Raw genomic sequence first — 144,179 nt, 5'->3', positions numbered from 1 at the left:
TGGAACTAAAACCTAGGTCTCCCATTCCTGTGCTTGATCCATTACACTGACTCACAGAACACATTATTGCCATCCAGTACAAAGGAATCCCTCTGCTGGGGTCTTTTGAAAATTTTAATTGCACATGGAGCTAAATCAAGTGCTGTATAAATGCTTCCAATATGCTTTTTAAGGGAAAGCAAACTTTGGTAGCTGCCCACCAAGAGCTGCTGAGAGCAGCAACTGGATCAAAGGAGGGAATGCAGCAGTTTCTTTTGAGGTTTGCCTGCTCCCACTCAGCTGTCCATGGCAGATGAGCGTCATGGGGAAATGCCAATATTGGTTTTCAGTTTGGCAGGCACCGTGCTCAACAATAGCTTAGGGGTAGCTGAGCTGCTCCCAAGTTAAATTTATATTTAAAAACCTAAATTGGGAGCATTAATCATCTCCTGATTTCACCTTTAAATGCAAACTTGACCGTAACCCATAAAACACTGGTGAGCGCAGCAGCAAGGCATGTCTCATGGGAGAAAATCAAGTCCTTTAATGAGTGCCATAGCTGCAGTGCACCTGGAGAAGTAGGCAGAGGAGGGGACACGGAAGAGATGAAGAAGCGATGATCAACATTCTGGCCTGGCAGTCAGGTCCTGAGAAGGGAGATGGAGAGTGTGGGGAATGGGACAGAAGAGGAATTCAGTAAAAAGGAAGTGAGAACAACCTTGCAGATGCCAACAGCTAATACGGGCCAGATTTTCAAAAGCGCCCAGGACCTAACAGCACTCACTGAAAACAACAGCTGTTGGGTAGTGAATACTTTTGAAAAACTGGCAAATAGTGTGGGTGCTGGAAACTACTCAAGAATCCAACTAGTGTAAGAATTTGAAGAACAACATATATACCTATGCAAACAGTTAAAGCACTACATTAAACAGTAATGCTTTTCATCTGCCTGTTACACCATCACTAATGCAGAATGGAAACCAGTTTAACATTCTGGAATATCAATCTGCAAGGGTCAAAAATGATCTCACTTTTCAGTTATAAGACTGATTTAAGTGGGAGGCTCAAATACATTTTTAAATTAATCAAATAAAAAGAGAAATACAGATAAATTCTAAAATGTTATGGAAGACGCCTGTGTAACTGCTGCATGAAAGCAAGCTGTAGAGGGTAAGATAAAAATAGTCCCCAATTTAGTTGGTGTTGGTCCTGCTTTGAGCAGGGGGTTGGACTAGATGACCTCCTGAGGTCCCTTCCAACCCTGATATTCTATGATTCTACAATAAATGTGCACTTAAACCTTAATTAGCCAAACTCTGGTTAGCCATAACTCTTGGTTAGCCTGCAGAATTTATAAAAGCTTCAGTAAAAGAACTTGCTCCTGCAGAGTCTACAAGACTATATAAACTCTCTCCTACAGAGATCATAGGCTACAGCTCCAGTTTACCTGAGTCACCAGTATCTGACTGAATATTTTAATCTCCTTTTTATATTTGGATATATTTGGTTGTACTCTTACCAAACCAATTACAAACTGCAGAAAAGCAGAGGGAACATGGGGATGGCCAAATTGTTTACAGTAATCCAAAAGTGTGAGACCCATTTACACTTGTTAAAGATTAAACTAATCATCGTCTGGATTAAATCTTTTTAAAATGAAGCTATTTTTGAGCAGAGTGCAGAAACACACCTGGAACTATTTATCATACACATTAAAAAATATATAGTTATTTCTTTTTTGCTTGAACAATTTTTAAAAAGGTCAAGGAGATGCATTTGCGATGTATGTCGCCTGTGCTATGGCCTTTTGCAAGGCGCGATGTTCCAGCACGGACCCATTTTTAGGAACTCACCTGGAAGTGTGACCATGAAATACAAAAGGGAGCCCAGGCTCAACTTTTACAAAGCTGGTCTTTCCTGCTGCACTCTCACATATTCAGAAGATGCTGCCAGAAATGGGCTTTCAAAAACCTTCCCGAGAGATAAACGGCTGCTGAGAAAGGGAGGCTTCTTTTCCGGGAGAATTACAGAGAAGACTTGGACATTGGAAAACATCAGATGCAATCTGGGAAGGCAGAAACCAGCTAGCTGAGTTTCTTAGGCACTTGGCTGAAACCTAGGTTGCTGATATTCTGAGTAATCCAACGCTTTTGAAAGAGCTACTGATCTGATGCTGCTGCAACACAATTGTGATACAGAGCCATTTATACATAATTCTGGAACCTTATTTGAGATCATTACTCACATGAGTAACCTTGACTCATGCAAATTGTCCCAATGTCTTCAAGGAGACTGTGTGAGAAAAGAGAAAAGGAGTACTTGTGGGACCTTAGACACTAACCAATTTATTTGAGCATAAGCTTTCGTGAGCTACAGCTCACTTCATCGGATGCATACTGTGGAAACTGCAGAAGACATTATATACACAGAGACCATGAAACAATACCTCCTCCCACCCCACTCTCCTGCTGGTAATAGCTTATCTAAAGTGATCACTCTCCTTACAATGTGTATGATAATCAAGTTGGGCCATTTCCAGCACAAATCCAGGTTTTCTCACCCTCCGTCCCCCCCCTCCCCCAAACTCACTCTTCTGCTGGTAATAGCCCATCCAAAGTGACCACTCTCCCTACAATGTGCATGATAATCAAGGTGGGCCATTTCCAGCACAAATCCAGGTTTTCTCACCCCCCCCCCCAAACTCACTCTTCTGCTGGTAATAGCCCATCCAAAGTGACCACTCTCCCTACAATGTGCATGATAATCAAGGTGGGCCATTTCCAGCACAAATCCAGGTTTTCTCACCCCCCCCCCTCCACACACACAGAAAAACTCACTCTCCTGCTGGTAATAGCTCATCCAAACTGACCACTCTCCTTACAATGTGTATGATAATCAAGGTGGGCCATTTCCACCATGATTTCAACAATTTCCATCCCACCATCAACCTCAGTCCAGTCCACACAAGAGATCCACTTCCTGGACACTACAGTGCTAATAAACAATGGTCACATAAACACCACCCTATACTGGAAACCTACTGACCGCTATTCCTACCTACATGCCTCCAGCTTTCACCCTGACCACACCACACGATCCATCGTCTACAGCCAAGCTCTGCGATACAACCGCATTTGCTCCAACCCCTCAGACAGAGACAAACGCCTACAAGATCTCTATCAAGCATTCTTACAACTACAATACCCACCTGCAGAAGTGAAGAAACAGATTGATAGAGCCAGAAGAGTTCCCAGAAGTCACCTACTACAGGACAGGCCTAACAAAGAAAATAACAGAACGCCACTAGCCGTCACCTTCAGCCCCCAACTAAAACCCCTCCAACGCATTATTAAGGATCTACAATCTATCCTGAAGGATGACCCAACACTCTCACAAATCTTGGGAGACAGGCCAGTCCTTGCCTACAGACAGCCCCCCAACTTGAAGCAAATACTCACCAACAACCACATACCACACAACAGAACCACTAACCCAGGAACCTATCCTTGCAACAAAGCCCGTTGCCAACTGTGCCCACATATCTATTCAGGGGACACCATCACAGGGCCTAATAACATCAGCCACACTATCAGAGGCTCGTTCACCTGCACATCTACCAATGTGATATATGCCATCATGTGCCAGCAATGCCCCTCTGCCATGTACATTGGTCAAACTGGACAGTCTCTATGTAAAAGAATAAATGGACACAAATCAGATGTCAAAAATTATAACATTCATAAACCAGTGGGAGAACACTTCAATCTCTCTGGTCACACAATCACAGACATGAAGGTTGCTATCTTAAAACAAAAAAACTTCAAATCAAGACTCCAGCAAGAAACTGCTGAATTGGAATTCATTTGCAAATTGGATACTATTAATTTAGGATTAAATAGAGACTGGGAGTGGCTAAGTCATTATGCAAGGTAGCCTATTTCCCCTTGTTCCCCCCCCCCCCCCCGACGTTCTGGTTAAACTTGGATTTATGCTGGAAATGGCCCACCTTGATTATCATGCACATTGTAAGGAGAGTGGTCACTTTGGATGAACTATTACCAGCAAGAGAGTGAGTTTGTGTGTGTATGGGGATGGGGGGTGAGAAAACCTGGATTTGTGCTGGAAATGGCTCACCTTGATTATCATGCACATTGTAGGGAGAGTGGTCACTTTGGATAAGCTATTACCAGCAGGAGAGTGAGTTTGTGTGTGTGGTTTTTGGGAAAAAAAAATAAAATAAAAGGGGGGGGAGGAGGTGAGAAAACCTGGATTTGTGCTGGAAATGGCCCAACTTGATTATCATACACATTGTAAGGAGAATGATCACTTTAGATAAGCTATTACCAGCAGGAGAGTGTGGTGGGAGGAGGTATTGTTTCATGGTCTCTGTGTATATAATGTCTTCTGCAGTTTCCACAGTATGCATCCGATGAAGTGAGCTGTAGCTCACGAAAGCTTATGCTCAAATAAATTGGTTAGTCTCTAAGGTGCCACAAGTACTCCTTTTCTTTTTGCGAACACAGACTAACACGGCTGTTACTCTGAAACCTGTGTGAGAAAAGATGACTAATGGGCCAAAGCACTGTAGGAGCTGGCCCCAGTGACAGCAGCATTCCTTGCAACAACACAGGTTCCAAAAGCTTACAAGCACAGCTGGAGATTTTCAATCACTGTAAGGCACCTGGATACCCAGTTTCCATTTAAAATGAATGGAAGTTGGGCACCCAAATCCTCCAGACAGCTTTGAAAACCCCACCAGCACGATTAATGGCCCTGAGCTGAATTACCCAACAACTGCCACAGTTATCGATGAGAAGGAAATCATTCACATTTGATGATATGTTCTGGTGTTCATAGAGCATCCTGAAGCTGCCCAGTTTCTAAACAGTCAGCGTGACCAAGGGGAACAAAACCACCCAACGAGAGGACTGTCTGGTTTAAATCCAGACAAGTGGCCTCCCGATTTAAGCGTAAAAGCAACTATGGTTAAGAAATTCCTTTGCTAAACCAGTGTTACTTTCTTGCCTGCCACACTGTCCCTAAAGCGGTTAATGAAGAAGCTCAGAGCGCCCACAGTGAGGTGGAGCTCCGTGGGAACATTTATAAGCAACTAGGGGCTCAGGAGGGCTGGAGCACCTGTGCTGGGGTCTTAGGTTGCTAGGCTATAGAGCCGCACAGCCTCAGGAAGAGTGACAGACATGGGGCCTGCACAGAGAGTGCACCTTAGAGGCCAAGAGCTAGGAAGAGTGACCTGACTGGTTTAGGAGCATGGACGATCCAGCAGTCAGCCATCCAGAATGGGCCAGGTTGCTCCTGTATCATGATCAGTGCTGGAACTGGCGTCAGAGGGTCTAGGCTCCCTGGAGGGACTGTTATTAACAGGACACGAGTGGAACAGGGAACATGGTGCGTTAGGCTAGAAGCAACTCAGCCATAAAGACAGAGCACTGAACAGGGTTTAATAAAGTTTCACTTGTTCATTTAAACCTGTATTCAGCTTCATGCTTTGTCAGATTTCCAGACCTAAACTGTGATTATGTAAAAGGGAATTGGAATGACAAGAATCATAGAATATCAGGGTTGGAAGGGACCTCAGGGGGTCATCTAGTCCAACACCCTGCTCAAAGCAGGACCAATCCCCAATTTTTGCCCCAATCCCTAAATGGCCCCCTCAAGGATTGAACTCACAACCCTGGGTTTAGTAGGCCAATGCTCAAACCCCTGAGCTATCCCTCTCCCTAATTGTATATCGAGAAGTCGATATACAATATATTGTGCAAACGGTTTTGTTTTTGGAGAGGTACTAGCGGTAGTTCACAGACATGCAATTTTTTTTAACATCAGTGCCAGACCTTCCTTTTTATAACCTATACTCTTTGGGCTTGTCTTCACTGCAGGACTAGCTTGAGATATAACTTGAGTGTTGGCGCTAAACCTGACTCTCATCCACAGCAAAAATCTGTAGCTCAAGTTAAGTGATGCTTTACCCTTGAGGTAGCTGGCCCATTGAAAGGGTGGGTTGAAGCTACTAATGCAGGGAGGATGCAGCATCTACAGGCTACAGCTGGGGCCATGTCTATATTATAGAATTATGTTGACCTAAGTTACGTTGGCATCCAGCTGCCAGAGTTATTACATCTCTTGTGCGTGTCCACACTACACTCCTTGTATCAGCAGTGTGCATCCTCTCCAGGAGCACTTGTGTCAATGCAGAGAGCAGTGCATCATGGGTAGCAATCCCACTGTGCAACTCGCCGCCATGTAGTGCAGGGTGTTTTGGGAAGGTTTTACAGTGCCTCATGGGACCAAAACGAGTCACGCAGGGTGACTGGGAGCACGGGTTCAAGGTCCCATAATGCAGTGTTGTGCATCCCATAATGTTTTATGCCTCTTTTCAAAATCACCTGCACAAACCCATGTGTCCCTTCCTGTTTGCCAACCCAGACAGAAGCATGGATCCTGCGCAGCGCTGTACTATTGTGATGAGCATTGCAAGCCATGGGCTGCCTGATCCTGCAGTATCTGCAGAGCTGCAAGAGGAGCTGTGGGGAACAGGATGATTCCTTGGAGGCTAGATTGCTGTGGGACATAGAAAGAAACAATTCAAGGTTGTTGGCAGTGTTCCCAGAGCAACTTCAGATGGTGGAGCACTGGTTCTGGGCCTGAGAAACAAGCACTGACTGGGGGTATCGCATGGTCTTTCAGGTTCGGGATGACAAGCAGTGGCTGCAGAATTTTCAGCTGTACAAGGCCACATTCTTGGATCTGTGTGCGGAGCTTGCCCTAAACTGCAGTGGAATGATATAAGGCATGCATATCCCCATTTTCGCACCAGACCAACTTGCCACTGAGTACATCAACAGAAAGAGCTACTTTTCTATAGTTATGCAAGCACTAGTGGATCATAGGGGACACTTTACTGACATTAAAGTAGGCTAGTCAGGAAGGTGCATGTCACTTGCATCTTTAAGAACACAGGCCTGTTGAGAAAGCTGCAAGCAAGGACTTTTCTTCCTGGCTGGCGGATTAGCATTGGCAATGTTGAAATGACAACAGTGATCCTGGGAGACCCTGCCTACCCCTTGCTCCCAGCTGATGAAGCTGTACATTGGCCACCTTGAAAGCACCAAGGAGTGCTTCACCTACAGGCTGAGCAGGTGCAGAATGAGAGCTGAATGTGCCTTTAGTCATTTGACTGGTGGTGTGGTCTACCCACGAGATTGGCCCTCAGCGAAAAAATACTCCAATGGTTACAGCTGGCTGCTGTGTTCTACATAATATCTGTGAAGCAAAGTGGGAAAAGTTTCTGCTGGGATGGTGCTGCTGTCTGCTGATTTTGAACAGTCAGATACCCGAGCTACAAAAAGAGCTCAATGCAGAGCTATACAGCTCAGGGAGGCTTTGAAAGACCATTTTAATAGTGAGACAGAGTAGTGTGTATTGCTGTAGTGGTGGAATCTCTGTGGAGAATGGCATACAGTTCTTTGTAAAAGTGGCAGGTCTGTGGCTCCGTCCCAGAGTGGAGCCTTTTGGAACCTCTGCTGCATCTCCTTGGCTTTCAAGAAGCACTGTGGCTGGTGCCTCTTGTAGCCCTTGTCCTCCATGCCCTAAGCAATCTGCTTGTAGATGTCAATGTTTCTACGGCTGGATCAGAATGGTGTGTTCACAGCACAACCTCTTCTCCCCACAGACCCAGGAGAGCCAACACCCCCTGTCCTCTCCAGGCAGGAGCACGTCTGCAGAGTGGAGTTGGCATGATCAGTTGCCAGGCATGCTCTTGAGTTGCTAGGTGAGCTCTCCAAGCCGGGCAACCAGGAAATGGAATTTCAAAAATTAACGGGGCTTTAAAGAGGAGGGGCTGTTTCCTGGCCACCTGGTCATTGTTCCAGCTCCAGATGATGATATGATCCCACCAGTCTGTGCCTGTGGCCCTGCTCTAGAAGCACTGGTCTGCATAGGAAAGAGCAGCAGCTATATTGAGAGTCATGAGCAGCATCAGCCCATTAAAATCTGCCATGTCTGTATCATCCTCCCTCCTCCCCCCGACATGCGCCTTCAGTAGTTCAGAAAATGCTGCCGAAATGTCTGCCAGGGTCTCATGGATGCTCTGCCCGTTTCCTGAAATGGGAATGAAAGCCCAAGCAAGACACTTTCTTCAAAGGGCGACTCCTCCATATTTCTGGGAACATGCTGGATGTATTGGTGGGCTGCAACAACTTCCTGCGAAGTGCTGCAGGATGGATATGGTACCCCACTAACAAAGGGCTAGAGCGATGACAGCTGGGTACTGGGAAGCCTGGGATAGGGTGGTTTGACTCAGGTCTGCATCGTGCGGAAATGCCTGAGTATGGGTGTAAGATCTGGAACCAGAAATTCTAACCTGAGGGTTAACATTCGGTGTGGATGCTCAAGCCTGGCTTACAAACACCAAGCCTGCAGGCTCGAGTCCCACAGACCCCGGACTTCTGTTGCAGTGTAGACATACTCCCAGGGGATTTAGCCACATAACTCCCATTCATTTCAATAGGAGTTGTGTGACTAAGTCCCCTTACTGGCTTTGAAACTCTCCACCAGTGTCTGCCAGCCGGCAGGATTACTGCACAAATCGGCTCCCCGTGTGTTTTCTGATTAATAAAACAATAGCCAAAACCCCATGAATCTTTACTGTCAGCAAAGCAGAGCCAATATAGTTGTGGATGCACAAAATGATATCCTGTTATGCCTTATTGATCATCAGGATAGCTGCTACTTAAACTCTGAGACCAACATAGCTATTGTTGTTGATTACGTACATAAGACAATTTGATTTTTCACACATTGGGCTGAGCTATGCAGTGTTAGCAGTTAGAATAATCTAGTTTTAACTTGAAATATTGATGCAGAAGTTACTGATGTAGAATAAATATGGAAACCAAAGAGGACTATCATAGAATCGTAGAATATCAGGGTTGGAAGGGACCCCAGAAGGTCATCTAGTCCAACCCCCTGCTCAAAGCAGGACCAATTCCCAGTTAAATCATCCCAGCCAGGGCTTTGTCAAGCCTGACCTTAAAAACCTCTAAGGAAGGAGATTCTACCACCTCCCTAGGTAACTCATTCCAGTGTTTCACCACCCTCTTAGTGAAAAAGTTTTTCCTAATATCCAATCTAAACCTCCCCCACTGCAACTTGAGACCATTACTCCTCGTTCTGTCATCTGCTACCATTGAGAACAGTCTAGAGCCATCCTCTTTGGAACCCCCTTTCAGGTAGTTGAAAGCAGCTACCAAATCCCCCCTCATTCTTCTCTTCTGCAGGCTAAACAATCCCAGCTCCCTCAGCCTCTCCTCATAACTCATGTGTTCCAGTCCCCTAATAATTTTTGTTGCCCTTCGCTGGACTCTCTCCAATTTATCCACATCCTTCTTGAAGTGTGGGGCCCAAAACTGGACACAGTACTCCAGATGAGGCCTCACCAATGTCAAATAGAGGGGAACGATCACGTCCCTCGATCTGCTCGCTATGCCCCTACTTATACATCCCAAAATGCCATTGGCCTTCTTGGCAACAAGGGCACACTGCTGACTCATATCCAGCTTCTCTGGAATAATAATAACCAGTGCAGGAATGGAGCAGGATTTGCACTTGGAATGGGAGAAGGTGCTTGAACATGTAACAAAACCAGGGAAATGATCCTCATCTGTAGCTGCTTACGGCCCTTCTAACAAGCCAAGCCCCATGGGCGGCAGGTATTAAAGACCAGGGGAGGCTAGGCCTCCCCAAACAACTGCCAACCCGCTGCCTTTGACAGTACAGATGCCTGGGCTGTTGCCCTGCCTGCCCCGAGGTCCCACTCCCACTCTTCCCCGCTTCCCATCCCTGCTCCGCCCCTTCCCCTGAAGACCCCACCACCTGCCAAGTCACTCCTCTCCTTCACTCCCACAGTGGAGAAGAGGAGCAATGGCGAGAGGCTGGTGGGGAGGCCGAGTGGGAGCGGGGTTTGGGGCAGAATGTGGGCAGAGCATGGGCAGGGCCTCGGGGGGAAGAGGCCAAACTGAGGTGGGCCTCAGGGCAGAGCCATGGCCCAGGCACCAGAGGAACTTCTGCTGCTCGTGCCAGCCTCCCCAAATGCTGGAGCCACCACCCGCCCAGGCCAAGCCCCACATTGCAACACAAGGTGATTCTATACTAGAACTAGTCACAACTCAGAATTTTCATTTAGCAAGAAGTTTCATAGAAATCAATATGATTTCATGAAAAATTTTCCAACAGAAAACTACGATGACAAAAATGTTCCAATGCACTCTGTCCGCATGCACTACGCACTCACTCCAGCCTCATGCCACTGGGCTGGATCTCTGCTCCGGTGACTAGACACCCTGACAACCCCTGGTAAGCAGGCCCGCACCCTGCGGTATGTTCATTTTGGATGGTATCAAAGGCTTTATCTCGGCTCATCTTCCTTCCCCAACTTTCCCACCACTGCTAAGGCAGGATCAGCTCCCCCTTGACGTCAAGCTGTGCTCTGGCAGGGTTAGATGATATGGTGGTAAAAATGCTAGCAGCTGCCTGCAGCCCTGTTTGCACTCAGTGCTCACATCAGTGGGGCTGAATCAGTGCTAACAACGGTGGCAAGCTGCAATCTTTTTTTATCATAACCACCCTTTAAAGAGAAACTTTCAACTTGTCTAAGACTCCACATGTACGTTCCATAATGAAATACATTTTCTTGTCTCTTGGCTCCTATGTAACGCTTTCCTGTTGTTCCTCTTAAATACCAGTTGGAAATAGCCTCCTATCCAGCTCCTGCTCCAAATATCTTTCCCCCACTTTTCACTCATCAAAGCATTAGAAATTGGTCTTCCATTGCCAACAGTGTGTCTTCTGTCTATCTCTACTTCCCTCTTCTTCATTGCTGACAGTCATGCAAAGACTATAGGAAGAGAAGAGATGAACAGAGATGGCACATTAAGTCAAGACTTCTAGGCTAGGTTTGGCAAAATCAGAAGTCGCCTAACTGCTGGTCATTCTGCAGCATTGACCCTATGGACATTTCTAGAAAGCCAGTGCATAGCCCCTCAGGGCCCAGTGTAAATTCCAAAAAAGTGGTCTGAGTTATAGGAACCAGTTGAAAGCTCCTGTGTTCCTTCCTCCATGCCTTTCTCACTTGCAAAGCAGCACGATGCTACTTACTGTATAGATTAATGTTGTACCTGTCATATAATTCACTCTAGGGGCACTCCTGGGAGTTGAACTGTGAACGCTCCGTCAGCTGGCATGAGCAGGCAATCTGCAGTCTGAGCTGGATACCTGAAAGAACAGCACAGCTGTACTAGATCAAGTCACCCAGACAATGGAATTAAATAACTGCTAAGAAATACACTACCAGTATTTTGTAGTGTAATTTATTTGGAACCTCAGAAAACATGCATGAACTATCTGACCCAGAGGGAGCTAGGATCCTTACAAGTGCACAAGAGATTCCTCATTTCAAGCTTCCAAAACAGTGTTTATCTGCACTTGAACTTTGCAACTCAATCTAGCACTGTAGGCAGGCAGGCAGGCAAAAAGAAGCACCAATAACCCTCAATCAGCTCAGAAGCAAGCACTCTACACTGAATTCATCATTTTCCCAACAGCCTATTTCTTTTTCACAGAGAACAGAGATTCACTTACAAGGTTCTCGGCCTCAAAGATTAAACAACAAAAATGGTACATTCACTTTATTAGTAGCCAGAGGTGAAAGTAAGCCGGTACGTCGAACCAGCAAGAGCCGGTGCACCAGGCAGGGCCGGACAGGACCAGCTTCCCCAGGCTAGCGATTTAAAGGGCCCAGGGCTCCCTGCAACAGCCGGAGCCCTGGGCCCTTTAAATCGCCTCCTGAGCCCTGCTGCTGGCGCCCCAGGGTAGTGGCAGCAGGGCTCCGGCGGTGATTTAAAGGGCCCAGGGCTCCCCACAGTGGCCCGGGCCCTTTAAAGCGCCGCCCAAGCCCCGCTGCTGGAGCCTCGGGGTAGCAGCGGCAGGGCTCTGGGGTGATTTAAAGGGCCAGGGGCTTCCAGCCACTGCTACTGCACTGGAGCACCAGGCCCTTTAAATCTCCGTCCAAGCCTGGGATTGCGGCAGCAGCCGGGAACCCCTGGAAGTCCATCGGCGATTTAAAGGGCCCAGAGCTCCGCTGTGGTAGCGGTGGCTGGAGCCCCAAGCCCTTTAAATCGCCCCTGAGACCCAGGGCTCCCAGCCACCTCTGCAGCTGGTAGCTCTGGGGGTGATTTAAAGGGCCTGGGGCTTTCAGCTGCGCAGCCCCAAGGCCTTTAAATCTTGATCTAAAGGGCCTGGGTATTAAAGGCCCCACCTCTTCCAGTTAAGGCCACACCCCCTGCTCAGGACTCTGGCATACCAGTAAGTCCTTTAAATTACTTTCACCCCGTTAGTAGCCTATGTCCAAATTGATAACGGATTTCTAGAGCATCAGTCTTGTGTTTTGACAAAGGTTATTTAACATGACAAAGATACAGTTTCTCAGCACCGAAGTGAATTGCCTATGATGACTGCTATGCATTTAGCACAGTGTTCCTTGTAGAGCTAGTCATTTGCCGGGGGCAGTAGAGAGCTTTCACTACCTTCCCATGACCTATTCAATGAGGTCAATGACCATATTGTAGTCTGGAGGTATTCATTGTCACAAGGAGGAGCAGGGGTCTGTATAATAATTGCTTGTAAATGTCATGATAGCTGTTAATTAAAATGTCTTTTGCATTAAACTTAAAGATGTTTTGGTCTGCACTAACTAGTTCTGGTAATGGTTTGCTCCTTCAGGGAGATGACTCATTTCTGTAGCACCATTGCAAGGACTGTTTGCATTTAATTAGTTCAGAAAGAGTGGCAAGCAGCTGAGAAGAGAGGAGAAGGCACTGAGTTATAGAACTGAAATGTGCGGTGTTAGATAGGGAACGAAGATCAAACCTTGTGGAAGGCTCTGCCAGTTTTACATCTTTTAAGTGATCACTGTTCTTTGAAGACCACCCCCGAATGCCAAAGAACAGATTCCTGCACTGGGACACAAAAGGGTGGAATGGAAATGTTGGGGGTTAGGACAGATGCATGGCTCTAAAAGACTAACGCCCCCATGCAGAGGAAGTGTCGTGGGCATAGGCCAGTTCTCCCTCTAATGCTCTTCATGGCTGGTGGCACAGTAACTACCACTTAGTGTGGCTGAGAATTCCCTTTTCTGTGCATTTCCCTAAGTGTGCTCCGCTGATTTGCTTATTTCCAGCACTTGAGCCACAGATTGCAAGCTAGTGTTCCAAAACCAGCCTTGACCATCAGAGAGGAAAGCTGGGGCAAGGCTGAAGCCTCTATTTGTGAAGCAATTACTGACCATTGTCAAAGCAAAACCCCTTCCACCTTGCACTTATTTATTACCATTATAACAAATTGCAAAGCAAAATGAGGCTTTCAAAGTTTCTCTAGCAGCTGTGTGGAGTCTGTCCCCGCACAGGCCGCTCAGGTAAGCTCTGAATGAGCATCTGGAATGTTCCTGTCTGAACCGGATGGAACAGCTAACCTATTTTAAGTTTTCCCAACACAAGTAACAAAGAACCTTTGGCCCGGATCCTGCTAGAATAAATCCCAGCACCTGGGTCACTTTGTTAGCATTCTTTAAAAGGTCCTAGGAAACCAAAGTGAAAAGAAGCTATTAATCTATTAATAATCATAATGATAAATTATAATTATCTAGCGCCACATCCCTACTGGTATGCTCAGAGTTCTGCACAACAGTGTAAAATACAGTTTAAAAAATGAAAAATTAAGAAAAAAAAGCCCAACCCTTTCAGAAGTCATTGTGAAACGCTGAGGAGCGGGAGGGTAAGGCATGAGACTGGAACCCACGAGATCTGGGTTCTGCCGCTGGCTCTGTCACGGACTCCCTGTGTGTTACTTGGGGCGAGTCACTTAGGTCTAGTCAATCAGAAGTATCTAGGGTCCTAAATTCCATTTCAATAGCAGCTAGGAGCCTAAATACCTTTGAGAATCTGGGCCTCAATCCCCGTGTGTGTCAGTTTCCCACCTGTACACAAAGATGCTGTGATTCTTCCTTGCTCCCACCCTTCACATGCCTGGTCTACTAAGACTGCAAGCTCTTCAGGAAAGGGACTGTCTCTGTCTCAGTGTGTGTGCGTACAGTGCCTCTAGGAACTACTGTAATACAAATAACCATCATCATTTAAGAGGGAAAGAGTCTTATATAGGGACAGATGATGGTTCTGATCCTGCACAGAGACCAGCAAACGCACAGGGCCTGTTGGTGTCAGTCGGGCTCCACATGAGCACAGAGGTCTACCCAAGAAGAAGCAATTCCAGGAGGGGGACCTAATATTAAAGACACATCTAAGAAGTTATCCAGCTATGCAGGGACGGAGAGTTCCACACATGGAGAGTTGCCACCGCAAAAGTGCCATCTCCTGTCAACATAGGGTGCAGTAGAGAATTCCTGGGTGTCCGGTCATATCAGAGTGCAGACAACCACCACGATTCAAGAAAGGGGTCTCAAACACAGCCAGGACCAGTGTTATTCTAAGCTTTAAAAAAACAGCAGGATGGTCTTAAAAATCAGTCTGCTGCTCCATGGACAGCTAGTATAAAGAATACGGGACAGCTTTGATACCATCACAGATGATCAGTCCTATGAACCCCTGTGTTGCTGGGTTCTGCACTTGGAGCCTGATCAGTAGAAAGACTCCCATTAATTTTAATGGGCTTTAGATCAGGCCCTAAATAGCAGTAGTGGAGAAGCCCTTCTGGGAGGGCATTATAATAATCAAGCGTCATGATGGGGAGGCCATCTGCTGCTCCATGAAGACCCTACTTCTGATTTCTGAGGCTCTCTCAAAGACCGTCTCCCCGCCCACGCCCGCAGCTTTACTCAGTGGGGAGGCTGCGGCTGACAGCGGCAGGTAAAACTCTTACGAGCACGGGCTAGAACAATTCTGATGGATTATCCCTGTGCGATGGGACTCCCCTCACCACGCTGGCACCTCCTCCTGGCCATCTTGGGAATTAGTTGCATAGGTCAGTATGCCCTATCCCAATGGTGCCTCACCCACCAATACACCTGCTCTCTGCCCCGCATCACTCCAGGGACCGTGGCATCCTCTTCATGACATGGCCCTCCAGCTGTGTTACCATCTGTGCTCCCCCATTCCAGGGTTTAATACAGCCATCCAAATGTCCTGCCACTTCCCCACTGGCAACTGTGGTGGGGCGGGGGGGGGAAGGGGGAGAAACTTGGGCCCCCCACTACTCTGGGTCCCCACCCAGGGACCCTGTAGGTGACAGCCACATGCTGCATCCCCTCCAGCTACTCAGTACATTTCACTGGACCACTTCCCTCAGCAGCTTCTTCGCCCTTACCTCAGGGCCTCAGCATGTCAATCCTAGCAGCCAGCCAGGAGCTTCCCCTCGCTCCCTGCCAGCAACTGCTCTGTCCCTGGGGCTAGCTTCCATCCACCTGAAGTGGAAGATTGGACAAATGACCAGGGAGGAGTATAAAAATATTGCTCAGGCATGCAGGAGTGAAATCAGGAAGGCCAAATCACACCTGGAGTTGCAGCTTGCAAGAGATGTTAAGAGTAACAAGAAGGGTTTCTTCAGGTATGTTAGCAACAAGAAGAAAGTCAAGGAAAGTGTGGGCCCCTTACTGAATGAGGGAGGCAACCTAGGGACAGAGGATGTGGAAAAAGCTAATGTACTCAATGCTTTTTTTGCCTCTGTCTTCACGAACAAGGTCAGCTCCCAGACTACTGCACTGGGCAGCACAGCATGGGGAGGAGGTGACCAGCCCTCTATGGAGAAAGAAGTGGTTCGGGACTATTTAGAAAAGCTGGACGAGCACAAGTCCACGGGGCCGGATGCGCCACATCCGAGAGTGCTAAAGGAGTTGGCAGATGTGATTGCAGAGTCATTGGCCATTATCTTTGAAAACTCATGGCGATTGGGGGAAGTCCCGGACGACTGGAAAAAGGCTAATGTAGTGCCCATCTTCAAAAAAGGGAAGAAGGAGGATCCTGGGAACTACAGGCCAGTCAGCCTCACCTCAGTCCCTGGAAAAATCATGGAGCAGGTCCTCAAGGAATCAATTCTGAAGCACTTAGAGGAGAGGAAAGTGATCAGGAACAGTCAGCATGGATTCACCAAGGGCAAGCCATGCCTGACTAATCTAATTGCCTCCTATGACGAGATAACTGGCTCTGTGGATGAGGGGAAAGCAGTGGACGTGTTATTGCTTGACTTTAGCAAAGCTTTTGACACCGTCTCCCACAGTATTCTTGTCAGCAAGTTAAAGAAGTATGGGCTGGATGAATGGACTATAAGGTGAGTAGAAAGCTGGCTAGATTGTCGGGCTCAACGGGTAGTGATCAATGGCTCCATGTCTAGTTGGCAGCCAGTATCAAGTGGAGTGCCCCAAGGGTCGGTCCTGGGGCCGGTTTTGTTCAATATCGTCATAAATGATCTGGAGGATGGTGTGGATTTCACTCTCAGCAAGTTTGCAGATGACACTAAACTGGGAGGAGAGGTAGATACGCTGGAGGGTAGGGATAGGATTCAGAGGGACCTAGACAAATTAGAGGATTGGGCCAAAAGGAATCTGATGAGGTTCAAGAAGGACAAGTGCAGAGTCTTGCACTTAGGACGGAAGAATCCCATGCACCGCTACAGACTAGGGACCAAATGGCTAGGTAGCAGTTCTGCAGAAAAGGACCTAGGGGTTACAGTGGACAAAAAGCTGGATATGAGTCAACAGTGTGCCGTTGTTGCCAAGAAGGCCAATGGCATTTTGGGCTGTATAAGTAGGGGCATTGCCAGCAGATCGAGGGACGTGATCGTTCCCCTCTATTCGACATTGGTGAGGCCTCATCTGGAGTACTGTGTCCAGTTTTGGGCCCCACACTACAAGAAGGATGTGGATAAATTGGAGAGAGTCCAGCGGAGGGCAACAAAAATGATTAGGGGACTGGAACACATGACTTATGAGGAGAGGCTGAGGGAACTGGGATTGTTTAGTCTGCGGAAGAGAAGAATGAGGGGGGATTTGATAGCTGCTTTCAACTATCTGAAAGGGGGTTCCAAAGAGGATGGATCTAGACTGTTCTAGGTGGTAGCAGATGACAGAACGAGGAGTAATGGTCTCAAGTTGCAGTGGGGGAGGTTTAGGTTGGATATTAGGAAAACCTTTTTCACTAGGAGGGTGGTGAAGCACTGCAATGCGTTACCCAGGGAGGTGGTGGAATCTCCTTCCTTTGAAGTTTTTAAGATCAGGCTTGACAAAGCCGTGGCTGGGATGATTTAGTTGGGGATTGGTCCTGCTTTGAGCAGGGCATTGGACTAGATGACCTCCTGACGTCCCTTCCAACCCTGATATTCTATGATGATTCTGAGTATCCCACTGGGGATACTGCAACCAATCAGAAAGCAGAAGATTCATAACACTGGAAGGTAGGGGTAGTTATAGGTTTGGGTTTATTTTGGATATCACTTCAAAATTAATTCTGTCAGCAACATAGTTCAGGAAAAAACATTACCTCTCTGGGCACCTTTACTGTTTAACCGTACAGCGAACCCTGCACTAAGCACAACCTCCATCATGTTACCCCTGTCTTAGGGCACCATTTTTATAGGATTGGCAACATTTCCCATACAAGTTACCTTTGATTTTATCTTTATCCTGGTACTACATAATACTTTCGGTCCAAATATCCCAAAGTACTTTATCCAGGTGGAGAAAGTATTATTATCCCCACTACACACGTGGCGAAGCAAACACACAGAGTGGCGAAAGGTCTCACAGGAAGTTCATGGCAGAGACGGGGTAGAGCACAACTCTCCTGACTGACAGTCCAATGCCCTCTCCAGAGCATCATGATGTCCCTGAGGTGACTGATTCTTGCCACTCCCTTAGGTGGCATTAAGACAGTTTTCATTGTATATTTGATCTTTTCGACCTCCTGGCTCAATCATTTCTATTACAGGAGTGCCTAGAGGTCCCACTGTGGTGGTACTGTACACACACAGCATAAGAGGCAGTCCCTGACCCATACAGCTAATAGTCTAAATAGACAAGACAGGAGGGGAAACAAAGAGTGTTTTACCCACCATAGGTCAGTGACTTAGCTGTGAACAGAACCTTCATTTCCTAGCCCCGTGCATTATTCACTTGCCTTTCCCTGCCCATGCTGTCTGATCATCGAATCCCTGCCAACTCCAACTACCATTACAGTTTTCAGTGGTTGCTGACCTGCAGTCTGGTTGCCTAGTTGTTCCTTTTGGACACACAGGCTAAATCCGGATATGTTCATGACTCGGACTCCAGCAACAGCAGCGAAAAGGAAAAGTTCCAAATGAGTTGGCCACAGAGGAAGTCATTGAGCCAGGCTTAATCCAAAGATGAGCTGCTTTTATCTTGCATGTTTTACTTATTTTTTTAAAAAAGCAAAGCACAACTGTTTCCTGCCATTACAGTAAACAACAAAAACCAGACTATCCACTTTCTATTTTTAAAGTGCTGTCCTATCCTTTTAGAGAACTTTGCCCAGACTGCATCTATTTTAATATTGATTTTTTTGTGGGTTAGGACATTTGATTTTGTGGGTTTGTATTTTTCTCTCTCATATATTTACCAGTGATGACAGAGATGAATCATGCTATCCACTAGTAATTCTTTGTCTTCAATGATAGAAGCGTTTAGTACCTATGGTAGTTACTACCCAGTTGTACAAGAACAGGAAAAGGGAATGTATTAAATGTGCACGATTATGTGAGGTTGCCTGGTGTGACTCAGAACAAAGAAAAGCACCTTCCCTTGTTCAAAGTTCTTTTGCTTATTTAAAGGAAGATTTCACTTGAAGCATATCCATATAGTGCTGAGCACCGACAACTCCAAGGGATGCAGGCTGCAGGTGCTCACTACCTCTGAACATCAGGCCCTGAGTGTAAACAGTGATCGATAAAGCTCACGCAGCTTGGGGAAGGGGTATCAGAGAAAAACCCAAACATTCAAATGCTTTATTAATATGTCCTGCAATAGGACATATCTAGATGTTTTTGCAGACATAAATCTCAGGGAATAAGACTTTCTTGAAAGATTTTTAGTACTTCTTGTTTTCTGATAGGCTACTTAAATAGTGCAAAAGCACTTTTTCCCAAAGCATGTGGGTATTTTTGTTTCTGATCAATAGTAAGAGAAGCAACCCCACTTCATGAACTCCGATTCTATTAAATCCTCTTTAATCCCAGTGCCTATGGCCCCCAGTCTGACAGTAAACTATGGTATTTTTCCAATTTTATAGAAATTTTGGATGTTCCTCAAAGCTTGCAGAAAACTAGAGTGTATCTGTTTGACCTCTGCTTATGGCTAAAACCAGGAACTGCGGAGGAGTATTTCAAAAAGGTTAGCTTACCCTTTCTGAATTTCATAAAAAGCCCAGGTTCAGTTCAAGATGGACTAATTTTATTTAATGCAAATGAAGGCACTTTTCTCTCGTAGCAACCCTAAATGCAAACATTGCTAATAAATAATACATAAAATATGGTTAGTATCACTAGCTGGGAGAAATGAAAGGATGATTATAAATGAGTCTTGACGAATCAAGGGTAAATGTGTTCGTGCCTCCTCTTGGTCGGAATAGGGACCTGCGCCAGATTTTACATCAAAGCAGAGAAGGGGAGAAGAGGACAAATAAATAGTTACTGTTAAGTATTTTTGTTAAGATATTTATAAATATTTGCTTTTTCTAGGTGTTCCTATTTCAGCTATATTTTGGATACATTAATTCACTTTAAAATCATTCAGTCACTATAACATGCTAGGCAGAGGAAGAAGATGGGAGTTTGAATTTAAAGAGACTTTTAGTTTCGTCGATACATCCTTGTTCTTGTACAGAGACAAAGGGTGAAATCCTTGCTCCACTGAAGTCAGTGGAGTCTTGCCATTGAATTCAGTGGAGTCAGGGTTTCATCTAAGCGGAATAAGAGCGGACAGACGCAGTATGTGTTATTTTATTTACCGTACTTCTATCATGTTCTGTTGCTCCACTTTCCGAACTTTAAGTAGTCATCAGCCTTTAAATCTCTCCTTCTGGGGGATCCCTCCTTTTGTCCCTTGTCTTGAATAATTTTCATTGCCTTTGTCTGCCAACCTTTTCTCTCTTTTCTATGTTTTTGATGGAAGGAGGAGTTCAAACCTGAACGAAAGATTCAAGGTGAGGACATGCCTGCAATTTCTGTTATTGAATTATATTTTCAGATTATTCTCCATTGTATTGTGAACATACTCTGACATCTCATTCATTTTTCTCTGCCTCTGCATATTGGGTTGTCCACAATGATGCCTAGAACTGTTCCCCTTCAGGATTTACAACTAATTCAGAACCCATCAATGTGTTCAAGTACTTATATTGTTCCTTTCACTGTGCATTACCAATTTACCATGCACTTATCTAAATTGAATTTCAGCTGCCATTCTGTTGCCCAATAATCAGTTTTGTTAAGTCCTTCTAGGGTTCCTCATAATCCTCTCTTGGCTTGACTAATTTAAATCATTTTGTAGCATCCGGAAATTTTGCCACCCAACTATTCATCCCATCTTTTAGGTCATTATTAAATATGTTGAGAAACACCTGGGGCAACTCACTATTAACTTCTTTCCATGCTGAAAATTGGCCATTCATTGCTACCTTTTGCTTCCTATCTCTTAACCAGTTTTTAATCCCCAACAAGCCTTAACCTCTCACCCCATTGTTACCAGCATTTCTGGCTCAAAAGCCTTTTGAAATTCTAAGTAAATTATCAGCACCACTTTCCCTGTATCCACTAGTTTGTTAACTCTTTCAAAGAATTCTAACAGGTCACAAAGGCATAACTAACCCAGTTGTAATATGCTTATCTGGATGCTTTATAATTCTGTCTTTAATGATTTTCTCATCTCTTTTTCCTTGTACCAAAATACAACACGCTCTTGTATAATTCCCCTGCTCTCCACTGGCGTATTTTTAACAGATGTGTAGTTATCAACAGTTTGCTGCTAAGCTGGGAGAGTGTATCTAGTGGGGACCCGCAGTAGTCACTCCTGGGTCTGGTATTATTCAATATTTTCAGAGTTTGCAAATGGTGATCACTGAGGCCCCGGATTTGGCGAGTTATTTAAACATATGCTTAACTTGAAGCACGTGAGTAGTCCCTTTGATTTCAGTGGGATTAGTCACATGCTCCAAGTGGGGCATATGCTGAAGCTCCTTGCTGAACTGCGGCCTTACAAAGTCAGCTACTTCTTAAGACGAATAAAATTGGTCTCTGAGAAGCCCACTTTCCTTCCAGTGCCTCAGTTAACTTCACATAAAATTACTACACCTAGAGAGGAAGCTTTTCAGAGTTTTATTACCGGTACACAATTATAAAGTGCACTGGATATGATCTGGGCACAGGGCAAAATGTGTGAATTCCTGTTTTACTCTAGTTAGATGTAATCCTCCTAATTTCATGCAGACAACTGTGTTTGCACACTGCAGTAATTTCATAAAAGTGAAGGAGAGAATTATGATAGTTTTGCTTGTTGTTTATAAAAGCAACCTGAAAGAGAACTGTTAGGAATGTGTAGGCTATTGCTTAAAAGCTACCTAATTTACTGGCAGTCTAACAAAAACCAGGCAGGTAATTTATTTGGATTTATTTTTAGACTCTTTGAGCCAGACCCATAGCTACATCCAAAGTGCTCTGAGCACCCCAAACTCAGCTACCACACTGAGGAACACCACATAAGTGGATGGATGGATGTAACTCACCTTCATCAACAATTTCTCAGATGTCAGCGGTTGGCTACCACGAAATTCAGTTTTGGTACTATGAAAAATAAGATCTGTAGAAAAACAGTATTGTCATTTCATTGAGTAGCCATCCCTCTTAGTACTTTGTCACAGAGGTGGGTGTTCCTTTCCAATATAACTACACTGCTTACTGCAGTGAGTTTCAAGGAGGCTTCCACAGTTTTGGGGTCCAAGAGGTGAGCTGGCTCTTCTGAGGCTCACCCAAATGCTGCTGTTTCCTCTTGTGGTGCAGTATATTGCTCTTCTGGAGAGCAGGGCAGAAGCTGCTATACAGGCTTTGACCTTGTATTCCCAGTGCCACAAATGATAGCACTTTTTAGCTGCATGGGGGCTGCCAGAAGCTGATTTTAAATAGAAATGTTCATGTCAAATATATTGTGCAGTTTGTAAGTGGCAAGAAAGTGCTTCTTACCCCTTTTGCACTTTAAGGCAGCATGCTGAGAAAAATATCCTCGGCTTGTTGCAGGGAGGAGGCAAAATCCCTAAATCCAGAAGCTATGCACACCTGGGGCTGACTGCTCTGGGAGCACCTACTATGTGGATTTCAGCATTACACACACTGAAAGCCATGTTAAAAATCATACTAATTCATAGGTGTCTCCGCCCTGCAAAGTTCTACCAATCAATATAGCCTGAGCACCCTAGTGGTCCTAAATTGAGATAATGTTGGAGAGAGGATAAAGCAAAACTCATCTGTTGGCGAGGAAGTGGTCACAAAAGCAGGAGGTAAGAGCCTTTCCTTTGGCCATCTGGGTATGTCTACACTATAGTGCTCGTGCAGTGCCACGGCAGCACCATAGCATAGATGCTTTCCACAATCGATGCAAGGGGTTTTGTCCATCAACATAGTTAATCCACCTCTCTGAGGCCTGGTCTACACTTAGGTCAGTTTAACTACGTCAGTCAGGTGTGTGAAAAATCCGCACCCCTGAGCGGCAGAGTTAAGTATACCTGAGTGTCTACACAGAAGTGTAAAGCTGTAGCACTAAGGCTATGGGGCTGTAGCACTTTAAGTGTAGACATAGCCTGAGAAACCTTTCCCAGCCCAGAAGAAGAGCTCTGTGTGTCTCGAAAGCTTGTCTCTTTCACCAACAGAAGTTGGTCCAATAAAAGATAATCACCTTACCCACCTTGTCTCTCGAATATCCTGGGACTGACAGGGCTACAACAATCTGCAAATATTATACCTCAATGTAATGAAAGCCCTAGGATTCAATGTTGCCTTATGCCCTGAAGAGCTATTTAGGACTGTACTGAAGTTTCACGTGCAAGGAATAGGTATTTGGTTGAATTCTGGCAAAAAATTATGAACCTCGGTTTCAGGCAAATAGTTTTTCACGGTTGTCTCATTGAAGCAACACCATTAGAAGGAGGCACCACTCCACTCCCGGAGACATGGCTGGCTGAGCTGCTTTTTCTTTGCTCTTCCTCATGTGCTATCAAAAATGGCAAAGTCTAGTCCTCTCAGCAGCACCCTCTCCTTCTCCCCCATTGCCATTTGTGCCAGAACTTTCAACTGAGCCTTCCTTGTGCACCCTCTCCCTGATATCACATCCCGCTCAGGAGCGGCCCAGAAACTGCAGCAGCCTCCGAGTGGAGATGTGCCCACAGGGCAAGATTTTCAGAAGTGTTCAGTATTGGCCTAAGTCTGCTCCCATCAGGGGTGAAAGTAAAATGCAGCTCTTACCGGTACGGGGCCGCTCTGGCCCCCCCCGAAGGGCGTGGCCTTGGGCGGAAGGGGCGGGGCTGGGCTGGGGTCAGCATCCCCCAGCCAGCCCATCTGCCCTTTTTGCGCCCCCCATCGGCAGCCCTGCTGGATCATCGCTGCCCCTTTTGTGCCCCCACCATTGGCGGCCCTGCTGGAAGGGACCCGGCAGGGCAGCTGAGCGGGGGCGCAAAAGGGGCAGCGCTTAAAAGTCAGCGGTATGGGCCGGTATTGGCGGCTACCTTTTACCGGTATGCCGTACCGGCCCATATCCCCTTACTTTCACCCCGGCTCCCATTAATGTTAAAACTCTAGACGTCAATGGGAGCATAGATTCATAGATATTAAGGTTGGAAGGGACCATTATGATAGTCTAATCTGACCTGCTGCACAACGCAGGCCACAGAATCTCACCCACCCTCTCCTGCAATAAACCTCTCACCTATGTCTGAACTATTGAAGTCCTCAAATCATGGTTTAAAGACTTCAAGGTGCAGAGAATCCTCCAGCAAGTGACCCATGCCCCATGCTACAGAGGAAGGCGAAAAACCCCCAGGGCCTCTTCCAATCTATCCTGGAGGAAAATTCCTTCCCGACCCCAAATATGGCGATCAGCTGAACCCTGAGCATGTGGGCAAGACTTACCAGCCAGACACCCAGGAAAGAATTCTCTGTTGTTACTCAGATCCCACCCCATCTAACATCCCATCACAGGCCATTGGGCCTATTTACCATGAATAGTTAAAGATCAATTAATTGCCAAAATCATGTTATCCCATCATACCATCTCCTCCATAAACTTATCGAGTTTAATCTTGAAGCCAGATAGGTCTTTTGCCCCCACTGCTTCCATTGGAAGGATATTCACTCCTCTGATGGTTAGAATCCTTTGTTTAATTTCAAGTCTAAACTTCCCGATGGCCAGTTTATATCCATTTGTTCTTGTGTCCACATTGGTACTGAGCTTAAATAATTCCTCTCCCTCTCTGGATTTATCCCTCTGACATATTTAGAGAGAGCAATCATATCTCCCCTCAACCTTCTTTTGGTTAGGCTAAACGAGCCAAGCTCCTTGAGTCTCCTTTCATAAAACAGGTTTTCCATTCCTCAGATCACCCTAGTAGCCCTTCTCTGTACCTGTTCCAGTTTGAATGCATCCTTCTTAAACATGGGAGACCAGAACTGCACACAGTATTGCAGATGAGGTCTCACCAGTGACTTGTATAATGACACTAACACCTCCTTATCTCTACTGGAAATACCTTGCCTGATGCATCCCAAGACCACATTAACTTTTTCCACGGCCATATCACATTGGCGGCTCATAGTCATCCTGTGGTCAACCAATACTCCAAGGTCCTTCTCCTCCTCCATTACTTCTAATTGATGCGTCCCCAGCTTATAACTAAAATTCTTGTTATTAGAATCACAGAATCATAGAATATCAGGGTTGGAAGGGACCCCAAAAGGTCATCTAGTCCAACCCCCTGCTCGAAGCAGGACCAATTCCCAGTTAAATCATCCCAGCCAGGGCTTTGTCAAGCCTGACCTTAAAAACCTCTAAGGAAGGAGATTCTACAACCTCCCTAGGTAACGCATTCCAGTGTTTCACCACCCTCATAGTGAAAAAGTTTTTCCTAATATCCAATCTAAACCTCCCCCACTGCAACTTGAGACCATTACTCCTCGTTCTGTCATCTGCTACCATTGAGAACAGTCTAGAGCCATCCTCTTTGGAACCCCCTTTCAGGTAGTTGAAAGCAGCTATCAAATCCCCCCTCATTCTTCTCTTCTGCAGGCTAAACAATCCCAGCTCCCTCAGCCTCTCCTCATAAGTCATGTGTTCCAGACCCCTAATCATTTTTGTTGCCCTTCGCTGGACTTTCTCCAATTTATCCACATCCTTCTTGTAGTGTGGGGCCCAAAACTGGACACAGTACTCCAGATGAGGCCTCACCAATGTCAAATAGAGGGGAACGATCACGTCCCTCGATCTGCTCGCTATGCCCCTTCTTATACATCCCAAAATGCCATTGGCCTTCTTGGCAACAAGGGCACACTGCTGACTCATATCCAGCTTCTCGTCCACTGTCACCCCTAGGTCCTTTTCCGCAGAACTGCTGCCTAGCCATTCGGTCCCTAGTCTGTAGCGGTGCAGACTACATCCCTAAATGCATGACCTTACACGTCTCACTATTAAATTTCATCCTATTACTATTACTCCAGTTTACAAGGTCATCCAGATCCTCCTGTATGATATCCCGGTCCTTCTCTAAATTGGCAATACCCCCCAGCTTTGTATCATCCGCAAACTTTATTGGCGCACTCCCACTTTTTGTGCCGAGGTCAGTCATAAAAAAATTAAATAAGATTGGTCCCAAAACCGATCCCTGAGGAACTCCACTGGTAATCTCCCTCCAGCCTGACAGTTCACTTTTCAGGATGACCCGCTGTAGTCTCCCTTTTAACCAATTCCTTATTCACCTTTCAATTTTCATATTGATCCACATCTTTTCGAATTTAACTAATAATTCCCCATGTGGCACCGTATCAAACGCCTTACTGAAAGCTAGGTAAATTAGATCCACTACATTTCCTTTGTCTAAAAAATCTGTTACTTTCTCGAAGAAGATCAGGTTGGTTTGGCATGATCTACCTTTTTGTAAAACCATGTTGTATTTTGTCCCATTTACCACTGACCTCAATGTCCTTAACTACTTTCTCCTTCAAAATTTTTTCCAAGACCTTGCATACTACGGATGTCAAACTAACAGGACTGTAGTTACCTGGATTACTTTTTTTTCCCCTTTCTTAAAAATAGGAACTATGTTAGCAATTCTCCAGTCATATGGTACAACCCCTGAGCTTACAGATTCATTAAGCAGAGCAGCGTGCCTCTGAAAATCCCATTATTATTTTCAATCTCTATTTTCAGATGAAGATTTTGTCACTAACAACAAATTTTGCTTGAACAAGACTGAAATGAATGTCCTCAAGTACACTTATTATCTTAACCCTCTAGGTAACCAGCATGTGAAAGAGAGCTTTCAGCACAAGGTCCTTAAATGTTGCAGGTTGCGTTAATTCAATTTCAAAAAAGAACTAGATAAATTCTTGGAGGATAGGTCTATCAATGGCTAGTCGACAGGCTGGGCAGGGATGGTGTTCCTAGCCTCTGTTCGCCAGAAGCTGGTGATGGGGGATGGATCACTGGATGATTGCCTGTTCTGTTCATTCCCTCTGGGCACCTGGCATTGGCCCCTGCTGGAAGACAGGATACTGGGCTAGATGGACCTTGGGTCTGGCCCAGTGTGGCTGTTCTTATGTTATGTTCTAAAAAATGAAGAAAAAAGTAATTCTTTGCTGAATATCAGTAATTGCCAAAGTATTGTGATAGAAAATGGAAATTACAACCTTTAACGATATCTAGGGATTTTTATACATCTCTTTAACCAAACAGGGGTTTTCTCTGTAGTGCTTCTTCATCAAGGGTCTGGCGTCAATAGTATTTACTAACGAAATTCAGCAAGTAAAGTCATGTCTGATATGTTCTGCTTTCTGATTTTAGGAGATTGCAGAGTTCTTGATATTTATTACAAACATTTTGCTGCAATAAACGATTGAGTATAATACATATGTCTGTATCATTTATTGTTCTATCCATGCTGGCTTGTAATTCAGCTTTGGCAGAATACATTTGCTACCGATTCAGCATTTGGCTAAAGATAGCAATTACACAAGCCACACACTCCTCACACCAGGTGTCTGATGTAGTGGTAAAAGGGAAGTACCTCGTAAAGGTGGGTTTGATTTTCCAGAATCCTGAGAGCACAGTTTCCTGCTCTTACTACTGTCTAATCAACACCGTCACCGAGGGCCTGCTCCAGCACCCACTGATGTCAATGGAAATTCTCCCATTGAGCACTGAATTGGGCCTCGAGCGTTTACCCAGGCAAACCCCTCATTTAAGTCAATGGGATTTGTGATGGAGTAAAAACTGAGTAAGACCCATGGGATTTTGCACTGAAAGAGGGAAAAAAATCACTTCTATAAACCTAATGTCCTCTCACCTGCTAAATGCTGACCAGTCTTCACAGCTGTCCTGCCCCTAGCCTGCACACTTACCCTAGTGGAGAGGCACTAGAGAGGGAGAAAAACCATCCCCACCTGCCACCACAGGCACCTTTTCCTCCTGGAGGAAGAAGAAATAAAAGTTCACTGCCCAGCTCCCTACCCCTTCAGGATAAGTGTTGATCTCACTGCTGAGGAGAGTGGAAGCACCAGCATGATGCAAGGAGCCTTGCACAGGTTTCCTGCACTGAGCCAAATTTCACCCATGAAGCAGCTTCCAGTTCTTGTGCAGTATCATAGAATATCAGGGTTGGAAGGGACCTCAGGAGGTCATCTAGTCCAACCCCCTGCTCAAAGCAGGACCAATCCCCAATTAAATCATCCCAGCCAGGGCTTTGTCAAGCCTGACCTTAAAAACTTCTAAGGAAGGAGATTCTGTTTGTGCAATCCAAGCCAGAAGTCTGCAGGGATGGGTAGCTGACATCTGTTAAAAGCTGTTAAAAGCTGCAGCTGCTCCTTCTTAGCATATGTTTAATGACAGCTAATCAGTCTGAGGTCTTTCCAAGAGCCTGATCCTATCTGATTGGGGAAGACAGCTCCTTTTGCTTTGAAGCAAGAGGATTATTATACCAGAAAGGGATCTAGTTGGTCAGCGGGCAGCAGAGCAGTTGAGAAACCTATAGCATCCTGGGGATGCAAGAAAAGAGCATGCATTCCTAAAGCCTAAGGAGAGTAGCCCTTCCTATATAAGATTCAATAATGAAGGAATTGTATAAGTGGTGGTTTTATAAGGTGCTCTTGAGGGATACACTACTTTCCAGGGAGCCACCCCTGAGAATGGATACCAGGACGGTGAAACACAAAGGCATGGGCTCATAGAAATGGGAATGCTTCACAAACCACACTGCACAGGCACAGCCTTGGAGGAAAGGGGTTTGGAACAAAACCCTGCTTGTAAACTGCTGAGCTATTTCCTAGGCTTACTATCAATAGGCACCTAGAAACGTAACAGACTGAAAAAGGCAGCAAGCCTATAGTCTCTGTAGTAAGAGCAATGCAGGAACGAACTGGGTTCCTTCTGTGATGGAATTCCCCCGGGGTGCAGCCCGGGACTGTGGGACCACTGTGCACCCTGAACTCTCTCCAGCCTGGGCTGTCTCTCACAATGCTTTGCTAGTGACCATCAGCAACCCCTCCAGGTGCTGTGATCACTAGCCCCACACCCAGCTAGATTGCATGAATACTCCCAGAGACACTCATGAATCACAAAGAGAAAGGCACCAGCCCAAACCCCCCAGCTCCCAGCACTGTACCTCAGAATATACCGTCTTGCACTGCTCAAGATGAGCAATGCAGATTTATTAATTGGTTCACCACTTCATCAATGGAAAGTGCACATACACCAGCCTGTGTCAAACCCGAGCAGGTTTGCCACACATTTCATACCAACTCACTGGTAAAGATAACAGTAAAACAAATGTATGGACTATAAAAGGTAGTTTTTAAGTGATATCGAGTGATAGGCAAAAAGTCAGAGTTAGTTACCAAAAGAAATAAAATATAAGCACACAGTCTAAACTCTCAACCCTATTAGACTGGGCAACAACAAGATTAAGCAGTTTTTCTCACCCCACTGGATATTGCAGTCCTTAGTATACAGATTTCACCCTTGAAATATGGGCCAATCTCCTTGATTGGAGTCTTGTCTTCTTCTCAGTGTCCTAGTTGCTTGAAGCATAGGAGAAGGGGCCAAGCATATGGCCACTCTATCTGTTTTATACCCTTAGTCCATGTACTTGGAAAACACAAGTCCAGGCATGTCTGGGGCAATGCTGAGTCTCCCGGCAAGGTTGAGCAATTCCCCTGGTGTGGCCTCATGTAGGTGAGTCATTGCATTGTAGCTCCCTTGCTGGACAATGGCTGGTGATGGGTTGTTTGACACCCCGCCTGGGCGTTGGTTACTTTCGTTGCTGTTGCCTCTGGGGAGCTAATATCCGGCTGATTCCCCAATTTACAGCATGTTTTAGTGACCACCATACAACACAATTCTAATAACTTCATATGCATGAAAGATACACATACATGGGTAGAGAAATGACTTTCAGCAGTTCATACGCTTTCCCCTGATACATATAAAGCATGCCTTGTAAGGTAAGATCGGGATTATATAAAAATGAGTAACATGGGTTCCAGGATGCTCCCACAACATATAGAATGTCACGCCTTCCATCAGCTGTGTTCTCTCCACAATACCTGCCAGGTGACAAGAATAACAGGTCATAATCCACATGTGGGCATTGAGTCGCCTAACTATGCACAGTTGCACACCGTACACAAGCAGTGACTAGGAACTATGCAATCCACTTCACATAAAGAACACCCAGAAAGAGGCTCAAGATTATGACCAGAATGGACACCACTGAGAAGAACTGACAGCTTTCTCATCTAATCGTGAAGACTCCAGAGAATACAAACAATAAGTGGCCTGGGATTCACATATGGATAGATTTTAAGACCAGTAGGGACCATCAAGTCTGGACCCCTGCCTAGCGCAGGCCAGAGGATTTCACCCAGTGTTTCCTACATCAAATCCACAACTTCTGGATAAGCTAGAGTAGCTCTTCTAGATCCATGTTAACTTATAAGCGGCAAGGATTCTTATCTGACCTTATCTGTCAGATCGACCGAGTTGAAGGAGGAGTCAGTGGCAGAGGTGGGAGAATCCAGGAGTTCCTTCTATCACGCTAAATCCACTGATTCCTGTGCCTCTCACACTGCTGAATGGCCTTCTTTCATGGTCGCACTGGCTGCCTGCCAGAAGTGCCAGCACAGTGGCAGGCAGACCGCCAACTGCCTGAGTGGCATCCCTGTCACAGCTATGAGTTAATTGGGAGACTCAGGGCCTTGGACTTCAAAGGCCTCAGTGGCCAGCCCTAGGCTACTCAAGGAGACAACCAATACCCCAGTATATTTACGACATGTCACGGTTGCAAACTTTCAACCCTAGCTAGTGGTTTGTTCAGATAGACACCTCTTGTTCAGGCATTAAGCTCTGCTTCAACTACTGCAGTATCCTCTTTTCTGGCCTCCCAAAAGCAGACACTTTCTCCTGTCACAAAATGCGGTCACTCATGTCATCCTCCTTGCCAGCTGAATTGGTCACACCACTCTTCTCTTTGAATCCATCCACTGGCTCCCCATTGTCCCCACAAGTCCCCAAAGCATGGTACGGCCCCTCCTTAGCTCACCTGCAAGGCTCCTTCTCTGTCCACGTTGAACTCTCTCTCAAAGCCCCACTTCTGCCGGACTGCTTACAGTGCGCTGAGTTGACTTATACATACATTGCTTATTGTCTCTGGTTCTTAAAGGGGTCTGAAAAATGAGCGGGGTATCTCACCACTCCCTCATCCCCTGCCCAACAATTAATTCAGCCCTTAACCCTCAAATCAATCCCCCCAAGTCCCATATCAATTCTATCCCCCACCTGTTCTGCCTCCCCTCTGCTCCTTCTGCAGCACCTGGGGTACTTTGCCCCACTATCCCAGGCCTGGAGGGGGCTGCAGTGGAGTCCCCTCTCCCACCCCTTCCCAGGTCACATGTTTCAGGGAGGGAAAGGGAGGAGCCAAGGAGCCATCCTGTTGCTCACGGAGTTTGGGGTGGGGGAAATGGACAGGAGCAAGCAGAGATGCCTTGAGCTTCCTGCAGCAGTCTGATTGGTTTTTCTTCCCCAGGAGGCATGCAAGTGAGGGCAGCAGCCAATTGTAGGGTTTTTTCCCCCAATGCAGTACAAAAAACATGCACCCCTCAGGGACCCACTTCGCTATTTTGAAATTTTACTTCCCAGTAGGGCTGCCACCTCCGAGATGTCCAGGATGATCCTGAGCCCCCAAAACTGGCCAGCTGGCAGTGCGTGCTGAGCACCCATACAGATTCCCCAGAGATGACTCTGGGAAACCCTGGACATGTGGCAGCTTACTTCCCGGCTCAATTTAAGCAGTGATTGTCCTCTTCCCCTAAACTGTGGCAACCGGTCAGTCCTTAAATTGTGGACTCCTCGGAGCAGGGCCCATCCCTTCCTGAATGTCTAGGAAGTGCTTCACATACAGCAGGCATTACTGTAAATAAATAATAAACAACAATCACAATCTTTAAAGCTGTGCGACTAACAGGGCTAGAAACAGACTTTTCCACACATCGTAAATATTGAGATTAGCCTTGACATTTCTTGAATCCCCAAACTCAGGAAGGATCAGTGACCATGGGTTTCATAGATCCCAGGGGCCAGTTCTGTCTACTAGGCTAGCTGCTTATGCCTTATCGTTAAACCAGAGCAATGTCCTTTATGTCACTTATATGGAAAGCAACAAGATCTGTTCTCCCCCGTCTGCCCGCCATTCTAGCTGAGGTGGTTTTCTGATTCTATCAAGAAGAACAGCTTTTTGTAAAACAGAGCGCTGCTATCTTTGTAGAATGCTATTGTAAGCATATCTATCTTTTGTTTGTTTATTCCCTGCAGGACAGAGCTGTGCCTTATGTCTCAATTACCTTTCTTCTGCTGCAGAGATTATTCGATTTGGAGTTTCAAGGGACGGTGAAAATACCAGCAATCTAGACAGAAAACCAATATCTCAGGAGCCAACAATTTGCTGGGCATATCTTATAGCACTTAAACAACTCAAGTCTTGCAGCTTAATGACTTTAATGGTATAGTTATTAGACAAGTATGGAAAAGAAAAGAAAATGACATGAATGTTTAATGAGGACACTACTAGAAGCCACATGTAAATGCTGAACTCTCTTTTCTGCTCAGGAAATACAAAGTGGCTTTAACCACTTCATCAATATATGATGAGCAGGTTTGATACAGATTATTGCATTTCCTAGAATCAGAAGGATCTGTTCAAGAGAAAGTCTAAATAAATTATGTCAACTTCATCCATTACTTTTTTGATATGTTCAAAGAACTCTAATAGATTAGTGAGACATGATTTTCCTTTCCAAAATCCATGCTCGTTACACCTTTTCATTCTGGTCTGGAACAACTTACCATAGGTAGTGGTGGATTCTCAATCACTGTCAATTTTTAAAGAGATGGGCTGTTTTTTCTTAAAGTTCTGCTCTAGAAATTACTTTGATGAAGTTCTATGGCCTGTGTTATACAGGAAACCAGATTAGATGATCACAATGGTCCCTTTTGGCCTTGGAATCTATAAGACATTAGGTTAATATCAAATGGAAAAGTACAGTACATGTATTCATCAAAACAGTATGTCTAGCACAAATTCCTTTATGACATAGTATTGCAATTAAACTTACCTGGCTATCTTTACTTCCAGCTTTTTTTTTTAAGGGATTTTTTTCATTATACAAATGTACTGCAAAGAAAAGAAGCATAAATGTAGAGGAAATACCTAATTAGGCTAATGCAAATCAGCAGTAACTCTGCTGAAATAAATCGTGTAAAACTGAGCCATGGAATACAATGACCGCATGTGCACAGGATAGTTTCTTTCTGCATGCTTATCTTGGCCAAGCTGAACAAGCTTAAAAAACAATCATTCCAAAGTAGAAGATGGAGGGCAAGTGCTCCAGCATCCTAAACCAGCATGGTTCTATTGACTTCACCAGCGCTACACAGATTCACCCAAGCTGAAACTTAGCACAACCAATGAATTAACTTCTAAGTTTGCTCACCATTTTAGTGATGAAGGCAGACAGCAGTCCTTTTGCAAAGGCCTGTTTATACTAGCTATGGGACAGAGAATTTATACCTGCTCGTTGCAAGTCTGTGTCTGAGCACACCTGTTCCTGCTCTTCAGGGAGGTTACAATTAATTATAAATGTTCTTAGGCTATACAGTGGCAGTTTATACAGCAAAAACGTTGTATATTTGGCGACAAAAGCAACTTTCTCAACATGTTAAGTACAAGTGTATGTCCCTAAGACTTGAATTAAACATTTTGTCCATCTGGTTCACACGTGGGCTAGCGTAATAGAGCTGTAGAAAGTTTGGGGTGAATACAAAAAAGGTCAGGTCATCTGGTGTCAGGTTAAATCAAGTGTGAATCCTGCTGCTGTTGGATTGACATCCCTGATGACTTCCTTAAGTGTTTCCTAAGCACCCAGCAGTTCCTATTTAGCCATCTAAATAAGTGCCCAGATTTGCAAAAGCTTTCAGCACCCAGCACTTCCTATTGAGAGCAATGGAAAATTCCAGTTCAGGACCTAAATTACAAGGGGAATATATTTCCACATCTGTGTTTTTGGTTTGCTTCTGGTTACTTATCTAAATTGAACAACACAGAGTTTTGAGGTTCACCTACCACCCTCTATGAGCAGCAAGTGGCAGTTAGAGCTTCAGAAGGCACAAAATTTAATGCTTTGTTTGCTCAGGGACTATATAAAATCTACAACAATCTACAACCTATCCTGAAAAATGATCCCTCACTCTCACAGACCTTGGGAGACAGGCCAGTCCTCGCTTACAGACAGCCCCCCAACCTGAAGCAAATACTCACCAGCAACTACACACCACACCACAGAAACACTAACCCAGGAACCCATCCCTGTAACAAACCCCGTTGTCTACTCTGTCCCCATATCTACTCTAGCGACACCATCAGAGGACCCAATCACATGAGCCACACCATCCGGGGCTCGTTCACCTGCACATCTACTAATGTGATATATGCCATCATGTGCCAGCAAAGCCCCTCTGCCATGTACATTGGCCAAACTGGACAGTCTCTATGTAAAAGAATAAATGGACACAAATCAGACATCAGGAATGGTAACATACAAAAGCCACTAGGAGAACACTTCAATCTTCCTGGACATTCTATAACAGATTTAAAAGTAGCCATCCTTCAACAAAAAAACCTTCAAAAACAGACTTAAAAGAGAAACTGCAGAGCTACAATTCATTTGCAAATTAAACACCATTAATTTGGGCTTGAATAGGGACTGGGAGTGGCTGGCTCACTGCAAAAGCAACTTCCCCTCTCTTGGTATCGAGGCCTCCTCATCAATTATTGGGAGTGGACCACATCCACCCTGACTGAATCTGCCCTGTCAACACTGGTTCTCCACTTGTGAGGTAACGCCCTGTCATAAATATAAAGGGAAGGGTAAACCCCTTTGAAATCCCTCCTGGCCAGGGGAAAGCTCCTCTCACGTGTAAAGGGTTAAGAAGCTAAAGGTAACCTCGCTGGCACCTGACCAAAATGACCAATGAGGAGACAAGATACTTTCAAAAGCTGGGAGGAGGGAGAGAAACAAAGGGTCTGTGTGTCTGTCTTATACTGGTTTCTGCCGGGGATAGACCAGGAATGGAGTCTTAGAACTTTTAGTAAGTAATCTAGCTAGGTATGTGTTAGATTATGATTTCTTTAAATGGCTGAGAAAAGAATTGTGCTGAATAGAATAACTATTTCTGTCTGTGTATCTTTTTTGTAACTTAAGGTTTTGCCTAGAGGGGTTCTCTATGTTTTTGAATCTAATTACCCTGTAAGGTATCTACCATCCTGATTTTACAGGGGGAATTTCTTTATTTCTATTTACTTCTATTTTTATTAAAAGTCTTCTTGTAAGAAAACTGAATGCTTTTTCATTGTTCTCAGATCCAAGGGTTTGGGTCTGTGGTCACCTATGCAAATTGGTGAGGCTTTTTATCCAACATTTCCCAGGAAAGGGGGGGTGCAAGTGTTGGGAGGATTGTTCATTGTTCTTAAGATCCAAGGGTCTGGGTCTGTAGTCACCTAGGCAAATTGGTGAGGCTTTTTACCAAACCTTGTCCAGGAAGTGGGGTGCAAGGTTTTGGAAGTATTTTGGGGGGAAAGACGCGTCCAAACAGCTCTTCCCCAGTAACCAGTATTAGTTTGGTGGTGGTAGCGGCCAATCCAAGGACAACGGGTGGAATATTTTGTACCTTGGGGAAATTTTGACCTAAGCTGGTAAAGATAAGCTTAGGCGGTTTTTCATGCAGGTCCCCACATCTGTACCCTAGAGTTCAGAGTGGGGGAGGAACCTTGACACGCCCTTCTCTTCATGTGTCAGTATAATAATACCTGCATCTGTAATTTTCACTCCATGCATCTGAAGAAGTGGGTTGTTTACCCACGAAAGCTTATGCCCAAATAAATCTGTTAGTCTTTATGGTGCCACTGGACTCCTTGTTGTTTTTGTATATAAAATAAATGTCTCTATTGTCAAATGAGCTGTGTCAAATAACCTTCGACTAAACTTTCAGACACTACAGTCCACGGTCAGGAAATGAGTGTATCAGTATTTCATTATAATATCCAAACTTTTCACAGAAGAACAAAAGCATACTACTCTTGATACTCATCATGGTGGTGACAAGTGGTGCAGACCGCCATGTAGAGAATCTTGGGATCTACTTAGCCAGAGTAAATCGGCCTAGCTCCATTGAAATCAGTGGAGCTTGGTAGATTTACACCAGCTGAGGGTCTGACCCGTGGTGGTTATTAGCAGTTATGAAGAATCATTCTAGAAGTCAGAAAAGCAAATGGCCAAACCTAATGTCAAATTCAGAATACATAGAAACAAAGTAAACCGCAGGATGAGACTTAACTTGACTGGAGGAAGGGGAATAGATGGCTCATGGGCTTGGCCATGGGGAGCAGTGCCTCACGTCAGCAGGTCAAATCCAGTCCACATAACAAAAAATCATTTTGCAGCCCATATGAAATGAGTTGGTGGATATCAGAGCTATAGACACCTCAATACATAGAACTAGTATTTGGCTATACCATTATGCTAGTTGGCAAATTTGATTCACACATCCCTTGTGGAAATACTGATAATAAACCATATTCTTCATCCAGATTTCTGCTTCTGGAAGTCAGGTTTTTAACTGATGCTGAATAGCACAAACCTCATGCACCCAGACTAGACATGTGGCTTCTGGGAAGTTCAGTGCATGTGATAGGGAAAATGTCTAGTTTCAGAAATAACACTTAAAAAAAAAAGCATACCTGCATGACTCATTTATTAACTACAAGTAGGGGGACTCTGTGGCCAAGGTACTAATGTTAAGCTTTTCCCCATATTAATATCTTAAAGCTGATTGCTATCCAAGAGACTACCCATTATAATATGTAATTTAATCTCCCTCCTCCACCCAAAAATGATGTATTAAAGCATGAAAAGTAGCGACATACTGGGTCTACAAACAAACAAACAGCAGAAATAATCACAAACAGAATCATTTTGAAAATACTAATCAATTCAAGAATGCTAAGAAAACATTCAAGCATCCTTCAATCCAGTGAGAGAGCAGGAATGTGATACACTTACAGGCCCAGAACTACCCTCTTTGTTTCCCACTTATGCAAATGTCTTGTATTCTGTGTGGTTGAATGGGTCTGATTTGCAAACTGTCTCTAATCATGTCCTGGGTTGATAAACTCTATGCATGTAGGTAAGGGAGTTCCTGTTTTATAACCACTTCAGCCTCAAGCTCTAGTCAATTCTACCAGGCACACTGATGGAAAAGCTTTGTGTTGGCTAACATTTCTCATGCTTGATTCTGCCCTCAGGTAATTTTTTTTTATGGAAGTCTGAACTAAAGCAGTTTAGTCACTTTTGCCTGTGAGAACAGTGAATAAAATGCAATTCCTGTTATCAAAAATGAACGGAAACCTTCTTTGAACAGCCTCCAGCCAAAATAGTTGGCACTTGGAAGGTGAAATTTGGCCTGGAAGAAGCCTGCTTTGAGAAATAGGGCCTTTCACTGTTCTGGAGGGAATTGGTTTTGGTAACGTTGCAAGCCTTTGATAGTCAGACACAGAGCATGTGCAGTAGATTTATGGTCACTAAACTTGTTACAGGTTTGCTCCATGTGCCGGCAGGGCATGCCTTAACTCCAGATTGAAAAATCTGTAAGCCACAACAGCTGTAGTGTAAAGATGTAAAAGATGGAGAAGGCGGGTGGTGGTGGTCGGGGACTCTCTCCTCCAGGGGACTGAGTCATCTATCTGCCGCCCTGACCGGGAAAACCAAGAAGTCTGCTGCTTGCCAGGGGCTAAGATTCGCGATGTGACGGAAAGACTGCCGAGACTCATCAAGCCCTCGGATCGCTACCCCTTCTTGCTTCTCCACGTGGGCACCAATGATACTGCCAAGAATGACCTTGAGCGGATCACTGCGGACTACGTGGCTCTGGGAAGAAGGATAAAGGAGTTTGAGGCACAAGTGGTGTTCTCGTCCATCCTCCCCGTGGAAGGAAAAGGCCTGGGTAGGGACCGTCGAATCGTGGAAGTCAATGAATGGCTACGCAGGTGGTGTCGGAGAGAAGGCTTTGGATTCTTTGACCATGGGATGGTGTTCCATGAAGGAGGAGTGCTGGGCAGAGACGGGCTCCATCTTACGAAGAGAGGGAAGAGCATCTTTGCCAGCAGGCTGGCTAACCTAGTGAGGAGGGCTTTAAACTAGGTTCACCGGGGGAAGGAGACCAAAGCCCTGAGGTAAGTGGGAAAGCAGGATACCGGGAGGAAGCTCAGGCAGGAATGTCTGTGAGGGGAGGGCTCCTGCCTCATACTGAGAATGAGGGGCGATCAACAGGTTATCTCAAGTGTTTATATACAAATGCACAAAGCCTTGGAAACAAGCAGGGAGAACTGGAGGTCCTGGTGATGTCAAGGAACTATGACGTGATTGGAATAACAGAGACTTGGTGGGATAACTCACATAACTGGAGTACTGTCATGGATGGTTATAAACTGTTCAGGAAGGACAGGCAGGGCAGAAAAGGTGGGGGAGTAGCACTGTATGTAAGGGAGCAGTATGACTGCTCAGAGCTCCGGTACGAAACTGTAGAAAAACCTGAGTATCTCTGGATTAAGTTTAGAAGTGTGTGTGCAACAAGAGTGATGTAGAGGTGGGAGTCTGCTATAGACCACCGGACCAGGGGGATGAGGTAGATAAGGCTTTCTTCTGGCAGCTCACGGAAGCTACTAGATCGCATGCCCTGATTCTCATGGGTGACTTTAATTTTCCTGATATCTGCTGGGAGAGCAATACAGCGGTGCATAGACAATCCAGGAAGTTTTTGGAAAGCGTAGGGGACAATTTCCTGGCGCAAGTGCTAGAGGAGCCAACTAGGGGGGGCGCTTTTCTTGACCTGCTGCTCACAAACCGGGTAGAATTAGTGGGGGAAGCAAAAGTGGATGGGAATCTGGGAGGCAGTGACCAGGAGTTGGTTGAGTTCAGGATCCTGACGCAGGGAAGAAAGGTAAGCAGCAGGATACGGACCCTGGACTTCAGGAAAGCAGACTTCGACTCCCTCAGGGAACGGATGGCCAGGATCCCCTGGGGGACTAACTTGAAGGGGAAAGGAGTCCAGGAGAGCTGGCTGTATTTCAAGGAATCCCTGTTGAGGTTACAGGGACAAACCATCCCAATGAGTCGAAAGAATAGTAAATATGGCAGGCGACCAGCTTGGCTTAATGGTGAAATCCTAGCGGATCTTAAACATAAAAAAGAAGCTTACAAGAAGTGGAAGGTTGGACATATGACCAGGGAAGAGTATAAAAATATTGCTCGGGCATGTAGGAATGATATCAGGAGGGCCAAATCGCACCTGGAGCTGCAGCTAGCCAGAGATGTCAAGAGTAACAAGAAGGGTTTCTTCAGGTATGTTGGCAACAAGAAGAAAGCCAAGGAAACTGTGGGCCCCTTACTGAATGAGGGAGGCAACCTAGTGACAGAGGATGTGGAAAAAGCTAATGTGCTCAATGCTTTTTTTGCCTCTGTCTTCACTAACAAGGTCAGCTCCCAGACTGCTGCGCTGGGCATCACAAAATGGGGAAGAGATGGCCAGCCCTCTGTGGAGATAGAGGTGGTTAGGGACTATTTAGAAAAGCTGGACGTGCACAAGTCCATGGGGCCGGACGAGTTGCATCCGAGAGTGCTGAAGGAATTGGCGGCTGTGATTTCAGAGCCATTGGCCATTATCTTTGAAAACTCATGGCGAACCGGGGAAGTCCTGGATGACTGGAAAAAGGCTAATGTAGTGCCAATCTTTAAAAAAGGGAAGAAGGAGGATCCTGGGAACTACAGGCCAGTCAGCCTCACCTCAGTCCCTGGAAAAATTATGGAGCAGGTCCTCAAAGAATCAATCCTGAAGCACTTGCATGAGAGGAAAGTGATCAGGAACAGCCAGCATGGATTCACCAAGGGAAGGTCATGCCTGACTAATCTAATTGCTTTTTATGATGAGATTACTGGTTCCGTGGATGAAGGGAAAGCAGTGGATGTATTGTTTCTTGACTTTAGCAAAGCTTTTGACACGGTCTCCCACAGTATTCTTGTCAGCAAGTTAAGGAAGTATGGGCTGGATGAATGCACTATAAGTGGGTAGAAAGCTGGCTAGATTGTCGGGCTCAGCGGGTAGTGATCAATGGCTCCATGTCTAGTTGGCAGCCGGTGTCAAGTGGAGTGCCCCAAGGGTCGGTCCTGGGGCCGGTTTTGTTCAATATCTTCATAAATGATCTGGAGGATGGTGTGGATTGCACTCTCAGCAAATTTGCGGATGATACTAAACTGGGAGGAGTGGTAGATACGCTGGAGGGGAGGGATAGGATACAGAGGGACCTAGACAAATTGGAGGATTGGGCCAAAAGAAATCTGATGAGGTTCAATAAGGATAAGTGCAGGGTCCTGCACTTAGGATGGAAGAATCCAATGCACCGCTACAGACTAGGGACCGAATGGCTAGGCAGCAGTTCTGCGGAAAAGGACCTAGGGGTGACAGTGGACGAGAAGCTGGATATGAGTCAGCAGTGTGCCCTTGTTGCCAAGGAGGCCAATGGCATTTTGGGATGTATAAGTAGGGGCACAGCGAGCAGATCGAGGGACGTGATCGTTCCCCTCTATTCGACATTAGTGAGGCCTCATCTGGAGTACAGTGTTCAGTTTTGGGCCCCACACTACAAGAAGGATGTGGATAAATTGGAGAGAGTCCAGCGAAGGGCAACAAAAATGATTAGGGGTCTAGAACACATGACTTATGAGGAGAGGCTGAGGGAGCTGGGATTGTTTAGTCTGCAGAAGAGAAGAATGAGGAGGGATTTGATAGCTGCTTTCAACTACCTGAAAGGGGGTTCCAAAGAGGATGGCTCTAGACTGTTCTTAATGGTAGCAGATGACAGAACGAGGAGTAATGGTCTCAAGTTGCAGTGGGGGAGGTTTATATTGGATATTAGGAAAAACTTTTTCACTATGAGGGTGGTGAAACACTGGAATGCGTTACCTAGGGAGGTGGTAGAATCTCCTTCCTTAGAGGTTTTTAAGGTCAGGCTTGACAAAGCCCTGGCTGGGATGATTTAACTGGGAATTGGTCCTGCTTCGAGCAGGGGGTTGGACTAGATGACCTTCAGGGGTCCCTTCCAACCCTGATATTCTATGATTCTATGTGACAGGGTTTGAGGAAGGCCTCCTGCATGCTTGCTTTGTAAGGTGCATTGGAGGGATGCTAGTTCTAAGGCAATTTATGAGCTCCTGGTGATTTCCCCAGCTGCTGAGCTCCTCTGAGACCTAGCCAAGCAAACTGCCCAGGAGTAACTTTGTTCTTGTGTGTACTCCCATTGCACAGGAGTAGGGCACTAGTGAAGTAATTCAGGAGTACTGAATATAAACCTGTTACTGTATTTGCATAATATTGCGAGCCAGCAAAGCTTCACAGTCATGGAAAGTGAAGTTCCCTTTTATGATTTTCCCTTTTTTCCCTCTCTTAAAAATATCACTTCACCACTCTGCCTCTGTTATGCCCTTTCACCCTTTGCCAGTCTATTTGACCTGTCAATTCTTCAGGGCGTGGGGTGTCCCTCACTATGTGTATGTGCAGTGTGGCTCTGATGTAGAAGGGTGCTACTGAAATGAATAACGATATATTTAGTATATTCCATGGGAAAAACTACATGAACAGAACATTTAGGTTGCATGATTAAGCATCCAAAAGTCAGGACCTGACAGTTAATGATGTCCATGAAACTTTACCTCGGCCCTCTTGTGCAGCGTGAGCATTCAGTTTGCCTAATCAAAACTTATTTCAGAAATGCAAACAGTGCTGCCAACCCCAAGCATTCACCAATCAAAAGGCGGGCCCTCCCCAAAATCATGAGACTGCTTTAAAATCATGAGACTTGGGTTCCTTTTGCCAGGGCCAGTGCACATTTTTAAAAATGGAAATGTCTTCTCACTGGAAAATGTGGTTTAATCAAACTCAATATTTCCCACAGGAAAATGTGAAAAATTTCACTGAAACCAAATTTTTCTATCAGGTGATTCAACACCAAAAAATGGGTTTCAAAAGGTCAGATCATTTAGTTTCAGGCAAAAAAGTTGAGTTTTCTACATCAACATGTGTGAAGCAAAACTTTTCAGAGTTTTTTGTTTCATTTAAATTTTTACTATTTTGACTTTTTGTTCTGATTTTTGGAATAGACAGTAATTTTGAAATGTCACAATTTGCGATGAAAGGACTATTCCTTTTTTCTGCTTTATAGTTGCCTTCTGTTTTTTGAGTCTATTTTTGAGATCTTTTCTGCAACTCTGAGGGCTAGAAAACATACTTCTTTTTTTAAAATGAAAGGTGAGATTTTCATGTATTCACATAATTCCAGCAACTAAGTCTTCAAGAACGATACCAAGTATCACAAGACTCATGATAAAAAATGATCAGAGTTGGCAACAGTGCAATATATTTCTCAAATATTACAATTTGAAAAAGGGTGCATGAAATCACATTTGGCCCCAAACACCCTAAACAAGTCCTGTCCCCCCACTTAGAAATAGATTGTGAACTGTCCTTGCCTTGGTGTGCCGGAGGATTGAGTCTCTTTGCATGGCCTCAAAAGGGCAATACATAAGAGCAGTCCCTTGACAAGAAGCAGGCGAAAGGGTGTAGAGGAGGCAGGACCAGCATTTTGGCCCATAGAATGGGCTTGGTACAACAGAAGGAACAATCTGTGCTCTGCTAATGGGTCCCTGTGCATGCTGAGAAGCCCTGAAAGACCCTGTGCTGCCTGAGCTACTCTATCCTTTCGCTGTTCTACAGGAGAGCCTGGAAGCCACAAGCAGGTAGCGACCCCGCTATGCTAGACACAGCACAGACATAAAGTAACAGACAGCCTCTGCCCTAAAGAACTTACAACCTCAAATCTTAGTGTTGCACCAGGGGCAGCAGGAGGGCAAAAGGTTGCATGCAAATCACACCACATAGCCCTGAGGTCAAGATTCAAAAATAGGAGCCTAAAGTTAGGCTCCGAAATTCACAGGAAGGCACCTAAATAAGGCGCCAGATTTCAAAAGTGCAGAGCACCCAGCAGCTCTGATGAGCTTCATCTGGGTGTGGAAGTGCTCAGCATTTTTCAAAATGGGGCCCTTTATTTGGGCACCTAAATAAAGATTTAGGAGCCTAACTTTAAGTACCATTTTAGACAATCAGCTTCAGTTTGTTCATCCTTCAGCTGTTTAACAGCTATCCATATCCCTCATCACTTTCTTAATCATTTCTCAGAGGGGTAGCCATGTTAATCTGGATCTGTAAAAGCGGCAGAGTCCTGTGGCACCTGATAGACTAACAGACGTATTGGAGCATGAGCTTTCATGGGTGAATACCCACTTCATCGGCTGCATCATGCTGTTAGTCTATCAGGTGCCACAGGACTCTTTACCGCTTTGAATAATTTCTGTTGCTGCTCTCTCAACTCCTTCCACTTTGCCAACCATTTTTCTGGTCTGGAGGTGCTCAGTCCTGCAGGCAGTACTAGAGCAGCAAGTGCATCACTGATGTACAGGCCAATACCTCCCCAAATCATGACCTAATGTCTCTGCACATAGCTAAAACCTGATTTCTTTTGGCAGGGAGGGCACATCACATGCCAGGACAGAATTAGACAAAGCTTTTTTGCTCAGCCTTTGGGAGCACATTAAAACTTGCCCATCAGTCAGAGCACCAACCCAACTCTGATGCCCCGAAAGCATCTCTTGTATTTGATTTACATTGGGAGTGTGACTTAATATTATCACCTGTGTTTGTAAACAATTGGCTCATCAGTATTCCAGTGTTGCCAGCTCTCACAAATTGAACGTGAACGTCTCAGTGTTTGGTTGTGGGTTTTTTTCCCTTCTTCTTAAAGCACCTGGATTTGTAAGAGAAACTTGGCTTTCATTAAAAATAAAAGGGGAAGTTTGTATCCTTGTGGTTGAAAATGTGAGGCTACAAATGGATGAAAAACCCAAAAGCAAATCAAAAGAACTTAAGATGTATAGGGTTTTTTTAAAAACAAATCTCATTATTTTAAAACTGATCTCATGAGTTTTTGGTGCCTCACTCAATTTTTGAATATTGGGGGTTGGCAATACGGGTTTTCAACACCCACGGGCATAATAACAAGGGGGCAGAGGGGACAGGGGGAACTCACGAGGAAATAAAAAGATACTGATCAGCAGTAAAGAGCAGATTTAAGGCCCAGTCTCACAAGACTTTGGGCATCTACTCTGAGGTCCTTAGTGCCCTCAGCTCCCACCAAAATCCCCTCTGCTGGCCTCTACAGTTCTTATGCTTTCTCTCTGTCCCCTGCCCAAGCCCCACAGAGACCACTGCTGCCCTGCGGCTGCAGAAACCCTGCAGAGTGACACCTCTGCAACACGCTAAAAGAGGGGAATAGAGGGGATGGAGGTGCTTGGCAAGAGAAGCTTCACTGTTCCCCAGCCAGGCCCATTCCCCATTGAAACAGGGTAGCACGGGGCTCTGTCCTTGACACCAAATCTCTGACAGTTCCCATGCCTCAGGCCAAGAAGGGGCATTTCCTTAGCTCTCCTGCCTACTTGGCAGCTGTGACAGGGGCAGACACTACTTCCCATACACAGCCATCAGAGAGGCACTCCCTCCCCGGGATCATTCCCTGCCACAGAGGGCACTGAGTCCGAGAACCTGCCTCTGTGGGGAAAGGACAGGGCTGTGTGCCCACAAAGACTGTCTGCAGCTGCTTCTGAGGGTTCCCCCTCCCAAATGGAGTAGCAGAGTGTGGGTGTGAGAACACCCAGACCATGGAGCTGTACACACACTCAGGGACAGTGCTGCACCAGGGTCAGGACATGGCCTGCTGTCATGTTAGAGCCCGAGCTTTGCTCACTTCTTACTCTGTGGATGAAACCATTGGGAGTTGGCTGAGTACGGACTGAAAGGGAGTTGGGCCCCAGAATATGGGGCATTGACTTCAGTGGGAGTAGCAGCTGTGCAGCCTCTCACAGGTGGTGTTTTACCCAGAACCATGGCTCTCATCCTCTAAGGGCCTGATTCTGCAAGGTACTGAGTTCAGTGGGAGCTGAGGGCTTTCAGGCCTGGTTGGTTGGGACCCTAAATCATCACTGTTATTTATTTGTGCTGTGGTAGAGCCTAGGGGCCTTGCTCAGGGTCTGTCAATTCATGTCTTTACACCAAACACATAACAAAAAAAAATTCTACAAATATGTTAGAAGCAAGAGGAAGACTAAGGACAGGGTAGGCCTGTTACTCAATAGGGTGGGGAGGGGGGGATAACAACAGAAAATGTGGAAATGGCGGAAGTGCGAAATGACTTTTTCTTTTCAGTTTTCACCAAAAAGGTTAGCAACAATTGGATGTCTAACACAGTGAATGCCAATGAAAATAAGGTAGTATCAGAGGCTAAAATAGGGAAAGACCAAGTTAAAAATTACATATACAAGTTAGATATCTTCAAGTCACCAGGGCCTGATGAAATACACCCTAGAATACTCAAGGAGCTGACTGAGGAGATATCTGAGCCATTAATGATTATCTTCAAAAAGTCATGGAAGACGGGAGAGATTCTGGATGACTGGAAAAGGCAAATATAGTGCCCATGTATAAAAAGGGAAATAAGGACAACCCTGGGAATTACAGACCAGTCAGCTTAACTTCAGTACCCAGAAAGGTAATGGAGCAGATAATTAAGCAATCAATTTGCAGACACCTAGAAAATAATAAGGTGATAAGTAAGAGTGAACATGGATTTGTCAAGAACAAATCATGTCAAACCAATCTAGTAGCTTTCCTTGACAGGGTAACAAGCCTTGTGGATGGGGGGAAGTGGTAGATGTAATATATCTTGACTTAGGCTTTTGATACTGTCTTGCATGACTTTCCCATAAACAAACTAGGGAAATACAACCCAGAAGGAGCTACTATAAGGTGAGTGTACAACTGATTGGAAAACCATTCCCAGAGAGAAGATATCAGTGGTTCACAGTGAAGCTGGAAGGACATATTGAGTTGGGTCCCACAGGGATCAGTTCTGGTTCTGTTCAATATCTTCATCAATGATTTAGATCAGGGTAGGCAACCTATGGCACGCGTGCCAAAGGCGGCACACGAGCTGATTTTCAGTGGCACGCACACTGCCCAGGTCCTGGCCACCAGTCCAGGGGGCTCTGCATTTTAATTTAATTTTAAATGAAGCTTCTTAAACATTTTAAAAACCTTATTTACTTTACATACAACAATAATTTAGTTATATATTATAGACTTATAGAAAGAAACCTTCTAAAAACGTTAAAATGTATTACTGGCAGGCGAAATCTTAAATTAGAGTGAATAAATGAAGACTCAGCACACCACTTCTGAAAGGTTGCTGACCCCTGATTTAGTTAATGGCATAGAGAGTACACTTATAAAGTTTGCGGATGATACCAATCTGGGAGAGGTTGCAAGTGCTTTGGAGGATAGGATTAAAATTCAAAATGATCTGGACAAACTGGAGAAATGGTCTAAAGTAAATAGGATGAAATTCTACAGGGACAAATGCGAAGTACTTCACTTAGAAAGGAACAACCAGTTGCGCACATACAAAATGGGAAATGACTGCCTAGGAAGGAGTACTGCGGAAAGGGATCTGGTGGTCATAGTGGATCACAAGCTAAGTATGAGTCAACAGTGTAACACTGTTGCAGAAAAAGCAAACATCATTCTGGGATGTATTAGGAGGAGTGTTGTAAGCAAGATGCAAGAAGTATTTCTTCCACTCTACTCTGTGCTGATTAGGCCTCAATTGGAGTATTGTGCCCAGTACTGGGAGCCACATTTCAGGAAAGATGTGGAGAAATTGGAGAAAGTACAGAGAAGAGCAACAAAAATGATTCAAGGTCTAGAAAACCTTGAAAATTGAAAATACGAGGGAAAATTGAAAAAAAATGGGTTTGTGTAGTCTGGAGAAGAGAAGACTGAGGGAGGCCATAAAAGTTTTCAAGAACATAAAAGGTTATTACAAGGAAGAGGGAGAAAAATTGTTCTCCTTAATCTCTGAGAATAGGACAAGAAGCAATAGGCTTAAACTGCAGCAAGGACAATTTAGGTTGGACATTAGGAAAAATTTCTTAACTGTCATGATAGTTAAGCACTGGAATAAATTGCCTGCGGAGGCTGTAGAATCTCCTTCATTGGAGATTTTTGAGAGCAGGTTAGTTACACAAACATCCGTCCGGGATGGTCTAGATCAGTGGCTCTCAACCTTTCCAGACTACTGTATACCTTTCAGGAATCCGATTTGTCTTTCATACACCCAAGTTTCTCCTGACTTAAAAACTACTTGTTTACAAAATCAGACATAAGAATACAAAAAAGTGTCACGATCACTGAAAAATTGCTGACTTTCTCATTTTTACTATATACTTCTAAAATAAATCACTTGAAATATAAATATTGTACTTACATTTCAGTGTATAGTATATAGAGCAGTATAAACAAGTCGCTGTCTGTATGAAATTTTAGTTTTTTACTGACTTTGCTAGTGTTTTTTATATAGCCTGTTGTAAAACTAGGCAAATATCAAGATGAGTTAATGTACCCCTGACAGACCTTTGCATAACCCCAGGGGTACACATAACCCTGGTTGAAAACCACCAGTCTAGAGAATACCTAGTCCTGCCATGAGAGCAGGGCACTGAACTAGATGACCTCTCAAGGTCCCTTCAAGTCCTACAGGTTTCAGAGTAACAGCCGTGTTAGTCTGTATTCGCAAAAAGAAAAGGAGTACTTGTGGCACCTTAGAGACTAACCAATTTAATTGAGCATGAGCTTTCGTGAGCTACAGCTCACTTCATCGGATGCATACCGTGGAAACTGCAGCAGACTTTATATACACACAGAGAATATGAAACAATACCTCCTCCCACCCCACTGTCCTGCTGGTAATAGCTTATCTAAAGTGATCATCAAGTTGGGCCATTTCCAGCACAAATCCAGGTTTTCTCACCCTCCACCCCCCCACACAAATTCACTCTCCTGCTGGTGATAGCCCATCCAAAGTGACAACTCTCTACACAATGTGCATGATAATCAAGGTGGGCCATTTCCAGCACAAATCCAGGTTTTCTCACCCCCCCACCCCCATACACACACAAACTCACTCTCCTGCTCGTAATAGCTCATCCAAACTGACCACTCTCCAAGTTTAAATCCAAGTTAAACCAGAACACCTGGGGGGGGGGTAGGAAAAAACAAGGGGAAATAGGCCACCTTGCATAATGACTTAGCCACTCCCAGTCTCTATTTAAGCCTAAATTAATAGTATCCAATTTGCAAATGAATTCCAATTCAGCAGTTTCTCGCTGGAGTCTGGATTTGAACTTTTTTTGTTTTAAGATAGCGACCTTCATGTCTGTGATTGCGTGACCAGAGAGATTGAAGTGTTCTCCGACTGGTTTATGAATGTTATAATTCTTGACATCTGATTTGTGTCCATTTATTCTTTTACGTAGAGACTATCCAGTTTGACCAATGTAAATGGCAGAGGGGCATTGCTGGCACATGATGGCATATATCACATTGGTGGATGTGCAGGTGAACGAGCCTCTGATAGTGTGGCTGATGTTATTAGGCCCTGTGGTGGTGTCCCCTGAATAGATATGTGGGCACAGTTGGCAACGGGCTTTGTAGCAAGGATAAGTTCCTGGGTTAGTGGTTCTGTTGTGTGGTATGTGGTTGTTGGTGAGTATTTGCTTCAGGTTGCGGGGCTGTCTGTAGGCAAGGACTGGCCTGTCTCCCAAGATTTGTGAGAGTGTTGGGTCATCCTTTAGGATAGGTTGTAGATCCTTAATAATGCGTTGGAGGGGTTTTAGTTGGGGGCTGAAGGTGACGGCTAGTGGCGTTCTGTTATTTTCTTTGTTAGGCCTGTCCTGTAGTAGGTAACTTCTGGGAACTCTTCTGGCTCTATCAATCTGTTTCTTTACTTCCGCAGGTGGGTATTGTAGTTGTAAGAAAGCTTGACAGAGATCTTGTAGGTGTTTGTCTCTGTCTGAGGGGTTGGAGCAAATGCGGTTGTATCGCAGAGCATGGCTGTAGATGATGGATCGTGTGGTGTGGTCAGGGTGAAAGCTGGAGGCATGCAGGTAGGAATAGCGGTCAGTAGGTTTCCGGTATAGGGTGGTGTTTATGTGACCATTGTTTATTAGCACTGTAGTGTCCAGGAAGTGGATCTCTTGTGTGGACTGGCCCAGGCTGAGGTTGATGGTGGGATGGAAATTGTTGAAATCATGGTGGAATTCCTCAAGGGCTTCTTTTCCATGGGTCCAGATGATGAAGATGTCATCAATATAGCGCAAGTAGAGTAGGGGCTTTAGGGGACGAGAGCTGAGGAAGCGTTGTTCTAAGTCAGCCATAAAAATGTTGGCATACTGTGGGGCCATGCGGGTACCCATAGCAGTGCCGCTGATCTGAAGGTATACATTGTCCCCAAATGTAAAATAGTTATGGGTAAGGACAAAGTCACAAAGTTCAGCCACCAGGTTAGCCGTGACATTATCGGGGATAGTGTTCTTGATGGCTTGTAGTCCATCTTTGTGTGGAATGTTGGTGTAGAGGGCTTCTACATCCATAGTGGCCAGGATGGTGTTATCAGGAAGATCACCGATGGATTGAAGTTTCCTCAGAAAGTCATTGGTGTCTCGAAGGTAGCTGGGAGTGCTGGTAGCGAAGGGCCTGAGGAGGGAGTCTACATAGCCAGACAATCCTGGACAAACTAGACAAGCCATTTACAACGCACACTTTGCTTCTCTACAAAAGAAAAAGGACACTAAACTTTCTAAACTACTACATGCTACAAGGGGCCACAGCAATGGTTCCCTCAACCCACCTAGCAACATTGTTAACCTATCCAACTATACTCTCAGCCCAGCAGAAGCAGCTGTTCTCCCTCCACCCCCACGAACCTGATACAGTTCTGTGGTGACCTAGAATCCTATTTTCGACGTCTCCGACTCAAGGAATATTTCCAAAATACCTCTGAACAACATACTAATCCACAGAGGTCTCCCTACCAACACTACAGAAAGAGGGATTCTAGGTGGACTCCTCCTGAAGGTCGAAACAGCAGACTGGACTTCTACATAGAGTGCTTCCGCCGACGTGCACGGGCTGAAATTGTGGAAAAGCAGCATCACTTGCCCCATAACCTCAGCCATGCGGAACGCAATGCCATCCACAGCCTCAGAAACAACTCTGACATCATAATCAAAAAGGCTGACAAAGGAGGTGCTGTTGTCATCATGAATAGGTCAGAATATGAACAAGAGGCTGCTCGGCAGCTCTCCAACACGAGTTTCTACAAGCCATTACCCTATGATCCCACTGAGAGTTACCAAAAGCAACTACAGCATTTGCTCAAGAAACTTCCTGAAAAAGCACAAGATCAAATCCACACAGACACACCCCTGGAACCCCGACCTGGGATATTCTATCTACTACCCAAGATCCATAAACCTGGAAATCCTGGGCGCCCCATCATCTCAGGCATTGGCACCCTGACAGCAGGATTGTCTGGCTATGTAGACTCCCTCCTCAGGCCCTTGGTCTACAGCCAAGCTCTGCGATACAACCGCATTTGCTCCAACCCCTCAGACAGAGACAAACACCTACAAGATCTCTGTCAAGCATTCTTACAACTACAATACCCACCTGCGGAAGTAAAGAAACAGATTGATAGAGCCAGAAGAGTTCCCAGAAGTTACCTACTACAGGACAGGCCTAACAAAGAAAATAACAGAACGCCACTAGCCGTCACCTTCAGCCCCCAACTAAAACCCCTCCAACGCATTATTAAGGATCTACAACCTATCCTAAAGGATGACCCAACACTCTCACAAATCTTGGGAGACAGGCCAGTCCTTGCCTACAGACAGCCCCGCAACCTGAAGCAAATACTCACCAACAACCACATACCACACAACAGAACCACTAACCCAGGAACTTATCCTTGCTACAAAGCCCGTTGCCAACTGTGCCCACATATCTATTCAGGGGACACCACCACAGGGCCTAATAACATCAGCCACACTATCAGAGGCTCGTTCACCTGCACATCCACCAATGTGATATATGCCATCATGTGCCAGCAATGCCCCTCTGCCATGTACATTGGTCAAACTGGATAGTCTCTACGTAAAAGAATAAATGGACACAAATCAGATGTCAAGAATTATAACATTCATAAACCAGTCGGAGAACACTTCAATCTCTCTGGTCACGCAATCACAGACATGAAGGTCGCTATCTTAAAACAAAAAAAGTTCAAATCCAGACTCCAGCGAGAAACTGCTGAATTGGAATTCATTTGCAAATTGGATACTATTAATTTAGGCTTAAATAGAGACTGGGAGTGGCTAAGTCATTATGCAAGGTGGCCTATTTCCCCTTGTTTTTTCCTACCCCCCCCCCAGGTGTTCTGGTTTAACTTGGATTTAAACTTGGAGAGTGGTCAGTTTGGATGAGCTATTACGAGCAGGAGAGTGAGTTTGTGTGTGTATGGGGGTGGGGGGGTGAGAAAACCTGGATTTGTGCTGGAAATGGCCCACCTTGATTATCATGCACATTGTAGGGAGAGTGGTCACTTTGGATGAGCTATTACCAGCAGGATAGTGAGTTTGTGTGTGTGGTTTTTGGGAGGTGAGGGGATGAGAGAACCTGGATTTGTGCAGGAAATGGCCCAACTTGATTATCATGCACATTGTGTAGAGAGTTGTCACTTTGGATGGGCTATCACCAGCAGAAGAGTGAATTTGTGTGGGGGGGTGGAGGGTGAGAAAACCTGGATTTGTGCTGGAAATGGCCCAACTTGATGATCACTTTAGATAAGCTATTACCAGCAGGACAGTGGGGTGGGAGGAGGTATTGTTTCATATTCTCTGTGTGTATATAAAGTCTGCTGCAGTTTCCACGGTATGCATCCGATGAAGTGAGCTGTAGCTCACGAAAGCTCATGCTCAGTTAAATTGGTTAGTCTCTAAGGTGCCACAAGTACTCCTTTTCTTTTTTCAAGTCCTACAATTTTATGATTCTATGAAATAGGCAATCCCTTGCCCAGAAGAGCTTCTTGTGGAAGTATCTTTTCTCCACAGCTTGCTGACTGGGAATGAGATGGGCCTTATGCTTCCTGGGGTCTGTTCCCTGGTTTTTGATGGCTCCATGATAACTGCTGGTCTTTATTATTCTGGTATTCTTGAGATTGAGGCTTGAGGATAGAGAGTTGGGGAGCCAGGCTCCACGGAAGTAGAAACACATTGTAAAATCATGCAAAAAAGGACAGACACATTAATGGAGATAGCTAAGAGTCGCCTGCCATTCAGTTACATTACTGTACATTACTGTATATTATATATATATAAATTAAATTGATGTTTGTTACAACTTCCACTACAGAGAGATGCTGTGATACTAATGAAATTTCAAAAGACAGCAACAAAAATCTTGTAGTTTGGAGTGGGTGGCAATATACTCAGAAAAATAAATTCCTCAGCTCCAGTCACCTTTGTGTTTTTAGACATGCTAGAGCCTACTCATTCCCTTTATAAATAACTGGGGGAGAAACTGGCAGTAGCATCACCCACCAGAAAGATGGATCTTACCAAAGTCTACCTATTGACTGTGCCCCCAGAAAATAAATGTGAGTGAGGATCCAGAGTGTGTCCAAAAGCACACTTCATTTTTTGTTGCTTGCGAGTGCTTTGAGCAGTGCTCTGAGCAGTGCAGCAGGACACAGAAATTGTGCTCTGGGGAAGGAGCAGCTGAACTCAGAATTATACTCCCCAGCTAGATGGAAGCAGTGTTGTCTGCACACAAGTGTGGTGGCATATCACCAGCATCCACTGTAGCTAGTTTCCATTTCAGGTTTTGGGGCCCCATTCTCTGAGGCGCTGTGCACCTGCAGCTGCCATTGACTTGAAGCTGGACTTGTGGGTGCTCAGCACTTTGGAAAATCAGAACCTATCCCTTCTTCTTAAGAGTGTGATCCATCTAAAAGCCTGATCCCAAAGTCAATTGGAGTCTTTCCGCTGACCTCACTGTGTCTCAGACCCCACGCTCCCTTTTCCCATCTCTGTAAGCTCTTCTTGGGGCAGTGGAGACAGTCAGTGGATTGTGTAGTTCTTATAGAATCATAGAATATCATGGTTGGAAGGGACCTCAGGAGGTTACCTAGTCCAACCCCCTGCTCAAAGCAGGACCAACCCCAACTAAATCATCCCAGCCAGAGCTTTGTCAAGCTGGGCCTTAAAAACCTCTAAGAATGCAGATTCCACCACCTCCCTAGGGAAACCATTCCAGTGCTTCACCATCCTCCTAGTGAAATAGTTTTTTCTAATAGCCAACATAGACCTCCCCCACTGCAACTTGAGACCATTGCTCCTTGTTCTGTCATCTGCCACCACTGAGAACAGCCTAGCTCCATCTTCTTTGGAACCCCTCTTCAGGTAGTTGAAGGCTGCTATCAAATCCTCCCTCACTCTTCTCTTCTGCAGACTAAATAACCCCAGTTCCCTCAGCCTCTCCTCCTAAGTCATATGCCCCAGCCCCCTAATCATTTTTGTTGCCCTCTGCTGGACTCGCTCCGATTTGTCCACATCCTTTCTGTAGTGGGGGTCCCAAAACTGCACACAATACTCCAGATGTGGCCTCACCAGTGATGCATAGAGGGGAATAATCACTTCCCTTGATCTGCTGGCAATGTTCCTACTAATGCAGCCCAATATGCCGTTGGCCTTCTTGGCAACAAGGGCACACTGTTGATTCATATCCAGCTTCTCGTCCACTGTAATCCCCAGGTCTTTTTCTGCAGAACTTTTTCTGCAGCCAGTCTGGACAGTAATAACAGAGGACAAATAGATGCTGTTGAATTCCACTGATGCAAATATGGAGGAATTTCCCTTTGCCTTTTGCTCTCCTCTTTCAGTACAGGGACCACTCTGCTGCCATTCATCAGTGGGTGTAGGAGATCTATCATCTGAAGAAACAGAGCCAAGTATTTGATTTGGATGCATGATTAAGTTGGCAATATCTCCTCTGTCCCGTCCCCCCCCCCCCCGCACACCCTTCACTTACATGCATTTTGCACTGAACACTAACTACACGGTGTGACTCATCACAAACAGCTTCTGTGTCTCCTTTGGGGAGATGAAGACTATCCCAAGAAAAAACATGCTGCTTTTTGAGTGGAGATAATGGAAACTGGTATTTCCAGAGGAAGCAGAGTGGTTGTTGTTGTTTTGACTTGGATTTAGAAAATGCTGATCCTTTCTCGACCTTTCACTAGGAGGGCTTGAGGTTGGTATTTAGCCTGCAGGTTTGGAAGAAGGTTAGGTTACCGGAGTAATAAATCATAACTATGACTGCTCCCATTATATACATCACCACCATCACGAGAGTCACATTCATAACTGAGATCACTCTTATTGTCATGAGCCTCGATGCAAACTTAGGGGGTTACTGTCATTTTTTAGCATCACTGCTGGGCAGGGACAACAAACCTGTCTGGTCAAAATGCAGATCTTCGCCTTCTCCTCAAGCGTTTTTTTTTTAAACCTTTGAAAAGGCTGTGATTAACCCTCTCTTCCTGCCATCTGCACTGTTCATGCTGTGTACCTGATGGAAACTGGGAGGGGCACGAGAAAACCTGTTTTATGAAATTTGCATGAAATTTCCTGCCATGTTTTACAGACTCAGAGTTTCAGACAGTCTGGATGTTCATCTACACCAAAGCCTTCCCATCAAACAATCTGGGAATGAAGGCTGTCACACTTACATTGCTGTCTCCACACTGCCACGATACTGCCTCTGCCTCCCACTTCTGGCCTCACCCCAACCCAGAACAGCTACAGGTGTGGATGCTGAACACTTTGGACTCCCCACAGAAGGGCTGCCAGGGTTTCAGGAGAAAGGGGCAGTGGAGACAATACTCTGCCTTTCTATGTCTCTTGGGCTGGGAGTCACGGGATCGCTTTATCTTCTGCACACAACACTAGAGGCCACAATATGGCCCTACATTTTTTGTCATGACAAAGTATATTTATTATCTGTGGAGCACACTCCCCTCCAAAACCTGGACTTGAACCCTTTATATTTGAGTCTCAACATTCCTTTGTGCTATCAAGCTGGGAAACTGACAGGCCTGTCCGGCAGCTGGTTATGGCTCCTTGTTTCTCTGCCCTAGACCTAAAATGTTAGAACAGCCTTAAGGCTGCTCTAACGTATGCCTCCTGGTAATGGTTCCCTAGGGACCAAGTGCCAACTGGCAATAGCAGAAATGCAGCATGCTTTAGCAAAAGCCCCACCAGCCCTTGCACACTCCTTGTGCTGGGGGATGTGAGGTGGGTATAGGAGCTGGTTCTCTCCCAACTTAGAACCAACCCCACTCACACTCAGAATTTCCCCTGTAGCAGGGCTTCAGCTTCCTTTATGCTGCCCGAGCATAAAGGGAATGTGCCCTGAAATCTTTCATAAGACTGAAATCTTTACTGCATGTCAAGCCTTACAATAAACACAATATTATGTATTGTCATACATTTCTGATTGACCCTGACCTGTATTTTATAAATCACTTCTGTCCAGAGATGCACCCTGAGTAAGACTAGTTTCATCTCTCTTCGGGGAATAGTCCCTTAGATGTACACTTAGGATCATTCTGATATCACACGTGAGTGAAGGTGTCTTGATGGAGACTCATAGAATCATAGAATATCAGGGTTGGAAGGGACCCCAGAAGGTCATCTAGTCCAACCCCCTGCTCAAAGCAGGACCAATTCCCAGTTAAATCATCCCAGCCAGGGCTTTGTCAAGCCTGACCTTAAAAACCTCTAAGGAAGGAGATTCTACCACCTCCCTAGGTAACGCATTCCAGTGTTTCACCACCCTCTTAGTGAAAAAGTTTTTCCTAATATCCAATCTAAACCTCCCCCACTGCAACTTGAGACCATTACTCCTCGTTCTGTCATCTGCTACCATTGAGAACAGTCTAGAGCCATCCTCTTTGGAACCCCCTTTCAGGTAGTTGAAAGCAGCTATCAAATCCCCCCTCATTCTTCTCTTCTGCAGGCTAAACAATCCCAGCTCCCTCAGCCTCTCCTCATAACTCATGTGTTCCAGTCCCTTAATCATTTTTGTTGCCCTTCGCTGGACTCTCTCCAATTTATCCACATCCTTCTTGAAGTGTGGGGCCCAAAACTGGACACAGTACTCCAGATGAGGCCTCACCAATGTCGAAAAGAGGGGAACGATCACGTCCCTCGATCTGCTCGCTATGCCCCTACTTATACATCCCAAAATGCCATTGGCCTTCTTGGCAACAAGGGCACACTGCTGACTCATATCCAGCTTCTCGTCCACTGTCACCCCTAGGTCCTTTTCCGCAGAACTGCTGCCTAGCCATTCGGTCCCTAGTCTGTAGCTGTGCATTGGGTTCTTCCGTCCTAAGTGCAGGACCCTGCACTTATCCTTATTGAACCTCATCAGATTCCTTTTGGCCCAATCTTCCAATTGGTCTAGGTCCTTCTGTATTCTCAGGCTTAATAGCTACAACTGATACTTCAGTTTCTGGGTCTGGGCTTGTCAAAAATACTGAAATATTGTCACAAGTATTAGGAGAGCAGAGAAAACTTATAAGATGTTCTATATTTACACATCTATCCACCCACCTACAGAAAAACCAAGCACTGTAGACAGATCAAGAAAAAGTGTATAAAGCGGGACCAGGCCCAAATGTTGTGTTATAGTTTTGAGAATATGCTAATAAACTCCATTGTGTACATCATAATGCATAATAAGTTTTGGTGCATTTGGAAAACAAAGGACTGTCGGGATGGCAGGAATTGGCTGCCATTGAATCCTCCTCTAAGTTTTTTTAGGAAACTAAAGAGCAGAATAATTTCTGTAATAACTTTTTAGACCTCTGAGCTTTTCCATTGTCAGACTGTCCTAGTGCACAGTAAATCATATCGGAGTGTATCAGGGTTCACGTTTTCCCAGTGAGCAATGAGGTAAAGCATGCTCCAAGAAAGAATATCTGCAAGTGGGTCAATTATGGAAAACTTCCCATTGACTTGGATGGTGTAGATTCAAGCCTTCACAGTTCAGCCCCACTGCAGTCAATGGCAAATCTCCCATTGAGTTCAATAGGGACCGGACAGCATCCTGTGGCCCGGACTTCCTGTGACTCTGCGACTTGTGCAGTTATTTACAGCAGTGGAAATGGTATAAAATGTACTTTGACTAGAGCAAAATGACTGCACAAGTGCAGCACAATAGAGAACCAGGCCTATGTGCTCAAGTACACAGAAGGAGTTAGCACATTGTGTACAAAGCTATAGCTGGAGAAAGTCTAGTTTGTTTGTTTTTTAATGGTATAAGCAAAATTTAAAAATCAAGAATCAGAATGAACTTGGCAATAAGTTGCTATCAGTTAGAGATATCTTACTGTATCTTGTGATACCACCACTTGTTTTAGATTCTAAAACATATTGATCATATTCTGATTTATCAGATATCGCTGAGTAGCCATTCACCAGCGGAAAGGCAAACCTGTCTTGACAAATCATTTGCAGTGTAATACCTACGGGTGAAGGTGACGAGATTCACAGGACGTGCTCTTTATGGAATTAAATTCACACTGGCACAGAGGAATTCTCAGCTTCAGCAAAGCTTTGATAAAAATGTAAAACCACTCTTTTCAGTGACTAGTCTGACAAAACAATTAACAGTGCAATTTGTTTACAGATGAGCTCACCTGCCCCTCCCCATTACAACACTTGAGTGATCCTGAGCTAGCGGTCGCTAAAACTGAACACACTAATGCCGACTTTAGAATAATGATGCCATGAGGAATGGGGTGAATGCACAGCCAGTAATGGCTTTTTTTAAGCTACATATCTTTATTGGCTCAAAGCATCGCCAACTACCCAAGAAATGGTGCTATTTTCTACACCATCGCAGGATGAATAAATGAAGAAGCTACACTCACATTTCACAGCAGATGATGTGGCAACTAGCAACGGAATGCACTCTTTTGTATGCTGGAACAATGGCTATGTGCATCTGGTAATTACAGACCCCTAGACCATTACATCCACTACTCTGGTAGTGCTCCTAGGGTGTTATCAGTGACCTCCTGCTTCCTTCTGAATTGTTATTAAACCTTATGAGCCAGTTTCTCATTTACACCAAGGACTGTTTACTCTGCTTTGTAAATAAGAATAAGGAGCTATGAATCTTCCTGAAGCTTAACGCCTTCAGAGGTGTAAGATTTACCTGGCACATGGCCCAGGATTTCTAAAAGATCACCTGCAACTCCAAGATGAGGAGTCTGGTCTACAGCTCCACTCCTCTGGCACAATGGAACTTTCTACGCTAAGAGTAAAGTTCATCTGTGCAGGAGACACAGCTTTCTCAGGGCTGGTCCTACACTGTGGAATGAACTCCCCCAGCAATTAAAGACCATCACAAACCCCTCCAACTTCTGTTCCAAGCACAAAGTGCACCTCTGACTGGGCTTCTCTAGTCAGTGTGGACATTAAAATGTTTATCTAAATAAAATAAACTTACTACAAAATGTCATACACAAGTCGTCCCCCAACCCCCACGGAAAGGATGAGAGAATGAATTGAAGCACACACAAAACTGATGTTAGTGGCATTGCTGAAAACACCACTGCAAGAAATTCAGAAACTATGGTGATGAGGGAAATAAAGGAAAAAGAAGGGAGGGGAATCATTATTTCTCCAGTGATACTGAAATGAATAGCTAATAATTAAAACACAATTTTCCAGCAATGAAATGCTTTATTTCATGTCCAAAAAGGTGCTTTGGTGGATCAGCTTTACAAAGCTAGGATTGGTGGCGAGGTGGCGGCTATTTTTGTACGATAGAAGTCATAAAGACTAGGCAGCAGAGCGAAGATGCCATATTAGTGTATAGTAGGGCAGATTCTGCCCTCATCATCTTTGTTATTAGCAGCAGCATTGCATAGTGCTTAAGAGCCCAGTCACGGGCCAGGACCCCATTGTGCTAGGCACTGGACAAACACACAACAAAAAGCCAGTTCCTTCCTTAAACAGCTGTCAGTCTGAGGAACTACATGTACACGCGTGGACACCCAACCTTATCAATGGGATTGCACTGTGGTAAGCAAAGGAAAAATCTGGCCACTGGGTACAAGTTTTGCTCTTTAGCCATCAGAAATTCCTAACTTTATTAAGAAAAATTATCCCCGGATGGTGGTGGTGGTTGCTTTCTGATCCGGGTGGTGGATGCAAAATTTATGGAGATATTACTTAGAATATTACATTTCCTAGCTGTCATCCTTTGAGATGTCAACTGAATAAGCAAAATATAATGAATGAATTTTCCATGTACCATCAGTACAATTGCCAAGGGAAGAAGGAAGAGAATCTGCAGAAGTTTGTTATTTCTAGAGCTGATAAAGTAACATAACTCCGACTCGTAGTTTTGCAGCATATCCTACGTTATAAAACATCTTAAACGGGGGTGGGGGGGAAATGCACACAGACAGCCCTAGAGAGAAGTGACCTATATGGTTACACATGGTACACCCCATCTGCCAGGAGCACCATGTAGGCAAACTGATTCCTTCTAGCTGCAATGCTGGCAACTTGTTGGAAGAAGGCGGCCTTCCTGGCACTGCCTCCTACCCCATAGATCAGCTATCCGAACTGCTTTGAGGAAAGAGAGGGTCCATAACAGGAAAGGCAGAAGTGCATGCCAATGAAGAGCGGCATTAATACAGCCCAAGAAGGCGCTCACAGGCAGGATCCCTCCCATGGGTGTGTAAAAGAATGTGCTGGCCCAAGGGACACCCTCGATCTCAGCAAGGAGTGAGGCTAAGATGAAATCCTAGTAGTGGGCTCTGCTGCTCCCCAGGGAAGGATGAGGGAAAGACGAGATCTGGCTCCTCTCTACCTGCCAGTGGACATCACACGGAGGGGCAGGTGTAATGTCACTCGTGATGATACCAGAGCGGCAGGTGCATGAACATGAAGCATATGTGGGTATGCAGCACCTCACCTCCGTGACATCAGTGTTTAGTGCTACTCTAATGGTAGGTGCATGGAAGAATGTGCAACCACCGGGATTATTGTCAACCATAACGATGGACACTCATTCACATTAGTAGACAGTTTATTTATATTAATGATCACTGCTTTTCAGGAACTCTGTAAAAATCATCTTGATTTAATCAGATGGGTTAAAGCACAAAAATGAAAGATTTAATTATGGAGAGGCACTGATTAAGGTTTTAATGGGGCTGGCACCCCAGGGAGGCAATGAACTCCATTTTAATGGATGGAACAGATTACTCATCCTCTTGGGACAGGGAACAGCCCTGGGAGAGATTTTTGCATTTCTAATGCACAATCCCCTAGTGCTCCTCTGCGCATGGTGGGGCTGTGCACTGCTCCTTTCACAGGGCTATGTCATAAAAGCAACAATCTAGACCCACACAATTAAAATCTCAACCTTAGAGGAGACAATTTCTTCTTTGAGTAGATGCAGATTCCTGGTAGGTGTGCGTGTAGGTGCCCAGCATGCTGGAGCCAGAGAACTTTTGTCTCGCAGGACCCCGTAAGGGCGGCACTTGTGGTCTTAGCCCCTCCCCTGGCCATATAAAGGTGGCCCTGCTCCATCCCTGTCAGTGTAGGTTTCACGGCTTGTCTCTCACACCAGCAGAAGTTGGTTCCCATTTTGAACATTTGCAAGGCAGCCACTTGGTCCTCTGTACATGTTTATGAACAATGCCATTGCCATGGCATCCTGCTGAGATGCAAATGTTGGGAAGGCAACCCTGCAATCCTTGTTTAAATAGATTCTGAGCCCCACCTCCTGTGGGTCCTGCTTATGAATCACCTACATGGAACACATGGCTGCATCTATGCAAAGAAGAAAACACGGTTAATTACTCTAAGGGTTATTCTTCAAGATGCAATGCCCATGTGTATTCCACAATCCACCCTGTCCCCTCTGCATTGGAGTCTCTGCTTCTGATGTTCAGTGCGAAGGAGCAGATGGGGGTCAGGGCACTACCTCCCTTATATGGCCTGGGGAAGGAGTAATGTCATAGGATGCGAGTACTGACCCTACAAGCACCGCTAGGCAAAGTTTCTCCAGCTCCTGAGTGCTGGGTGCGCACACACCTACATGGAATACACATCTTCATCACATCTTGAAGAACAAAAGTTACAGTAAGTAAGTGTGTTTTACCCACAACATCTAATTTAATAAAAATATATTAGTCCATTATGTGTATCTACATTTGTAGGATAAATTGTATGATGGTATATTGTATTATTTAAGAAATAGTCACATGCTATGTAATTATAGAAATCATAATGCATCTACATGAGAGGGTAGAGTTAAGGTTACCATGCAAGCTACACCTGAATTCTCTTTAATACCTCATGAGAGATGAAAATGATGAATTATCCATTTCTCAGCAGCAATCAGTTCTTCTCCCAACCATGAAATTGCTATGCAGAGAAAATGCTCTTACAGAGAATGTAAATAATATTGAATTATTTCATAGTACAACAGTTTCTCACACTTATTAGAAAGCGCATTGAGGATGAACCAAATAGGGTTCTATAGAAATTACTCTATAAACCAAGACCACCAGATTCTTGACCTCTCCCAAACTCTCTGCACAGCTCAGGCCATGCAAAGAGAAGGGAAACTGCCATCAAGTTCCCTGATGGGGTTATCCACAGCACAAGGGAGTCCCCAGCAGGCAAAGGGCCAACAGAGCTAGCTCCTATTCCCCTCTCACTGCAGTCACCAGTGCAGGGGGTGTACTGGGGAAAGGGAAGGGACAGGAAGGAAGAGTGTCCTTAGGGGAACATACATCACTGGTGCAGTTGAGGGCTTGTCCCTACTTTGCTAGTCTTTTGTGGCCCGCAGGGCTGATTTGCTACCTCACGTGGCTCTGCCCTGGTGGCTGTAAGAGGAGAGCTGCTGTGCTGAGCTGTTCCATGGGACAGCTCCCTCTGGAGCTCAGCAACCCCTGCTCCCTCAGCTCTGCTCCTTGAATGACAATGTCATTTGCTTGTTAATGCTGCACAGAGGATCCTGGCAACAGCTCTTCTCTAGGCCTCTTGCACCCCCAAGCAGTCACTGTATCAGTAGTCCAAGACAAAACATAAGCCAGCATTCAAGTCTGAAACTAACCGCCTCATTCAGTCTCTGAGGCAAGACCATTTAAATTGATCCTTTGCCCAGAGCAAGGTTGAGGCCTGACTTCAAGCCAAAGAAGGTAATGATCTGATCACAGAGAGTGCAGAATGTACACCTCTCCTGTTTCAAATCTCATCCAGAAAGCAAGCGCTGAGTGTTTCCGCTTCTGCCTAGGGGCCACGAGCTACTGAGCTGAGCCCCCAAATCCATCATTTTTACAGATATTGGAGTCATCCTAAACAAAACACAGGCCAGACATGGCTCCTATTGATTTCAATGGCAAAATCGCCCTTGCCTTCGATGAGAACAGGAGCTGATCTATACTCTAAAGCCAGATCAGAGAAAAACTTGATCTGCTTTATTAGGGGGTCTGAAGCATAGAGGGCACCTAAACATCAGTACAATTCCAATTTGTAACTCCATCCCAGGACTCATGTAGGCTGTAGTTTCCTTTACTCTCTTTTCTGAGCTCTCCGGCAGTGTTGCTGCACAGTCAGACAGCTGCTGCTTTTGAACCACTCAATAAAAGAAAAAGAAAAAGAAAAAAAGAGATGGGCAATTCAGTCTTCATAAAGGAGCAGAGCAGCCTTCCAACTTCGCTGTCAGAGGAAGAGGGCAGTTTGAAATGCAGTGTTTTCCTTTGATGTTTACCAGCTGGCCACCACATTCATGAGTGATTTATGGAAGGCTGAGTTGCTGCAGTTTGAACTTTTATTTTAAAAGGTGAAATTAGGAACATTTTACAGCTCCTGATGTAGTCTCCGGGAACTTCCAAGGAGTCAAGCTATTTACAGAATGTGTTGATTGCAGCACTCAGGCTATTTTTATATTTATTTTAACTTTTATAAAACATACCTACCTAATGCTCTAAGTAAATTGCACATGTACTTAAATTCAAAAGGGCATACAGATGCCACGATGGACCAATGTCCATATAATCCCCCTGACCAATGTCGACAATTCCATCCTCCAACACACCCATGCCATTCTCTGCTAACTACTCAATCACGCTCCCATCTACTAGAAAGCGTGGGGAACACCACCACCAGATATCTTGGGCTCTGCAGCCTAACTTTAAGGTAAACAAATTTGACCTCTGTCAGTTCAGTGCGTGAGAATATTATAAGTTCCAGCATCAGAGAACCTACACTGAAAATGCCCTGCCGCCCAACCCCACCAATTTAAACCTGGGAGCTGTTAGTTGGGGCTCAGTTGCCATGTCTAAACTAGCGGAAAAAAAGTTATATTTTAAAATGTGTTAGCAAACACGTTTTAAATGAAGGGAATGTCTAGACTAGGAAAAGTGGCCAAGGTTATGTTAAGCTTCACGAACACATTATAGTGTTAAAACCTGTCTGCACTAGATGCTAACACCTTTTTAAACACAATTCAAATATCTGCTAAAAATATCTCTTTCCTACTCTAGACAAGGGAGATTATTTTCCAAAGTGTCTAAGGGTCATAGAAAGACCCTAAGCCCCAAATCTTCAAAAAGCAATGGAAGTTAGGAGCCTAAATACCTTTGAGGAGTTGGACTGAAGTGCCTAAGTCACTTTTGAAAATGGGACATAGGCACTTTGGAAAATTTTACCCAAGGTCTAAGGTAGCCCAGACCCAAATCCGTGGTGCACGTAGCTATGACTGTTTTCTGGGTACTGCAACTTTAGATGCAAGAAGTTGGCCTATCTGTGAGGGGGCAGGGCAATTCAAGCTGGAGACTCTAGGAATTAGTCTTCACTGTACCTGGAGTGAACACTACAGGTACAACTCAAGTGTTACCAGACTCCCAACACACAGATTTCTGGCCCTTATGCTTGAGCTGGCTGGCCTGGTAGGGAGGGAGGGCGGGAGCTCAAGCGCTCCTGAAGCTCAAGCTAGTAATGCAGTGGGAACTCAGCTCTAGCAGAAGACACACTCTCCTTTCTCTTGTTCTTTCTTTGCCTCAATCTAAAGCAAAGTCACGGAGTGTGGAAAGTACAGGACACGCTTTGCTCTTGGTGGGTGGAATACACGACAAGAAATCATTTAGAACTTTATCAAACAAACCTACCACTTGGAACTGCCCCTGTGAACCACCTGGGCACCAGTACACCACAGAGAGAGAGAGAGAGCAGCCCTCTGCCCCATACGACAAGCAACAGGAGGGAGAGTCATGATGGAGCCCAAAGCAATAGATTAGACAGTTCCTAATGCCTCTAGCATTGCACTGACTAGATACAAACACCCCTGGAAAGCATGTGACCCATTCTCCTCTGCCCATTTCCACACAGACTTGCCCAGCTTAGATAAAGCAAGACTCAATAGTGACTTAGGAAGAGAAGGCAATTCTGGCTAGACTGTGAAACCCTTACTCATGCTGGCGAGCATTAACTCTCAGCAGCAATCTCGACTGACTTCCCATTGACTATTTTTCCATAATTCAAGACAAATGTCTTGCATTGATGCTGACTCTTTTATAGTTCAGCTGTCAGGCTGTATTGGATAACAGAATCAAAATGCCAAGCCTTATAAAACATACAACCTTCCTTGCTGTTATAAAAAATTCTTGCCAGAAGAAAAAAAACTTTTTAAATTAAAGAGGAAAAAGCTCAACAACTTAGTATGCAAATTTGGAACTCTAGCAGATCTGATATCTTCTGCACCAATCTCGATTAAATAGAAGCCCAATCATTTTCAAAGGGAAAAGGATGGATTCATTTCAGGATGCTTATTCAAAACCGAAGAAAAACAAAGATGAAAATATGTTTGCCATCCACAGCAGTTTATCCGTGAAGAAAAATTACCAAGAAATCAACTCTTCCAATAGCTGGAACAAGACTATTATTTTTAATGAGCAAAAGTAGTACTTATATATGAGGCTTTCAGAGAAATATTTCATCCAGGTCAGAACTGGATATATTACTGTCCATGACGACTTTGCTAGAAACAAGGTTAAAATAAAATTTCAGCCAGAGTTACTGATCTGGATCGACAAATGGAGGGAGCCAAGCACCTTGCCGAGGCAATGGAAACTCCACTGATAGATCTTGCAACCACTGCATCTGAAACCACTACTTGAATTAAAACTAATTAAAGTAAATATGAGCTTAGAAACAAGAATAAAATCTCTGGAGAACCAAGACATTACATTTCTGGTAAGTCATCAGATGTATTGAAGATGATCTTTCTAGATCTGTGTGGATCTTGGAGAAATGCCTCTTGCCAGCTGTAAGCACTTCATTATCACCAGTGGAATCTGTTCTGCTTCAATCTCTCTAACTAGAATAATTCCTAGGTGCAGCTGCCCTCAGGTTATAAGCAGGCAAGCAAACAAAACATTATATGGTTCCAAAGCATTACTGGTCAGATAGGGGCTGTTTTATGCAAAAAAACCCTAGACCCTAATTAATGCACGGAAATTTTTGTACCTCAACTCACAAGGTTAAACTCCACCTTCAGAGAGGCATGCACAACTGCCATTGCAATCAGTAGCCATTTCGCTCTTTCCCTCTGAGAAACCTCTGGAGCATCCTCCAGGCAGTCAAACAAACAGCATCTCATGGCTTGGTGAAACAAGAATCAGAGGGCTCTTCAGTCCAGGATGTATCTCCTCTTAGAAACCTGGGAATTGCTTCAACGCATTCAGAGAATGACAGCTCTGCAACTGAAGCCCAAGAGAGAAGCAGCAGTGCAGGTAATTACAGTAAAGTCACTTAATAAATTACAGTAAAGTCACTTAAAGTGACTGTTTAATAGGGAGGGAGGAGAGGCAGCATAATAGTTCTGTGAGCTCCGGCTGGAGGTACTGAGAAATTTGAGTATTTAGAACTGCAGCTGATTGTATGTGAAGTAAAGGAAAATGCATTGTTTCTAGATAACATGCTTGCAGAAAGGAGAGAGCTGAAGAAAAATCAGAGGGATTTAAATAACAGTGTGTCCACCTTCTCAATTAGCTGTGTTGACCAACATCAGTGGATACCTTGATCACCAGGCACAACGCCCTACATTACAGAACTGTAAACAGACTTTTAGCATCTCACCCCCTGCTGAAGATCCAGCTCTCCATTATCTCAATACCACACTCAGAGGAAGAAATGTTCCATTAAGACACAAGCTGCAGTTGAATCTGGTGACTAGAGCTAAATTTTGCCTCAAGTGCCATCTCCTGTCAGTCGGCTGAAGCCAATGGGCTGGCAGGGGGGTGAGGGCAGAATTAGAACCCATGGTGGGTTTATATTGGGTGTCTATGTACTGACTGACCTCTGCAATGTGATCAGCTGTTTCAGTTTATAGGTTGTTGCCTTACCTAGCCCTCATGCCCAGCACTGCAATGTTGGGAGACTGCAACACACAGGTCTATGGTAGGAGAAAAACTGAGCTGCTAGTGTATCTGTAAACCTGTTGTGTCCTCTCTCATGCTTCAGCTGCTGTGTCCATGGAAGGTCCTTCCACCTCTATTCTACTCTATTTCACTGTGTAAATTTCCATCTATCCTCCCCTCTCCCTCAGGCACCATCTATCTCTTTCCTCCCAGACCACAACCTTCTATGACAAGTCCTGACCCAGTTCCTCCAAACTGACTGTTTGCCGCCCAGGGGAATTTCTAAATGGTGCCCCCCCGCACTGACAGCTATAGTAGATGCTTGCTGCTTTCAGGCATCACAGATTTACCTAGTCTGTCCCGGTGACCTAGACTGCTGTGGTCCCTATGTGAACCCCCCGTATTCCACCAGACATCTAAAGTGATTTCTTTTTAAAGTGACTAATCCAAATCTAGTCTAGAACTAACTTGATAATATTATAAGACTTGTTCTGCTTCAATTGTACAGGTGTCCGGGGATTTAGAATGGGTCTCATACTCCAAGACTTTGGAGGGTAACCACTAGCAACAGGTTTGCAAAACAAGGTTATATAATGTGCCCTCACATGACCCGCTACAATCAAAATCTAAAAAATGGACACATGGAGGAAAAGAGAAAGGAGACTGATTGGGGTCAGAGAAGGACAACGAAGCTAGCCAGAAGGCAGATAGAATCTGCCTAATGTCATAGCAGCTCCTGCAGTCAGAATACCATACAGATCGCAGCAAGGGAATTTGGTGTTTGACATGTTGAAGGAAAATTAAAAATGAAGGATGCTCTCACCGAGTAACACCTGTTTTGTTGTACACATTCTCAGGTCTAAGTGTTTCCTCCTTGGCCCCCATGTGAGGCTGCTGCTGTCCCTTTCCAGGGTAGTTGCAGTTGACAGTTTTTCTCCCTCTTTAAATTAACTTTGCCTTATACTTCAGAAAACAGAAACAAGGTGATGATATGGTTACACGTGAGATCAACATAAAAACTATGGGCTAAGTAAGTGCAGGAACCATAGGATTACAACACAGGAAGTGAGTGATACAAACAGCAAATAGAAAGAAGAACAATTTGTATATACAGGAAAAATACTTCAAAATAACAACTACTACCTCCAGGAGATTTCTAGTTCTTATTTCTATTGGAAGACCTATAATGGCCTGTCCCAGAGATTTAGATCACCTGGGTAGCAGTCTCTGAATGTCTGTGGAATTGGCAACACCAATCCTGGAATGGATTACCTAGAGAGGTGGTGGAATCTCCATCCTTAGAGGTTTTTAAGATCCAGATAGACAAAGTCCTGGCTTGGATGATTTAGTTGGTGCTGGTCCTGCTTTGAGCAGGGGGTTGGACTAGATGACCTCCTGAGGTCCCTTCCAACCCTAATATTCTATGATCCTTCAGGCAGCCTCAGTAAAGAGAGGGCACTAGTATACAGATATGCACTGTATTTTTGTGATGGAGAAGCTGGAAAGTGAAAGAGACAAGGAGGAAGGAGGCAAAGAGAATGCACCTGATGACTGAGGACAGAGAAAGGCATAAGGACAGACCTTCAGCTGGTGTAGAGTTGCTATAGCTGTGAGAATTTACAGCTGCTGAGGATCCGTCCCAAAATATCTGAGGTCTGGAGTGATTTTACCATGTGTGAAGGCTTGTGATGTTATCCTAAACAACACAGGATGCGGGAAGGAGATTAACCAGCATGAACATGCACCTGGGGCACAAAAGACATCAATGGACCAACCTCTTGGTCCAGTCCCCATAATGGATGGCTTCTCACTGGTTTTTAATCTGAAGCCAAAGCATTACTGCAAGCGCCCTGTGCAGGCAGTGCATTGCACACAGGCACGGAGTGGCAGATTAAACCACGAGAGAACACCAGCCAGATAGGCTGCTCACCTACACAGCAAGCGACTATGGACATTTCAGAGATTGAAGTGGGGCTCATTGATGAACCATTTGGCAAGATCCTCAGCTGGTTTAAATTGATGTAGCTCCACTGATTTTGGTGGGGATCTGGCCCACTGTGCATGTAATAGATAACATTAAAGTCATGGAAACGGAGAGAAAAACAAGGGTCACCCCAATCCACTCATTCAAAGATGGTTTATGTGTAAAGGAGCAGCCAAATCTAACTGGTGGTCAGTTATGCCCCTAGAGATGGAGTGTGGAGAAGTAGTTTGGGGTTTTGGATTCAAAGGCTGTCAAATATGGAGTATCTCCTGCCCAGCTGCAATTCCCAACCTGAAATGGCTGTCTTCTTTTCTCATTTCAGTGATTCTTGGCCTGCTTGTAGAACGACAAGTGCAAAAGAAGGAACTGCGGGTGTTTACAAGGGACGAGGGTGTAAAGCATACAGCAAACCAGCCTTCCTGAAGAAAGCCCCAGGTAACTAACCTCAGCAGCAGCAAAACACAGAGAACTAGGAAGGTGGAAACCTCAGAATGTTTATACCCTGTCCACCGACACAAGTCCCCTTCCCTCAACAGGTCCTGCAAGAGACCTTCCCTCCAACAACCCTCTGGCCTCTCCTTTGGACTAGTGTCTCACAACTCTTTCCTCCACAGTGAAGTAAAGTGGCTCAGATTGCAACTCCAGCCATAGGAACGAGCACAGGGACAGCTTGCCAGATGCGCCCTCCTTTGGAGGGGTGAGGGAGGAACCCTTCTCTACTTGCTGACCAGGTAGCTGGCTGGAATAAACTGCTCCATGACAAGGGGTGAGGTAATTTACCTTTCACATAAAGCAGAGTGACGAGCAGAGGAGGAATTGTTACTCATTCGCTGTTCTGTTCCTAGGGTGGTACATGCTACCTCTTACTCTAGGCACATTGCAAGGTTACAGTCTAGCCCTTTGTATTGGCTACATGTTGTCGAACCACCGAGTCGTGATTTGTGCTTTCCAGACATTAGCTGGGGAGCTAATAATTCCTGGAGATGACAGCATTTTTTAACAAACCCGTGTTTTCTTTATATTCATCTCTACACCTTTACATCTTTTCATGAAATAAAGTAGATCATGCTCTTTCAATGGACAGTAATAGGCTTCAGGGGCTTGAAGCGGATGCATCCGGTGGTGAAATTGGAAAAGCTGCACCTTTTTTCACTTTAAAAGAATATTCTCTATTTGATGGAGGGAGTGTAATTAATCTGCAGTCTATTTACAGGGTACATTTCCTACCACCTGACTGAATTGCAGGAAAGGGAGCTTGCCAGTAGCTGGCAGGGTGTTACTCAGTCCAATATCTAGCCAGTAGAGGGCTCCATAATCCTTAGAGCAGTGGTACTCAACCAGGGGTACACGTATCCCTGGGGGTATGCAGAGATCTTCCAGGGGGCACATCAACTCATCTAGATATTTGCCTAGTTTTACAGACTACATAAAAAGCACTAGCAAAGTCAGTACCAACTAAAATTTCATATAGACAGTGACTTGTTTATACTGCTCTATATACTACACACTGAAAGGTAAGTATAATATTTATATTCCCATTGATTTACTTTATAACGATATGATAAAATAAGAGCAATTTTTCAGTGATAGCATGCTGTGACACTTTTGTATTTTTATGTCTGATTTTGTAAACAAGTCGTTTTTAAGTGAGGTGAAATGTGGGGTATCCAAGACAAACCAGACTCCTGAAAGGGGTACAGGAGTCTGGAAAGATTGAGCGCCCCTGATCTAGAGCACAGGCAAAGCCAGTAAAATGCTGAGGTCAGAAGGGGTCAGGACTGGGCAGACAGCAGGCTGGGGGGCAGCAGCCTGACAGCTGGGGTTTTACCATTGAGATCTAAGCAGGGAAGCTGTCTGTTGCCAGCGGCAGGGTGCCAGCAAGAGACGCAGCAGGAGGGTGCAGGGCAGGAGCCTGCTAGCAGGAGACATGGGGATAAGTGCACGTGTGACAGCAGGACAAGGGTGGAGAGGGGCTCTGACACGGCCATGGGTATGTCTACACTACAAAGAAAAGGGGCAGTAAGTCTCAGAGCCCAGGTCAACTGACTCAGGCTGCGGGACTAACTATAGCAGTGCGGATGTGCCCCAGGTTCAGAGACTCTCCCCCCTCACCGGGTTTCAGAGCCCTGGCTCCAGCCTGAGTGTGAACTCCTACACTGTTATTTTTAGCCCCCCAGCATGAATCTATTGATCCAGGCTCAGAGATGCAGTCCCACAGGTTTTTCTTTGCAGTGTCGTCATACCCCAGTTGACCTGGACTCTGGCCAATGGGGTCTGTAGTGCATGAACGTATCTAGGACAGAAGTGGACTAGAGGGAGCAACTAGTACTGCCAAGCCCCAGATTTCAAAAAGGCACAAGTCAGGCCACAAAAAAACCATGAGATTTAAAAAATATAAATAAATGTTGGGCGCTTTTGATTTGACTTCTGGTTTTGAAGCCTTTCTGGGGCACGCTTCCAAGCTTGTCTTTGAAAGCCTGCGGGCTAGACACTTCCATCTGAAAAAAGTAGTAAGCGGAGATTCTGACAATCATTTGACTTCAGGAGCTTGGGCTTGATGAAAAAAAAACCCCAAACCCCAAATAAATACCACATAACTCCCAGTAAAAGCATGAGAGCTGGCAACACTGGTCAGTAGCCCAGGCACAGTCTATGGAGACCTAAAGGATCCAGTAACCTTTATATCCTGCACTGGGGCCTAGTCTACTCGGGGTGGGGGATGGGGAGGGGAAATCTATCTAAGTTACGCAACTTCAGCGACGTGAATAATGTAGCTGAAGTCGACATACTTAGATCTACTCACCGCAGTGTCTTCACTGCTGTAGGTCAACTGCTGACGCTCCCCCATCGACTCCGCCTGCGCCTCTCGCTCCGGTGGAGTACTGGAGTCAATGGGACAGTGCTCAATTTATTGCGTCTACAGTAGATGCAATAAATCGGACCCCCGCTGGATCGATCGCTCCGGAGGTAAGTGTAGACATGCACTGGGGTTGGATAAGGAACTCCTGGGTCGATCTTGTTAGTATCTGGTGAAGTTGTTGTGGACTCTGTTATGGGAAGCCCTAGTACTGCAACACTCCACTGCTTAAAGTGTGTGAGCATTTACGGGAGCCCGCAGAGCCAGCGTTTGCTTCTCAGCTGTTAGTACAGAGAGCTCATCGGCAGACATCGACCATCTCACTGCAACATCCTGCAGCAGAGTCAGTTATGCTACAGTAGAACCTCAGTGTTATAACAGAGTTATGAACTGAGTGGTCAACCACACACCACATTTGGAGCCGGAAGTATGCAGTCAGGCAGCAGTAGAGACAAGAAAAGCAAATACAGAACCGTACTGTGTTAAACATAAACTACTAAAAAAAATAAAGGGAAAATTTTTAAAAAAAGATTTGAAAAAGTAAAGAAACTGTTTCTGTGCTTGTTTCATTTAAACTAAGATGGTTAAAAGCAGCATTTTCTTCTGCATAGTAAAGTTTCAAAGCTGTATCAAGTCAATGTTCACTTACAAAGTTTTGAAAGAACAACTGTAATGTTTTGTTCAGAGTTACAAACATTTCAGAGTTAAGAACAACCTCTATTCCTGAGGTGTTCGTATCTCTGAGGTTCTACTGTATATGCAGAATACCAAACATTTCTGAAAACGTCACATTTCTAGCATGTACACACAAAGCAGTGTGGGTAAATATTGAGCAGCTGTCTAACTTTTTAAAACATTCATTTAATTGTTATTAGACATTACAGTTAAAATTATTCCACTGTAACCATGGTAATTTTTATTACTGACACACTGTTGATTGTTCTATGTGGACATGTCAGTTTGTTCCATACTGATCACAGATGACTGGAAGCGCCATTACAACAGGAGACCTGCCTGTTCATTTGGGGCTAGAATGCCATGTCAGATCTCTCCCAACTGAGGGATGGGTCACAGATCCATAGATTCCAAGGTCAGACAGGACCATTGGGATCATCTAGTCAGATCTCCTGTATAAACACAGGCCACAGAACATCTCCCAACTAATCCCTAGAGCAGATCTTTTAGAAAAACATCCAAGCTGGAATTAAAACCTGTCAGTGATGAGAATCCAACACGAACCTTGGTAGCCGCAGTACCCCAGGAGCAGACTAGTGATTCCATTTTCATGCAACAGCTGACTCCTTGCAACCAGCAAATAGGGCGAAGAGATAGGCAGACCAAGGGCTCTGCGAACACCCAACCCTGGTCTGCCTCCTCTCCACCCACATGTTTCAGTGAGGAGGTACTGGGCCAGCAGCTCCTGCTACACCTGCCCCCACCAGCTAGAGCTGCCATCTGGGCAGGAGGAGAGTCCAGGGGGTGCTTTATTTCCCTTTACTCCATTGTATGGCTGAAGAGGAGCTGGGATACACTAACCCTAAGGTGATGTCTACCTGTGACAGGGCTCACTCATCATGTTAGCTCCACCTGCTGGCCCTCTTGAGGATTAGCTCCGCAGCTTGGTACGCCCTCTCCCACGGGTGCCTAGCCTGCCATCACATCTGCTCTCTGACCAGTGTCACTCCAGGGACTGCAGCGTCCTCTTCATGACACGATCTGCTGCTTTGCTCAGTGCTGGATCTGTAGCTCTCTCCTCCTGCTTGGCCCTCTGGCCAGGTCACTTAAGTCCTCCCCTTCCGGGAAATCAGAGTCTTTCTAGGCCCTGCTGTCTGGTGGGTATCTCCCACGCCCATATCCACTACCTGGTCCTGGCTCAGGGACCCTGTGAACTGCAGTCACCTACTGCATTACTTTTCCTCAGCTACCACTGCATTTTCCTGGGCCACTTCCCTGTGGCCACAAATCCCTACTTAGCCTCAGCAGTCCATCCAGAGTGCCTTCTCTACTCCCTGGGTCTCTGCCTGCTCTGCTCTGTCCAAGGTGCTACAGGTTTGCGGCCTACTAGGGAAACAGTCTTCCCCCTCAAGCACCCAGAAGCTACTGACCCTCCTCTGCACCTCTTCCTATATGGGCCTGCTGGGCCAGGATTGGCTGCTCCTCACAGCATCTCTCCTATTGGATACTTCCTCACACAGCCTCCCTAGGCCTTTTTTAACCCCTTCATGCCAGTGTGGGCCGGACGCCCCATTACACTAACTTCTTAGGGGGGGATGTGATTCCCAGCTCTAGGAGATATACCCAGGCTAGCTCTCATCAAGCTAGCATGTTAAAAATAAAGAGTTGCCATCTCAAGAATGGGCCCAGCATCTAGGCTGAAACCATACTGAGAGAGGCTAGCCCCTCCTGCCTCCAGGGCTACCCTCTGTTTTTAGTACATTAGCTCAAGTATGTCTCCACAAGCTGGGAATTACATCCCCTGCTCGAAGTGTAGACATACCCTTAGTGTTATCAGCTGCAATAACAGCACCATAGCAGCAGAGTATCAGCTCAGGGCATGCGTACAAAGAGCATATTCACACAAATGCTGCCAACGTTTGCTACGCAGATTGTGCCGTCCGCAGATTGCAAAGTACCTTACTCAATGAGGATTAAGGTCCTACCCAGCTGAGGAAAGGTGGCTGAATTTGGCTCTTCATGTACTTCTGCTGGGGTTCCACAAGGCAAAGGCCAGATTGTGCACCCCTTGCCCCGACTGATGAGCAGTCATGCCATGAGTGCTCCCCTTGATTTCAAGTGGAGAACTTGTGTGAGTAGCAGTTCCCCATGGGAGGAAAATGTTCACCATGTGGTCCTAAGTTAGGAGATTCAGTGTTCCCTAAGAGAGGAAGTGTTGTCCAGTTGCTGATGCAGGAGCATAAGGCAAGGTGTTGCGGAAAAGCAGTGAAGATAGTGCAGTCCTGTTGATCGAGTGATTTGTGTTACAGAAGGGGCTAGAGGCCCCAGATGACATTGGAACTTCTATTGTGCTAATCACTGTAACAACACAGACCATCCAAAGAATGTTCAAGCTAAATAGGCAAGACAGACATGATGGGAAAGGAAACAGAGGCACAGAGAGGGGAAGTGGCTTGCCCAAGGATACCCAGCAGGGAAGTGGCAGAGCTGGGAACAAAACAGGTCTCCTGGCTCCTATTCCAGGGCCCTATTCAGTAGATCATGCTGCCTGCTTTTCTAACAGAGATCACCTGATCCGCAGGATAGATTCCACTGAGTGACAATGACATTCCCATATCTGCAGGGAAGGTGGGCTTTGGAGTGGATAGGAAACATGCATTCTTGATTCCTCAGACTGCATTTGCATTCACGTCAGCCATTTAATAATAACTGCGCTGACATTTTTTCTGATTCTCTGCTTTTTAAAAAACACTTCTAAAAGTGTTTTATAAAAAACCTCACCATTGATTCAAATTCTGGCAGGCAGAATCTGAGTTTCCCTGAGAGGGGACATGTTTTCATTGAGCAGCAGGCACTGGAAGTATTAAATCTGGGAAGTTCAAAGGAGTTCAAGGGATTTGGGCACCCAAACCCATCTAATTTCAGCATGATCTCGGCACCCAATTCTTTTTGGGTCCTCTGAAAATCCCAGTTTAATCTCACAGAGGCAACATGACATGAATGTTACTATGTGGGGAACACAGTCTGATCATGATAAAAAGGTTCTTACTGAAATGAGAATGTATAATTTTGTCTTTATTCTTAGTTTCTCAGTTGATTCAATTCCACTTCTTCAAAGTGTGCTCAAACCAGTATGGAGCATGGATCCTATTGCCATTAAAAGCCCTGGACTGTTTTTCCTCATAATTATGTCTGCGCTCCACAGCCGAGTAGGGAAGTCAGTTTGGAACTTGCTTAAATGTGATGGAGGAAAGCTGAGCAGAGCAGGATCTGTGTTTAACTATCAGGAAATGAATCGTCACTGTCAGAGTTGTAAATTCCATTTAGATTTTCGGGTTTGGATTGATTTTAACTCATTTATCCTTTTGGCCAGAAGCACTTGCAGCTTCCCACTTGAGATTTGTTTCTTCCACTCTTTTTGCACTCCATGCCAATGTTCTGGGTTAGTTCACTTCGTCATTTGAGGGACAGGGGCGGCATTGCTACAAGTTCTGAGTAAGGCACAACATGCAGTTGTGCTGTCCTAGGAGCAGACTCAGAGTCTGAATCTTCTTCCTGGCTCCCTCAAGGCTCCCTGGGGTGCCAGTCCTCAACCTGATGGAGATGACTTCCCACAATGCACCAGCTCTGTTGGCTGCAGACTCAGGAGGCGGAGCCTATGCTGCTATCATTGGTGCACATAGCCAGTGCATGAGTTGGACCATATGTTGGCTTTTGTGTGTCTAAAATGTAAAGTGCCTTGAGGACATACTGTACATCTTAGTTCTGAAAACAAAGCACTGGCTTTTGATATTATTATGAGGATCAGGGTCCCATTGTGCTAGGCACTGTACAAAAACAGGGCATCAGTCCCTGCCCCCAAAGAACTTATAAATGAATGAGAACATTGATAACTGGTAAGGCTGCAGATACTAATTAAAACATAATAATATCTTACTAATAACAAAATTAGCATTTGGAAACCTGGAAATTCTTCACAGAAAGAGTGTGTGACAGGCTCGAAGCCAGGGGTGGGGAAACTTTGTGGCTGAGGGCCAATGAATGCTCACAAAATTGGGTTTGGGGTACACCAGGGGGTGTGAAGGCTCTGGGGTGGGGATGAGGGCAGGAGGGGAATCAGGGCTGGGGCAGGGGTGAGGGTTCCGGCTGGGGGTGCAGGCTCTGGGGCGGGGCTGGGGAAGAGAAGTTTGGGGTGCAGGAGGGTGCTCCAGGCTGGGACCAAGGGGTTTAGAGAGTCGGAGGGGGATCAGGACTGGGGCAGAGGGTTGGGGTGTGGGGAAAGGCTCAGGGGTGCAGGCTCTGACCAGTGCTTACTCCAAGTGGCTCCCAGAAGCAATGGCATGTCCCTTCTCCAGCTCCTACACGTGGTACGGCCCCTGACCCAGTGCCCCGGCTGGAACGCCGGAGCGGCCCCCAACCCATAGGAGCTCGCGGGCCAGCTTAAAAATGGCTTGCGGACCACATCTGGCTCGCGGGCCTGTAGGTTGCCCACCCCTGCTCTATGCAGAAAGTGATTTCTGAGGAAGAACTTTAAAGGAGAGATAATGGGGCCTCTAATGCACAGTGGGATAGGAATATGTGTTACAGCGGCAGGGGGCAGTTTTACATCTCTTAAGGGAGAAAAAAAAAAAAGCAACACAAACCGGTGAGAAATAGCATGAAAAGAGGGTGGTCGGGAAGAAGTCAAGCAGACCATACAGAGACAGCGGGACCCAACAACCATACACATGGGATGAAATCTCCGCAGCGGATTTTAAATGTGGGAAGTGGGGAGGGAACACAGATTGAAGGTACAGCTAACCATGCAATTTAACCTGGATGGGTTCAACCCATCACCGCTGTTCTTTGATGACAGCAGTGAACTGGACAAGATGGGAGCAATGCTTTCATGGTGTGATGAAAGGCTTAAGGGCAGATAAAATAGAAAAGGGTTTTTGAAGTAGCTATTTAATTTCATGTAGTGGGTGAGGAAGCTCTTGAAGTCTATAAACAGACACTGCCTGAGGAAGACAAATGTATTTGGCAGGAAGTCTTAAAAATATTTAAGAATGACTCTAACCTTAAAGAGAACATTGTGTTTGAGTGGCATCAATTTGAGTCTCCTCATGTGGGAGCAAATAGGATTGACAAGTCTGGAGCCAAATTGAGACAGAAAGATGAGAGAGTCTGAGATTACTGAAAATGATCTGCTTAGAGAGAAAACTGTCCCTGGTGTGATTGACAAAACCAGAGAGAAAGGTTATTAAGGGAGTCTGATTTATGCTTGCAAAAAGCAATAGATATCTGCAAGGCCCTGGAGGCCACACCATGCTAGAGAGAGATAATAAAAGCACTGAAAAGTTGGTACAAACTGTCAGACAAAACAGTACTGGGAGTAGCATCACCAGAGCTTAGCCACATGAGACTGAACAGGGGGTGCAAATGAACACCATAAACTGAAACGTAACAGGCCTCACCAATTCCTAGCATACCTCTGCACAAGAAAGCCAGAGGCTGTTTGATTCACAAACAGTGATGCTGAACATAGGCTGAGTTGAACACAAGGAACTTTATTAAACCTTGTGCACTGCTTTGTCCATGTGGCTGGGTTGCTTCCAGCCTAACTCCCCAACTTTCCCTGATCCACTAGCATCCTGTCAACAACAGTCCCTCTGACCCCAGTTCCACTGATCGTGATATATTTCCCCTATTTTACAAAAACAGTTTATGGAAACATTAAAAAGTAATTGACACCACCCCACCCACCATCTCCCTTTGGCCCCAGGTTGCTAGCACACAGCCCAGTCGGAGTCTTGTCTTTACCACAGATTTAGCTGGTCACATAGCTTCCGACATAGTTTGGTCTGCTCAACGGGCAACCACACCAGAAGTGACCTCTCTCAGTCTCTCTCTCAAAGTCTAGCAAACTCTTTCTGTGGCGTCTCCTCCCCCACCATGGGGTTGGCCTCTGGATGGTTCTCTGTCTCGCCATTCTGTGAGGATCTCTGTGTCTCTGTAGGCTCTCTGTGGCTGGTGTCTCTGCTAGCTTGTAAGCCTACCACTTGTTTTTCTTTTATAGTCACCTTGTATGCACTAGATACAACTCTCTAGTGACTGGATCCTCACAGGACAGCCTGTCTCCAGGGCCAACAGGTCCTTGGTTGACCTGTCGTACACTTGTATTTGCTTTCTCTGATTGTCGGCCACCTCCTCTCAGCAGTATCTCCATCCTTCTGGGTGCAACAGGTCTCCCCTTGTGGGTAGCAAGGCTTTGGTCCTTTGGGTACCCCTGTGATGGGGTATTTCTGTGTGCCAAGAGTGTTAGCAAGGGTTCTGAGCCAGAAGAAACAGCTTTGTCTAACAACCTTAGCTGTTTTCACAGCTGATTCCACCTTACCATGGCTCTGTGGGAAAGTTGACGAAGTGGTGTGCCGGTCAAACTCCCATTTGCGTGCAAATTCCTTGAATTCTTCCCAGGCAAATTGGGTTCTGTTGTCAGTGAATACGCTATCCGGAATGCTGTGTCTTGCAAAGTGGGCCCTCAGTTTGCCAGTCACTGACTTGCTTCTTGTGTCAGGCAGGCCATTAACCTTCCAAAAATTTGAATAGCAGTCTACTGTAATCAAGTACTGCTTTTCCTTGAGGGTAAATAAGTCTGCTCCCACCTTTTCCTATGGTCGGATGGAGAGCTCATGTGATAAGTGCCAGCAGAATGACTGGCCGATGTCACACTCTCCTATTAAAGGAGCGGAGTTGTGTATTCATTCCCAGCCAGTAAACACACATTCAAGCCTGTCTAAGACAGCTGTTACAGTCCAGGTGTGAATCATGTATTTTTTGAATGACATCCTTGCATAATGAGGCAGGGACAATAGCTCTGTGTCCTTTAAATAGGATTCCGTTGCTGTACGCTCAGCTCATCTTTAATTTCAGAATATGGTTCTGCTCTCACCAATACTTGGCTTTTGTCATCTGGCCCTCCTTGAATCATTCTCTCGATTGCCTGTAGTTGGACATCCTTTTCTGTAGCCTCTGATCACCAACAACTTTGCAGCCAAAACTGGGGGACAGCGCAACATGTGAATGGATTCAATGTCCTGATCCCCTTACACCAGCTTGCTGAAGCTAGGTATACATGCTGCTCAGAGTGTCAGCGAACAACAGTAGCCACTGTGGAAAATATCTGATCTTTAGTTGTTAGTGCTGGAGTCTTTGTGGCATGAATAAGGGTCTTGGCCATGATTGTCTCTTGGGGTTTATGGTCTGATAGCACTACCAGTGGATGGCCATAGTTGTACCAATGGAATCGTACCACTCCAAATACCACAGCCTGAAGCTCTTTTTCTATTTGAGAGTACCCCGTTCAGTCTCAGACAAGGCTCAGCTGCAATAAGCAACTGGCTGCTCCTGCAAAAGAGCTACACCCAAACCCACCAGCCTGGAGTGTCAGTGGCTCTCATGGCTGGTAGTATGTAAGGACAGGGGCATCTGTGATCATTTCTTTGTGCGTCAAATGCTTGCTGTTGGGAATCTGCCCAGTCCCACTAAACATTCTGTCTTGTTAACTGATGTATGGGTTCCACTACTGCAGCCAAGTGTAGACAGAACTTGGACACAACATTTATCATTCCTATGAAGTGCTGTACCCCATTCACATCTAATGGAGCTGGCATATCCGACTACCCTAATCTTCTTAGGATCTGCTTTCAAACCTTCTGCTGTTAGCAGATGTCAAGTGTATGTCACCTCACGCTTTGTGAGACACACTGTCTGGCTTGAATTTTATGTTCTTGTCCCTGCATTGCTGTAGAAAAGTTTGTAGTTTTCTGCCATGGTCTCATTCAGGTTTCTATCATTACTCCCTTCACTTACAGTGAGGATATCTGCAGTTATTTTCACCCTGGCAGCTCTTCCAACACTTGGGTGAGTCTTCTCTGGAACACTTCTGGTGCTGTGCTTATGCCTATTGGCATGTGTGGCCATCTGTAGCAACCAAATGGTGTTGCAAAGGTCGCCAGCATGCTAGTCTTCTTCCAGGCTTATGTGCCAAAACGCATTCCTCACATCACAGAGCATGAACATTCTGGTTTGAAAAGTTCTGGCAAGATGTCACCAGTTGTAGGCAGTGAACAGTGGCATCTTTTCACTGCCTGGTCCAGAAGCTTTAGGTCTATGCAAATGTGTAATTTGCCAGATAGCTTCTTTAATAGCATCATGCTACTTACCTAGGGTCTGTACTGACCTCTACAGGTGCTATGTTATCCCTTGCTCTGCAGTCTTTTGAGCTCCTTGCATGCTGAATTTTTTTTTTTTTTTTGTAGTAAGCACACAGATGGGAAATGGAAACAGCTTTACTTTGAGGCACCTGTTGCCTTTGAAAATATCCCCATATGCTTTTTAAATTTTCTCCATTGTCCATGGGACTCCTTTTTTTTGCTCCTTGCACTGCATCTATAAAATTCTGATGCTGCACCCTGATTAAATCCCAGCTTCTACGACTGTATTCTCCCAGAGGGGTCTGTGGTGCTTATCATCCCATCACCACAAACTTCACCTAGTACCACTGGTTATTTTTCAGGTTTGTTACTATAAGGTCACATTCTCCTAAAATCTGCATTATGCTCTCATTGTATATTAGATTGCACCTGCTGTTTGTAATGGGTGTGTTCCATTCCAATTTACCCCGAGGAATCACAGTGCAGGAGGCCCTATTATTCACTGAAATTGCATGAGGTGTTTCCCTAATAACATTGTTGCAGACACGGAGGTTGGTATTGTCCCTTGTTGCATTCCTGTCCCAAATGCCTGTACCCAATATGCTCTCCAAATCAAAGAGAGAGAGTCATGATGTCACCATTGCTGTGCCATCCCCTTCTTGTACAAGTTTGATCATCTTTCTGAGACCTTCTTCTGCTCTTAGACACTGATAAAATGGTTCAACTTGCCACATTCCTTGCAATGCTGTCCTAGTGCAGGGCAATTCTCCTTTACATGCTCATGCTGCCTCCCACAGTAAATGCACGTCACAATGGGCATGGAACCTTGGTCACTTGCTCTTCTTTGCTGTTGTCTCACTTCATGTACTTCTGGGGGTATTGTGCCTCCTAGGGCTTTCAGTGTTTCTAGGGGCTTTCAATGCACACCCAGGTCTAAGTATCTGTCTAACGTGAGGTCCACTTCCCGGAGAAGCTGCTCCTGCAGGTGATGATCCCAAGTACTGCAAACTATCCTGTCCCGAATCAGGGAGTCTGTCATTGGATGGAGCAGCCAATGTGCATAAGGCATAACATAGGGGGTCCACCTCCTCCTCTTCAAACTGGTGTCTAGTGAAAAAGCTGGGTCACGCCACAGTTTTGTTCTGCTGTGGGGAGCAATAGGCCCCCATGGATCTTAGGACTGCTATGAAGCTTGAGGCAGTGGTGAGTTTCAGAGCATGCAGCTCTCTTTCTTGTGCCCCAGCAAGGTCAAATAATCCTTTTAGTTTTACTTTCCTGCTGCTGTCATCGCCCTGCAAGGCCAGGCCTGTGTACAGCTCCAACTCCTTCGTCCACTGGATCTATCCCTGGGCTAGGTTTGTGTTTGCAAAAATCTAGGACTCCAGAGTGAGTTCCGTGGCTTATGCCATCAGCTGCTGCACGGCAGAGAACTCCCTGCTCAGACACAGACACCATGTTTCATTTACAAAAGCTGACTGCAGGTGAAATTCAAGGGATTGGAACAAATTGAACAAGTGAAATTGATTAAATCCTGTGCACTGCTCTGTTTATGTAATCCAGCCTAAGTCCCAGTGTTCCCTGTTCCCCTAGTGTCCTGGGAATAACACTGCAGGGAACATGGGCTCTCTGACTCCCGTTCCTCTAATCCTGGTACAGAGGCACTGCAGAACTGTGTGAGGAATTCCTATCTGCTCATAACAAGAGCCTTTTCCAAGAATCTAGAACTTACATCAGCAAACGCAGCAATTGCCAAAGCAGAAATACCCCTCCTGAGACATGGCAGGCCAAATATTTGAAGGCAACTAGTGATTGGGTACCCAAATTAAGACACCTTAAAGGCACCTGATTTTCAAAAAGTGCCAAGAAATGAGGCACCTTTCAGCTGTCTCAAGTTGGGGATTTAAAAATTGGGGCGTCCAAAATCTCTTTGAAAAATTTACGCCAGCATCACTAAGGAACTAGTGAAGGACTATGTACCATTTGCATCAAGAGACGCAGTAGATTTGTAAGGCTTCTGGGAGTGAAACTCCACTATTTCAGTTCAGGGACCCATAATTGGATAGAATAGCGGAAACAGTCATGCAGGAACATTCATGTTTTACAAACCCAGATCCGGGCAGAGGTCCATAGGCACTTGTTCTAGTGTTTGGAAAGACCACGGACAGCAGAGTCAAAAGCACTGTGACGCGGGCAGCCAGGCCTCCACTGTCTGCATAAATATAGACACTGGACCAGCATAAACAGTGCCCCTTCCCCACGGAGAGGGGATCGCAGATGCAAGTTTGCTATTGTTTGCACCCCTCAGTGGTGTTTGCCAGCAATCCTTTCTGAGCACCAGTGACTGGCGCCTATGCACAGGGAATAACCCTTGGAACTCCCCCACCCTCCGACAATGCCCCAGGCACAGAGGAAGAGCTGCCCTGCCTCTCTAGTGGATTGATTTGCCTGACTGAAATGGGCCTCTCAGTTTTTTGAAGAAGAAAATTTGCATGACTTTAGCAGAGCACTAAATACCTCCCTCGAGCCAAACTAAACCCCTTGGTGTACTGGCCCGGTGTGGGGGTTTCTGTTACGGCCAGATGTGCTCTTTCAAGGGCGCAGAAGTGGCACTGTGTCGGAGATACACTCTTTGCCAGTACAATTCCTCCTGGGGCTCCCCTGTTTTGCTGAGGGGGAATGATCTGTATCACCCCTTCACAACCAGGATATTCCTCCCCATGGCACACCCAGCTGGCTCTCCTGGCTGGCAAGAACCATGACTCTGCCTACTCCCCCACCCAGCACCTGGAGTTTAGATCCAAATAGCCCTCATGTGGTTGGCAAACTATGTGGAGTGGGGAAAGGGCAATCAGTGTTGCCCCCTACTCCTCTGCACTGCTGTATCAGGGCTAATCACAATCCCATCTTTAGAAGAATGGGTACTAAAGGCTAAGGACCTGATGCAACCTGCACTCAGATAAACTAATAGACTGGCAGGTAGATGTCAGTGGGAGTTGGATGGGGCCCTAAAAGCATTATCACCTGGATCACATACAGGCAGGTCCCTTTCTATACAGCAGGAAGCAGGATATATTTTTAAAGACATAAAAATCTCAGAAAAGTTTAAAAAACGCTCTAGTTTTTGGAATTTCCCAGATTTTAAAATGACCCTAAACTTCTCCCTAAGAAAACGGTGGGTACTTGCTTTTCTCACATATTTACTCTCTGAAATTAATTTCTATTTTAGGCACGATTTCTCTTCTCTTAACTAATTGCTCCCAATTTACATCCGACACTTCCTGATAAATTTTGTTAGGCTTGTCTGCCACATCTGCACCATACACAAAATTATTCATAATACTACAGACTGAACTTTGCCAGATGGGTGTTTAGATGTATTTATTTAACATTTTCTACATAAGACTGAGGCAAATGCAATTTAGCCTTGAGAGTGCTATGTTTGGCAAATCTATTGCACGTTGTTATTAAGAAGCAAATTTAAATTTAAAATAGGAAACAACACTGTGCTTTATATCTGTCTATCACAATATTTTCAAAAGAGCTTGTGTGTGATAGAATGTACACCATTCGCTCAGATATATTTTATATCAATAAACCGATTCCTAGATTTAAATGTCAGAAGGGACTGAATACTATGATAATTTAGTCTGATCTCCTGCATAACACAGGCCATAGCATTTCACATCATAGAATATCAGGGTTGGAAGGGACCTCAGGAGGTCATCTAGTCCAACCCCCTGCTCAAAGCAGGACCAATCCCCATTTTTTGCCCCAGATCCCTAAACAGCCCCCTCAAGGATTGAACTCACAACCCTGGGTTTAGCAGGCCAATGCTCAAACCACTGAGCTATCCCTCCCTCCTCTATCTTGCATCAAGCCCATTACTTTTGATTGAACTACAGTGTCTCTATTAGCAGCATCCAATCTTGAGTTGAAGACTCCAGGTGATAAAGAATCCACCACACTGTATAATGTAAGTGTGTGCAAGGATGCCTTGATCTGGCAAGACAAAGGTTAAAACCAGTAGTAGAGAGACACTTTTGGAGGTACGGGGTATGAAAGCAGAAGGGAATGTTAAACTACACTGAAATTTGCACTTCAGTCCGGGATAAGGAATATTTACATGTTAATTGACCTTCAGAAAGGGAGAAATCATTGGTAATGAATTGCCTATGCATTTTTTTTTAATATCACATACACTTTGAATAGGTTTGAGTGTCCACTGAGAGAAAATGCCTCTGTTTTTGTTGCTAGTTGTCCATACTCTGCTGAGGACTTATGAGTCTCTCAGAAGGAGTCACTCTTTGCTTCATGTCTATTTTTCTTTGCCTTTATTCTTCACCAGATTGGTTTTCTTTACCGCCCTCCTGCCCATACTGCTGCTCGCAGTAACACTACACGTGGCCGTTTTCACCACTAAATTAAAGCACACTCTCAAAGCACCAGGATCCATCAAAGAGTTAAGAACGCTCCTGAATATGCACTCACATGGCTGGTTCCCTGGAAAGACGACGTTTTCTGCCAGTGCAGGAGCACCTGCATTTTTATATCAGACCCCTATTGATACATAAAAACACAGATCTATATCTTATGTCCTGAGGGGGGACGAGTCATATGCTTTTAGCCCCTGAAGTCCTCTCCTGTCAGTCTGTCTGTATAATCACACATATTTGCTATAGGAAACTACTGACTTGCTAGCTCACATATGAAGTATCTTGTGTAATTACCATTAAACATAATTTAATAATTAATACAGTTACTCCTTCGCTGAGCAGTAGCAGATCCCAGGGCTTGGCAGGTTGGTTCTGGAGGGAAAAAAAGAAAAATTGGCTCTGTGGAACAGGCCTAGCTTAACCAATATGCACTGGACACACTTGTTCCTGACCATCTAACCAGTTTTTAACTGGCCACGTTGATCTTTCCCCTGCGTTGCTGGCTGCAATAGTGCCAGGGTTTTTCACTTGTAACTTACACATCGCAATTGGCAACCATTGTTGCCCACACGCATGGGAACGCCAGTGGCTGCTTCCACTCTGGCGCAGAGGTTGCATGGCCCGTAGGAGGGCTGCTGGCACAGCACTTGCCAGGCCCTCAACGTGCAGATGTGGCAGCTGAGGCTCCTGCTCCTCCCAGTGCTAGAAATCAGGGTGGACCCAAGGCTCGCCTGCAGGAAGGGATAAGGAGCAGGGGTGGGGCTCCTGGGAGAGGATGGTAGGGGAGCTCCCTGCACTGAGGCTCTGGGGATAGGGTGGGTGCAGAGGCTTAGGGCCGGGCCGGGCAGGGGTGGGTGTCAGAGGGGAAGAGGAGGATCAGGCTGGTGGGGAAGGTAGTGCTCAGTTTTTATGCCTCTTGGATGTGACAACCCTACTTAGCTCCCAACCAGGTTTGGTCCAGCTGCCCCAGCCCAATCATGACTCACCCCTGGCACGAGTGGTCAACACTTCCGTGAGTGGTGTTGCAACCTGGCACATGGGGTCGCAGCCGCACTCAGGTTTCGTGCCATAGGTAGATCTTTGCACCCTGGGGAGCTGCACCACCGCCTCTGGATGCTCCCCCAGATGCCAGAGCGATCAGACCATGTCAGAGAAAGACCCCTCCCAGGAGCCCCAATTCTCAGAACCCTTTTCAGGGATCAGTTTGTCTTCAGCCCATTCTGCCTCTTTCCTGGTGTTGGTGTCTGTCATAAGCCACGATGGCCTCTTTGGGGTCTTGGTAGCTGGCCATCATGGTACCCAAGTTCACCCTTTGTCCCAAGGAAAAGAGCCTGCTTTCTTGCTTGCTTGGCTGCTGACATGGTCTGATCGTCCAATCAATGTCTCAGAGTCAGTCCCTTATTTGTATCGATTTGAATCTAATTTCTGTCCCAAGCCAGCTGAGACTCAGTGCCCCTTTCCCTGAGGAGCTGGTAAAGCTCTTCTCTTAGCCCTCCCAGTGTTTCAAAAGGCAGGAAAGCACCTCTGGCTCAGAAGGCTCAGCTATCAAATGCACCCAGGTACTTGCTCTTTTCTGCTTTCCATGGTCTCCAACAAGTCCAGCTTTAATCAGGAACCTGTCCCCTGTGACTGGGGAGCCAATTGGGCACAGCTGAGTTCATTGCTATGTCACATTACATACGTGCACCCCAGCAATTAGCCTACTTAGCAAATGTCTCCGAGAGCAAAAGGAGAGAGAGAATGGGTATTAGATTTTTTTTAAAAAGTCAAATTGTCATGTATATTTAAATTCAATATTCTAGATTTATACTTTTCATTATATTTTTAAAACACTTCTCTGATCTAATAAAGATGTTCTCTTACTTATAGATTGTATAATCACACACTCTAATTTATGGAAGGTGTGGGTCCCTCCCATTTCCATAGTGCACAAAACTGCAAAATACTTTATTCAGTCCCCGATGTGGAGCGTGTGCCTTGTTTTCTTCACATTGTACATACCAGTCCTCCAACAGACACAGAGGGAACACAGCCAATCCTGTCTTTCAGAAACCACACTCCCAACACCAATGCTGGGTTCCCAGGGAACACCTCTACACCAAGAATCAACTCTAGTTAGAGGGCAGAGAAAACCCTCCTGTCCCCTGCAGTTACTTTTCAGGGAAGATGTTGCACCAAAACAGTAACAATAAGAGCATGTGTTCAAGGACTGTACTTTGTTACCATGCTAAAAAAAAGAATGCAAGTCTACATGTAACAGCACCACCTGGCGACTCCTGTCACAAGACTATATTCCTTAAACTTAATAGGCTGGATGACATGAAACATTCCCAAAGCCTTGTGTCACTGTGCAGTTCCCCCAACGTACCACTTTACACATGTATTTCAACTAGTCTGTGGAATGTCTAAGACTAAGGGCAACATCCTCACAGTTGTGCTAGGGTTACTTCTGGCTTTACCTTTGCAGCTTCCTGATCCTGGGGATTTATAGGAACCAATTTGGCCAGTAGTGCAACTCAAAACAGCCTCAGAGCTGGTCTAAACGGTGCCAAACTACAATGCCACCAAAGACCTGTTCTGGTAGCCAGGCAACACTAACACAAAAATGCTCCAATCCCTGTTCCCTTAACCATGCCCCCAACATCAGAACCAGCAGGCAGGCCTGGAGTTGGTACTGCCTGTGTCAGGGACAACTGAAAGAGTTCATTGAGCTTTGTTCCAGCATAGCAATCTAGGAGGTCCTGTACTATGTACATTGCATGATGTGAGCAACGTACTGTGTGAACTGGTTTGGTGTTGGACAATGGATAGGACAGCTATGGAACTTATGGCACTGCATACCAGAGAGCCTGGACAGCAGAGTAGCTACTTGGGGGTTTACCATTATTCTGGGCCTCGTGGCAATGTTTCCTCACAGAGACAGACTGAAGCTGAGGCAGTGCATTTTGCAGAGGATACATAGGGCTTATCCGGGGTGCCCCCTAGCTATCTCATGATGCAAGATAAACAGGATCTTGGACATCTCCCTAGCGTGTGCACAGCTTGTAAACAAACCAGCTCCTTCGTTGAGCCCTGCAGAAATAGGGTCCATGCATTTGTCCATTGCTGGTGTGTTCCCTCAGCTGCAATGCGGTCACACTGCTGGCTAGCAGAGGGTGAGAGCATGACCCTAACTGCAGCTGAGGCAGCACAGAACTCTGCGAGCAGAGGGCTTGGAAGCACAGTTGCACATTCCTTACGTCTATTGCGCTCTCAGTGCTCCTGACAGCGCCTGCCCATGTCCTGCACCCAGGCGGGGCAGTGACACAGCAGAATGCCAAAGCTCTACTGCGCCAATCCCAGCACGGGCCATGCAGCACAGCCACCACCGAGCCCTGAATCCCCGAGCTGACAACATCTGTAATCTAGATTTGTAATAAATTATTCAACTTTTCTTCATTATTTGCCGGACTTTCAGAGCTGGGGGAATCATTTGTGATTTTATAACTTGCACCATACTATAAAAGATACATTAGTGAATAATGTTCAGTTGTTACCCAATTCTAATATGAAATAACACTGGACCCAATATCCCCATTATTAGCCTGTCTCCACTCCCCTACACTGCTGTTTCTTATCACTTAGTTTCCATAGGAACACGGGATTTGCCATATGGAATCAGACTCGAGGTCCGTCCAATCCAATATCCTGCCTCTGACAATGGCCAAGGCCAGACACTTTGTACGATACAAGAAAGCCTAAACAGGCAAATAATTCAATTATTATCCAATCACGCAAGTCTTTCCCCCTTGATTTACCCTTCTTTATTCCATACAGAGCACAAGGCCTTCACTAGTGCCTTCCCTTGTCAATGAGCTCTTGCTGCAGTCTTAGCTTTTAATTCTGCTTCAGTTGTGTGTTTCCATGTTGCCCTCGGCCCCTCTAACCCTGAGGATTTCAGTCTAATGCTCGTCTTGTTATGGTCTTCAGATCTTTCCTCCATGTGTATTCTGGCCAACTCCATTTTCATTCCATAATTTCCTCTCCTGTTTGTTTCTGTTCCATCCTCCTCCAAAGCGCTTCATTTGTGATTTTTTTGGCCATCTGATACTAAGGATTTGTTTCAGGCAGCTGTTTATGAAAAGTTGGAGTTTATGTAGTAGTGTCTTAAGTCCCCAAGTTTTAGCCTCTTTCCCCCAGCTACTGTATGTTTATTTTCTTGATCCTCTTAATTCCTAATAGCCATGGACGAGGTGGTGCCTTTTGCAACTGGTTATTGAGAATTCAGGAACGAAGCAGTTAATAATCCCTGAAGGAGTTCATTAACATAGTAGGAAGAATTATCCTCCTCCCTGCCAGAAGCTTGAGAGACCCTCAATTACCTGGAATAGCAAAATGCAGATGAAAGCAGCTCTTGCTGAGACCCTTTGTATCAGGGCAACTTCCCTCTGGATTCTGATTTACATGATGTACAGAACACACCCAGTCCCTGCTGCACCCTACTGCAGATGCCTCAGGCCGAGCGCATCTGCTCTGTCAGGCAGAGCTACTTTGTACCCTGATGCTGAGGTGCCCATACAGGGACTAGGATGGGATGGTCACATGGTCTAGGATTGGTACTCAGATGCCAAGAGATCCAAATAGGAGGTATTACTTCTCTGTTCTATTCAGCTTTGTCATATTTATACAGATTTGTAAGCTCCCTCATGCTTCTCTGGCCAATTAAAATGTAGAACACTTGGGAGTGACTGTTCTGTTAAAAGAAAAGGAGTACTTGTGGCACCTTAGAGACTAACCAATTTATTAGAGCATAAGCTTTCGTGAGCTACAGCTCACTTCCTCAGATGCATATCGTGGAACCTGCAGCAGGCTTTATATATACACAGAGAATATGAAACAATACCTCCTCCCACCCCACTGTCCTGCTGGTAATAGCTTATCTAAAGTGATCATCAGGTGGGCCATTTCCAGCACAAATCCAGGTTCTCTCACCCTCCACCCCCCCACACAAATTCACTCTCCTGCTGGTGATAGCCCATCCAAAGTGACAACTCTTTACCAGCAGGAGAGTGAGTTTGTGCGTGTATGGGGGTGGGGGGGATGTGAGAAAACCTAGATTTGTGCAGGAAATAGCCCAACTTGATTGTCATGCACATTGTGTAAAGAGTTGTATAAACAGGAGCATAGTGAGTAAGAATACGGAAGGGATTTTACCTCTGTGTATGGCAGTGGGGAGACTAATACTGCATTCAGTTCTCCTGTCCTCATATTTAAAAGGATGTTGAAAAATTGGAAATGGTGAGGAGAAGCACCACAAAAGTGATTCGATGGCTGGAGAAAATGCTTAATAATGAGAGAGATACCAGGAACTCAATCTCTTTAGCGTGTCAGAAAAGAAGAAGCTCAAGAGATGACTTGATTATGGTGTATAAGTACCTTCACAGGGAGAAAATACAGGAACAAAAAACTCTTTAATGTAGCAGAGAAAGCAATGACAAGACCCAATGGCTAGAAGTTAAAACCAGACCAATTCCAATTAGAACTTGGGCACAAGTTTTGCTGAACAATGAGGCTGGTTAACCACTGGAACAAAGGATTAAGGGAAGAGGTGGAATCTCCACCTCTTGGAGTCTCCAGGCCAAGACTGGACGCCTTTCTAGAAGATGCTTTAGCCAAACGCAAAAGCTATTTCACTCAATACTGGAGTAACTGGATAAAATTCTCTGGCCTGTGTTATTCAGGAGGTCAGACTAGGTGATCCCTTCTGGTTTAAGAAAACAAACAAACAAAAACTATGAATTTGGCCTTAATGAGTATGGGTCACACATTTCTTCCCAAAATTCAGTGAAACTACTGTTTAATAAATGTGATTTGAGTTCATGTAAAATCTGTGAAACTGTTAGACTGCAGGATTGCATGAGGTGGAAATTTCTAAATCCCTCTGGTGACACACTCTGCCAAGAATTTATATAGGCGGCAAAATAACTGTAAACAAACATTTATATTGTATAGCTATAACAGATCTCACTGAACAGAAAACATTTTAAAGAAGTACTGGGAGTTTATGGGAGCTAACCAAAGGATTTCAGGGACTGGCATTCCATTGCCCACCTGTTGTATATAGTCCTACTCAAACCAGGATCAATATAACAATAACACCAAAACTTATTTTCCCCCCAACATTTCCAATGAATAGCATTTCTGAAAATGGTGCACAGCTAATTTACACAGTTCAAAGTCCATATCAGCTGGCTGACTGCTTCTCAAATCCTAGTCCATTTATAGTAAACAAACAAGACAATAAAAGTGTAGTGGTCCCACATATTCCAGGTGCAGAGTGAACATTTTCAGCATAAACAGAAAAACTCAAATTGTACAGTGGTTCAGTTGTCTTAGTTTTCCAAAATCATGTACACTAGGCTAACGCCAGTGACTATGCCAAATTCCAGCTAGGGCAATTATATCCTGTCAATCTAAATTCTGCATGCAGTTTCAGTTGAATACAGAATTTTTATCCTACATCTCCTGTTGTCAACTTTCACATAGGATTACTAGACCTTGTTACACTGCTACCTCACTCTATCTCAGAGGTGGCTGCATTTCACTGGTGGGTGAAGTGATTTATATAGCTAGAGTTGGATATAGGTCTTGTCTATCTCCAAAGTTACAGTGGTTTAATTAAAGGTGTTATTTTAAATATTTTCTAATAAATTGTATGTGTTTGCCATGTGATCTAGAGAAAAAAAATCTCTGAATTGGAAGGAAATCTTTGCTCTGTTTAGTGTTCAAATACTGTGCCAGCGAGTTAGTTCAAGTGTGTAACACTAACTTTATTTTTGTCAATCCACTGTGTGCGTTTCCGTGGAAACGGGAACCAACAGAAGAATGCTGGCTCTTAGTTTTTGGTTTGCTCTTGTCTCCATGGAAACAGTGGTCTCATTGGTGAAAATAAGGATAAGGATTTTTAAATAATGACTTTCTGAAAGCTTCCCTCTACTTAATTGTGCCTTTGTGATCTTTATTGTCACAGAAAGAAATGCAACAAAATTACAATCTGAGAGCTTCAAACCCAAGTTATTTCCCAATTAATACAAACAGCAGGTCTATCAAACTCCTTCCCCAATCAGACTATACTGTGGCACTCTTTGGACTATCCCCAAGAATTTCCCAATTCATTTTTTAACCTCTTCTTTACAACCGATTAGGAACAATTCCAGTGTTTTACATTTTAAATAAAGACAGCCCTCATGGCCTGGAGTCTGTACCTTGTTGTTTTGTTCAGCTATTTGCCAAGTCTGGTCCAGCTGCTTCATCCTAAATGATCTCTGAAATTCTCCACCGCCGGCTCCTGCATTGTTCTCTTTTAAAGGCATTCTTCCGGCTGCCCAAAATGCTAGTGACATTATTTTGCTGGGTACTGCTAGCGTCTGTAGGGTTAATGTTCAAAGGTGCACAATTAGAACACTAGGGGGTGTTGTGGTGGCTGTTTCACTTCCATTGAAAGATTCATGTGAGCAAGGGCCATTCTGTTGAGGCAACTCCAGATAAATAAAACCCATAGCTAAGAATTACCTAGCCAAAAATGCACAGCAGGAATTAATTGAGTCATACAGATTAGCTGCTAAAATGCCTTCTGAATCCAGGGGACTAATAGAATGAGAGCTCCTCTTCTTCATATTATTTATAACTCGGTGGTTGCTATCAGACAGCCTCCACCAGCCACCCCCTTTTCAATGGGCATCCATGAATTCAATGAGTTAAAGTACTTTATGTCCATAAATGACTATTATGACTTATTGTTGGTATTGTGGTAATTTAGCAGGGCAGTTACCCTGCTCCTGTGAAAGGCTAGGCTGATTGGGGAAGCAGCCACAACTGGGGCCATGCCCCAATCAGGCCACAACTAGCCCTATAAAAGGGCTGTGAGCCAGGAGCTGAGTGAATCTCTCTCTACCTCTGGAGAGAGAGAAGGGTAAGTGAGGTAGAGTAGTGCTGGGGAAAGGCAAGAGGGAGGTGGGGAGTGCCAGCCTGGTAACTCCCCAGGCTTCAGGCCTTGTGCAAGGCCTAAAGAAGGTACATCCTAGGAATAGGCAGAGGCAGCTGGTCCTAGCCCCTTGCCAATGATGAGTAGCCATGACAGACTGCAGCTTGTCCCGGTGAGCGGGGGCTAGATGATGACTGGCAGTAGTCACTGAGGTGAGGTGGTGATAGAGGGTTGGGGGTTCCCCTGGGAGGGGAAACCCAGAGTGTGGGGGTACTGCAGGGGCAGAACCCCGAGGTAAAGGGCAGCGGGGTCTGGGAGGGACATGGGGGTGGACTGAGGCAGGTGAGCCACTGGCCTGCAGAGGGCACTCTGTATGCTGGAAAACAGCTAACTCCCAAGATGACCAGCAGGAGGTGCCACACTGGTGAGGCTTCGCTACAGGTAGCATCTAGACAACCCCATTCAGGACCCATTGTGCTAGGCCCTGCATGAACACTGAACAGAAAGATGGTCCAAGCATAAGAAGACAGACAGACATGGCGGAGCACAAGGTAACAGGTTCCACACATGTGGCTGGGGAGAGAAAGGGCAAAAATGAAGTCAAATAGCTGCAACGGACCTTTCAGGGCAAGGATGTATCTTATATCTTATAGCTGAAATTCTGAGTTGTGCGTTTTGGAAGCTGGGTAAGGGTGGCTCTATGTATTACATTACAGTTAACTGCCAAATCAATGTCCATTTTTCTTCTTTACCAAACACAAAGGCAAGCCTGGCTCACTAGAGATGCCAGTGTAAAGTCAGAGCAGACCAATTAAGAGTGCTATTGTGGGAACACTGAAAGTACCAGTAGCCTCAAAGTCAATGCCGGATTAAAGAATTTTGAGGCCCTGGGCTCTATGGAAAAAAGCCCTCTCCCTGCCCCCCCCCCCAAAGTGTTCTCCTCTGAGTTCTCAGCTCCCTCCCAGGAGTCCCCCTACTCTTACATGGTCTGATCCCCCTGGCATCTGGGGGAGCACCAAGAGGGGACCCAGTTGCCTAGGGCACAAACCTGCCTATGCATCCCCTAGGGCACCAAAGCTGAGCACTGTTATGACCCCATGTGCCAGGCTGCAAAGCAACACACTTAAGTTTGTCCGGCCCACCCCCCAGCATGAGTCATGACACGGGGGTGGCTGGACCAAACCTGGTTGTGGCCCAAATAGGGGAACCAACTCCAAGAGGCAGAAAAACTGGGTACTGCCCCACCAGCTTGACCCTCCTCTTCTGCTCGCAAGTGCCCCCCCCACCTGCCTGACCCTCCTATTCCCCTGTCAGCAGCCTCCAATCAGCCTGAGCCCATGGGCTCCTACAGCCCCCCCCTCCCAGAAGCCTCAGCCCAGGGAGCCCCCTGCCATCCCCTCCCATAAGATTCTGCCTCCTCCACCCGGGTCCCCTCTCCGTACCCCTCCCTGCTGGCGAGCCTCGGGTTTGTCCTGCTTTCTGGGGCCATGAGGAGCCTCAGCTGCCCTGTTTGCACGTTGAGGTACTGGCACGCAGAGTAGGAATCAGGTGCTTTGCCAGCAGCGCTCTCCGCACCCATGTGACCTGCACTCCGTAGGAGAAGTAGCCACTGGCGCCTCTTGCACTTGCGCACAGCAACAGATACCAGTTGCAACGTCCCAGGGTTTTTTCCCCACTTGTAACTTACAAATAACTTTTAAGTTACACATGAAAATATCCCTGGCACTTTGGAACTGGCAAGGCAGGTGGACAAAACAGCCAGGCTAGTAAAAAACTGACCAGGTGGCAACCCTAGTCCCAAACCTGGTCATGAGCACCCCAAGATTGGGTGTCCTTGCATTTGCACAGAGCGCACATGGATTAATCCAGTCCTGCACATGCCCTGAAGCCAGCTTGAAAGTTATGATTCATCAAGTGCTTCCTAGTTCTTTCAAGGTGTTCTTGATGCTTTTTCTTTGGTGCCTCCCGCAGTTTTAGCCCAAACTATTGGTCTCCTCCTTTACAGACCATTGGGAGTTATAATCTGAACTTGAGTCAACAGAACTATGCCGTTTGAAGATCTTTATTCTTATTTGTATAGAGTAGCCTCCCCTGGAGACCCGAGTCAGAATCAAGGCCCATGGAACTGGGCACAGTACAGAAAACACATTTAAAAAACACTGTAAGCACTTTGGGGAAAAGGACTAAATCTAAATTAAGACAAGACACAGCAGGAGGGTCTAACAGAGCATTGGAAGAGGTGGAACAGAAAGGAACGCGTGGTTACACAAACTTGCCAACTTATGTTAACGAGGCCAACCAACAACACTCCACCACCACCTACTCTAAAGAACACAAAGACAACTCCATGCCACAATCTACCCAGGAATTTGGGGAAGGATTTGATGATATCCTTAAACAACTCCAAGAGAAACTCTACAAAACTCATCCCCCACAAACCCACCCCAGGGACCTTTTACATGCATCCCAAGATATACAAACAAGGGAACCCAGGCAAGCCCATCATATCTGACCACAGCACTCTTACTGAAGGAATATTGGGACTCATGGAAATCATCCTCAAAGCACTCAAAGGGCCAGCTTCCTCCACCAACTCTGCACCATTAACAGCCTCTCTTGCCACCATGGATGTCACTTCCCTATACACAATGACAGCATAGCTGCCTACCTCAAATATTTACAGGCCAACGCACAAGCTTCAGATATCCACCCCAAATATTGCCAAACTCATTCATTTCATCGCCATCCGTAACAGTTTAACATTCAACAAACACTTTGCCCAAACCATGCCCAAACATGCCCAAACCATGGGTACTAGGATGGCTCCCCAATACACCAACCTCTTCATGGGCCACCTTGAAGAAGAATTTCTGGACAAATGCATCATGAAACCAGTGACATACCGGAGATACATCAATTACATTTTCATCCTCTGGACAGATGACAAACTCCCACATAGAATTTCATGGATGGGTGGTGGTTGTTGAAATTATGATGGAAATCTCTCTGGAACACTCCTGTACCAGCATTAACTTCCCAGATACCATGATCAGTTTAAACAATGGAACCCTTCAGACAACTGTACACAAGAAACCCATGGATCACCTCACCTACCTTCATAGATCCAGTAACCACCCCAAACACACTAAGAAATCTGTTATTTACAGCCAAGCACTCAGCTGCCACAGAATATGTTCCAAGGAGAAAGTCTGGGGTGTATACCTTAACACACTCAGAACCACCTTCACCAAACAAGAACACTCCACCAGAGAAGTAGATCACATCATGGAACGGGCCACACTAAGAGAACCTGCTTCAGAAATAAACCTCCTCCAACTACATACCCCTAGTTGTCACCTACCACCCCACACTGGAACCCATTTGGAGTATCATCAAAAAAAACTACATGCCACATTCAATGGGAACCCCTGAAAGAAATCTTTCCTGAATCCCCTCTTTTGGCCTTCAGACAATTCCCATCCTCTCCAAACTCATCATCAGAAGTAAGCTCCCCACAGACCAAGACACACCAAAGCAAAGTGGCTCCAGGTGTTGCCAGAACAACAGATGCAAAACCTGCAGACATATCTCCACTGCTACAGTGATCAACACCCGCTTCCCCACCCACCCACAAACACATCTTTCAAGATCTATGGATCCTACACATCCCTATCCCAACATGTGGTGTACCTCTTCCTTTGTACTAAATGGGTGAAACAAGACAGTCACTAATCTCTCAAATGAACTCACGTAGGAAAATGAAAAAAAGACAAGAACACCCTATCACCTGTGGGTGAACTCTGTTCACAAAGCAAGCATTCTGTATCTGACCTCTCAGTTCTCATCCTCAAAGGAAACCTGCATAATCCTTTCAAAAGATGAACTTGGGAGCTTAAATTCATAACTCTGCTAAACACTAAAAATCATGGACTGAACAGAGACACAGGATTTATGGCTTATTACAACAAACAACACCCCCCCCCATCCTCTTATGTCTGGAGCAGAGTTAACAGGCCACTTCACCTTGAATGGTCCCTGGGAATGTGTTAATTAATTACTTATGCTAAACAATCTGTTCCACTTTATATTTAGCTGTGACACTCTGAATTAGTTTACCAGACCTGAAGGAGAGCTTTGTGTAAGCTCAAGAGCTTGTCTCTCTCACCAACACACATTGTCCAATAAAAGATATTACCTTACCCACCTTGTCTCTAATATCTTGGGACCAACCTGGCTACAACAACACTGCATACAAGCTTGCCAGTTAGCAACTTTCAAGTAAAAGCAATTGGTTTTTAGACTATAAATAAGCCAGAAATGTTAAGGATTTCAGAAAACTATATTAGCCACCAGATTAGCCATAGTCAGCCGGCCAATTCTTTTTTGAACCCAGTTACACTTTCCGCCTTCACAACTTCCTCTGGCAATGAGTTCCACGATTGAATGTGCATTTTGTTTTAAAACTGCTGCCTATTCATTTTGTTGGGTGACTCCAGGCTCTTGTGTCATGTGAAGGGGTAAATAACGCTCACTTAGTCACTTTCTCCACACCAGTCATGATTTTGTAGATCTCTATCGTATCCCCTCTTAATCATCTCTTTCCCAAGCTGAACAGTCCCAGTCTTTTTAATCTCCCCTCACATGGAAGCTGTTCCACCCCCCTCATCATTTTTGTTGTCCTTCTCTGAACCTTTTCCAATTCCTATATATCTTTGTTGAGATGGGGCAACCAAAACTACACACAGTATTCAAGGTGTGGGTGTACCATGGATTTATATAGTGGCGTTTTGATACTATCTATCCTTTTCCTAATGGTTCTGAGCATTTTGTTAGCTTTTCTGACTGCCATTGTACACTGAGCAGATGTTTTCAAAGAATTATCCACAATGACTCCAAGATCACTTCCTGGAGTGGTAACACCTAATTTTGATCCCATCATTTTATATGTATAGTTGGGATTATGTTTCCCAATGTGCATTACTGTGTATTTACACACACGTTGAATTTCATCTGGCATTTTGTTACCCAATCACCCAGTTTAGTGAGATTCCTTTGTAACTCTTCACTGTCAGCTTTGGACTTAACTATCTTGAGTAATTTTGTATTGTCTGCAAACTTTGCCACCTCACTGTTTTTTCCTTTTTCCAGATCGTTTCTGAATATATGTTGCTTAAAAGGTATAAGGAATCAAAAACAAGTTACTGTGGCAGTAATGGGGTTTATAAAGCATATATAAATTCAGCTACAAATCACATGCCATAATATCAGAGGTTTTTGGCAAATAAGTCTGCGCTCATCATTCAGATACATTGATAACACAATCTTCATCATAGAGGTGGTACTTTAAGCTCAGAAGCCTCCCTCTAATGTTAGCTTCCTTATCATATATTGTAAGATCCAAGACAGCTGCTATATAATTGGGACAGCCATTTACTCATCTAGTTGGAGAGTAAAAAACCCCCACCAACTGATTTATTTCATTATTTACATGTTCTAGAAATCACAGCCTGGGAACCAGAACTTTCAGACCAGCTGGACAGAGACAGTGGAACTCAGTCTTGCAAGAAGCAAGAATGACTCTGCTCCTCACCACATTCAAAACAAAACATCTCTCACCTTTTTGCTTTGGCTTCCCCTCAAGAAGACACTCAGATATTGTGATGATGTGGGCTGTTCAAGTACCTACACACACATTCCGTCCCCAGATAGTCAAGATTGCAGCAGTAATATCACTGTGATCATGGTAACTCTCACTGCATTCAGGGTCTGAACCAGCTCCCACTGAGGGAGAGTCTTCGAGAGTCTTTCAATGGATCGGGCCATAAGAGTGCAATGGGGAATGTGCAGGAGAGGAGAGAAGGGTACTGTAAGTCATTATACAGAAGTCTTAGCTGGAACCCATAGTGAGTCATCAGCAAAAGCCTACACAAAAAGTCCCTAGGAGAGAAATAAGTGACCAAATCCCCCGTACTGGTTTCTTAAGCAAAGAAGGATGGAGGGAACAGGAAGAAAGGATGGAAAGCAATCAAAGTAAGCAGCTGATACCAGATGTTGGCCTGCTTTTTATAGCAGAGCCATCACTCTGCTGGAGATACTGCAAAAAGCTCATATATACGTTAAACAGACTGGTGGAATACAAATTGGATCGATGCAAAGACGTACTAGAATACAATTATATAGCTAGCCCAACAGCATGTAATACATACAGTCACATAGTGGTGAAAAGATTAATGGAGCTTAGCAATAGAGTCAGGATTGCACCATTTCTGTTACTTAGCAACAACATGTAGGTAAGGATGCAACAAACCCATGGATACAGACACAGGACTGTGAAACAGTTAAGGTAAACTGCAATGACAGAGGATTCATCTAAAGGGCCCAGGGTGCTATATGACTGAATGCCGACACCACAATTAAACAGCCCCTTGGCCCAAGCCAGCTGGCACAGGCCAACCACAGGTTTTTAATTGCAATGTAGACATACCCTAAGGTATACCTGGCAGGCTAAAGGACAAGCCTGCCCCGATTTCCATTTACCATCCACAGATAAACTGCAAATTGAAATAGTTTAATGACATCTCAGAAGGAGATCTGCCAGTGCACACTTACCAAGGAGTCTTTCCCTGCCCCATTACAAGAGATGTTACTCCCTTACTGAGTGTTAGTGCAACTGCTGCTCAGTGCCCTTCCTGACCCTCAGGAAGCAAGCAAGGACCGCAAGTGGCATTACAGGAGTCATTCAAACGGACTCCCTCCCCTTACTCTGCCTTGCATGACCTCATTTTACGCGGTTACCAATACTTCCCTGGTACTTGATTTTACAGCAGATTCGAGCGCCTGTCGGATTTTAGACTTCTGCATTTCATGGTCACCCTGGTAGAAAAATCTAGTTGTTTCCCTGTGGGTAGCATCTGGCTCAGATGTTGTTTTTAGTAAATACACACATTGTTTGGGAAATTCCTTCCGATTTGTAGATTATGCTGGGAACAGAAAGGCGAGTTCCCCTCCCCCCAATACTTCCTCCAGATTGGAGTGAAATTGGAATTTAGCTTTAGGACAAATTTTGGAGGAAGCCTCTCTGTTTCTGATCAAACCTGATTCTGCATTGGCTACCTCACCCTCCCTCAGTGATTCAGGGCATCCTTTTTTATACTCAGGATAATATGTCCCGATATTAGCCATATCCCAGAAGGCAGTACAAACATTTATCCTCAGCATCGCAATTTTCCTGGTGCCTCTATCATGCACCTTTCTCTCTGTCTCAGAGTTATGTCTCCAAGAAATATCTTCAGGGTTTTAATGTCTAACACCACTTTTCTGTGTCTCACCAGATTCTGTCACTTTAAATTACTCAGGAAGATTAAAAAATGTTTCCTTCTGTCTCTTCTATCCTCAAAGCAATGGCTAAAAACAAAACAACCCACACCACTTAATTCAGATTAAAAAAGAAAAAGCTCTTTTGTCACTCTTCCTCACACAGCCAGCAGTGAAATAAAACTCCACGCATCCTTCCAAAATTCACATGTTTTGGGATCACTCCTATTCAGGGGATGGCATTCAGGCTAATGGCCATAGTAAAGAACACTTTGGGGAAGGGAGTAGATTCTGGCACTGGGCTTTGGGCTCATCTCCAGGGGCAATCTACCTGGGACAGGCAAAGGTGAAGTCCTCCCCCCTTTCGGGGAGGAAAAAGGAAATACAGCAGCTAGCCAGCTGTTGTTGCTCAGCCCTTTGCTCTGCTTGCCAGCCTCTGGCAGGTCAGCACTGCCACAAAGACACACACAACCAGACGAAAACACAACTGTACGTGATTCAGCAATGTACCCTTCCTAGCTGTGGGAAGGATGTAACAAGACAACCTGCCGCTTACTTTGCCCTGTTGTCTTTGTTGGTCACAGAGCTCCCACCGAACCCCTCTGTCCAATGGCCACAGGCAGCTGGCTGTATGGCAAGCAGCTGCCACCTGCTAGCACAGGGGTGGAAGTACTCTGGTGGGTCCATTTTCTCTCTCAATATTAATTCCTCCCCTTAATATAGTGTAAGTGCAGCCTTGCTCTTTAGTTCACCTCCAACCACACACTAGGGAGCCACTGCTCAGGCCTGGATCTGGATGGGCTGCTCACTTGCCATGGGCTGCTCACTTGCCATGGGCCACTTTCAGGTCACTGTTGCACCTGCCCTCGAGTACAAATGCCACGGGCCAGCTTTCAAGTTTAGTCAGCGCCCACCATTGGGCTGGATTTTCCATAGAGCTCAGCTTCTATTTAGGAATCTAAACAAAGTGGCCAAGTTTTCCAAAAGTGCTCAGAGTCCCATGGGAGCGGCTGGGTGCAGAGCTCTTTGGAAAAAATCTGTCCCTAGCTGTACAGCTATCCTCTAGATGGTCTCACAAGGATCGTGTCATGAATTTTCCACCGGCTCTTCTGTGAGCAGTGCAGCCAATGCTGAATATTGCCAAAGACCTTGGCCAAAACATTTTCTAATTGTTGGATCCCTACACCTCACTAGCAAGAGCTGAGCATCTTAATGGGAAACGCTCTTCTGGGACATGGCACTGGACTGTCTTAGTTATCATAAAATGCATCAGTTAAGAAAAGATTCCCTGTTTGGGGGAAAAAAACCTCACATCTGTAAAGTCTCCAAATGTCAGTCCCAGCCATTATTACACTTTCATTAGCTGTAGCTTGGAATTTCTAGTATGACCAATGGCCGGTGGGTGGGTGGGGGCATCTTAATTTGCACATAGTGTTTTTCTCTAGATACTATTTTTAAAATCTATGTTCTCTTGTACTAACCTAATGCAGGCAGAATAGATCAAATCTGAAATATATATAAAGGAATTCTATCTGGATTTAGAGGCCTGAGATGGGATCCGTTAGGATGAGGGCTTGGGCAGGATGAGCAGACAGAGGGTGCGTAGGAAGAAAAGAGAGGAGTCAGAGTTATTCAGAGCCTTGAAGAGAAGGATTAGTAACTTGAATAGGAGGAGAAGAGAGGAGTCAGAGTTATTCAGAGCTGTGAAGAGAAGGATTAGTAACTTGAATAGGATGAGAAGAGATTATCGCAGGGAATGGCATGGCCAGAGCAGTGGAGAAGGGAGAGGACTAACCTTTGGGATAGATGGAGCTTGTAGTTATGGTGAGAGATGAACAAGGAGCTGAAAAAGGTGTTAGCAAGAGAGATGGAGAAGAAAAGATGTTATAGAGGGAGAAGTGACAAAACTTTGGAAGAGCTGTTGAAATATGCAACTATTTCTCTTGGTCACTTGATCTTCTAGTCCATTGAATCAAGTATTTTCAATAAAACCTCTATTATGGTTATACATTTCAATGGTGTGTATATGTTTGGAGTATTTTAGGTTATATATAACAACTGGCATAAAAACCCAAGAATCTAAACTACTAATTTATCTACTCTAATCAATTGGAGATTAGAAATAAACTTAACTGGAAACCTAGGGTTAACTATTTTTTTAGATAGCCAGCACACGTGCATGTGTTGACACACACACAGAAAACAGACAACTATCTATATTACACACACAAAATACCACGTTAAAGAGCATTCAAGTTGCAAAGTCAAGCACTCAAAAGTTAGGAAGTGCCTGAATTAACATTGCCTGTGCAAAAAACTTTATTGGGTTTGTCTGTGAAAAGCACCTGGGTGCATATGCACTGCAACTGGCATATAGGAATTGCACGAGGCAGGAAAGTGCTCAGTACATTGACATGTAGGACTGCTGTAGTGATTTTAGTGTAGATGAAGCCAGAGACTTAGGCTTTTGGCTAGGTCACTTACAGTTCTAGCCCTTCTACGGAACTCAAAATCCACAAGTATGATGAACCATAAACATCTCCCATACCTCTGGGAGATCTACGAAGCAACAGTTTGGCCCTGGTCTGACTTCTCTTCCGAAATCTGTTCTCTCTGCGTGCTCCTCTCCCATGGAGCAGGGCTCTTCTTTTAAAGCCCCTCCCTGGAAACCTGCCTTCTGCTCCAGTTGTCTCAATTTAGGCAGACTGTGCCTTTAGTAGGTCATTAACCTCTGCCTTGCTTGGAGGCTCTGGAGCAGATACTGGAAAGTGACAGGCAATCTTAATACAGGCATCATTGTGATTTTTTCAGAGGCTTATAACTTGGCCAAATGTGGGCAGATTTTCACTGGGATGCCCAAAGGCACATCTCTGACCCCTTGCCAAATTTCAAGTCCCTGCTCCAAATCTTGGGGGCACAAGAGCTATCCAAAGAAAGGTCACCATAATTTTTTAGCATGGGCAAACCAGTGTGTTTTTCCCTGGCCTCATGCTTGGTGATGGTTGAGCCATTTGGGGCTGAAATTAACAATCAGGTGCTCATCATGGATAATTGCAGCCCAAATGGTTAAAGTTTGGCAAAGGTCTAAGCAACTGAAAACAGGGTCTTAGGATGGGAAGTGTCAGTCAGCCTTAATAGGTGGAGCTACCAGCATTACCTAAAATATATTCAGCCCAGCAGAGCCTCTTAGCTAAACCAGACAATGGAGAAAAGCAGAATACTCTAAAGAGTCCAGGAAGGACTTAGCTATACTGATCCAATGTATCTGGTATGCACTTAGATATTATCATGGGAGATCCTACAGAAAAATCCTAAAATAGGCTAAAGTATACTAAGAACATAAGTGACAGGTACATAAATGTAAAACACAATCAAGCAAAAAAACTGTACATATATAACCCTGATCCTGAATCCACTATTCATGTGAGTAATTCTTACTCACGCAAGTAGTTCCACTGACTTCAATCGGATTATTTATTTTAGTAAGGGTTGAAAAAAAACGGTTACCCACCTTTTCGTAATGGTTGTTCTTTGAGATGTGATGTCCATTCCATGCATGTGCACCCCAAGTGCATGGTCATAGGAGATTTTTACATTAGCGGTATCTGTCTGACCAGCCATGGCACCCCCTTGAGTGCCATGCTCATGTGCTGGTATATCAGGTGCCGCTGGTCCTGTGCCCTCTGTTCCTTCTTGCCGACAACTCTGATAGAGGGGCAGGAAAGGGAATGGACATGAGCAACACATCTCAAACAACAGTTAGGAAAAGGTGGGCAACCATTTTTTCTTCTTCGAGTGCTTGCTCATGTTGATTCCATTGTAGGTGACAACCAGAATCCTCGAAGGTGGGCTTAAACGTCAGTCTGGCTGAGCAGTGCTCCAAACTGCAAAAGCCAGCATCGTCGCAAGATTGCTGAGTCAGTGCATAATGCGATGCAAACGTGTGGACGGATGACCAGGTCGCAGCCTGACGGATGTCCTGGATTGGCACCTGTGCCAGGAAGGCTGCCGATGATGCCTGTGCCCTAGTCAAATGAGCCATCACAGATGGTGGCAGGGGCACCTTTGCCAGCTCATAGCAGGCCATGATCCAGGATGAGATTTTCTCAGAAGACAGTAGGCGACCTTTCATCCTGTCCGCCACCACAACGAACTGCATCGACTTACGGAATGGCTTTGTTCTATCTGTGTAGAACGCCAGTGCCCTCCTGACATCCGGAGTGTGAAGCCTATGCTCCTCCTCCAATGCATGAGACTTTGGACAGAAGTCTGGTAACTGTGTCCTGGCCAGTATGAAACTGTGAAATGACCTTGGGCAGAAATGCCATGTGCAGGCACAGGTGGACCTTGTCCTTGAAGGTGAGCACCTTGGTCTCAGACACCCTATGAGCTGATGTTATAGCTACCAGGAAATAAATCTTCCAGGAGAGAAGCAGGTAGCCAGAGGCTCCAAGGAGGATCCCAGGAGCCTGGACAGCACAAGGTTCAAGTTCCAGGGAGGGACAGGGTCCCAGATGTGCAAATAGAGGCGCTCTAGACCCTTTAAAAATCTTGACGTCCTCGGATGGGTGACAAGAGACCTGCCCTGGAGCAGGGGTTGCAACGCCGAGATGGACCTTGATGGAAGAGAGGGAACTTGAAGCTTGGGATGCAGCAAGTAATCCAAGATGTCCTGCAGTGAGGTCTGAAGGTGCCGCTCCAAAGCCCAACACACAAGGGTTGAGGGTTTTCTGCTGCTCAGCAAAACCTATTGAACATGGGCCAAGCATGTCTGTTCTTCTGTGCTCAGCCACCCAGGAGCCAAGCCAAGAGATGCAGCATCGTCAGGTTCAGATGCAGCAAGTTGCTGTGTTTATGTGACAGCAGCTCTGGCCAAAGAGGCAGCGGAAGAGGGGCAGCTGCCGAAAGGTCCAGCAGCATGCAGAACCAGCGCTGACATGCGGAGGCCACAAGGATAACTCTCACTCTGTCCTTCTTGACTTTCACCAGGACCTTGTGGATTAACAGCAACAACGGAAAGGCATACATGAGTGCCCCCAACCAAGAGATGAGGAAGGCATCCAAAAGGGAACCTCTGTCCAGACCCTGGATGGAACAGAACTTGTGGCACTTCCTGTTCTGTTTGGACACAAACACAAACAGGTCCACCCGGGGAGTTCCCCACCTTTGGAAGATTATGTCGACCAACTCCAGATGGAGAGCCCATTCGTTGCAAGATGAGAAAGTCCTGCTGAGGCGATCTGCCAGGATGTTCCTGGGTCGGTGGACTGCAACCAGATGAATACCATGCTGCACACAAAAGTCCCAAAGGCCGAGAGCCTCCTGAGAAAGGGTCGAGGATCTGGCACTGCCCTGCTTGTTGATGTAATACATCACAGCTGTATTTCCCATCACCACCTGTACCATCTTTCCTCTCAGGTGGGGCAAGAATGCCTGGTAGGCTAGGTGTACCACCCTGAGCTCCCTCACATTGATATGGAAGGCTAGGTTGTCCCATAGCTAGCAGCCCTGGGTGTGTGGCACTCGCCAAGGTGGGCTCTCCAGCCCAGATCTGAAGCATCAGAAACCAGGGTTAGAGACTGGGATGGAGTCGCAAAGGAGACCCCTTGGAGCACTGACCCGGAGTTCAACCACCAGCGTAGGGACAGTAAGACACCAGTAGTATTACACAGGTCAGGGTAGAGGCCGACATTGAATAAAGTGTCCACCTGTTTGGCCATCTCCTCCACCTCAAGGCCCAAGTTCTTGGCCACCTGCCGAAGTAAGGCCTGGTGGTCCTTAAAATCATCAGGCGGGCTGGCCCTGGAGGGTCCCACAACTGTCTCATCCAGGGATGAAGATGGCATCTGTCTCACTGGAGGGGGGCCGTAGTCATCCTCTTCCACCGAGGAGAGTGGCTCAGGGGTGGGCACAGCCTCCTGAGTCTCAGCTTCTGGGAGTGTCTCCGGTACCGGGCTCAGTGCTGATAGCTGGCGCTCTGAGGCAGCCGCTGACAAGTGGAGCAAAGGGGGCATAGCCATGACTGGAACCCCCTGATGCGTTCCAACAAGGCCACTGCACAGGCCACTGGCCCGGCTGCCACTGCCCCAGCACTATTGATGCCGTCTTGGTAGCCCACTCTCACTGCCAGGGTCTAGGCAACGGGCTAAAGTGGCCCTCAGTTCTGGAGGAACCCCCTTCCAGAGACCACGGAGGGGCTGTAGACACCTGAGTCTGCCTTGAGACCACCAATAACGGTGACCAATGCCCTGCACAGAGAGACCGATACCAATGGCATAGAGACTGGGGCCAGTGTCAAGGGGACGAGAGGTGGGAAGGAGAACTCTGCCATGGCATCAGCAACTGGGATTGGAGACGAGACGACAACCTGCAGGATGGTGATCAGTGCCAGTAGTAGAGGGACCGTGCCTCCCTCTTGGCAAATTGTATCAGGACAACTGTGACCATGACACTGGCAACTGATGGCGAGTATCCGCCAACCTGGACAGAGACTCCAGCGTCTGTCAGTGCGGAGGTGCAGAGCGCTTCATCGCCTTAGGGGATCGGTGGCGCTCCACTGTTCCCTAGGGAGCCATATCAGCTGGCTGCTGGGCCTGAACGGGTGGAGACCTGTGCTCCTTCGATGCCTGGGGAATATGCATCAGTGTCGGTGCAGCAGGGGAGTCAGTCCAGTACTGCTTGCTGGAGTCAGAGGAGGACCCTTTACTGGGCCAACAGCCCCAACTGGAGAGGGCCGACTGTGGGGCTCCAGGGTAGGCGGACGGCCCGAGGCAGTTACTTTGCCCGCTGCCACCTGGCTTTTCTTCACCAGTGCCAGGAAGCCGTGTTCTCTCACCTTCTTTTTTGGTACCGGCGACAAGGAGCGGTGCCAGGCAGAGCCTGGTGCCGGTGGTGCACTTCTCACTGATGCCAAGGTGCTCAGTGACTTGTGCCGAGACGGCTCAGACACCAGATGGAGGGCAGGCTCCGTAAGGAGAGCCCAGAGTTGAATATCTTGCTCTTGTTGTGTGCTGGGCCGAAAGTTCTTACAGATCCAGCACTTGTCTTTGACGTGTGCCTCCCACAAGCACTTGAGACAACTGCCCGATATCATGTGGTACCAGAACATCCCAGTATCAAGGATTGTACAAAAACATTCCCCAAGGATAACAGGATAACTTACCCCTCCTAAAAAGATAAGGTCAGGATGACAGTATGTAATAGAAATGTTTTGATTGAACCAACATGTACAAGGTGATGGGTGATAACTAGTCACGTCAGCTGGCAGTAACTAACTATGTCAGAGGGGCAGTACATAACCGGTTTGTAGGAGGGTATAAAGATGTATTTCAGAGGGAGTGTCTTTGTCTAGCCTAGGAAGGAATGGAAAGTCCCACCATTCACTGAGCTGGTCCATTGTTACAGGCATACACGTATTCATGGTCCAGCAGAGCCTGCGGGATACTAGTACCATGCTTCGTCGACAATAAACGTGGCCTGGTGTCTTCGTACCTTAACGGATCTTGTGGTCATTGGGTAGTTCCTTCGAAGTCTGCCATGCCGGCTGTCTGCACAGAGCTGGGGCAGCACACCAGAGGGAACACACACAGCCAAACTTCTGAGCACAAACAGCACTGGTCAAAATAAACCAAATATGGTACAGAAATCCCCTGTGAAAACCTGTACTTATAACAGATGCAAGTCTCAATGGCTCAGTCATAAGAGTCTAAAACCAAGGATGATAAGCTTCCTAAATCACCAGCTTTTCCCTTTCAGAAATACGAGCCAGATTCTCAGCTGCTGTCAGTCGGTGTAGCTCTAGTGACTTCAGAGGAGTTGTACCCATTTACACCAGCTGAGAATCTGGTCCTATTTTTTCTAGGCTCACCAGCTCATTCATTTCATTGCACTATTTAGTAATAGTCCATTTATCTGCTGTATTCCAGCATCTTGAGATAGTTCTCTTAGCAATTGCAGATGCTTTTAACAAAAACTCCCTTGCAGGATTATTAGAACCTCCATTTGACCCCAAATCTTCTCAAACAGATATCAGAGTGTCGTTAGGGGTGTTGCTATGGAGAGCCATGTTCTTTCTTTTGCTAAACTCTTAACAACACTTAAGCATCTAGTATCCTCTTTTTCAAAGCTGCCTCTTTTAGTAATTCTAACATAAAGCAGATTCTCTTGTTGCAACGTCTCTTCTTCTACCTAGTATCAAAACAGCCGGAAAAGATCTTTTGTTGTATTAACCAAAGTGTAATTACAAGTGATTTTTTTTTTCAATGTTATGTCAAATATTCTCCCATCTCTTTGCTAGAATGTCAATATCAGCAGTATGAGCCCGGTGAAGACATTTTTACAAATTCACTTGGACTATAGTCATGCATCTTATATGTTCACTTTCTCAGAATATTCTAGCAAACAAGTTTATTGGCAGGAATATTAGTGGAACCAGCTAGTTTTAAGCAAATACTGAAGTATACACAGAGAAAGTTCATTCTGAACTCATAATTGCAAGCATTTGCACTGCGGCATGATTCTAAGAATTAAAGGGAACAGGACCTATGTAACCAATACAATCTAGCCAGCACAGCACTAGTTTAAATAATATCAACTACTCAAAATGAACAATTTACAGGCCAAAAATCATTCATGGAAATTTGGCAGATAATTGTTAATAACAAATTCAAGATAAAAAATTAAGCTGCCTGCAGACAATTCATTAAATAATTTTTTTGCTATACATTATTTGCCCAGCTTCGCCTCGCCCCCTCCTTCCCCCGCCCCCAGCAAACCTGATGTATTTATTGTGTTAAAACAACTTAACACCTTCAATAAAGAATTACAAATATTGGACATAATCAAAACCTTAGAAAAATATTAGCATTTCTTTAAAGTTGGCAACTGGCTCAAGTTTCCTGTGGTGTATTAACCGAACATTTGTGTTATAGCCATTCTCATGTTTAGATATTTCTAATGTTGTTATCTTTGTAAATGGATCTCTCTAGTGGCTATTTATTTGTTCAGAGTGAGTTTGTAATGGGGTGGCACCAACTTCTCGTGAGCACCCCACCCATCCCCCAGCTGGGTGCATCTGCACCTCTTTCAGTCTGTGGTGACCCCTTCTGGCAGTTTCTCTGGCGGTTTCTAGGTACTCAGCTCTCTGGCCAAGTCACAGACAGTCTGTATGGAACACAACTCAAACAGACCCCTTCTGGGGTCTTAGTATAACAAAGTCTTTATGCGCTCCTGGCCCTGGTAGGGGGCCATGCCCCCAGGGCTTCCTCCCAGGAGACACTTTGCCCACTCTGGTCTGTTCTGGCCCCAAATCTCCAGCTGGGCCTCTTACAGTTCAGCTTCCCTTCTGCAGTTTATCACTGTCCAACTGTAGGCCACTTCCCCAGTGGCTTATGGGGACAGGACCTGGGCCCGCCCACTACACCAGGTCCCAGCCCAGGGACCCTAAGAATAGCAGCCACACACCACTGTGTCCCTTTAACTAAAGTGCTTTTAGTTCCCTCTGTCACTTCTCCATGGTGTCAGCCTCCACCAATGCTTCACCCTTACCTCAGGGGTGTTCTACATTCAGGCCCAGCAGCCAGCCAGGAGCTTACTCTCACTCCCAGTAGCACTGAGCTGACTAACTCTGGGCTGCGCTGTGGCTTCTTTTATACTAGCCTGAAACCCACTGATTGGCTGCATCCCACACAGCCTCTCTAGGCTGCTTGGAGGACTTAGCTCCACTACTCTTTTCCTGGGACAGGTGTAGCGGGGCTCTGAGGCCTCCAGCAGGGAGACTCTGGGCCTAGTCCACCCTGTCACAGAGTTATTTCAATGAAGGGTAAGAATAACTTGTGTTATGATTGTGTCAAACAACAACAATAACAACATATAAAGAAGCCACATGGACACAGGTGGGTCCCAAATAACCAGGTTAACTAAATACACACAAACAAGCCATGCTAGCTATATACACTTGGCTGGTCTGTCTGGTTTCTGTCCACTTCTAAAACACAGAGAGCATCACTAGAAGGCTCACACAGTATTCCTGTGCACTTGATAACTCATACTCCTGAAACAGGATAAAGTGCATTACAAAAATCAAAAAGCACTATGTTTCAAATGCTTCCATATCATTGTCCTTTTGGAGCTCCACTGTTATGTAAGATGGAGACAAGAGTGCCTGGAGCTTAGCACTCCTTAAGATATGGCAGAATCCTTCGGATCTTCAATTAAATTAAATCTTTAATGGTGTTTGCTTTTCAGGAAACATCTGTGAATCTGGTTCCAGAATTTGATGTTGGCAATTATAAAATTAACTCATGGGACTATCTTCTTCCTAAAATTATGTACATGTAACTCCCATTGATTTCAACAGGAGTTTTGCATGCGTATGACAGGGAAGAATTTGACCTCACATGGACTGTTAGTCCAAATTTTACTGTGAATTACAGTGAGCACACATTTGCTGCAGAGACATTTTGCAGAGAGATGTGGTAGCTATGGAGGAAGGAGCACACCCTTGTATTTGCCTTTACACTTTGCATAGCCCATAGCCCCATTTCCACGGAATGAGGGTGGTTTTGTTCCCCACTGTGCTGTGCCTTGTAGGGAACCTATTGGGCAATAACTTTAGCAGCATGAGTTGGCACCATCTGACTGTTTTTGAGATAATTTCTTCATGTGTGTTGTTCTGCTGAAATATTCATGGGGATCTGGCAACATGTTTGTGACGGTCTAACTAAAAAGCTGAAAAAGGATTTTCTGTTACAACAGCTGCTCTGTGCGTTCTGGGACTTTCGGATGGCTTAGGGTTTATTGTATTAAGTTTGAAATCCAAAGCGTGCAGTTGGCATTAGTTGTCGCTGAAGCTCAGAAACTGCAACATTGGGTATCCTCATTTCTCCAAGTATCTAATTTTAATCAGATTACAAATAACAAGAAGCCTGAGGCACCTGCCTCTCACACTATTTACTTGGCGTTCCAAATGGTAAACACCTCTCAGGATTTGGCCTTCCCAATTTGGAAGGGTGGTCTAGTGGTTTGGGTCCTAGCTGCGGATTTGGGAGACCTGGGCAAGCCACTTAGTCTTTCCCGGCCTCAGTTTACAAAGGGAGATAACAGCACTTCCCCACAAAAAGGGTTTTGTGAGAATAAATACACCCAAGATTGTGAGGTTTTCAGACACTATGGGAATGGGATTTATATAGTATCACAGAAATGTAGGACTAGAGGGACCTTGAAGGTACAATGGTGGGGATTCCACAACCTTCCTTAGGAGTCTATTCCAGAACTTAAACTACCCTTATTGTTAGTTTTTCCTAATGTCTAATTTAAATCCCCCTTGCTGCAGATTAAGCCCATTACTTTTTGTCCTACCTTCAGTGGACATGGAGAATAATTGATCATTGTCCTCTTTCTAACAGCCCTTAACTGATTTGAAGACTTATAAGGTCCCCACTCAGTCTTCTTTTCTCAAGATTAAACATGCCCAGTTATTTAACTTTTCCTCAGAGATCAGGGTTTCTAAACCTTTTATCGTTTTTGTTACTGTCTTTTGTACTCTGATTTGTCCAATTTTTTCCTAAAGTGTGGTGTCCAGAACTTGGCACAGTACTCCAGGTGAGGCTTCATCTGCCTAAGTGAATGGAGGGCGGGGATAGGAAAAGCACCCCTCAGACTTATGGACTTACATATAAAAGAAGGAGGAGCTGTGCACTGATGTCTCACAATGGGTTCTGTGCCGTTTTCTATAGCTGGCTTCGATCGGTGTCTGCCTGGATTTTTTGGCACTTGTTATGTTTGAGGAAAGTGAACCCTTTTCTAAGCCATATGTCCGTGTGGCAGCAGAGGAGGCTACATCGTTATGAATTCTCTTTCTAAGCTGGAAGGATGGTCCTGTGGCTCAGGCAAGAGATGGAAACTTGAGAGGTCTGAGTTCAACTCTTGGCTGTACCAAAGACTTCATGTGTGACCTTTGGCATTACTAAGGGCCTGATTTGGCAATGTACTCAAATGTAAGCAGGGCCTGGAGGAGCTCTCCCCTGACACCTAGTGATGAACTTGGGGGGAGCCTCAGGAGCAGACTGTATTTGCATAGACATGCCTACTCCGCCGAGGGGATCAGCAGACAGACCTGCTTTGCCAAAGTGATCTGTTTTGGGTTAAAACTCACATTAGTTTGGTCCGATGGTCCAGGGACATCTACACCGAACACATCACCGGCCACCAAAGTACCAGGAGACGTGAACCAGAGCGACATCATGCACCGACTACAAGAAAGAGACTGAGAGACTTTTTCCATTGGACCATACGAACTGGAACTATAAACTCACTGAACGTTAAATCTCACCAAATGAGGGTCAAAACATCCTCACCATCGTATCCACTCATTATACGCCACACCTGAACAAAGCCATCATATGAACAACATACCCTCATATCTCAATGTCTGTACTTTGACCCGCTAACCTTTTACCCCAATCGGAGATATTGCAGATTATGTATTCCTTACGCCATCTGATCTTAAACCGAACTTTGCACCCCTTGATAATCTGTATGTTATTCCCTGATAACCAGAAACTTCTACGCTTAAACTCTGTACCGTTCACATTTTTTTAAAACATCATTTTAATAAAATTTTTAAACTTGAATACAGGAGTAATTAAGTGTTATGATCCTTACTGTATGCGTAAAGGGCAGGAGGACTGTACTTTAGCATGCCCTGATGAAGGGGGTCACAGTCACTCACCAAGCAGGGGTAGTGATGCCAAATGCAAGTACAGGGCGGGGGGTGGGGTGGGCATAGTTGTTGCTATGTGATGTGTGGACCTGTTTAAAGGGTCCCAGAAACCCTTTGACCCTCCCCCCTCCAGGGTTTAAAGACAATACTCACTAGACTGACATGAGAGCCCTGGTTCTTTTTCAGTGATCATTAGAGCTGAACTCACTGATAAGCTAATTTTAGGGGGGGCTGAATGTTACACCTGGTATGGAGACAGCACTGTGGTGAAAAGACAATGCGGAAGAAGTACCAGCAGCGAGTTTCCCAACTACCTGAAGAAATCACTAAAGAGCTGAAATCACTGAACTGGACAAAGTGGGAGAACCCCAGAACCTGGCACCGCAGAGGGAGGCGGCAGCGATGGTGGCAGCTGTGATCAGCAGCATCAGTGGCAGCAGTAGTGACAACAACAAGCAGCAATGGTGACATGCAGCGGCAGTGACAGAGGCACAGAAAGCGATCGACAATGGCAGAAACCTCTGAGGAGCAGAGGCATCACTTCAGGGGTGGGAGGCAAACCCACCCAAGTTTTCTCAGATTGATGGGTGGGAGATCAAGCCACTTCTGTTTTGTATTGTTCAGAAGAACCTGGCTATTGAACCTGGCCCTTTTTGCTGCTGACCCCACCTGGCACAAGGGCTACATGTAACTGTAAACATGTCAGTGCAATAGGGTAACAAAGCGGGACTCACCACCGCAGTGCCTCCTGCTGGCCATCCTAGGAATTAGCTCTCAGCCCTTACAGTCCACCTTCAGCTAGTAGTGTCACCCCTGCTGTCTTCGCTCTTTGGTCCTGTATCACTCCGTGGACCACAGCATCCTCTTCTGGGCATGATTCTCCAGTTGTGTCCCCACTCTGGTATCTCCCCACTTCCGGGGGACCGGCAGTCCTTAGTCCCGCCACTTGCCTCAGCAGCCAACTGCAGTCCACGGTCCAGCCCCTTGCCTCAGGGGCAAACTGCAGCCACTCTTCTCATTGGCAAATGGGGTGCAAGGGGGGGAGGACCCAGGCCCACCCACTACTCTGGCTCCCAACCCAGGGGCCCTATAGCTGGCAGCCACCTACTGCCCTCCTCCAACCTGCTGCCTGTTTTCCCTGGGCCACTTCCCCCATAGCCCTAGCACCCTCTCAGCCCTTATAGTAAGGCCCCAGCCTGGCAGTGGTCAGCCAGCAGCTCACCCTCACACTCTGCTGCCCCTGCCCCGTGCTGCTTTATCTACGGTGCTTCTTCAGTCAGTCCTCCTCCCTTGCCTTCCAGGGAGAGACTCCCCTCTGCTCTGATGAGCAGCCCTTTATGTTTGGCCCTCACCAGCCCTGATTGGCTGCTCCAGCAAGCCTTCCCCCACTTGGTGGGTTCAATAAGCCCTTTCTTGATTCGTGGGTTCTGCACAGCCTCCCTGGTGCTGCTTTTAATCCCTTCTTCTCCCTGTGTGGGGCAGCCACCCCACCACAAATAGCCTCAGTATCTCAGCATGGTCAGCTGGGATCTGGGGCAAAAATTGGGGATTGGTACTGCTTAGAGCTAGATGACCTCCTGAGGTCCCTTCTAACCCTGATATTCTATGATTCTATGAACGTAGCACAGAGGGAACCACCAGGGTACAGGGTCAGCTCCTCTCAGGTCTGCGGGCAATGTGGAGGGGAAGAGAGGGACTAGGACCTGGCCTCCTTCCCACTCCTCCCTGCCTACTTTGTAGAGATCAGCGCTGCCAGCAGGACTAAGCATGCAGAGACCTTGTGCTCCAGTACTCCTCTTGTGTCTGGTCCCAAGGGTCACTGATGCTTTTGATTTAATTTGCGTTCCATCAGAGACCATCATGGTAACAAGATGACTAAGAACAAGAGAGACCCAACTAGCATAAATACATCCCAGTTAATACAGGACTTGCATGTGTGCCAGGGATCCTTAGAACTGGAAGGGAAGTTGGTATTAACATGAGACCACGTGAAAACAGTGACAATTAGTGTCTGGTATTGCAGGAATTGGCCTGATTTCACAAGGGGAGAAATGAAACAATGGTTCAATAAGGCTGGCTGAAAAGTGGGGACAGGGAGAACTGGGAAAGTTTCAAAATTGTTTTCTATTCTAAGGGTTAGAAATGAACCCTTTTCCCCCCAAAAAATTCACAATTTCCCCAAAATGGCAATTTTTCAACCCCAAAACCCCCTTTTCATTAAACAGTTTTTGACCATCTGTACTATTCAGAAATGACATTACTGACAATTCTAACACACTCTCATTGTCAGCTGTATCATCATAGGCACTGACCTGGTCCAGGTTTATATTCTTCTTCAGTCTTTCACTGTGATGCTGTCTCTCCTTTTGCCCTAAAAGTAAGCATATGAAACCGTGTGTGTTGAACAAACTGTCAGAGAGGGAGGTTTCCCCAAGCTCTAACGATATTTTAGCAGTTTTCAAAGTAGAGCATGAACATACAACAGAGTGTCCTCTAGGAGAGGAAATTACAGTATTTAAAAGCAAGTAGCAGGTCCTTGTTGGAACTATATCTACTGCAGCTGTGCTGAGCAGTCTGGGACATGTCTTTTTATCCCAGAGTAAACTGTAGATACTTCACAAGACGCTTGGCAAACCACAGTATCTGTAACTGCCATAAGTGTTTCATGAATATTGTACAGCAGAGGTACAAACTAGAAAACTCAGCCCTATGTGTACGTTGTCCACACATGCTGGAGGAGTGCTTGGGGGACGAGAGGTACCTAGTCACTCACTGGAGGGGGTCTGTGTGCAGTTGGATGAGTTTGGGGGTCTTATACAGCGCATTAGCTATTGCACTGTCACAGCTTCCCTGTGAGGTAGCTCAGGATTATACCCATTTGTAGAAGTGCAATGTGAGGCACAGAAAGGTTGAGGGGAAAATGTTCAAACTTGGGTGCATAAAATTGGGCACCTAAGTCAAGAATTAAATATCTACTTGAAAACATCCTCAGATTTTCAGAGGTGCTGAGCACCTGCAGCTCCCATAGAAGTCAATACGAGCAGTGGGTGCTCATCCCCTCTATATTTAGGTGTTTAATTTTAGACAACCAAAGCTTGAAAATTATGGTGTGAATTGACAGGGACAGAGTGAGCAAGTGTGTTTCAAAGCTGGGATCAGAACCTTGTGGTCAGTCCTTGGATGATGTAATAGCTCATGCTACTTCACCAGGTACTTAGCTAGCCCCTCCTTGTGGTTGGAGATGATAATGGCTGCTCAGCTGAGGAGTTACCTCAGCTGCAGGTTGGGATTGACAGGGAACTTGAATGGCCCTAGTTCCACCAGCTGTAGCCTAGATGACAGTGTCCCCAGAGCAGAGAATTGACTTGGGGGAGTTCTTCCCAAACATCAAGGAATCCGTAGTAATGGTTGCTCCAAAGTCCCGCCCTGAGTAGCTGTGAAGGGACTGCAAGTAACCCGAGATCTTTAGTGATGAGCTCTCAGCCCTTGTTATGGGATTCTGCAATCTGAGGGTCACAACCACCCTGCCGTCCATTGTAGCTAAAGGGGAGGAGGGTCCCCAGGAGGTCCCTCTATGGAAAAGGCATTGACTTATTTGTATAGCAGCATCACCTGAATGTCTGTTCCAGGACTGGGGACTCCCTGTTCAGGAATTCTGGATGCTGTTCAAACATATGGGAAGACACATTCCTTACAATCTGACTATTCAACTCACTCATCTTTTTTCAAAACAATAGGAGGGAAGCTGAGTGCAACAACGTGATCCCATTATCACATAAGTTAGCTACACGCACATCAACAATTTTGATTAATATGACAATATTTATGAAAGAAAAGATACTATCAGCTAACCCATGCCATTCAATCTAGCCAACATTAGTTAGCCAATTTCTTATTGGCATCACAACAGAGGTAGGACTTGGGAGTTATTGGAGGGAGAGGCGGTTTGAGGATGTAAAGGAACAGCATGGGAGAAAGCAAGGAGAGATTAATGAGGGAAACAGATAAATGGACCATGATGATGATGTGTGCATGGACTCTTTAAAACTGTAACAGACAGCCGGGCAAAAAGGGGCTGGGAAGGGCTCTAAGAGACGCTTGTATTATGGAACAATTGCCCCACTGGGAAAGTTTCTTCCTTTATTAGTGGTCAGTCAGAACTATGACTTAGTTCTTAAAAGTTTGATGACAATTTCATTCCAAAAGGAACCATACACACACACTTTCACCAAATGGTATAGAATCCAGTAAAAAGCACAGATGCCTTTGTGATTTGGGTTTTGGTAAGGAAGAGCCCATGAGAGATTATCCAACAGCTGGAATTTTAAGCAAGAAGCTTTCAAAAAAATGTACACAGTGAGTGAGTGAGCTACCTCTGGATTAGGTGCAGTTGCAAGGCAGTCTGAACTAGTGAAAATGGAAGTCATCCAGCAGGAAAGCAGTGGCAGCATATTGTAACAAACAGGATAGAAACATCCCCCTACAGGAAAAGGGAAGGGAACCACAGAAAATGCCTCAGGAATCCTGAAGTCCTGTGCAGAAATGTGGCAAGGCAGAATACAGCAGGGATGAGGCCTGCCCAGCCAGCAGAAGCATGTGCAGGAAAATAAAAAGATACTGAGAGCATATGTGCTGAAGAAAAAGAATTGGAGAGTGCATCCAAGCAAGGGTGAGTAATACCTATTCCATGAGATCTGTGGTCATAGAATCATAGAAGTTTGGGGTTGGAATACACCTCAGGAGGCCATCTAGTCCAACCCCCTGCTCAAAGCAGGACCAACCCCAATTAAATCTGAAGCACTTAGACGAGAAGAAAGTGATCAGGAACAGTCAGCATGGATTCACCAAGGGAAAGTCATGCCTGACTAATCTAATTGACTTCTATGATGAGATAACTGGTTCTGTGGATGAAGGGAAAGCAGTGGACGTGTTATTCCTTGACTTTAGCAAAGTTTTTGACACGGTCTCCCGCAGTATTCTTGTCAGCAAGTTAAAGAAGTATGGGCTGGATGGATGCACTACAAGGTGGATAGAAAGTTGGCTAGATTGTCGGGCTCAACGGGTAGTGATCAATGGCTCCATGTCTAGTTGGCAGCCGGTATCTAGCAGAGTGCCCCAAGGGTCGGTCCTGGGGCTGTTTTGTTCAATATCTTCATTAATAATCTGGAGGATGGTGTGGATTGCACCCTCAGCAAGTTTCCGGATGACACTGAACAGGGAGGAGTGGTAGATACGCTGGAGGGAAGGCATAGGATACAGAGGGACCTAGACAAATTGGAGGATTGGGCCAAAAGAAATCTGATGAGGTTCAACAAGGACAAGTGCAGAGTCCTGCACTTAGGACGGAAGAATCCAATGCACCACTACAGACTAGGGACCGAATGGCTAGGTAGCAGTTCTGCAGAGAAGGACCTAGGGGTGACAGTGGACGAGAAGCTGGATATGAGTCAACAGTGTGCCCTTGTTGCCAAGAAGGCCAATGGCATTTTGGGATGTATAAGTAGGGGCATTGCCAGCAGGTGGAGGGATGTGATCGTTCCCCTGTATTCGACATTGGTGAGGCCTCATCTGGAGTACTGTGTCCAGTTTTGGGCCCCGCACTACAAGAAGGATGTGGAGAAATTGGATAGAGTCCAGCGGAGGGCAACAAAAATGATTAGGGGTCTGGAACACATGACTTATGAGGAGAGGCTGAGGGAACTGGGATTGTTTAGTCTGCAGAAGAGAAGAATGAGGGGGGATTTGATAGCTGCTTTTAACTACCTGAAAGGTGGATCCAAAGAGGATGGATCTAGACTGTTCTCAGTGATAGCAGAGGACAGGACAAGGAGTAATGGTCTCAAGCTGCAGTGGGGGAGGTTTAGGTTGGATATTAGGAAAAGCTTTTTCACTAGGAGGGTGGTGAAGTACTGGAATGCGTTACCTAGGGAAGTGGTGGAATCCCCTTCCTTAGAAGTTTTTAAGGCCAGGCTTAACAAAGCCCTTGCTGGGATGATTTAGTTGGGGATTGGTCCTGCTCTGGGCAGGGGGTTGGACTAGATGACCTCCAGAGGTCCCTTCCAACTCTGATATTCTATGATTCTAAATCATCCCAGCCAGGGCTTTGTCAAGCCTGACCTTAAAAACCTCTAAGGATGGAGATTCCACCACCTCCCTAGGTAACCCATTCCAGTGTTTCACCACACTCCTAGTGAAATAGTGTTTCCTAATATCCAATCTAGACCTTCCCCACTACAACTTGAGACCATTGCTCCTTGTTCTGTCATCTGCCACCACTGAGAACAGCCTAGCTCCATCCTCTTTGGAACCCCCCTTCAGGTAGCTGAAGGGTGCTATCAAGTCCCCTCTCACTCTTCTCTTCTGCAGACTAAATAACCCCATTTCTCTCAGCCTCTCCTCACAAGTCACGTGCTCCAGCCCCCTAATCCAGCCCCCTTGCCCTCCGCTGGACTCTCTCCAATTTGTCCACATCCTTCTTGTAGTGTGGGACCCAAAACTGGACACAGTACTCCAGATGTGGCCTCATCAATGCCGCATAGAGGGGAATAATCACTTCCCTTGATCTGCTGGCAATGTTCCTACTAATGCAGCCCAATATAATGTTAGCCTTCTTGGCAACAAGGGCACACTGTTGACTCATATCCAGCTTCTCATCCACTGTAACCCCCAGGTCCTTTTCTGCAGAACTGCCGCTTAAACAGTCAGTCCCCAGCCTGTAGCAATGCATAGGATTCTTCTGTCCTAAGTGCAGGACTCTGCACTTGTCCTTGTTGAACCTCATTACATTTCTTTTGACCCAATCCTCCAATTTGTCTAGGTCACTCTGGACCCTATCGCTACCCTCCAGCATATCTACCTCTCCCTTCAGCTGAGTGTCATACGCAAACTTGCTGAGGGTGCAATCCATCCCATCATCCAGATCATTAATGAAGATGTTGAACAAAACTGGCCCCAGGACCGACCCCTGGGGCACTCCGCTTGATACCAGCTGCCAAATAGACATTGAGCTGTTGATCACTACCATTGATCCTGATGATCTAGCCAGCTTTCTATCCACCTTATAGTCCATTCATCCAATCCATACTTTTTTAATTTGCTGTCAAGAATACTGTGGGAGACAGTATCAAAAGCTTTGCTAAGGTCAAGGTATATCACGTCCACTGCTTTCCCCGTATCCACAGAGCCAGTTATCTCATTGTAGAAGGCAATCAGGTTGGTCAGGCATGACTTGCCCTTGATGAATCCATGTTGACTGTTCCTGATAACCTTCCTCTGCTCCAAGTGCTTCAAAATGGACTCCTTGAGGATATGCTCCATGATTTTTTCCAGGGACAGAGGTGAGGCTGATTGGTCTGTAGTTTCTCGGATTCTCCTTCTTCTCTTTTTAAAAAATGGGCGCTATATTTGCCTTTTTCCAATCATCCAGGACTTCCCCCATTCACCATGAGTTTTCAAAGAAAATAGCCAATGGCTCTGCAATCACATCAGCCAACTCCCTCAGCACCCTGGGATGCATTCCATCCAGCCCCATGGACTTGTGCACATCCAGCTTTTCTAAATAGTCCTTTACCTGTTCTTTCACCACTGAGGGCTTCTCACCTCCTCCCCATATTGTGCTGCCCAGTGCAGCAGTCTGGGAGCTGACCTTGTCTGTAAAGACCAAGGCAAAAAAAAGCATTGAATACTTCAGCTTTTTCCACATCATCTGTCACTAGGTTGCCTCCCCCTTTCAGTAAGGGTCCCACATTTTCCCTGACCTTCTTGTTGTTGCTAACATACCTGTAGAAACCCTTCTTGTTACCCTTCACATCCCTCGCTAGCTGCAACTCCAATTGTGCTTTGGCCTTCCTGATTAAACCCCTGCATGCTCAAGCATATTTTGGGTGTCCAAAGACAGCACCCATCAACAGGCATGGACTGTTAGTCTCAAGATTTACAACACAATTAAATTTAAATTGATGTGGGGGCGTACATGATGACTGTGATTTCTAAATCAACTTAAGAAGGTGAGCACTAAGTCTACACTGGAGCAGTCCCAGAGAGTGCTCAATAAGCCAAAGGCATGTTGGAAGCCAATTCAAAGCCGGTACTAGCTACAAAGGCAGGGAGCATGAGTTATCATAAAATATCAGGGTTGGAAGGGACCTCAGGAGGTCATCTAGTCCAAACCCCTGCTCAAAGCAGGACCACTCCCCAGTTTTTGCCTCAGATCCCTAAATGGCTCCCTCAAGGATTGAGCTCACAACCCTGGGTTTAGCAGGCCAATTCTCGAACCACTGAGCTATCCCTCCCCCACCCAAAATTGGACATCTTTGTCATTAATGGGACCAGCACATGTAACCTCTTAGACTGAACCACAGCCATTAAGATGGGCTTGTTAAACACAGAGGAAGTTGAGTCCGCATTTGGTAAAGTGGCCTCAAAGGAGAATCAGTGTGAATTTTGCTGAAACTGGGGGCCATGTTATATGAGCTCAAAAGGTACTTAGGTACAGTTATCTGGGGATTTCATGAGTGCTGGGATGCTCCATGCCACTTCCCAGAGTTTGCATTCACTGCAAAAACACACATTGCATTGTATGTAAAGAGCAGTATGACTGCTCAGAGCTCCGGTATGAAACTGCAGAAAAACCTGAGAGTCTCTGGATTAAGTTTAGAAGTGTGAGCAACAAGGGTGATGATGTGATATGAGTCTGCTGTAGACCACCGGACCAGGGGAATGAGGTGGAAGAGGCTTTCTTCCGGCAACTAACGGAAGTTACTAGATCGCAGGCCCTGGTTCTCATGGGAGACTTCAATCACCCTGATGTCTGCTGGGAGAGCAATACAGCAGTGCACAGGCAATCCAGGAAGTTTTTGGAAAGTGTAGGGGACAATTTCCTGGTGCAAGTGCTGGAGGAACCAACTAGGGGCAGAGCTCTTCTTGACCTGCTGCTCACAAACCAGGAAGAATTAGTAGGGGAAGCTAAAGTGGATGGGAATCTGGGAGGCAGTGACCATGAGATGGTTGAGTTCAGGAGCCTGACACAGGGAAGAAAGGAGAGCAGCAGAATACGGACCCTGGACTTCAGAAAAGCAGATTTTGACTCCCTCAGGGAACTGATGGGCAAGATCCCCTGGGAGAATAACATGAGGGGGAAAGGAGTCCAGGAGAGCTAGCTGTATTTTAAAGAATCCTTATTGAGGTTACAAGGACAAACCATCCTAATGTGTAGAAAGAATAGTAAATATGGCAGGCGACCAGCTTGGCTTAACAGCGAAATCCTTGCTGATCTTAAACACAAAAAAGAAGCTTACAAGAAGTGGAAGACTGGACAAATGACCAGGGAGGAGTATAAAAATATTGCTTAAGCATGCAGGAGTGAAATCAGGAAGGCCAAATCACACTTGGAGTTGCAGCTAGCAAGAGATGTTAAGAGTACAAGAAGGGTTTCTTCAGGTATGTTAGCAACAAGAAAAAAGTAAAGGAAAGCATGGGCCCCTTACTGAATGAGAGAGGCAACCTTGTGACAGAAGATGTGGAAAAAGCTAATGTACTCAATGCTTTTTTTGCCTCTGTCTTCACAAACAAGGTCAGCTCCCAGACTACTGTACTGGGCAGCACAGCATGGGGAGGAGGTGATCAGCCCTCTGTGGAGAAAGAAGTGGTTCAGGACTATTTAGAAAAGCTGGACGAGCACAAGTCTACGGGGCTGGATGCACTGCATCCGAGAGTGCTAAAGGAGTTGGCGGATGTGATTGCAGAGCCATTGGTCATTATCTTTGAAAACTCATGGCGATCGGGGGAGGTCCCGGACGACTGGAAAAAGGCTAATGTAGTGCCCATCTTTAAAAAAAAGAAGGAGGATGATCCTGGAAACTACAGGCCAGTCAGCCTGACCTCAGTCCCTGGAAAAATCATGGAGCAGGTCCTCAAGGAATCAATTCTGAAGCACTGAGAAGAGAGGAAAGTGATCAGGAAGAGTCAGCATGGATTCACCAAGGGCAAGTCCTGCCTGACTAACCTAATTGCCTTCTATGACGACATAACTAGCTCTGTGGATGAGGGGAAAGCAGTAGGCACGTTATTCCTTGACTTTAGCAAAGCTTTCGATACGGTCTCCCACAGTATTCCTACCAGCAAGTTAAAGAAGTATGGGCTGGATGAATGGACTATAAAGTGGATAGAAATCTAGCTAGATTGTCGGGCTCAATGGGTAGTGATCAATGGCTCCATGTCTAGTTGGCAGCTGGTATCAAGCGGAGTGCCCCAAGGGTCAATCCTGGGCCAGTTTTGTTCAATATCTTCATAATGATCTGGAGGATGGCGTGGATTGCACCCTCAGCAAGTTTGCAGATGACACTAAACTGGGAGGAGAGGTAGATACGCTGGAGAGTAGGGATAGGATACAGAGGGACCAAGACAAATTGGAGGATTGGGCCAAAAGAAATCTGATGAGGTTCAACAAGGACAAGTGCAGAGTCCTGCACTTAGGATGGAAGAATCCCATCCCATAACTATAGACTAGGGACCAAATGGCTAGGAGGCAGTTCTGCAGAAAAGGACCTGGGTTTACAGTGGACGAGAAGCTGGATATGAGTCAACAGTGTGCCCTTGTTGCCAAGAAGGCCATGGCATTTTGGGCTGTATAAGTAGGGGCATTGCCAGCAGATCAAGGGACGTGATCATTCCCCTCTATTCAACATTGGTGAGACCCCATCTGGAGTACTGTGTCCAGTTTTGGGCCCCACAATACCAGATGTGAAAAGATTGGAAAGCGTCCAGCGGAGGGCAACAAAAATGATTAGGGGACTGGAACATATGACTTATGAGGAGAGGCTGAGGGAACTGGGATTGTTTAGTCTGCAGAAGAGAAGAATGAGGGGGGATTTGATAGCTGCTTTCAACTACCTGAAAGGCGGTTCCAAAGAGGATGGATCTAGACTGTTCTCAATGGTAGCAGATGACAGAACGAGGAGTAATGGTCTCAAATTGCAGTGTGGGAGGTTTAGGTTGGATATTAGGAAAAGCTTTTTCACTAGGAGGGTGGTGAAGTACTGGAATGCGTTACCTAGGGAGATGGTGGAATTTCCTTCCTTTGAAGTTTTTAAGGTCAGGCTTGACAAAGCTCTGGTTGGGATGATTTAGTTGGGGATTGGTCCTGCTTTGAGCAGGGGGTTGGACTAGATGACCTCCTGAGGTCCCTTCCAACTCTGATATTCTATGACTGAGAGTTAATCTTCTCACACTGACCAACCAGGACATGTTAGCCGAGAAAGAATAATTTAATGACCCCCCTCAAACCTGTAGGCCCAAAATCTTACGGTAATTTTGATAGTCACTCACACTTTGGTTCTGTCACCCTCAGAGGTAGCATGCACCTGAAAAGCTGATCACGGCAGGCAGGAGGTGCTGGGAGGAAAGGGGAGGTGCTGACCCACAGGGCTGCAGTGGCCTATGCCCAGAAGTCTAAGTGAAATGCCACGTGCAACTGAAAAACATACCATACCTAGGTCAGTGCTCTCCCTTCACAAACGCACACGCAAACTATTAGATTGTGAAAGCCTTACTGGGGAAGCAGGGGAGGGCTGGGTTTGTCTTCACCCACTGATCAGCACCATCTTGCTCAGTAGCAAACACGTCCCCTCCAATGCGTGTTCTCAGTTGCAGGCAGTGAACCACTTCCCAACAGCAACTTTCCCCTTGGCACAGAAGCATAGTCTAGCTTTTGTGAGCACAAAGCAAATAAGTAGCAGGTAAGGGCTTGTTTGTAATTACATGGAGGCCATATTCATATTCCATGTAAAACACAAAACATCATTCTCGGATCCACTTTCGTTCCTCACACATATGACTGATAGTTTGCCATACTCAGACCTCAGACACAGAGACAATACCTCTCAGAAGGCGCTTTTGGAGAATGAATCCTTTAACCTGCATCTCTTATTAGCGGAGGAAACTACTGCTCTTTTCTCTGTGTGTCTTTTTAACTACACGTGATGAAAATATATCAGAGCCTAGGCAAATATGTCCATGATTTCTATGTCACCCTTCTGCCCATCAGAGTTGGCAGCAAGAAGGGCCAGGTTCAGTATCTAGGGGTTCCATTCCAATAACACAATGCAAAACCGGCTCGAGCCCCGACCCAGTGACCTGGGACGAATACATACCACGCCCCTGGGCGCCTCTAAGAGGCAATACTTCCCCTCTCGCAAGCACAGAGTCTGAGTGTAGCAAAAGCCTTTTAATAACAGAGAGAAACAATGTGGCATTATGTTGGGGGAACACCACCAACAGGATTCATAACACAACCCATGAGAAAAACCCACCCCAAGCAAATTGGGCCATATTCTTTCCCTTTGGTTCTTGAGTCCAGCAACTCAAAAGTCACCCAAAGTCCCAAAAGTCCAACAACCCAAAAGTCTCTGTCCCTGGTCAGTGCAGCCCCAGAGTTCAAAAGTTTATCTGCAGAGTTTTACCTCCCAGCCTGGGTGGAAATGGGGGGGTTAAGGGGCACCTTACGTGGTCCGAAGACAACTGCCCCGCTTCTCTGTGGGGCTCCACTCAACTCTGCTCCACCAGCCATCCCACGAACTGCTCTGCTCCGCCACCCTCTCCGCTCTACCAGCCGTCCAGTGAGCCACTCCAGCCATCCCACAAACTGCTCCGCTCCACTCCACTCCACCAGTCCCATGAACTACTCTGCTCCGCCAGCCACTCCAAAATATATCTTCAGCCCCCCCCACTTAACACAGCACTCAGCAATTTCAGCTCTTAGTAATTTTAGCTCTTTAGTGATTTTAGCTTGTAGTAGGGGAGCCTCAGTGATGGTGCACTATTTGCCTAAAATGAATTCAGCTCAGCAGCCCTTAACTAGACTCCTACTGGACTCAAAATTAGCTCTGATATTCTACAGTGGAGAAAGGAGGTAGCAGTACAATTAGTCTTTAAGCCCCCAGATATTAATACCTATCCCCCAACCTCTCTCAATTCACTGGCTTTTGGAACCCATGACCCTTGCCTAGTGAGTGCTACTTAGTTGATGGTGAGTCCCTCCAGCATAACACAAGTCCAATTACAGTTCCACTGACCTTGATTCACATAATCAAGATAACAACAGTTTATTCTTCCTGCCCCAATAAGAGAGAAACTGGGGCTCCTACAGCAGCCAGAGTGACCATCTAGGCGGGGTGGGTGTGCCTATGCAAATGAGATCAGCCCCTGAAGTTCTTTTCCACAACCCACCACAACTCGCCACCAGATGTCAGGGCAGAGCTCATCCTGACTCTGCTTACATCTATATATACTTGGATTCTGGGATATAAATTGGGCATTCCCTTCTAAAATGAGTCATTTATCATCAAGTAACTGGATCATCCCCTCTCACAGTAAAATCCATAGGAGAGGAGGAAATGACTGCAGAGAACCCCCCAACATCATCCTTCTGGCAGAAGGGAAAGAGACATGAGATTTTTCCCCCTTCCAACCAATAAAGATCAGAGGACTCAACCCTGAACCCAGCAGATCTCCAATCATGGGCAGTGCAGGCTTCATTACCTAAGCATCTCCTTCACTGACATGTAACTAACTGTGAAGTTAACAGCTGTGAACCAAGGTGGCCTATAGAGGTTCACACATTTCATTATTGCTCTTTGTTGTATAATATAACAGGTACATGTATTGGGCTAGATGGGAGAACAATTGGTTGAGTTGGGCTTTATTATACAGGAAGTCGGACTAGATGATCAAAATGGACCATTCCAGCCTCAATATCTATGAGTTTTGTATAAATGCAGTTTATGGTGTATTTTTCATAAAAATGACTTTTGTGGCCACTGATCCGCTAGTATATACAAAACTGTACATATTAGAAAACCTGCATGATATATTAGCTCTGAGTATGGGATCAAGCAGAACGAATTAAAACTAGTGGAGTGACAATCATCTGGCCATACCACAAGCTTGTCAATGTGATTTGCGAGTTAGAAGATGGCCAAAGACTTGGACCCAGCCCCTGATGGTTCCCATTCATAAAAAGGAGGGCCCGGTTATTTGTTATTTATTATTAACGTACTAGATCTAGACTGGATCTAGACTGTTCTCAGTGGTAGCTGATGACAGAACAAGGAGTAATGGTCTCAAGTTGCAGTGGGGGAGATTTAGGTTGGATATTAGGCAAAACTTTTTCACTAGGAGGGTGGTGAAGCACTGGAACGCATTACCAAGGGAGGTGGTGGAATCTCCTTCCTTTGAGGTTTTTAAGGTCAGGCTTGACAAAGCCCTGGCTGGGATGATTTAATTGGGGATTGGTCCTGCTTTGAGCAGGGGGTTGGACTAGATGACCTCCTGAGGTCCCTTCCAATCCTGATATTCTATTACTCTATACCCTAGCAAAATACTGCTGTGGATCATCCAGAAGACAATTGTACCCAAGATAGAGAACTTTCTAGCTGAAAAACAAGCCCAGTTTAGAGCCAAAAGACAGCAAATATTCAATCTGCATGTGTTATACATGAATGGTGGGAAAGTGGCTCACGTCTTTGTGGATTTTGGTGTTTGACAGCATTCGGCACAAACCTCTTAGGGGAAGCCTGCGACTAGTCTGAGTTGGTGAAAATCTAATAAGGCTGATACAAAACCTCTAGAGGAGTATGACAGCTGCAGTGTTTATCCAGCATGAGCAAAATAGTTGGTTTGATTGAGGGATACACGTCAGACATGTCTGTGTGCTATTACTGAAACTCTTCAACTGTTATTCTGAAGAAGAGTCACTGATGGAAACCTACAGGAGGACGTACCCATTGGTGGATGAAAAATTAGTCACCTGTGCTTTGCTGATGATATTGACTTGACTGGGGCATTGCAACAAGATATCATACACAAAGATAAAGAAACAATGTCTGTTGAAAAGGTGAAGATATTTCTACCCAAGTCTGAGGAGGCACTGGAGTACCCTGAGATACCTAAGCAGTGTGATACTTAAAGATGGGATACTTAGAAGTGGACTTGTGACTGCTGCTCTAGTGATATTCAATGGTATTTGGAGAAGCAAAGGAATTTCCATGAAGTGTAAAATTAAATATGTGTATGGGAGCCCTGGATGCTAAGGAAACAGGATACTAAGAGGTTTTCTGCCCTCAAATTGCTGCACACTTGTCATAACCATACAGCTAAGGGTAACCCAGAATTCCTCCTTACCTGTAAGGGGTTAAGAGCTCAAATAACCTGGTTGGCACCTGACCAAAGGGACCAATGGGGAAAGAAGATACTTTCTAATCTTGGGGGAGGGGAAGGCTTTGTGGTGTGTTCCCCTGGAAAGCAGAGAAGCATCAGGTTAAAAAAACCTCCTTCTCCTATAACCCATCCTGTACAAGTCTCTGATATTACAAAAAGAGTAAGTAAATAAGGCAAGGCATGTTAGATTACTTTTGTTTTCAACTTGTGAATTTTCCCTTTGCTAGAGGGAGGTTTATCCCGGGTTTTTGTAACTTTAAAGTTTTGCCTAGAGGGGAATCCTCTGTGTTTTGAATCTGATTACTCTGTAAAGTATTTACCATCCTGATGTAACAGAAGTGATTCTTTTACCTTTTCTTTAAATAAAATCCTTCTTTTAAGAACCTGACTGATTTTTCCATTGTTCCAAGACCCAGGGGTTTGGGTCTTTGATCATTTTGTAACCAATTGGTTAGGATATTATTCTCAAGCCTCCCCGGGAAAGAGGGTGTAAGGGCTTGGGGGGGATTGCTGAGGGAAGAGGAACTCCAAGTGGTCCTTTTCCCTGGTTCTTTGTTTAATCACTTGGTGGTGGCAGCGTTACTTAAACCCAAGGTACAAGGGAGAATTTGCGACTGGGGAGTTTTTAACCTAAGCTGGTAGAAATAAGCTTAGGGGGTCTTTCATGCGGGTCCCCATGTCTGTACCCTAAAGTTCAGAGTGGGGAGGAAACCCTGACAATATTAGATATGCCTCACACACAACTAACAAGGAGGTTTATGCTCATAACTGACCTGATACTGGACATCAGCAAGACAAACAGACAAAGAAAACTTAAGTTTGAGGCACACATGGATTGGATGAGTGGAGGAAGATTGCCAAAGCAAACTTTGCAGAGATTGGTGCCAGTGGACACACATGGCAAGTGTGGTTCCGTGAGGTGGCTAACTGGACGGCACACAGTATGGGACACTTCTCAAGGCTGTTCCAAGACTGCAAAATATGGAGGAAGATAGCTGCCAATGACTCCCGTGCACTGTGTTCACTGTACATGTGATGTGACTATGGTGCTTGGCTCTATGAGAGTATGTATGCGTGAATGTGTAACAGGGTTGGCTCACTCCTGAGCGGCCTCTCATGGCCAGACTTGTCTCTGCGACGCCTTGCTTCTGTTTCCCCCTCTTTGGGACCCCTGAAGAACTGCACACAGGCTTCTCTCTGGGTTACCACCACCCCTGCCAGGGGCAAGTTCAATAAAAGAAATATTTCTTAACAATCCTCAGGGTCCCACAAGACAGTCTGCCAGCACACAACAGTCCATACTCAGCGCTGGTGTTTTCTCTCACAGCCAGAGCTATGCTTCTCTTGGAGTCTGCTCTCACAGCTGTCACGGACTCACAGAACTTATTCTCTTTCTCGGCTCTGGACAGTCCCTGGGAGGAACCCCCTTCAGTGCAACAGCCCTTCTTGGGGGTCCACTCTCTCTTGGGGGTTAAGCCGTAGGCCCCGCCCCCTCCTGGAACCGCACTTCTCTGAGCCTTCAGCATGCCTGTCCCTTGTCGTGGGCCCCCTCAGGGAGTCCACTTGCTCTGGACCCCGGGGCCTCCACGCCTAGAGGGAATAATGCAACCTTCATCTCTAGACCCGAGCAACTCTCCACCAGCGTAAATCAAGAGGGTTTACTGAGCATGTGAACCAAGCACAGGAAACTCTCTAGGCCCTCAGACCTAGCAACCCTCAGCACAGTACATCTAGGTCTCTCCTGCATCCAGGTGGGCTCTGGCTTCTCTCTCTCCCCAGTCCAGAAGCTCCCTCCTTCCAGCCAATCATCCTATATCATCTCCTGCAACAGCTCCTCCACTATCCTTTGTCTTTGGACCCAGGTAAACAAGTTGCCTGGGCCTTCTCTCTTCCGTCCTTTGTTCCCCACTGGCTGGAACTGGCTGGTCAGATCACCGGGGTCCTCTCTCCTCAGCCCTTTGTCCTCCCTCTGGTCAGAACCGGCTGACTGCCAAGCTGGGATGGGCCTCCTGGTCAACAGATCATGGGTTGCTCGGATCCCCCATCTCCAGGCAGTTGTCCAGGGTCCTGATCGCTAGGTGAGGTCACACCTGGTCCTCTGTAACAACAAACCCTCTCACCCCACCTCCTTATATACACAGGGAAACTGTGACCCACACAATATTCATGCAAAACTCTTAAGAATATCCCCCACGTCGTCACAACAACCCATGCTCCCAGCTCTTCCTAGTTAGCACAGACTTCTTAGGCTCCTAAATGTCTAGACCCAAACTCCATCCAGGTTTCCCCAAAGGAGCCCCCTGCTTCCTGGGCTCCTCTCAGTCACAGGGTCTTCCATGCAGAAGCCCTCCCCATTCACTCCCGGCAATCTCTCTACCAGTTTCTGAGCTTCTCCCCTCCACTGCAGCTTCCTGCTGCTCTTTATAGGGCAATCATCCTGATCTTTCCCAGGTGTGGCTCAGTCTGTAATCAGGTTCAGCTAGCCCCTGCCCTCCAGCCCTTAAGGGGCAAGCCACCCTTTTACAGCATGTACATGATCAGGTAATTAAAGTGGGGGGAATCACTCACAGGGGCAGAGTTAAGCTTACGTAAGCAGCCTTTGCTGAGGTATCTCTACTTTTGAGCATTTAATTGGGCAACCTTAACTCTGTCTTCACAGAAATGTAGCTATAGATTAGCCTAAGTTTTAAAAAGGAAAGGAACAAAAAAGAAGGCGCTTCGCTCAAAGGGTTTTAAAGCTCCACTGGCTTGCAACAAGTTGACAGTAATCGTGTGTAAATTCCATATCCAGGAACTATTTAACTCGACACTTGCAGGAGAATTTATTCTGTGCACATCGGGAGGTGCTGAGAGTCTTAGGAGCTGGGTAACTATTAAGACATTAGGATAATGCAAAAAATAAATAAAATGCATCAGAGTGAGGCGCTCCCTGGAGAATCTCCCAAATGCACAGCAGGGCTCTCTGCCCCTTTACACCTTCAGTATACTATTCAATACGTAGCTACTAGCTATACATTAGCCACGTGCAAAGCCACCATCATTAGCTGTACGCCATGGCACTTCATCTGTGTGCAAATGAATAGCAGAATTAGATCCTTAATAAGTGTGGGTAAAAGCCCGTGCAAAATGTACTGGGCATGTGTCACATGCAATTTCCACAGGGTCATAACCTAGTCCAATTAAAAACAAAATTTCACTGGAAAGTCTCCAAGGCAGGTCTCCTCAATGTGGCCTGATGTCAGCGCTCTACCCTTGCCAGTTCATCTGTAGAGCTATTTAAAAGCTCACAGGAAGTTCTCCTTCATTGTTAAAAGTATAGTCATCATTGTCCTTGAACTCAGACATGACTGGATTGTTTTTGTTCAAACGCAAAATAAAAATCACCTTCAGGCAGATGCAAAAACAGAAAAGTCAACATTTCAGAGAGTTCCAAGGCACCAAAACCAGGGTGTTAGAATGAGGTCAAGGCCACTCCTGCTTCTTTAGAATGGCATCAGGGCCACGAATACTTTTTCTATGTGTAGGATAGAGATGTGCCTGAGCTGCAAAGTTTGACTCTGTTGATATCAAGGGGTTGTGGGTCAGCATGAGATAGAAACCAGATGCCAAGTGCATCCAAACTTCCTCCACATTAGGCGCTGCTTGGATCAAGGGGTTTGATTTGGGCCCATGTGATCAGAGAACTCTTTCTTGCCATTATATTGAACAATTCTAGGATAGCAAAGTACATGAGGAACCTTTGTAAGTGCTGTCATGACGATAAATGCCAGCAGCATAATGAAATGTTGTGATCACGTAGAAGGCATGATTACAGTGTGCCCAAGGGCAGACACTTCTTATACACCGGATTTATTTTTTTCTGGGCAGTTGCTCATGTGACAATGGAGATTAAAGGGCTGTCACATTCAAAGTGCGGCTGACCTGCTTTGCAGTGTGTCTGCCTTGGCAGCTCCTGCAGGGACCGATGATGGAAATAGGCTAGATTTCCGCAGTGCTGGATTGCTGGGGTGCTGTGACTCCATCATCCATTCAAACTGCTATCCCTGGTTGGAAACAAGTTGTTTCATTTTAGCATTTCTACCTCTTTGACCTGCTGCTTTTCATTGTCTAGGACAGCGTTTCCCAAACTTTTTTGGCCACGGAACACTTTTTAGCCTATTACGGAACACTTATAATATTATTTTGTAGTCATTTGGTTTTCAAATAAAAAATTGTGTTATTTATGCTCAAATATATTTTATTTTATAAAACAAAGCAAAAATACAAATTTAAAATAACTTGAACTAACAATTTCTAACTGGAAAGCGTGTATAAAGTAGTACAAAAATCAAGTGCAAGAGTCAAAATTAAATTCTAGATTCTTTCACAGAACACCTATTCACATCATGCGGAACACCAGTGTTCCGCGGAACACAGTTTTGGAAACGCTGGCCTAGGAAGTGTCCCATTTCTCTTTAGCCAGTTGTCAAGGTTTCTGAGATACACACCAATATTGGGAGAGCTCAGGCTGAACACTATTTACACATAAACTCTACTATATTTATATAGTGATAACGTCAGGAGACCTCAACCAGTTCAGGATGCCATTGTGTTAGGAGCTGTACAAACACATAGTAAACAACAGTCCTAGCCTCAAAGACTTTACAGTCTAAGGGTATGTCTACCCTATGAAATTAAGTCGATTTTATAGAAGTCGATTTTTAGAAATTGGTTTTATACAGTCAATTGTGTATGTCCCCACTAAGTGCATTAAGTAGACGGAGTGCATCCTCAATACCATGGCTAGCATCAACTTACGGAGCGGTGCACTATCCCACAGTTCCCGCAGTCTCCGCTGCCCATTGGAATGCTGGGTTAAGCTCCTAATGCCTGATGAGGCAAAAACATTGTCGAGGGTGGTTTGGGTACATGTTGTCAGTTGCCCCTCCCTCCCTCCCTCCCCCTGTGAAAGCAACGGCAGACAATTGTTTCACGCCTTTTTTCCTGGGTTACCCATGCAGACGCCATACCATGGCAAGCATGGAACCCACTCAGCTCACTGCTGCTGTTGTGAGCATTGTAAACACCTCACGCATTTATCCTGGAGTACATGCAGAACCGGGCTAAGAGACGCCAGCATGAGGATGATTGTGATGAGGACATGGACACAGATGTTCCTGAAAGCACGGGCTGTGGCAGTTGGGACATCATGGCAGCAGTGGGACTGGTTGATACAGTGGAACGCCGATTCTGGGCCTGGCAAACAAGCACAGACTGGTGGAACTGCATAGTGTTGCAGGTATGGGATGATTCACAGTGGCTGTGAAACTTTTGCATGCGTATGGCTATTTTTCTTGAACTTTTTGCGTTGCTTTCCCCCGCCCTGAAGCGCAGGAATACCAAGATGAGAGCTGCCCTGACAGTTGAGAAGTGAGTGGTGATAGCCCTGTGGAAGCTTGCAGCACCTGACTGCTACCAGTCAGTCAGGAATCAATTTGGAGTGGGCAAGTCTACTGTGGGCACTGCTGTGATCCAAGTAGCCAATGTAATCACTGATGTTCTGCTATCAAGGGTAGTGACTCTGGGAAATGTGCAGGTCATAAGGGATAGCTTTGCTGCAATGGGGTTCCCTAACTATAGTGGGGCAATAGACGGAACACATATCCCTATCTTGGCAGAGGACCACCTTGCCAACCAGTACGTAAACTGCAAGGGGGTACTTCTCAATGGTGCTGCAAGCACTGGTGGACCACAAGGGACATTTCACCGACATCAACGTGGGATGGCCGGGAAAGGTGCATGACGCTTGCATCTTTAGGAACTCAGGGCTGTTCGAGCAGTTGCAAGAAGGGACTTACTTCCCCGAACAGAACATTACCATTGGGGATGTTGAAATGCCAATAGTTATCCTTGGGGACCCTGCCTACCCCTTGCTCCCATGGCTCATGAAGCTGTATACAGGCAGCCTGGACAGTAGTAAGGAGTAGTTCAACTATAGGCTGAGCAAGTGCAGAATGGTGGTAGAATGTGCGTTTGGACATTTGAAAGCACACTGGCGCAGTTTACTGACTCAGTTAGATCTCAGCACAAGCAATATTCCAATTGTAATTGCTGCTTGTTGTGTGCTCCACAATATCTGTGAGAGTAATATCCGTGAGGTTTATGGCAGGATGGGAGGTTGAGGCAACTCGCCTGGCGGCCAGTTTCACACAGCCAGACAACAGGGTGATTAGAAGAGTGCAGCAGGGCGCACTGCACATCAGGGAAGCTTTGAAAACCAGTTTTGTGACTGGCCAGGCTACGGTGTGACATCTGTGTGTGTTTCTTCTTGCTGCAAGCCCGCCCCCCTTGTTGATTTTAATTCCCTGTAAGCCAGCCACCCTCCCCCTTTGATCACAGCTGGCAAAGGAAATAAAGTAACTATTGTTTTGAAACCATGCATACTTTCTTTAGTAATTAAAAAAAAATGAGATAACTTGACAAAGTATCCCAGGTGGTGTGGGGTGCGGGAGGAGGGAAGAACAAGGCCACATTGCTTAGTGTAGCCATGCTACAAATCAAAACTGTTTGAATGACAGCCTTCTGTTGCTTGGGCCATCCTCTAGAAAGGAGTGGCTGGGTGCATGGAGCCTCCCCTACCGTGTTATTGGGTGACTGGGTGAGGAGGATATGGAACTTGGGGAGGAGGGCAGGCGGTTATACAATGGATGCAGCGGGGATCTGTGCTCTTGGTTGACTTTCCTGCAGCTCCAACAGATGCTTCATCATGTGCGTTTGCTCCCCCATTAGCCTCAACATCACCTCCTGCCTCTGCTCTTCGCACTCACTTAATGCTTTCCTGGCCTCTGCCACTGAATGCCTCCATGCATTAAGCTGTGCCCTATCAGTGCGGGAGGACTGCATGAGCTCAGAAAACATGTCACCGTGAGTGTGCTTTTTTCACCTTCTAATCTGCGATAACCTCAGGGACGGAGATGATAGGGGGAGCATAGAAACATTTGCACCTGGGGGGAGATAAAACAGGAGAGTAAAGTTTAAAATGATGCATTTATGAAAACAAAAGGGAGACTCTTTCGCAGTGAATCAAGCAATTCACAGCACACAGCACATGTGCTTTAGGTACAAGGTCGCATTTTGCCTTTTATATTGAGCGCCTGCCGATATGGTGACACATCACACACAACTGGGCAACAGAATTCAGTTTCCAGGCAGCCATGGTAAGCCTTTTGGTACAGGGGGTTGGCTTCTTCCGCCTTCATAACATGTGGGAATGGTTTCAAACTGCAGCACCATCCTTTCCCATAGCAAGCAATGCTAGTTGGGTTTCACATTTAAAAGGAGGGGCTGCAGTTTTCAGGTGAATGTGCAGTACACACCTCCCCCCACCCCACGGCTATTCTCTGGGATGATCCCTTCACCCCTCCCCCCGCCACATGGCTATTCTCTGGGATGATCCCTTTTAGCCAAGCGCAAACAACCCAGCATGAACGGGATCCTTTTACTGTTCCCTTACAAAAATTGTCTTATTCCAACCAGGTGACCATGAATAATATCACTCTCCTGAGGCTAACACAGAAAGATAAAGACAGAATGTTGCTTGAATGTGACCAAAACCCAGGACCAATCGCTGCCATGCTTTGTGCTGCAATGATTCCAGACTACTTGCTACTGGCTTAGCATGGTAAAGTGTCCTACCATGGAGGACAAAATAAGGCAGCCCTCCCCAGAAACCTTCTGCAAAGGCTTTCAGAGTACCTTCAGGAGAACTTCATGGAGATGTCCCTGGAGGATTCCCGCTCCATCCCCAGACACGTTAACAGACTTTTCCAGTAGCTGTACTGGCCGCGAATGCATCCCAATTCTTCAGGGCAAATCAAACATTAAACACCATTGCTTTTAAACCCTGTACTGTAGTTACAAATATGCACTCACCAGAGGTGCCTTCTCCGGCTTTAGGGTCGGGGATTCCGCCTTGGGAGGGTATTGGCTCCAGGGTGATGAAAAGGTCCTGGCTGACGGGGAGAACAGATTCACCACTTGCCTGCTGCGCATTCTCCTCCTCCTCCTCATCCACAAAATCCTCCTCCCCGTTGCATGAGACTCCCCCCTTGCAGGTGTCCACGGACAGTGGTGGGGTGGTGGTAGGGTCCCCTCCTAGAATGCCATGCAGCTGATCATAGAAGCGGCATATATGGGGCTTTGACTCAGAGCAACCATTTGCCTCCTTTGTCTTTTGGTAGGCTTGCCTCAGCTCCTTAACTTTCATGCGGCACTGCTGTGTGTCCCTGTTGTAGCCTCTCTCCAACATGCTCTGTGCGATTTTGGCATATATATTAGCATTTTTTCTTTTTGATCGGAGTTTGGCCTGCACAAATTCTTCTCCTCATACAGCAATCAGATCCAGTGTCTCCCTTTCGCTCCATGCTGGAGCTTGTTTGCGATTCTGGGGGGACTGCATGATCACCAGTGCTGCTGAGCTCTCCACGCTGACCAAACAGGAAATGAAATTCAAAATTTCCCAGGGCTTTTCCTGTGTACCTGGCTAGTGCATAGGAGATCAAAGTGCTGTCCAGAGCGGTCACATTGGAGCACTCTGGGATATCTCCCAGGAGGCCAGTACCATCGAATTGCATCTGCACTACCCCAAATTCAACCCAGCAAGGTCGATTTTAGTGCTACTCCCCTCGCCGGGGAGGAGTACAGAAGTCAATTTTAAGAGCCCTTTAGGTTGACAGAACAGGGTTGGTTGTGTACACGCATTCATTTTAAAATCAACCTAACGCAGCTAAATTTGACCTAATCCCATAGCGTAGACAAGGGCTAAAGGCATGTCTACATGTGGACACTCCTGAAAATTAATTCATATTAACTAAAGGTGTAATTCAAAGCAGATTAATTAAACCCCATTAAACCCATGTGGACATTCTTACTCAGAATTAAAGTAATCAAAATTCGGTCCATTTTAATTCACTTTCAAAAATGTAATTAAGCTAAACCAAATTAAGGTCATTTTACTTCTGAGTAAAAGCATCCATGCAGGGTTTAATGAGGTTTAACTAGCTGGCTTTGAATTCACACATTTAGTTAATTTGGATTAGCTTTCATGAGTGTCCCCATTTAAGCAAGCCCTCAGAGACAAGACATACCAGGTGAATGAGAAACAGGGGGTCAGGAGTGGGGAAAACAAACAGGGCAACAAAAAGTATAGGCTTTTTAACAAAGATGACCAGTTTGCACAATTCTTAGCCAGTCAGGAGCAGTAATCACAGTATTAACAGCTCATCCCCTGCCCAGTAGTTGTTATACTGACACTTCTTTGTATGCATTACAGAAGTGGAGAGGTTTCAGGAGGGTTGAAGGAGGATAAGACAGGGGCTCTCTGGATTTTTTCATGAGGAGCAGCAAGAGAGAAAGGGTGAAGGCGCTTGTGGGAGAAGAAGTCAGGGGGCAATCAAAGTGAGCATCACTGGCAGAGTGACAGCAAGAGTCAATACCATGAGAAAACGGTAGGACGGATACGTAGGGCTACGGAAGGCTTTGAAAGTTAGGATACGAAGATTGCATCTGATGTGGTGGAAGAGGGGGACTCAGTGGCAGGGTGTAGACAGGGTGACATAGAACAGCAAGCCAGGAGAATGATCTAGCAGCAGCATGTTGAATAAACCCAGGGGTGGGGGGGGGATTGCAGGCACTGAGACTGAAGAGGGGATTTCAGTGGTCACGGTGCAAGATGGTCAGTGTCTGGACAAGTATTTTGCCTCTGTGAGCAGAGAAGAAAGGCTGGATCTTGGAGATGCTGAGTGTAGCGAAGCAAAGACTCACTGGCATGGCACCTCCTGCTGGTTGTCTAGGGAATTAGCTCTGGTCCAGCCCAGAGCATCCTCTGCGGGCCAGTGTCTCACCTGCTGCTGGCCCCGTGTCTCTCCTGGACGCCGGAGCCTCTTTACCTCAGAGTTCTGCCCCAGCAGTACCCCTACACTCTGGGTCTCCCCTCCCTGGGGAACCCCCAACCCTCTAAACCCACCTTGCCTCAGTGGCTACAGCCAGTCATCATCTAGCCCCTGCTCACTGGGGCAGACTGAGGTGTAATGGCCACTCATCGTTGGCAAGAGGGTAGGACCTGCTGCCTTTGTCTATCCTCGGGCTGCCCCTCTGCAGCCCCAGTACCTTTCTGGGCCTTCAGCAAGGCCTGCAGCCTGGGGCTTTACCAGGCTGGAGTTCCCCAGGTCCCTTGCCCTATTCCCCAGCACTGCTCTGCTCTGCTCTGCTCTGCTTCGGTACCTTGCTCATAGGCAGCTAGCCCTTCCCACTCCAGGGCTAGAGTGAGACTCCTTTAGCCCCTGACCCCCAGCCCTCTTATAAGGGCCAGCTGGGCCCTGATTGAGCTGGCCACAGCTGTGGCTGCGTTCCCAATCAGCCTTGCCTTTCACAGCCACAGCCCTCTCCAGGGCTGCTTTTAACCCTTGTTTTCCAGGAGTGGGGCAGCTGCCCCACTACATTGGCAAGAAGAAGTGACACAATTTTTACCTGGCCTGGATGTGTAGGTCAAAGGAGAAGGCCTGAGTCAAAGGTGAAGATGAGATTAAATGTCTGAGCAGGAGGGAAGAGGGTGGCACTGTCCACTGTGACGGAGACAGGGACAAGGGGATTGAAGCCAAGAACTTTGGAAGAATCAAAGGAGGACTGGGTAAACAAGGTGGAGGAAATATCAAGAGGTCCTTTCTGGCCATGTTTAAGTTTCAGTTAATGGCTGGACAGGAGGGGACATCAGAGAGACAGGCCAAGACTTTAGTTGGATGGAGGGTGACAGGTTCTGAGTAGTTTTCAGAGTAGCAGCCGTGTTAGTCTGTATCCGCAAAAGGAAAAGGAGTACTTGTGGCACCTTAGAGACTAACAAATTTATCTGAGCATAAGCTTTCGTGAGCTACAGCTCACTTCATCGGATGCATGTAGTGGAAAATACAGTGGGGAGATTTTATATACACAGAGAACATGAAACAATGGGTGTTACCATACACACTGTAACAAGAGTGATCAGGTAAGGTGAGCTATTACCAGTAGGAGAGCGGGGGGCGGAGGAACCTTTTGTAGTGATAATCAAGGTGGGCCATTTCCAGCAGTTGGTGTGAGAAACAGTGGGGGGGGAATAAACATGGGGAAATAGTTTGACTTTTTGTAATGACACATCCATTCCCAGTCTTTACTCAAGCCTAAGTTAATTGTATCCAGTTTGCAAATTAATTCCAATTCAGCAGTTTCTCGTTGGAGTCTGTTTTTGAAGTTTTTTTGTTGAAGAATTGCCACTTTTAGGTCTGTAATTGAGTGACCAGAGAGATTGAAGTGTTCTCCAACTGGTTTTTGAATGTTCTAATTCTTGATGTCTGATTTGTGTCCATTTTTTCTTTTACGTAGAGACTGTCCAGTTTGACCAATGTACATGGCAGAGGGGCATTGCTCGCACATGATGACATCTATCACATTGGTAGATGTGCAGTGAACAAGCCTCTGATACTGTGGCTGATGTGATTAAGCCCTATGATGGTTTCCCCGAATAGATATGTGGACACAGTTGGTAACAGGCTTTGTTGCAAGGATAGGTTAGTGGTTCTGTTGTGTGGTTGCTGGTCAGTATTTGCTTCAGGCTTGGGAGCTGTCTGTAAGCAAGGACTGGCCTGTCTCCCAAGATCTATGAGAGTGATGGGTCGTCCTTCAGGATAGGTTGTAGATCCTTGATGATGCGCTGGAGAGGTTTTAGTTGGGGGCTGAAGGTGATGGCTAGTGGCATTCTGTTATTTTCTTTGTTGGGCCTGTCCTGTAATAGGTAACTTCTGGGTACTCTTCTGGCTCCGTCAACCTGTTTCTTCACTTCGCCAGGTGGGTATTGTAGTTGTAAGAACGCTTGATAGAGATCTTGTAGGTGTTTGTCTCTGTCTGAGGGGTTGGAGCAAATGTGGTTGTATCGTAGAGCTTGGCTGTAGACAATGGATTGTGTGGTGCGGTCTGGATGAAAGCTGGAGGCATGTAGGTAGGAATAGCGGTCAGTAGGTTTCCAGTATAGGGTGGTGTTTATGTGACCATCGCTTATTAGCACCATAGTGTCCAGAAAGTGGATCACTTGTGTGGACTGGTCTAGGTTGATGGTGGGATGGAAATTGTTGAAATCATGGTGGAATTCCTCAAGGGCTTCTTTTCCATGGGTCCAGATGATGAAGATGTCATCAATGTAGCACAAGTAGAGTAGGGGCATTAGGGGACGAGAGCTGAGGAAGCGTTGTTCTAAGTCAGCCATAAAAATGTTGGCATACTGTGGGGCCATGCAGGTACACATAGCGGTGCCACTGATTTGAAGGTATACATTGTCCCCAAATGTGAAATAGTTATAGGTGAGGACAAAGTCACAAAGTTCAGTCACCAGGTTTGCCGTGACATTATCGGGGATAGTGTTCTTGACGGCTTGTAGTCCATCTTTGTGTGGAATGTTGGTGTAGAGGGCTTCTACATCCTGAGTGGCTAGGATGGTGTTTTCAGGAAGATCACCGATGGATTGTAGTTTCCTCAGGAAGTCAGTGGTGTCTCAAAGATAGCTGGGAGTGCTGGTAGCGTAAGCCTGAGGAGGGAGTCTACATAGCCAGACAATCCTGCTGTCAGGGTGCCAATGCCTGAGATGATGGGGCGTCCAGGATTTCCAGGTTTATGGATCTTGGGTAGCAGATAGAATACACCTGGTCGGGGTTCTAGGTGTGTGTCTGTGCGGATTTGTTCTTGTGCTTTTTCAGGGAGTTTCTCATAAAAAACCAACCTTCCACACAAACTTCCTCATGGCTGAACTTTACAAAAACTAGACAAGCCATTTACAACACACACTTTGCTTCGCTACAAAAGAAAAAGGACACTAAACTATCTAAACTACTACATACCACAAGGGGCCACAACAATGGTTCCCTTAACCCACCCAGCAATATTGTTAATCTATCCAAATATACTCTTAGCCCAGCAGAAGAATCTGTCCTATCTCGGGGCCTCTCCTTCTGCCCCTCCACCCCCATGAACATTACAGTTCTGTGGTGACCTAGAATCCTATTTTTGATGTCCCCGACTCAAGGAATATTTCCAACACACCTCTGAACAACATACTAACCCACAGAGACTTCCTACCAAGACTACACAAAGAAGGATTCTGGGTGGACTCCTCCTGAAGGTCGAAACAACAGACTGGACTTCTACATAGACTGCTTCCGCCAACATGCATGGGCTGAAATTGTGGAAAAGCAGCATTGCTTGCCCCATAACCTCAGCCATACAGAACACAATGCCATCCACAGCCTCAGAAACAACTCTGACATCATAATCAAAAAGGCTGACAAAGGAGGTGCTGTCGTCATCATGAATAGCTCAGAATATGAACAAGAGGCTGCTTGGTAGCTCTCCAACACCACTTTCTACAAGCCATTACCCTCTGATCCCACTGAGGGTTACCTAAAGAAACTACACCATCGGCTCAAGAAACTTCCTGAAAAAGCACAAGAACAAATCTGCACAGACACACCCCTAGAGCCCCGAACAGGAGTATTGTATCTGCTACCCAAGATCCATAAACCTGAAATCCTGGGGTGATAGAGAAGGGGATGTAGCCAATGAAGGAGCAACCCAAGAAACAGGGGGGGAACCACCAGAAGACTGAGTCCTGAAAGCCCAGGGATGACAGAATGTCAAGCAGAAGAATTAACAATGGGAGATGCTGCATGCCCAGCACTTCAGAAAATCTGACACTTCTGGTAGGTGCCTAATGGGAGCTGAGCTTTTCTGACAACATGCTCCCAGTTGTGGAGGCTGAGCCCTTTTGAAAATCCAGCTATTAAGGACTAAGTCATAAATTCAACCACTAAAAGCAAGAAGCTTCTTATATCAAGAAGCCACAACCGCTATTCCCATCCAGCGTCACAAATGTTTCATCTCACCATGGAATGTAACCTAGAAGTTGCTATGTGAAGGGAGTTTAACCAATAGCCTTACTTGTGCAGCCCTTGCACTGATGATTTATGTAGGAGTCAGATGATCACATCAGTTCCATTTTTAGTATTTCTATATCTTCATCCCTTCATGCTGTTGCTCAATAATTGTCAGTGTGCAGTTTTGTCAGGAAATAATTATGTTTATTCTGTGAGAGTCGTTGCATGTTCCTCTTCATATTTTATAAGTTCCCACTCTGAGTCACCAGTACCTGAGGGACAAAGGGAAGGAGGAATCAGAAAAAAAAAAAAGGCAGTTGCTATGACATTACATTAACTTAGCAGCAAGTATTATTTTTGACAATTTAAAGCTACATTCCTCTTTATTCTGTAAAATTGTTAAATGTCTTCATTTAGGGCTGCCAAGAGGAGGGGAAAAGTATATAACTGAACACACAAACAACTCCACTTTCATTACGGGATTATTTAGATGCCATTTTAAAACTGTGATCTCATTGGCCAACTGAAACAGCAAGACAGGCAGGCACTGTACGTGTAGCAAGAGACATCCACAATGCACCCCTATGGAGCAATAAGGGGGGCATGAGTTGGCTAACTATTAGCCAGGACTCAGATCCCAGAGTGATGGATACAGTATAAGATGTGGGGGCATGACCACTTATTGGGGTGGGGGTGGTGTTTCAAATATGGCCTCAAAGATTCCTCTTTGACTGCATAAGGAAACCGTGCATATACAGTGAAATTCAGCCTTGTGCAGAGGGCCAGCATATAACCTATGCACTATGCTGGAATGAGTCTCACCCATAGTGCAGAAACAAAGAAAAAGCCCCATGGACAAATATCCCCCTCCCACACATCCGTCCTAGTGATATTAGTGAAGAGGGGGATTTGTCCCCTCCCCCATCTACTTCCATGCTACCTCCTCATTCAGCTTCCCTTAATTTGGACCCACAATGTGTTTGTGCCCCTCCAGCCATGTCTGCCTAATGACCTTCTCTTTATGGATTTACAGATTCTTAAGAATTTAAGTCCATGTGATATGCAGAAGATCAGACCATCTAGTCCAGGGGTCTCAAATACGCGGCCCGCAGGGTTATTTTCTGCAGCCCACCAGCTCCCTGCGCCCCCCCCCCACCAGCATTTACCTAGAGCAGCTCCTGCCCGGCGCTCCCAAGGAGCTTTGGGGGAGGTACCGGGAGGAGCATCCAGGGCAACACACAGACCCCTGTGCCCCCCCACCCCAGGTCCCGGCCGCTTCCAGGAGCGGTGCGGGGGCAGGGCAGGCAGGCAGGGAGCCTGCTCTGCCCACAGTGCGCGCCAGGCCAGACCCACCCCCCGAACCCCTCCTGCAGCTGAACCCCCTGCCCTAAGCACCCTGCCGCACCCCTCCTGCAACCCAACCCCCTGCCCTGAGCCCCCTGATGCACCCCACACCCTGACCTGAACCCTCCTACTCCCCCTGGGGGCAGGGAGGGGGCGGAGTTGGGGTGGGGATTTCAGGGAAGGGGCGGGGTGGGGGCGGGGCCTCATGGAAGGGGTGTAGTGGGGGCAGGGTCGGACTGGGGGGTGGTCAATGGTGCGGCCCACAGGCCAATGTACTAGTCCTCATGCGGCCCTCGTGGTCATTTGAGTGTGAGACCCCTGAGCTAATCTGACCTCCAGTACATCACAGGACATTGCATTTCACGCAGTTACCCCTGTACTATCTTGTGTTTTTTGCTAAAGCCTATCTTCCAGAGAGGCATCCAGAGACAGAGAATCCACCTCGGCCCTTGGGAGTTTCCAGTTTGAATTTGCCCAGCTTCAGCTTCCAGCTCTCAGTTCTTGTTCTGCCTTTCTCCCTTAGATGAAGGAGCTCTTTGAGCACCCGGTATTTTCTCCCCACCATGATACTCATAGACCAGAGGCGGGCAGACTATAGCCCGCGGGACCCTCCTGCTCAGCCCCTGAGCTCCTGGCAGGGAAGGCTATTCCCCGGCCCCTCCCCCGCAGCCTCACCTCGCAGCGGGCGCAGTGCTCTGGGCGCGGGGGCGGTGAGCTACCGGGGCAGCGCAGCTCCAGAGCCCGGCCTGACCCGGTGCTCTGTGCTGCGTGGCGGCGGCGTGGCCGGCTCCAGCCAGGGGGCGCGGCTGTAGCGCCGCCAGCCACCTGTGCTCCAGGCAGCGCGGTAAGGGGGCACGGAGCAGGAGGGTTGGATAGAGGCCAGGGGAGTTCGGGGCGGGTGGACAGGGTCAGGGCGGTCAGAGAGCGGGGAACGGGGGGATGAATGGGGGCAGGGGTACCGGGGGGGGCAGTCAGGAAGAAGGGTGGGGGGGTTGGATGGGGCGGCGGGGGGCAGTCAGGGGCAGGAGTTCCAGGGGCAGTCAGGGAGAAGGGGTGGTTGGATGGGGCAGGGGTACCCGGGGGGGGCAGTCAGGAAGGAGAGGAGGGGTTGGATGGGG

General features: G+C 45.9%; 1 long non-coding RNA gene across 1 annotated transcript; it reads right to left on the bottom strand.

Annotated features, from left to right (window-relative positions):
- Window positions 1-29,017: 29,017 nt before the first annotated feature.
- Window positions 29,018-91,964, bottom strand: LOC140912152 (uncharacterized). The gene is made up of 7 exons (XR_012159233.2): window positions 91,823-91,964; window positions 32,926-32,984; window positions 32,657-32,816; window positions 32,155-32,217; window positions 31,586-31,724; window positions 30,858-30,981; window positions 29,018-29,862 (listed from the first exon to the last, which is right to left on the bottom strand). It is a non-coding gene; the product is annotated as an uncharacterized LOC140912152 (long non-coding RNA).
- Between the last annotated feature and the right edge of the window lie 52,215 nt (window positions 91,965-144,179).

Source organism: Lepidochelys kempii, chromosome 5 (genome assembly GCF_965140285.1).
Source record: "Lepidochelys kempii isolate rLepKem1 chromosome 5, rLepKem1.hap1, whole genome shotgun sequence".
Lineage (NCBI taxonomy): Eukaryota > Metazoa > Chordata > Testudines > Cheloniidae > Lepidochelys > Lepidochelys kempii.
Note: the sequence above shows the minus strand (reverse complement) of the source record. Positions and strands in the feature narration are given on the sequence as shown.